The following is a 144,179-nucleotide window of genomic DNA, read 5'->3' on the forward strand; positions in this document are numbered from 1 at the left end:
TTAGTTTACAATACATTTAGTAGACAGTCCCTGCCCTTGAATAGCCTACAATCTAGTGGGAGAGACAGTCAAGAAAATAAATTACAGGTAGGGTGAAGGAGACAACAGAGTTTAGAGATCTGTACATCAGCATCAATGGGAGGTGAGAAATATGGGTGAGTACCCAAGTGCTTTGATGATGCGGAAGTCCTGGAGTGGCATAGATGGTGGAAGTAATCAGAGAAGGCATATTTGAGGAAGATTGATTTCTGAAATAGCTTTAAAGATGGGTGGTAACCTCACATGTGCAAACCACTTGCCCTATAGTCAATTCTTATCCAGCCAGGAAAATCTAACCCAGACCCAGCTATGTATTCAATTGCCCCAACTGGTGCCAGTCAAATTCCTGGAGTCATGTCAGTCAAGTGTTTTCAAGCAGATGCCCCAAGAATCTCCGGTACAGCAGATTCCCATATTTGGGTCTCAAGAGAACCACAGAGGCTCTGTGCAGTCAGATTTTCATCTCCAATTCGTGAAATGTCCCAGGGAGACCATATTTAAGGGAAGGGAAGGCTCCCTCATCAGCATATAGCAAGGGGCAGTTGGCAATGACATGTATCAGGGAGAGGCAGTATTGCGCTAACGTCCCAGAGTTCCATACCCTCCAGACTAGGAGGATTAAAGGAGGAAGTGCCTGCTGGTGTGATGTCTCCAGTCCCACTAGTCCAGGGCAACTAGGGCCAGGCTTAGGGGCCACCCCAGCAGTCATCCTGGATCTAGGCCTGGTGACCCAGGCCCTAAGGTTGACACTCGGACCCCCTGGGTGCTGTCTGTCAGGTGAGGTGCAGGGAAGAGAGGGGGCTTAGATCAGAGCAGTAAAGATGCTGCTCACTAGAAGTGGCAAGGGGAGCCCCAGTGGACAGTCTGTATTTCCATATCTGACCTGGGTTTCCACCTGGTCATCACTGGGCCTGTGGTTTTCTGGGCTCTGGGATGAGGAACCCGCTGAAGCTGACGGAGATGCTGAGAGAAGTAATTGGGGTCCTTCTGAGGTAAGGACAGTGGGAAGGAGCAGGTGGCTGGAGGGGAAAGGATGGGCAACCAGAGTCCTGAGAAACTGGATTTGAGGACCAGATATATAGGAAGCATATCTGATTTGGATTAATTCCTGCTAGCAATCTCAGTCAATGGTATTTACTGAGCTCTGACTGTGTGTAGAGTATTTTACTGAGCGTTTGGAAGAATACAATGCAATAGAGTTGGTAGACATGAGCCCTGCCTAAGGTGGTGAATTGGGGTCTGTCACCAAGTAGAACCCAAATACTTCTACCCTGGCTTCTTGTCCCGCCTCCCCTCCTGTCCCTGGAATGGACAGGTACATGAACAGGACACGCTCCTTTCCATGTGGTGCTCTGGCCTGATCAGCCTATCTCTGCATGCCTGAGACTATCCCTCCATCTCCTGCACCCTCACAGAGTTCTGAAACATGACTGGAATACTGGGTTCTAATCTCAGCTCTGCCACATGTCTGCTGTGTGACCTTGGGAAAGTCACTTAAATTCTCTGGGCCTTAGTTACCTCATCTGTAAAATGGAGCTTAAAGCTGTGAGCCCTAAGTGGGAAATGAACTGTATCCAACCTGATTATCTATGTGGCAGTAAAGGGCCTGGCAGTGTGGCATATGTTATATTATATATATATATATATATATATATATATATATATATACATATATATATATATTCATATATATATGAATGAGCAACTGTATATGTATATAGTTGCTCATTCATTCATTCAATCATATTTATTGAGCATTTACTGTGTGCAGAGCACTGTACTGAGCGCTTGGGAAGTACAAGTCGGCAACATATAGGGATGGTCCCTACCCAACAATGGGCTCACAGTCTAGGAGGGGGAGAAGGGTTGTTGTCTTATGCTGTCGAGTTGTGTCCGACCCATAGCAATGCCATAGATACATCTCTCCCAGAACGTCCCACTTGCTTCTGCAATCGTTCTGGTAGTCTATCCATAGCTCACCTCCTCCAGGAGGCCTTCCCAGACTGAGCCCCTTCCTTCCTCTCCCCCTCGTCCCCCTCTCCATCCCCCCATCTTACCTCCTTCCCTTCCCCACAGCACCTGTATATATGTATATATGTTTGTACATATTTATTACTCTATTTATTTAATTATTTATTTTACTTGTACATATCTATTCTATTTTACTTTGTAGTATGTTTGGTTTCGTCTCCCCCTTTTAGACTGTGAGCCCACTGTTGGGTAGGGACTGTCTCTATATGTTGCCAATTTGTACTTCCCAAGAGCTTAGTCCAGTGCTCTGCACACAGTAAGCGCTCAATAAATACAATTGAGTGAATGAATCCATTCAATTGCATTTACTGAGCACTTACTGTGTGCAGAGCACTGTACTAAGAACTTGGAAAGTACAATTCAGAAACAGAGACAATCCCTGCCCCCAACAAGCTCACAGTATAAAAGTGGAGGGGTGTGTGTGGGGGGGGGGGCGGATTTAAACCCATAATGGGTTCCTGGAGGGCAAACTGGAAATGTAGAGGGAAAACGTTAGGGTCGGCAGCTGCTTCAGACCTTTAGTTAGTCAGGAAGGCAAACATTTCATTGTTCTTCCAAATGTCCTTTTGTCACTATCAGATGCAGAATATGGAGCTGGATGTGCCCTTGATTTGACCATGTTTCAGATTAGGGTCAGGGTGAAGTCAAATCTAGGATAGGCATAAGGGTTATGTTGCCAGTTAGAGCTAAAATTAGGAAGATAACAAGGGCTAGGGCATGTGTTTATTTTAGGTCTGAGGATGTTTGGGGCTGGGCTTCGGTTAGAAGTGAAGGTTGGATCCAATGATTTGACTTGCACCAAAAGGAACTGATCATAAACGTGGCCATAATCTCACTACCTCCTGAAGAATTCTTTCAACAATGGAATTATGGAGCAGGTTGGGCCCACCAACAATTAGCATTAGTTGAAGCTTAAATTTGGATGCTTTATTTTTGGAAATTTAGGCTCATCTATCCCCATATTAAAGAACAAATCCTTGACACTTCAGAGAACCCCATCCTCAACAGTGGAAGGAGAGTTCAGTGGATCGTTGATTTTTAAATTTTTTATGGTACTTGTTAAGCACTTACCATGTGCGAGGCTCTGTACTAAGTGTTGGGGTAGATAAAAGATAATCAGGTTAGACACAGTCCCCGTTCCACATGGGGCTCACATTCTAAATTGGAGGGAGGAGGATTTTATCCCCATTTTACAGATAGGGTAACTGAGGCAAAAAGAAGTGATTTGCCCAGGGTTGTTAGGGTTAGAATCAGATCCCCTGACCCATACCAGTCTAAACTCACACCCCTATGCAGATGGAAAGTGCTTACAACCATCCTGGGGATCTGGAAACCACCAATTTCCCAAAATACTTCTACCAGTGGATGCTCTTCTAGTCTACAAGGAAAGCTTTGGTGTCCCCTGGAGGTAATTATGATGCATTCAATCACAGTAAATTGATGATAACGATTGTTACCCATTCCTAAAAAACATAATCTGGGCAAATTTGATCAGTAATATTGAAGTTTTGTTAAACTTGAGTAATCCACCAGATATGCTGCCTCCCAAGTCCCAAGAGTGGGAGTCAAAGTCCCTGAGAGAAGAGAGTTTTCCTCCTGATGAGCTTTCTCAGGGCCCATTTCATGTCCTTGTTCCTTAGGCTGTAGATGAAGGGGTTCAGCATGGGGGTGACCACAGTGTACATCACGGGTGCTATCGAGAGCTGTCGGGATGCATGGGTGTATGTGGGACTGAAGTAGACCCCAAAACCAGTGCCATAGAACAAGGAGACTATGGACGGGTGAGAGCCACAGGTGGAGAAAACTTTACTTCTCCCCACTGCGGATGGGATAATCAATATGGTGGAGACAATGCGAGTGTAAGAGAATAGTAGGCCGATGAGGGGAACTATACCCAGCACCACTAGCAGTGTAAACAGCATTGCAACATTGATGAGGGTGTCAGTGCAGGAAAGCTTTAACACCTGCTTAATTTCACAGAAGAAGTGAAAGATTTCATTGTCTCCATAGAAGGATAATTGAAACAATAATGAAGTATGTGTTAGGGAATTGAGAATACTGACAATCCAGGACCCAGCAACCATCCGGGCACAGAGCCTTGGGCTCATGATTATGGTGTAGTGGAGGGGGTGACATATGGCCACATAGCGGTCAAAAGCCATCCCGGTGAGAAGAAAGTGGTCTATGCTACAAAATAACATAAAAAAATTCATTTGTGCCAAGCAGCCACCATAAGATATAGATTTGCTGTGGGTCTGGATGTTGGCCAGCATCTTGGGGACCGTAGTGGACAGGAAGCAGATGTCAGCCAGGGAGAGGTTGGTGAGGAAGAAGTACATGGGGGTGTGCAGGTGCGGGTCGGAGCCGATGGCCAGGATGATGAGCAGGCTCCCCAAGACCCCGAGTAGGTACATCCAGAGGAACAGCACAAAGAGGAGCTGCTGCTGCTCTGCCCGGTCAGACAATCCCAGGAGGAGGAATTCCGCAATGCTGGTTTGGTTTCCCCTCTTCATGGGGCCGGAGGATCTGTTGGGGGAGATGAGGCAAGGGAATGGGATGATGGAGCAATTAGACTTGCTTCAGGACAATTTCCCCTTTCTCCACAAGTGGCTTGGAGTCATTTGGGAATGGAACTACATAAAAATTGTGAAAGCCCTTAAGGGACAGGGTCTGTGTCTAATTCCCACTTTTTCCCAGTGTTTAGTATAGTGCTTGCTTATGTACCAAATTCTGTGCTAAGCATAGTGCACAGTGGCATAGTTCATAGCAGCAGTCATCATCATAAATGGTATTTATTAAGTTCCTACTGTTTGCAGGGCTTGGGAGAGTAATAATAATAATAATGATGGTATTTGTAAAGCGCTTACTATATGCCAAACACTGTTCTAAGAGCTGGGGTAGGTATAAAGTAATCAGGTTGTCCCACGCGGGGCTCAAATTCTTAATCCCTATTTTATAGATGAGGTAACTAAGGCACTGAGAAGTTAAGTGACTTGCCCAAGTCACGCAGCTGACAAGTGGTGGAGCTGGGATGGGAACCCACAAACTCTGACTCCCAAGCCTGGGCTATTTCCACTAAGCCAGAATACAATATAACAGAGTTAGTAGACACATTCCCTGCCCACAATAAACTTTCATTCTAGAGGGGTAGACAGACATTAATATGGGCAAATAATTTATAATATAGGATTTATATATATATATATATATATATATATATATATATATATATATATATATATATGTTTATAGCTAAATATATTACTATTACTACATAAGTGGTACACAGTGGCCTCTCCCTATATTGGGGTCATGGCCGATGAAGTGACATAAAAAGGGGTTGAAGCTGGAAAAGACAGAGCCATACTGCTGAACTGAATCACCTAGGTAGCTCTGGGCCTCATTTCCATCAACTTTCAGCTCCTGTGTTATCTTTCCTAGGCTTCGGTGCCTGGGCATAAAATTGGGCTGATCCTCACTTGAGTTATGTTGGGCAACAGCCTCACCTGAATCAGTCCAATGATCTATTCAATACAGTAGACAGTGGCAACAAAAGATGCTTGCAGGAAAGCGTATCATGGTTGCCATCTTTGACATCCATCCTCATGGAAGGTATATGGCTTCTTCTTACCTTTTCCTTTCATGACCTATTGTGGACCTTGCAAGCAAGAATTTTCCCAGTTACTCCAATCCAAAGCCCCAACCTTCTGAATCTACTGGTAGCCCAACTATTGGCTAGTCTAAGAAACTGTGTTTTTTATTCTAGAGTTTGGAAATCATGGAAACATCATGGAGGAGTTCAGTTAGGGTCTGAAATTGGACCTTTGGTAGTTTGGACAGCTATTTGGTACTGCTTGCCGAATGTTAAGTAACTGTTAATAATTTAACAGTTATTTAATACAGTGCCCTGCACAAAGTAAGCACTCAACAAATACAATTGATTAATGGATTATTATTACTTAGCAATATCATCCTTATCCTTAGACTAATTGCTTAGGCATAGAAGTGAGCTCAACAGTATAAAAATTCCCATGATGTCCTCTGGAAACCATTTATGAAAGAGATGTGACATTAAAGATTTGCTAGTCCACTTTGAACAATAGATTACACATTCTTCTCAGGACTTCATCAGTCCTTACTGATTGCCAGATACTGTGCTGGGGTAGGTACAAGATAATCAGATCAGACAGAGTTCTTGACCCTCATGGGGCTCACAGTCTAAGAGGGAGAGAGAACAGGTATTATATTCCCATTTTACAGGTAAGGGAATTGAAACACATGGAGACTAAGTGACTTGTCCAAGGTCACTCAGCAGGCAAGAGGCAGAGATGGGATTCCAGTCCATATTTCATTTTGCTGCTCAGATCATTTATCTAAAAAAAAATTGTTCGGTCCATGTTTCCCTACTCCTCAAGAACCTCCAGTGGTTGCCCATCCACCTCTGCATTGAACAGAAACTCCTTAACATTGATTTCAAAGCACTCAATCGTCCTACCTTACCTCACTGATTTCCTGCTACAGTGCAGGCCACACACTTTGTTCATTCATTTATTCATTCAATCCCCTGAGGTAGCTCTTACCTGGAATGTCCGTGCCGGCCTCTGACTCTGAGTGAAGGAAGGGGCTTCTATCTTTTATTTGTCTCCTCTTTGCTGCAGCAATTGTCCTGCTCAGAGTGCAGAGTTCCTAAGCAAGGCTGCTGCAAACTGGAATCTTGTCTCCACATCCACAAGGTAGTGTGGGAGGGAGGGGGCTCGAGGCAGGACTATTTGCAGGAGTCTCCGGGCCCCTGGGACCACCGTTCCACAAGTCCCAAGCTCCTTGTTAGAAACAGTGCTCTGCATATAGTAAGCACTCGATAGGTATGATTGATGAATTAAAAAACAAACAAACACTCAGTGCCTTATCTCTGTCCCAGCCCCTCTGGGCTATAATGGAGGGATTCAGATGCCTTATCCTGGTCCCCATCCAGGCTACCCATCAGACTGCTGTTGATTGCAGGTGGGGCTCTGGATGCAATGAGATTTGATGTCAAGTGCCTGGTACAGTATTCTTCATACAGAAGACAATAAATAGCAATGATGATTATGATGATAAGGATGATGTCAATGGCAACCAATAATCTCCATACCATTCTTATCAGAGAAGAGACATAAGATCACTGTGGAGAGGGAATACATCCACTTATTGTTATATTGTACTCTCCCAAGTGCTTAGTAAAGTGCTTTGCACACAGTAAGCGATCAATAAATACTATTGAATGAATGAATGAACTAGATCATCATCATCTTCATGATCGTCATAATTATGGTTTGTTTTTTTGTTTTTCGAGTCTTTATTAAGAAGCAGCGTGGCTTAGTGACAAGGGCCCGGGCTCCGGAGAAAAGGTTGTGGGTTCTGATCCCAGCTCCACCACTTACCAACTGGGTGACTTTGGGCCAATCACTTCACTTCTCTGTGCCTCAGTTACCTCATCTGTAAAATGGGGATTAAGACTGTGAGCCCCACGTGGGACAACCTGATTACCATGTATCTACTCCAGCGCTTAGAACAGTGCTAGGCACACAGTAAGCGCTTAACAAATACCATCATCATTAAGTGCTTACTATGTGTCAGACACTGTACTAAGCACTGGGCACTGTGGGCTGCTCTAAGCACTTGGAAAAATAAAACAGAAACGCAAGACACATTCCCTGCCCACAAGTAGTTTATACTCTACCATCTAAGCCATCGCTAAATAGCAGCTTCTCAATGAATGCTTTCTTATGATGTTATGGCCAGGTGCATTGGAAGAATTAACTCAAGGAAAAGAATTGCATTCCAAAACTAGTTTCCTTAAAGACAACATAGAATTTGTTGAAAAGACTAAACTAGAATTGGACTACCAAGCCCAAGTGGTAATAAATAAAGAGTCAGACAAGCTATCTTCCAAGCTGACATGACTGGCTATACTTTTAGGCAGTAAGGTCAGGGACTTGAAGTTCTCAAGACAGCCAGATGTTCCCAGTACTTGCCAGAATTTAGGTATACTAGTGATGTAAGATGCTTTACTAATGACTAGGAAACCAGAATAGAGGTTCCTGTATGAGTGGAAAGATTACAAGGCTAAAAGTGAGAAGACATGGCCCTAGTCCTGGCTCATCTATTGTTTAAATGTGTGACCTTGGGTAAGTCACCGAGCCTCTCTGTGCCTCAATTTGCCCTTTTCTTAAACTAGGCTAGTAACCTCTCCTCCCTGTCTCCATGGGGAAGGGGTGAAGATAAAATGAGGTAATATGGAAGAAAGCCCATTCAACTCTTTGAAAGGTGCTGTGCACATCCTGAATATTATCATCTTCTAGACTCTAGACTCCATGTGGATGGGGAATATGTCTACCAAATCTCTTTCAAGCACTTAGAACAGTGCTTTGCTCTATAAATATCACTGATTGATTGATTGTGTGATGTTCCACATTGGTTTCAGAGGAGATTGGCTCCAGATTTGGACCAGGAAATTATGCAGAAGGCACATCTTGTTGTAGCCACTGTGGAGGCACAGTACCACTTCATTCATTCATTCATTCATTCATTCATTCAATCGTATTTATTGAGCGCTTACTGTGTGCAGAGCACTGTACTAAGCGCTTGGGAAGTGCAAATCGGCAACAGAGATGGTCCCTACCCAAGAATGGGCTCACAGTCTAGAAGATAATAATGGTGGTATTTGTTAAGCGCTTACTATAATGAAGGCATTTTTTTTCATGACATTTATTAAGCGCTTACTATGTGCAAAGCACTGTTCTAAGCACAGGGGGAGATACAAGGTAATCAGGTTGTCCCACGTAGGGCTCAGTCCTTAATCCCCATTTTACAGGTGAGGTAACTGAGGCACAGAGAAGTTAAATAACTTGCCCAATGTCACACAGCTTGTGTCAAGCACTGTTCTAAGCTCCGGGGTAGATACAAGGTACTGCTCCCTATGGGGCTGATGAGCCAGGGGCAACCGAGGTGCTTCACCTTCATATGCCCCAGGACTTTACCTCCCTCAGCAAAACCGTCCCAGCTAACAGGAGAACTCAAACTGCTTCACCCTCTCACTCTCTCATTAAGCAATAACTCTGGCTAGTGCTCCCCAAAAGTGGGTATTCTGTGAAACCTCCCCCCTGCACCCCCAGAGGCACGGGAAGCATCCAGAAGGCTGGGGGAGGGTTGTTGCTAATGTACCCTCTCAGGGTTCAGCAGTGGATTAGGGAAGAGAGCCAATTGCTTCAATAACCTCCCCAAAACAAGGTAATGAGCTCACACCCAGACAGATTTCCCAGATACCCCTCTTTATAGAAAAGAGACAAAAACATATTTTCTCTCTATATAAAAGTACCCAAGGCCTAGTCTTTATTCTCATTGAGCAGGTAGTACATGATCAGAATGCAACCCCCTTTGCAGGACAGGGACTGTATCCAATGTGATTCAATTGTATATAACCGAGGGCTTAGTACAGTGCTTGGAACATGGTAAGTGCCCAGCAAATACCATGCTTATAGGCAATTTACATTTCAATCAATCAGTCATATTTATTGAGTGTCTACTGCATGCAGACTAGACTGTGAGCCCGTTGTTGGGAAGGGACCATCTCTATATGTTGCCAGCTTGTACTTCCCAAGCACTTAGTACAGTGCTCTGCACACACTAAGCACTCAATGAATACGATTGAATGAATGAATGCAGAAACCTACGCATCAAGCTAAAACTCCTCACTCTTGGCTTCAGGGTGCTCCATCACCTCGCCCCCTCCAACATCACCTCCTTTCTCTCCTTCTACAGCCCAGTCCGCACCCTCAGCTCCTCTGCCACTAACCTCCTCACTGTGCCTCGTTCTCGCCTTTCCCGCCATCGACCCCCGGCCCACGTCCTCCCCCTTACCTGGAATGCCTTCCTCCGCACATCCGCCAAGCTAGCTCTCCTCCTCCCTTCAAAGCCTTACTGAGAGCCCACCTCCTCCAGGAGGCCTTCCCAGACTTAGCCCCCTTTTTCCTCTCCCCATCCCCCCGCCCTACCTCATTCCCCACACAGCATCTGTATATATGTTTGTACAAATTGATTACTCCATTTGTTTTACTTGTACATATTAACTATTCTATTTATTTTGTCAATGATGTCCATCTAGCTCTCCTCTTCCCTTCAAGGCCCTACTGAGAGCTCACCTCCTCCAGGAGGCCTTCCCAGACTGAGCCCCCTCCTTCCTCTCCCCCTCCTCCTCTTCCCCATTCCCACCGCCTTACCTCCTTCCCCTCCCCGCAGCACTTGTATATATGTATATATGTTTGTACATATTTATTACTCTATTTATTTATTTATTTTATTTGTACATATTCATTCTATTTATTTTATTTTATTAATATGTTTTGTTTTGTTCTCTGTCTCCCCCTTCTAGACTGTAAGCCCGTTGTTGGGTAGGGACCGTCTCTCTATGTTAGCAACTTGTACTTCCCAAGCGCTTAGTACAGTGCTCTGCACACAGTGAGCACTCAATAAATATGATTGAATGAATGAATGAATGTAGAACGGTGTATTAAGCGCTTGGGAGAGTACAGTGTAACAGAGTTGGTAAACACTTTTCCTGCCTACAAGGAGCTTACAGTCTAGAGGGGGAGACAGACATTAACATAAATTATAGGTATTTCCATAAGTACTATGGAGAAGAGGATGAAGTGAATATCAAGTGTTTACAGTGAGCCCATTGTTGGGTAGGGACCATCTCCATATGTTGCTGATTTGTACTTCCCAAGCGCTTAGTACAGCGCTCAGCACACAGTAAGTGCTCAATAAATACAATTTAATGAATAATGAAAGTGTACAAATACAAAGGTATAGGCCACACAGAAGGGAGAGGGAGCAGGGGACAGCCAGCGCACTTGACCCTAACAAGAATGGATTTTGACAAATGCGTTCTGTTCTCAAAAATGGTGATTGGTCTCACTCAAAGAGGATTCAAGACTCAAAAGCTGTTCCATCAGATCCTCCTTCCTTCCAGGACACAGTAGAATGAATCACAGTCTTTGCATGAAGACAGTTTTCCCTCTGAACACATTTCTCAGAGCCTCTTTCATGTCTTTGTTCCTCAGACTGTAGATGAAGGGGTTCAGCATGGGGGTGACCACCGTGTACATCACGGAGGCTATCGAGCCCTTCCGTGATGCTTGGATAGATACGGGGCTGAGGTAGACCCCGAAACCAGTGCCATAGAACAAGGAGACCCCGGATAGATGTGAGCAACAGGTGTTGAAAGCTTTATATCTTCCTTTGGCAGATGGGACTCTCAGTATGGTGGTTATGATGCGAGTGTAAGAGAAAATGATACCCACGAATGGAAAAATAGCCAATATAACAGTCAGCACATATAGCAGTACATCATTGATCAAAGTGTCTGTGCAGGAAAGCCTTAGGACCCGGTTAGGCTCACAGAAAAAGTGAAGGATTTCATTGTCTGTACAGAAAGATAATGGAAGCACCAATAATGTGTGAATCAGGGCATCAAGGCCACTGACACTCCAGGACCCAGCAACCATGAGGGCACAGAGCCGTGGGTTCATGATGGTGGTGTAGTGGAGGGGGTGGCATATAGCCACGTAGCGATCATAAGCCATCCCAGTGAGGAGGAAATGGTCTAGACCTATAAAGAGAAGGAAAAAACACATTTGGCCCAGGCAGCCAGCATAGGATATGGATTTATCTTGGGTCTGGAGGTTGGCCAACGTCTTGGGGACCGTGTTAGATAATAGACAGGCATCGACCAGGGAGAGGTTGATGAGGAAGTAATACATGGGGGTGTGCAGGTGTGGGTCGGAGCCGATGGCCAGGACGATGAGCAGGTTCCCCAGGACCCCAAGCAGGTACATCCAGAGGAACAGCCCGAAGAAGAGCTGCCGCTGCTCCACCCAGTCAAACAGTCCCAGGAGGAGGAATATCGGGACGCTGGTTTGGTTCCCCTTCACCATGGGGCCAGAGTATCTGCTGGGAGAGACATGGCAGGAGAATGAGATGACAGATCAATCACATCCTGGTTCAGCCTCAACCTAGATTCTATGTGGTTTAATGTGTGTGTGTGTGTGTGTGTGTGTGTGTGTGTGTGTGTGTGTGTGTGTTAGTGTGTGTGTGTATTGGGGGGGAGGGAGATTAACATAGGCAGAGTAAACAGTGGAGAGACCCCATCACTCAACTTCAGACCGCCCCAGCTCTATTGGAAAGGTGGTTAGGAGGCCTGGGGTCTGGCTGTAGACCTCATTCATCTGAAATTCTCCCACTCCCACTCTCCAGCCTTCCTGGGGTCCTGGGTCTGCCCTTCCTGGGCCTGTGTGTGTGCCAACACAGGGTGTAGTGGATTCATTCGATAGCATTGATTGAGCACTTACCGTGTGCAGAGCGCTGTACTAAGCACTTGGAAATGCAATTCTGCCCTACCCCCAGGCATAGCACTGGGCTTTCCCAGAATGGCTGTTCCCCATTCTCCATGGAACGCCCCATCAGAGACTCAGAACCCATCATCAGTGGCCCCTCAGGCTTCTCCTCACCCGACTGAAAAATCCCAGTTTCTTCAGACACTCCACTCCCAGACTTTCTTCCCCATCACTGTTCTCTCCTGGGCCTTCTCCAAATCCAGGATAAGAACTCGGTCACTGAGAATCATGAGTGATTTCTCTTGTTCTTTCCATGATGTCCAATCCCCTAAATACCATTCATCCTGGTAGAGAAGCAGCGTGGCTTTGTGGAAAAAGCACGGACTTGGGAGTCACAGGTCATGGGTTCTAATCCTCACTCCACCACTTGTCAACTGTGTGACTTTGGGCGATTCATTTAACTTGTCTGTGCCTCTGTTCCCTCATTTGTAAAATGGGGATTAAGACTGTGAGCCCCACGTGGGACAACCTGATAACCTTGTATCTACCCCAGTGCTTAGAACAGTGCTTTCCACATAGTAAGTGCTTATCAAGTACCATCATTATTATTGTTATCATTGCCATTATCAACAATGGCTCACAGATTTCACAGAATCTGGAACATAATAAGCGCTTAATAAATACCATCGTTTATTATTCTTATTATTCCAGTTAGTCATGAAGGAATTTTGTTTGGTTATCTGCTTTTTTTGGTTCTTACCTGGGCTTATAAAACGGTGCTCTTTAACACCTTCCCGGCTTCAAGTAAGTCACTCTTTTTTTTTTAACTCCCCTTGTCAGCTTTTTCCTCACTAAGGTCTATGTTTTGTAAATTTTTTTTTTAGAAATTCAATAGCCCATGATTGTTTGTGGATTTCTTCCCCAGCAAGAATGCCAAATGTTCTCAAGTCATGATTGCTATGGCAGGGCGATTCTTCTATCTCCTGCACTAGGTCCAGCACACAATTCATAATACAATTCAATGTGTAATTTTTCCATGTTGGCTGTAGTACTAACGGTCCCAGAAAAGAGTCATTTGCCCAATCCAAAGCCTTAAATTTCACTTCCTCCTTCCCTAATCTCTGATGACCTTGTCAACTCCTTTGCTGGTGAAATCGAAAGCATCAGACGTAACTTGACCAAGACCCACCTTCAACCTCCATGATGCTCTTCTATCTCTCCTTCCACCCTCTCCTTCTTCACAGCTTTCAAGAGAAAGTCTCCCACAGCCTTTCCAAATCTGTGCCTCTCTCTTGCCTCTCCCCCAACTGATTGATTCCTCACTCCCTTTCCCTTGCCCAGAACTCATTCTCCCTTCAACTCTCCCCAGCTTCATCGTTGTCCTGAAATCCCTCCTCCTCCAGGATGTTGTCCCTGATTGAGGCCCACCATCCCAACTCATGTCATCTTGGCATACCCCTAAGCGTTTATTTACTCACATATAGTTTTCACTAACTTTCATTAGCACTATGTACTTGAAGAACCCCACATGAAGGAAAACTCACATTATAGTACTTCCATTATGTTCATCGCTTCCTATACTGCATCTCTTCTTATCCAGAGAAGATGTGTGTTTTTGGAAGACTCTTCGCTAATTCTTCCAAAAACTGTATTCTATCCAAAACACATAGTGAAGGCATGTGTTTTAGCACAATTAACTCTATATTATGATCTTTATCCTATTTTTGTTATCTTTTTATTCTCATCCATTTTTCCATCCCCTTCACATTCCAGTTTTATCCATGTCATCCTTCCTCCTACTCCACTGATTGTAAATCATGTGTCTGCCTGGCTTCCACATTAGATTGTAAACTCTTTCATGGTAAGGACCATGTCTTTTACCTCTATCGCATTCACCCACTGCTTTTCTTTGCTTTCCCATATTTCAGAAATACCAATTATATTGAACTCCTCCTATTTTCCAAAGGATTCACTGCAGGAGACTTGTCCAGGGAGCCAAAGATGCTGCTGGGGCTGTCCTTCCCCTGAGGTAGCTCTTACCTGGAATGTCCGTGCCAGCCTCTGACTCTGAGTGCAGGGGCTTCTATCTTGTATTTCTCGCCTCTTGGCTACAGGAATTGCCCGGCTCAGAGTTCCTAAGCAAGGCCGCTGCAAGCTGGAATCTTGTCTCCTCACCCAAAGGATAGTGTGGGAGGGATGGGGCTCGAGGCAGGACTATTTGCAGGAGTCTCTGGGCCCCTGGGACCACCGTTCCACAAGTCCCAAGCTCCTTGTTAGAAATGGTGCTCTGCATATAGTAAGTGTTCCATAGGTATGATTGATGAATTAAAAAACAAGCAAACACTCAGTGTCTGATCTCTGTCCCAGCTCCTCTGGGCTATAATGGAGGGATTCAGATGCCTTATCCTGTTCCCCATCCAGGCTACCCATCAGACCGCTGTTTGTTGATTGCAGGTGCGGCTCTGGATGCAATGAGATTTGATGTCAAGTTCCTAATACAGAATTCTTCATACAGAAGACAAAAAATAGCAAGGATGATTTCGATGATAAGGATGATGTCAATGGCAACCGATAATCTCCATAACCTTCTCATCAGAGAAGAGACATAAGCTCACTGTGGACAGGGAATACGTCCACTTACTGTTATATTGGACACTCCCAGTTGCTTAGTAAAGTGCTTTGCACACAGTAAGCGATCAATGAATACTATTGAATGAATGAATGAATTGAATCATCATTATCTTAATGATCATCATCATTAAGTTTTGTTTTTTCGTTTTTCGGGCCTTCATTAAGAAGCAGCGTGGCTTAGCTGCAGGAGCACGGGCTCAGGAGTCAGAGTTTGTGGGTTCTGATCCCAGCTCCACCACTTACCAACTGGGTGACTTTGGGCCAATCACTTCACTTCTCTGTGCCTCAGTTACCTCATCTGTAAAATGGGGATTAAGACTGTGAGCCCCACATGGGACAACCTGATTACCTTGTACCTACCCCAGCGCTCAGAACAGTGCTTGGCACACAGTAAGTGTTTACCAAATACGATCATCATTAAGTGCTTACTATGTGTCAGACATTGTTCTAAGCACTGGGCACTGTGTGTTGTTCTAAGCACTTGGGAAAATAAAACAGAAACGCAAGACACATTCCCTGCCCACAAGGAGCTTATGCTCTACCATCGAAGCCATCGCTACATAGTTTCTCAATGAATGCTTTCTAATGATGTTAACTCCATGTGCATTGGAAGAACGTACTCAAGGGAAAAGAATTGTATTCCATACCTAGTTTCCATCAAGACAACATAGAATTTGTTGAAAAGACTACACAGGAATTGGACTACCAAGCCAACTGGAAACAGATAAAGGGTCAGACAAGCTATTTTCCAAGCTGACATGACTGGCTCTACTTTAAGGCAGTAATGTCAGGGACATGAAGTTCTCAAGACAGCCAGATGTTCCCAGTTACTTGCCAGAATTTAGGTATACTAGTGATGTAAGATGCTTCACTAATGACTAGGACTCCAGAATAGAGGTTCCTCGGTGGGTAGAAAGATTACAAGGCTAAAAGTGAGAAGACATGGCCCTAGTCATGGCTCTTCTATTGTTTAAATGTGTGACCTTGGGTAAGTCACTGAGCCTCTCTGTGCCTCAATTTCCCCTTTTGTTAAGCTAGGCTTGTAACCTCTCCTCTCTATCTCCATGGGGATGGGGTGAAGATAAAATGAGGTAATATGGAAGAAAGCCCATTCAACTCTTCAAACGTGCACATCCTGAATATTATCATCTTCTAGACTCTAAACTCCATGTGGATGGGGAATATGTCTACCAAATCTCTTTCAAGCACTTAGTACAGTGCTTTGCCCTACAAATACCATTGATTGGTTGATTGTGTGATGTTCCACATTGGTTTCAGAGGAGATTGGCTCCAGATTTGGACCAGGAAATTATGCAGATGGCACATCATGTTGTAGCCACTATGGAGGCACAGTACCACTTCTGCCCTGCTCCCTATGGGGCTGATGAGCCGGAGCAACCGACATGCTTCAACTTCATCTGCCCCAGGACTTTACTTCCCTCAGCAAAACCATCCCAGCTAACAGGAGAACTCAAACAGCTTCACCCTCTCACTCTCTCATTAGGCAATACCTGTGGCCAGTGCTCCCACAAAAAGGGTATTCTGTGAAACCTGCCCCCGGCACCTCCAGAGGCACAGGAAGCATCCAGAAGGCTGGGGGAAGGTTGTTGCTAACCTACCCTCTCGGGGCTCAGTGGTGGGATAGGGAAGAGAGACAATTGCATCAATAACCTCCCCAAAACAAGGTAATGGGCTCACTCCCAGAGAGATTTCACAGATACCCCTCTTTATAGAAAAGAGACAAAAACATATTTTCTCTCTATATACAAGTACCCAAGGCCTAGTGTTTTTTCTCATTGAGCAGGGAGTACATAATCAGAATGCAACCCCCTTTGCAGGACGGGGACTGTATCCGATGTGATTACATTATATGTACCCGAGGGCTTAGTACAGTGCTTGGAACATAGTAAGTGCTCAGCAAATGCCACGATTATAGGCAATTTACATTTCAATCAGTCAGTCAGATTTATCGAGTGTCTACTGTGTGCAGCCTAGACTGTGAGCCCGTTGTTGGGAAGGGACCGTCTCTATATGTTGCCAGCTTGTACTTCCCAAGCGCTTAGTATAGTGCTCTGCACCCAGTAAGCACTCAATGAATACGATTGAATGAATGAATGCAGAAACCTACACATCAAGCTTAAACTCCTCACTCTTGGCTTCAAGGCTCTCCATCCCCTGGCCCCTTCCTACCTCACTTCCCTTCTCTCCTTCTACAGCCCAACACGCACCCTCCGCTCCTCTGCCGCTAACCTCCTCACTGTGCCTCGTTCTCGCCTTTCCCGCCATAGAGCCCTGGCCCACGTCCTCCCCCTGGCCTGGAATGCCTTCCCTCTGCACATCCGCCAAGATAGCTCTCTTCCTCCCTTCAAAGTCCTACTGAGACCTCACCTCCTCCAGGAGGCCTTCCCAGACTAAGCCCCCTTTTTCCTATCCCCCTCTCCATCCCCCCAACCCTACCTCCTTCCCTGCACAGCACCTGTATATATGTTTGTACAGATTTATTACTGTTTATATTACTTGTACATATTTACTATTCTATTTATTTTGTCAATGATGTCCATCTAGCTTTACTTCTATTTATTCTGATGACTTGATACCTGACCACATATTTTGTTTTGTTGTCTGTCTCCCACTTCTAGCCTGTGAGCCTGTGGTTGGGTAGGGACCATCTCTCTATGTTGCCAACTTGTAGTTCCCAAGCCCTTAGTACAGTGCTCTGCACACAGTAAGCACTCAATAAATACGACTGAATGAATAATAAAAGTGTACAAATCCAAAGGCAGAGGCAACACAGAAGGGAAAGGGAGCAGGGGACAGCCAGTGCACTTGACCCTAACAAGAATGGATTTTGACAAATGCGTTCTGTTCTCAAAAATGGTGATCGGTCTCACTCAAAGAGGATTCAAGACTCAAAAGCTTGTTCCATCAGACCCTGCTCCCTTCCTGGACGCAGCAAAATGAATCACAGTCTTTGCATGAAGACATTTTTCTCTCTGAACACATTTCTCAGAGCCTCTTTCATGTCTTTGTTCCTTAGGCTGTAGATGAAGGGGTTCAGCATGGGGGTGACCACCGTGTACATCACGGAGGCTATCGAGGCTTTCCGTGATGCTTGGGTAGATACAGGGCTGAGGTAGACCCCAAAACCAGTGCCGTAGAATAAAGAGACCCCTGATAGATGTGAGCAACAGGTGTTGAAAGCTTTATATCTTCCTTTGGCAGATGGGACTCTCAGTATGGTGGTTACGATGCGGGTGTAAGAGAAAACGATACCCACAAAGGGAAAAATAGCCAATATAACTGTCAGCACATACAGCAATACATCATTGATCGAAGTGTATGTGCAGGAAAGCTTTAGGACCCTGTTAGGCTCACAGAAAAAGTGAAGGATTTCATTGTCTTTACAGAAAGATAATGGAAGCACCAATAATGTGTGAATCAGGGCATCAAGGCCACTAACACTCCAGGACCCAGCAACCATCAGGGCACAGAGCCGTGGATTCATGATGGTGGTGTAGTGGAGTGGGTGGCATATAGCCAGGTAGCGATCATAAGCCATCCCGGTGAGGAGGAAATGGTCTAGACCTACAAAGAACAGGAAAAAAAAACATTTGGGCCAGGCAGCCAGCGTAGGATATGGATTTATCTTGGGTCTGGAGGTTGGCCAACATCTTGGGAATCATGGTAGATAATATACAGGCATCAGCCAGGGAGAGGTTGATGAGGAAGAAGTACATGGGGGTGTGCAGGTGCGGGTCGGAGCCGACGGCCAGGACGATGAGCAGGTTCCCCAGGACCCCAAGCAGGTACATGCAGAGGAACAGCCCGAAGAAGAGCTGCTGCTGCTCCACCCAATCAAACAGTCCCAGGAGGAGGAATGTCGAGATGCTGGTTTGGTTCCCCTTCGCCATGGGGCCGGAGAATCTGCTGGGAGAGACATGGCAGGAGAATGAGATGACAGATCAATCATATCCTGGTTCTGCCTCAACCTACATTCTATGTGGTTTAATGTGCGTGTGTGTGTGTGTGTGTGTGTGTGTGTGTGTGTGTGTGTGTGTATTGGGGGGAAGGGAGGTTAACATAGGCAGAGTAAACAGTGGAGAGGCCCCGTCACTCGACTTCAGACCTCCCCAGCTCTATTGGACAGGTGGTTAGGAGGCCTGGGGTCTGGCTGGAGATCGCATTCATCTGAAATTCTCCCAATCCCACTCTGCAGCCTTCCTGGGGTCCTGGGTCTGCCCTTCCTGGGCCTGTGTTTGTGCAAGCACAGGGTGAAGCAGATTCATTCAATAGTGTTTATTAAGCACTTACTGTGTGCAGAGCACTGTACTAAGCACTTGGAAATGCAAATTCTGCCCTACACCCAGGCATAGCATTGGGCTCTCCCAGTCTGGCTGCTCCCCACTGTCCATGGAACGCCCCATCAGAGACTCAGAGCCCATCATCAGTGATGCCTCAGGCTTCTCCTCAACCAACTGAAAAATCCCAGTTTCTTCAGACACTCCACTCCCAGACTTTCTTCCCCATCACTGTTCTCTCCTGGGCCCTCTCCAAATCCAGGATAAGAACTTGGTCACTGAGAATCATGTGTGATTTCTCTTGTTCTTTCCATGATGTCTAATCCCCTAAATACCATTCATCCCAGTAGAGAGGTAGTGTGGCTTTGTGGAAAAAGCACAGACTTGGGAATCAGAGGTCATGAGTTCTAATCCTGGCTCCACCACTTGTCAACTGTGTGACTTTGGGAAAGTCACTTAACTTCTCTGTGCCTCAGTTACCTCATCTGTAAAATGAGGATTAAGACTGTGAGCCCCATGTGGGACAACCTGATAACCTTGTATCTACTCCAGCCAGTGTCATCATCAAGTGAATAGGCTCCTCCAAGAGTGAATGACAGAGAATAGAAACCCACCTTGTATTTTTGTGTGAGGGCCTGATCGTGTGTCTGTCTATGGGCCTGCTCTGGGAATCCGGAGACATGGGTTCTGGTACGAGTTCTGCCTCCTGGGATTATGCCATCATTAAGGATCTTCCTGACCTGAAAAAACAACCGAGGATGATCTGCAAGGTAGACAGATCCAGCAGGTATCCTGAAATTAGTTGGTTATCGTGATCAATGAGCCATGCAAGGCAACCACCTGCAAAGCTATGACATTACAACATAGCATAGGCACTGTGTCCTCGTCACTTTGGCTGTAAATCAAACCTACTCATTTCCAAAAAAACCTTTTTGAGCACAAGCAACAAGAGTGTGTGAGTGGCACGGCACAAACAGCTAGCACTGAAATTAACTCCTCTTCACAGGTTTAAAATCCTGACGTCTCAGGACCTAGGACTCAATAGGAGACTCCATCCACCACCAAGCAGACAATGACGATGGTGACTGGGAACGGCTAGTGCACTTGACCCTAACAAGAATGGATTTTGACAAATGCATTCTGTTCTCAAAAATGGTGATCAATCTCACTCAAAGAGGATTCATGACTAAAAGCTTGTTCCATCAGATCCTGCTTCCTTCCAGGAGGCAGCAGAATGAATCACAGTCTTTGCACGAAGACAGTTTTCCCTCTGAACACATTTCTCAGAGCCTCTTTCATGTCTTTGTTCCTCAGGCTGTAGATGAAGGGGTTCAGCATGGGGGTGACCACCATGTACATCACGGAGGCTATTGAGCCCTTCCGTGATGCTTGGGTAGATACGGGGCTGAGGTAGACCCCAAAACCAGTGCCGTAGAATAAGGAGATCCCTGATAGATGTGAGCAACAGGTGTTGAAAGCTTTATATCTTCCTTTGGCAGATGGGACTCTCGATACGGTGGTTATGATGCGAGTGTAAGAGAAAACAATACCCACAAAGGGAAAAATAGCCAATACAACAGCCAGCACATATAGCAATACATCATTGATCAAAGTATCTGTGCAGGAAAGCTTTAGGACCCGATTAGGCCTACAGAAGAAGTGAAGGATTTCATTGTCTGTACAGAAAGATAACGGAACCAATAATGTGTGAACCAGGGCATCAAGGCTACTGACACTCCAGGACCCAGCAACCATCAGGGCACAGAGCCGTGGGTTCATGATGGTGGTGTAGTGGAGGGGGTGGCATATAGCCAGGTAGCAATCATAAGCCATGCCGGTGAGGAGGAAATGGTCTAGACCTACAAAGAGAATGAAGAAACACATTTGGGCCAGGCAGCCAGCGTAGGATATGGATTTATCTTGGGTCAGGAGGTTGGCCAACATCTTGGGGATCGTGTTAGATAATAGACAGGCATCGGCCAGGGAGAGGTTGATGAGGAAGAAATACATGGGGGTGTGCAGGTGCGGGTCAGAGCCAACAGCCAGGATGATGAGCAGGTTCCCCAGGACCCCAAGCAGGTACATGCAGAGGAACAGCCCGAAGAAGAACTGCCGCTGCTCCACCCAGTCGAACAGTCCAAGGAGGAGGAATTCCAAGACGCTGGTTTGGTTCCCTTTCGCCATGGGGCCAGAGAATCTCCTGGGAGAGACATGGCAGGAGAATGAGATGACAGATCCATCACATCCTGATTCTGCCTCAACCTAGATTCTAGGTGGTTTAATGTGTGTGTGTGTGTGTGTGTGTGTGTGTGTGTGTGTGTGTGTGTGTGTGTGTGTATAGGGGAGCAGGGGGAGGTTAACATGGGCAGAGTAAACAGTGAAGAGACCATGTCACTCGACTTCAGACCGCCCTAGCTCTATTGGAAAGGTGGTTAGAGGGCCTGGGTTCTGGCTGGAGATCTCGTTCATCTGAAATTCTCCCACTCCCACTCTCCAGCCTTCCTGGGGTCCTGGATCTGCCCTTCTTGGGCCTGTGCTTGTGCAAGCACAGGGTGAAGCAGATTCATTCAGTAGTGTTTATTAAGCACTTACTGTGTGCAGAGCACTGTACTAAGCACTTGGAAATGCAATTCCACCCTACCCCCAGGCATAGCACTGGGCTCTCCCAGTCTGGCTGCTCCCCATTGTCCATGGAACGCCCCATCAGAGACTCAGAGCCCATCATCAGTGGCTCCTCAGGCTTCTCCTCAACCGACTGAAAAATCCCAGTTTCTTCAGACACTCCACTCCCAGACTTTCTTCCCCATCACTGTTCTCTCTTGGGCCTTCTCCAAATCCAGGATAAGAACTTGGTCACTGAGAATCATGTGTGATTTTTCTTGTTTTTCCATGATGTCCAATCCCCTAAATACCATTCATCCTGGTAGAGAAGTAGTCTGGCTTTGTGGAAAAAGCACAGACTTGGGAGTCAGAGGTCATGAGTTCTAATCCTGGCTCCACCACTTGTCAACTGTGTGACTTTGGGAAATTCATTTAACTTGTCTGTACCTCTGTTCCCTCATCTGTAAAATGGGGATTAAGAGTGTGAGCCCCACGTGGGACAACCTGATAACCCTGTATCTACCCCAGTGCTTAGAACAGTGCTTTCCACATAGTAAGTACTTCCTTCCTCTCCCCCTCCTCCCCCTCCCCATCCCCCCGCCTTACCTCCTTCCCCTCCACACAGCACCTGTATATATGTATATATGTTTGTACATATTTATTGCTCTATTTATTTTACTTATACATAGTCTATTTATTTTATTTTGTTAACATGTTTTGTTTTGTTGTCTGTCTCCCCCTTCTAGACTGTGAGCCCACTGTTGGGTAGGGACCATCTCTATGTGTTTCCAACTTGTACTTCCCAAGCGCTTAGGACAGTGCTCTGCGCACAGTAAGCGCTCAATAAATACGATTGAATGAATGAATGAATGAATCATCATTATTATTCTTATTATTGCCATTATCAACAACAGCTCACAGATTTCACAGAATCTGGCACGTAATAAGCGCTTAATAAATACCATCATTTATTATTCTTATTGTTCCAGTTAGCCAGGAAGAAATTTTGTTTGATTACCTGCTTTTTTTTGGTTCTTACCTGGGCTTATAAAAGGGTGCCTTTTAACACCTTCCTGGCTTCGAGCAAGTCACTCGTTTTTCTTTTTCTTAGCTCCCCCTGTCAGCTTTTTCCTCACTAAGGTCTATGTTTCGTAATTTTTTTTTAGAAATTCAATACCCCATGATTGTTAGTTTGTGGATTTCTTCCCCAGCAACAATGTCAAATGTTCTCAAGTCATGATCACTATGGCAGAGCGATTCTTCCATCTCCTGCCCTAGGTCCAGCACACTATTCATAATACAATTCAATGTGTAATTTTTCCTTGTTGGTTCTAGGACTAACCGTCCCAGAAAAGAGTCATTTGCCCTATCCAAAAACTCTAATTTCACTTCCTCCTTCCCTAATCTCTGATGACCTTGTCATCTCCTTTGCTGGTGAAATCGAAAGCATCAGACCTAACGAGCCCAAAACCCACCTTCAATCTCCATGATGCTCTTCTATCTCTCCTTCCACCCTCTCCTTCTTACCAGCTTTCAAGAGAAAGTCTTCCACAGCCTTTCCAAATCTGTGCCACCCTTTTGCCTCTCCTCCAACTGACTGATTCCTCACTCCCTTTCCCTTGCACAGAATTCATTCTCCCTTCAGCTCTCCCCAGCTTCAGAGCTCTCCTGAAATCCCTCTTCCTCCAAGATGTCGTCCCTGATTGAGGCCCACCATCCCAGCTCATGTCATCTTAGCATACACCTAAGCATTTATTTACGCACATACAGCTTTCATTAGCACTTATTCGAGACTATGTACTTGAAGAACCCCATAGGAAGGAAAACTCACATTATAGTATTTCCATTATGTTCATCGCTTCCTATACTGCATCTCATCTTATCCAGAGAAGATGTGTGTTTTGGGAAGACTATTCCCTAATTCTTCCAAATGTTCTATCCAAAACATTTAGTGTGAGCCCGTCTTCTAGACTGTGAGCCCGTTGTTGGGTAGGGACCGTCTCTTTGTGTTGCCAACTTGTACTTCCCAAGAAGTTAATACAGGGCTCTGGACATAATAAGCTCTCAATAAATACGATGGAATGAATGAATGAATGAATGTGTTTTAGCACAACTGACTGGATAGTATGATCTTCATCCTATTTTTGTTTTCATTTTATTCTCATCCATTTTTCCATCCCTTTTTTATTCCAGTTTTATCTGTGTCATCATTCCTCCTACTCCACTGATTGTAAATAATGTATCTGCCTGTCTTCCGCATTAGATTGTAAACTCTTTCGTGGTAAGGACCATGTCTTTTACCTCTACTGCATTCACCCACTGCTTTTCTTTGTTTCCCCATATTTCAGAAATACCAATTATATCAAACCCCTCCTATTTTCCAAAGGATTCACTGCAGAAGACTTGTCCAGGAAGCCAAAGATGCTGCTGGGGGTGTCCTTCCCCTGAGATAGCTCTTACCTGGAAAGTCCGTGCCGGCCTCTGACTCTGAGTGCAGGGGCTTCTATCTTTTATTTGTCTCCTCTTGGCTGCAGGAATTGCCCGGCTCAGAGTTCCTAAGCAAGGCTGCTGCAAGCTGGAATCTTGTCTCCTCACCCACGAGGTAGTGTGGGAGGGAGGGGGCTCGAGGCAGGACTATTTGCAGGAGTCTCTGGGCCCCTGGGACCACCGTTCCACAAGTCCCAAGCTCCTTGTTAGAAACAGTGCTCTGCATATAGTAAGCACTCGATAGGTATCATTGATGAATTTAAAAACAGACAAACACTAAGTGCCTGATCTCTGTCCCAGCTCCTCTGGGCTATAATGGAGGGATTCAGATACCTTTTCCTGGTCCCCATCCAGGCTACCCATCAGACCGCTGTTAGTTGATTGCAGGTGGGGCTCTGGATGTAATGAGATTTGATGTCAAGTGCCTAATACAGTATACTTCATAAAGTAGACAATAAATAGCAATGATGATTATGATGATAAGGATGATGTCAATGGCAACCGATAATCTCCATAAACTTCTTATCAGAGAAGAGACATAAGCACACTGTGGACAGGGAATATGTCCATTTATTGTTATACTGTACTCTCCCAAGCGCTTAGTGCAATGCTTTGCACACAGTAAGCGATCAATAAATACTATTGAATGAATGAATGAATGAATTAGATCATCATTATCTTCATGATCATCATCATTAACTTTCGTTTTTTGTTTTTCCGGCCTTTATTAAGAAGCAGCGCGGCTTAGCAGCAGGAGCACGGGCTCAGGAGTCAGAAGTTGTGGGTTCTGATCCCAGCTCCACCACTTACCAACTGGGTGACTTTGGGCCAATCACTTCGGTTCTCTGTGCCTCATTTACCTAATCTGTAAAATGGGGATTAAGACTGTGAGCCCCAAGTGGGACAACATGATTACCGTGTATCTACCCCAGCACTTAGACCAGTGCTTGACACACAGTAAGCACTTAACATATACCATCATCATTAAGTGCTTACTATGTGTCAGACACTGTACTGAGCACTGGGCACTGTGGGCTGCTCTAAGCACTTGGGAAAATAAAACAGAAATGCAAGACACATTCCCTGCCCACAAGGAGTTTATACTCTACCATCTAAGCCATCGCTACATAGCAGCTTCGGGAAGGAATGTTTTCTTATGATGTTAAGGCCAGGTGCATTGGAAGAATTAACTCAAGGATAAGAATTGTATTCCAAAACTAGTTTCCATCAAGACAACATAGAATTTGTTGAAAAGACTAAACTAGAATTGGACTACCAAGCCCAAATGGTAACAAATAAAGGGTGAGACAAGCGATCTTCCAAGCCGACATGACTGGCTCTACTTTAAGACAGTAACATCAGGGACTTGAAGGTCTCAAGACAGCCAGATATTCCCGGTACTTGCGAGAATTTAGGTATACTAGTGATATAAAATGCTTTACTAATGACTAGAAAACCAGAATAGAGGTTCCTCTATGAGTAGAAAGATTACAAGGCTAAAAGTGAGAAGACATGACCCTAGTTCTGGCTCTTCTATTGTTTAAATATGTGACCTTGGGTAAGTCACCAAGCCTCTCTGTGCCTCAATTTCCCCTTTTGTTAAACTAGGCTAGTAACATCTCCTCCCTATCTTCATGGAGATGGGGTGAAGATAAAGTGAGGTAATATGGAAGAAGGCCCATTCAACTCTTCAAAAGATGCTGTGCACATCCTGAATATTATCATCTTCTAGACTCTAAAATCCATGTGGATGGGGAATATGTCCACCAAATCTCTTTCAAGCACTTAGTACAGTGCTTTGCTCTACAAATACCATTGATTGGTTGATTGTGTGATGGTCCACATCGCTTTCAGAGGAGATTGGCTCCAGATTTGGACCAGGAAATTATGCAGATGGCACATCCTGTTGTAGCCACTGTGGAGGCACAGTACCACTTCTGCCCTGCTCTCTAAGGGGCTGATGAGCCAGGGGCAACCGAGGTGTTTCACCTTTATCTGCCCCAGGACTTTACTTCCCTCAGCAAAACCATCCCAGCTAACAGGAGAACTCAAACTGCTTCACCCTCTCATTCTCTCATTAGACAATACCTCTGGCTCCTGCTCCCAAAAAATGGGTATTCTGTGAAATCTCCCCCCTGCACCCGCAGAGGCCCGGGAAGCATCCAGAAGGCTGGGGGAGCGATGTTGCTAACCTACCCTCTCAGGGTTCAGCAGTGGGTTAGGGAAAAGAGCCAATTGCTTTAATAAACTCCCCAAAATGAGATAATGGGCTCATGCCCAGACAGATTTCACAGATCCCCCTCTTTATAGAAAAGAGACAAAAACATATTTTCTCTCTATATAAAAGTACCCAGGTTCCAGTCTTTATTCTCATTGAGCAGGGAGTACATAATCAGAATGCAACCCCCTTTGCGAGACAGGGACTGTATCTGGCTTAGTACAGTGCTTGGAACATAGTAAGTGCTTAGCAGATACCATGATTATAGGTAATTAACATTTCAATCAATCAATCATATTTATTGAGTGTTTACTGTGTGCAGAATACTGTATTAAGTGCTTGGGAGAGTACAATATATCAGAGTTGGTAGACACTTTTCCTGCCTACAAGGAGCTTCTGGTCTAGAGGGGGAAACAGATATTAATATAAATTATAGATGTGTACATAAGTACTATGGGGAAGAGGATGAGGTGAATATGAAGTGTTTACTGTGAGCCCGTTGTTGGGTAGGGACGCTGAGAAGCAGCATGGCCCAGTGGAAAGAGCCCGAGCTTTGGAGTCAGAGGTCATGGGTTCAAATTCCACCTCTGCCAATTGTCAGCTGTGTGACTTTGGGCAAGTCATTTAACTTCTCTGTGCCTCAGTTCCCTCATTTGTAAAATGGGGATTAAGATTGTGAGCCCCACGTGGTACAACCTGATCGCCTTGTATCCCCCCAGTGCTTAGAACAGTGCTTTGCACATAGTAAGTGCTTAACAAATACCATCATTATCATTATTATCTCTATGTGTTGCCGATTTGTCCTTCCCAAGCGCTTAGTACAGTGCTCTGCACACAGTAAGTGCTCAATAAATACAATTGAATGACTAATGAAAGTGCACAAAACCAAAGGCATAGGCAACACAGGAGGGAGAGGGAGCAGGGGAAATGAGGGCTTAGTCAGGGAAGGCCTCTTGGAGGAGATGTGATTATAATATGGCGTTGAAGGTGGGGAGGAGATTGATTGTTTCTTGGATATGAAGAGGGAGCGAATTCCAGGCCAGAGGCAGGATGTGGGCAATGGGTCAGAGGTGAGATAGACAAGATCGAAGTACGGTGAGTAGGTTGGTGTTGGCTGAACAAAGTGAACATGCTGGGTTGTAGTAGGAAATCAGCAAGGTAAGGGAGGAGGGAAAGGTAATTTAGTGCTTTTAAGCTAATGGAAAGGAGTTTCCATTTAATACGGACGTGGATGGACAACTACTGGACGTTCTTGCGGAATGGAGAAATATAAATTGAACAGTTTTTTTTAGAAATACGTCCCAGGCAGCCGAGCTGAGTATTGAGTGGAGTGAGGAAAGACAAGGGAGCACTTAACAAAATACTGGTTTAAGCACAGATTACCCTTTTCCAATAACTTAATCTGGGTGACCCCAATACTAGCAACATCCACTTATTTTTCCTCCCTGTGGAAAGTCTTTTGCATAACTTCTTTTGTGATCTCAACCCATGACACTCTTCAGGTTGGAGCAAGGAGGCAAAGGGAGAGCTGCCTTTGGCTCATTTCCATTTTTCCGTGGCCTTCTAACCTCCCCTTGGAGCCAGTTCTTTGCTGGAATAGGCTGACCTCCAGCCAGTGTCATCATCAAGTGAATAGGCTCCTCCAAGAGTGAATGACAGAGAATAGAAACCCAACTTCTATTTTTCTGTGAGGGTCTGATCACATGTCTGTCCATGGGTCTGCTCTGGGAATCCGGAGACATGGGTTCTGGTGCCAGTTCTGCCTCCTGGGATTATGCCATCACTAAGGATCTTTCAGACCTCAAAAAACAACCCAGGGTGATCTGCAAAGTAGACAGATCCAGCAGATATCCTGAAATTAGTTGGTTATCGTGATCAATGAGCAGTGCAAGGCAACCAACTGCGAAGCTACAACATTACAAGATAGCATAGGCACTGTGTCTTTGTCACTTTGGCAGTAAATTGAACCTGCTCATTTCCAAAAAACCTTTTTGAGCACAAGCAACAAGAGTGTGTGAGTGGCATGGCACAAACCCCTAGCACTAAAATTAACTCCTCTACACACGTTTAAAGCCCTGAAGTCTCAGGACCTAGGACTCAATAGGAGACTCCATCCACCACCAAGCAGATGATAACGATAGTGACTGGGGACGGCCAGTGCACTTGACCCTAACAAGAATGGATTTTGACAAATGCATTCTGTTCTCAGAAATGGTGATCGGTCTCACTCAAAGAGGATTCAAGATGCAAAAGCTTGTTCCATCAGATCCTGCTTCCTTCCAGGACGCAGCAAAATGAATCACAGTCTTTGCATGAAGACAGTTTTCCCTCTGAACACATTTCTCAGAGCCTCTTTCATGTCTTTGTTCCTTAGGCTGTAGATGAAGGGGTTCAGCATGGGGGTGACCACCGTGTACATCACGGAGGCTATCGAGCCCTTCCATGATGCTTGGGTAGATATGGGGCTGAGGTAGAACCCTAAACCAGTGCCGTAGAATAAAGAGACCCCCTTATAGATGTGAGCAACAGGTGTTGAAGGCTTTATATCTTCCTTTGGCAGATGGGACTCTCAGTATGGTGATTATGATGCGGGTGTAAGAGAAAACGATACCCACAAAGGGAATAATACCCAATATAACAGTCAGCACATACAGCAATACATCATTGATCAAAGTGTCTGTGCAGGAAAGTTTTAGGACCCGATTAGGCTCAAAGAAAAAGTGAAGGATTTCATTTTCTGTACAGAAAGATAGCGGAACCACCAATAATGTGTGAACCAGGGCATCAAGGCCACTGACACTCCAGGACCCAGCAACCATCAGGGCACAGAGCCGTGGGGTCATGATGGTGGTGTAGTGGAGGGGGTGGCATATAGCCAGGTAGCGATCACAAGCCATCCCGGTGAGGAGGAAATGGTCTAGACCTACAAAGAGAAGGAAAAAACACATTTGGGCCAGGCAGCCAGCGTAGGATATGGATTTATCTTGGGTCTGGAGGTTGGCCAACATCTTGGGGATCATGGTAGATAGACAGGCGTCGGCCAGGGAGAGATTGATGAGGAAGAAATACATGGGGGTGTGCAGGTGCGGGTCGGAGCCGACGGCCAGGACGATGAGCAGGTTCCCCAGGACCCTAAGCAGGTACATCCAGAGGAACAGCCTGAAGAAGAGCTGCCGCTGCTCCACCCAGTCAAACAGTCCCAGGAGGAGGAATATCGGGACGCTGGTTTGGTTCCCCTTCACCATGGGGCCAGAGAATCTGCTGGGAGAGACATGGCAGGAGAATGAGATGACAGATCAATCACATCCTGGTTCTGCCTCCACCTACATTCTATGTGGTTTAGTGTGTGTGGGTGTGTGTGTGGGTGTTTTTGTGTGTGTGTATTGGGGGGGAGGGAGGTTAACATGGGCAGAGTAAACAGTGGAGAGGCCCCATCACTCAACTTCAGACCGGCCCAGCTCTATTGGAAAGGTGGTTAGGAGGCCTGGGGTCTGGCTGGAGATCTCGTTCATCTGAAATTCTCCCACTTCCGCTCTCCCGCCTTCCTGGGGTCCTGGGTCTGCCCTTCCTGGGCCTGTGTGTGTGCCAGCACAGAGTGAAGCAGATTCATTCAATAGTATTTATTGAGTGCTTACTGTGTGCAGAGCACTGTATTAAGCACTTGGAAATGCAATTCCACTCTACCCCCAAGCATACCACTGGGCTCTCCCAGTCTGGCTGCTCACCATTCTCCATGGAATGACCCATCAGAGACCCGGAGCCCATCATCAGTGGCCCCTCAGGCTTCTTCTCACCCGACTGAAAAATCCCAGTTTCTTCAGACGATCCACTCCCAGACTTTCTTCCCCATCACTGTTCTCTCCTGGGTCTTCTCTAAATCCAGGATAAGAACTCGGTCACTGAGAATCATGAGTGATTTCTCTTGTTCTTTCCATGATGTCCAATCCCCTAAATACCATTCATCCTGGTAGAGAAGCAGCGTGGCTTTGTGTAAAAAGCACGGACTTCGGAGTCACAGGTCATGGGTTCTAATCCTCACTCCACCACTTGTCAACCGTGTGACTTTGGGTAAGTCACTTAACTTCTCTGTGCCTCTGTTCCCTCACCTGTAAAATGGGGATTAAGACTCTGAGCCCCACGTGGGACAACCTGATAACCCTGTCCACACTGTGGACCACCCCCTTCTCCTCAACACGCTATCTGACCTTGGCTTCACAGACTCTGTCCTCTCCTGGTTCTCCTCTTATCTCTCCAGTCGCTCATTCCCAGTCTCTTTTGCAGGCTCCTCCTCCCCCTCCCATCCCCTTACTGTGGGGGTTCCCCAAGGTTCAGTTCTTGGTCCCCTTCTGTTCTCGATCTACACGCACTCCCTTGGTGACCTCATTCGCTCCCACGGCTTCAACTATCATCTCTACGCTGATGACACCCAGATCTACATCTCTGCCCCTTCTCTCTCCCCCTTTCTCCAGGCTCGCATCTCCTCCTGCCTTCAGGACATCTCCATCTGGATGTCGGCCCGCCACCTAAAACTCAACATGTCCAAGACTGAACTCCTAGTCTTCCCTCCCAAACCCTGCCCTCTCCCTGACTTTCCCATCTCTGTTGACGGCACTACCATCCTTCCCGTCTCACAAGCCCGCAACCTTGGTGTCATCCTCGACTCCGCTCTCTCATTCACCCCTCACATCCAAGCCATGACCAAAACCTGCCAGTCTCAGCTCCGCAACATTGCCAAGATCCGCCCTTTCCTCTCCATCCATACAGCTACCCTGCTCGTTCAAGCTCTCATCTTATCCCGTCTGGACTACTGCATCAGCCTTCTCTCTGATCTCCCATACTCGTGTCTCTCCCCACTTCAATCCATACTTCATGCTGCTGCCCGGATTGTCTTTGTCCAGAAACGCTTTGGGTATGTTACTCCCCTCCTCAAAAATCTCCAATGGCTACCAATCAATCTGCGCATCAGGCAGAAACTCCTCACCCTGGGCTTCAAGGCTTTCCATCACCTCACCCCCTACTACCTCACCTCCTTTCTCTCCTTCTACAGCCCAGCCTGCACACTCCGCTCCTCTGCCGCTAATCTCCTCACCTTACCTCGTTCTCGCCTGTCCCGCCATCGACCCCCAGCCCACGTCATCCCCCGGGCCTGGAATGCCCTCCCTCTGCCCATCCGCCAAGCTAGCTCTCTTCCTCCCTTCAAGGCCCTACTGAGAGCTCACCTCCTCCAGGAGGCCTTCCCAGACTGAGCCCCTTCCTTCCTCTCCCCCTCGTCCCCCACTCCATCCCCCATCTTACCTCCTTCCCTTCCCCACAGCACCTGTATATATGTATATATGTTTGTACATATTTATTACTCTATTTATTTATTTATTTTACTTGTACATATCTATTCTATTTATTTTATTTTGTTAGTATGTTTGGTTTTGTTCTCTGTCTCCCCCTTTTAGACTGTGAGCCCACTGTTGGGTAGGGACTGTCTCTATATGTTGCCAACTTGTACTTCCCAAGCGCTTAGTACAGTGCGCTGCACACAGTAAGCGCTCAATAAATACGATTGATTGATTGATTGATTGATTGTATCTACCCCAGGACTTAGAACAGTGCTTTGCACATAGTAAGTGCTTATCAAGTACCATCATCATTATTATTGTTATTATTGCCATTATCAGCTGCAGCTCACAGATTTCACAGAATCTGGCACATAATAAGCGCTTAATAAATACCATCATTTATTATTCTTATTATTCCAGTTAGCCATGAAGGAATTTTGTTTGATTACCTGCTTTTTTTGGTTCTTACCTGGGCTTATAAAAGGGTGCTTTTTCATACCTTCCTGGCTTCGAGTAAGTCACTCCTTTCTTTTTTTTAATTCCCCCGTCAGCTTTTTCCTCACTAAGGTCTATGTTTTGTAAAATTTTTTTTTGAAATTCAATCTACCACGATTGTTAGTTTGTGGATTTCTTTCCAAGCAAGAATGTCAAATGTTCACAAGTCATGATCGCTATGGCAGAGTGATTCTTCTATCTCCTGCACTGGGACTAACTGTCCCAGAAAAGAGTCATTTGTCCTCTCCAAAAACTCTAATTTCACTTCCTCCTTCCCTAATCTCCAATGACCTTGTCATCTCCTTTGTGGTGAAATCGAAAGCATCAGACCTAACTTACCCAAGACCCACGTTCAACCTCCATGATGCTCTTCTATCTCTCCTTCCACCCTCTCCTTCTTACCAGCTTTCAAGAGAAAGTCTCCCACAGCCTTTCCAAATCTGTGCCTCTCTCTTGCCTCTCCCCCAACTGATTGATTCCTCACTCCCTTTCCCTTGCCCAGAATTCATTCTCCCTTCAACTCTCCAGCTTCATAGCTCTCCTGAAATCCCACTTCCTCCAGGATGTTGTCCCTGATTGAGACCCACCATCCCAGCTCATGTCATCTTAGCATAAACCTAAGCGTTTATTAACTCACATGGAGCTTTCACTAACTTTCATTAGCACTATGTACTTAAAGAACCCCGCATGAAGGAAAACTCACATTATAGTACTTCCATTATGTTCATCGCTTCCTTTACTGCATCTCATCGTATCCAGAGGAGATGTGTCTTTTGGGAAGACTGTTCCCTAATTCTTTCAAAATTGTGGTCTATCCAAAACATATAGTGAAGACGTGTTTTAGTACAACTGACTGTGTAGTATGATCTTCATCTTATTTTTGTTTTCATTTTATTCTCATCCATTTTTCCATCCCCTTCTTATTCCAGTTTTATCTGTGTCATCCTTCCTCCTACTTCACTGATTGTAAATAATGTATCTGCCTGGCTTCCACAGTAGATTGTAAACTCTTTCATGGTAAGGACCATGTCCTTTACCTCTATTTCATTCAGCAACTGCTTTTCTTTGCTTCCCCATATTTCACAAATACCAATTATATCAAACTCTTCCTATTTTCCAAATAATTCACCACAGGAGACTTGCCCAGGAAGCCAAAGATACTGCTGGGGCTGTCCTTCTCCTGAGGTAGCACTTACCTGGAATGTCCGTGCCGGCTTCTGACTCTGAGTGCAGGGGCTTCTGTCTTTCATTTATCTCCTCTTTGCTGCAAGAATTGCCCTGCTCAGAGTTCCTAAGCAGGGCTGTTGCAATCTGGAATCATGTCTCCTTGTCCACAAGGTACTGTAGGAGGAACAGGGCTCGAGGAAATACTATTTGCAGGAGTCTCTGGGCCCCTGGGACACCGTTCCTCAAATCCCAAGCTCCTTGTTAGAAATAGTGCTCTGCATATAGTAAGCACTCGATAGGTATGATTGATGAATTTAATAACAAACAAACACTAAGTGCCTGATCTCTGTCCCAGCTCCTCTGGGCTATAATGGAGGGATTCAGATGCCTTATCCCGGTCCCCATCCAGGCTACACATCAGACAGCTGTTTGTTGATTTCAGGTGGGGCTCTGGATGTAATGAGATTTGATGTCAAGTGCCTAATACAGTATACTTCATACAGTAGACAATAAATAGCAATGATGATTATGATGATAAGGATGATGTCAATGGCAACCGATAATCTCCATAACCTTATCAGAGAAGAGACATAAGCTCACTGTGGACAGGGAATATGTCCATTTATTGTTGCATTGTACTTTCCAAAGTGCTTAGTAAAGTGCTTTGCACGCAGTAAGCGATCAATAAATATTATTGAATGAATGAGTTAGATCATCATCAACTTCATGATCGTCATAATTATGGTTTGTTTTTTGTTTTTTGGGTCTTGATTAAGAAGCAGCGTGGCTTAGTGGCAAGAGCCCGGGCTCCGGAGAAAAGGTTGTGGGTTCTGATCCCAGCTCCACCGCTTACCAACTGGGTGACTTTGGGCCAATCACTTCACTTCTCTGTGCCTCAGTTACCTCATCTGTAAAATGGGGATTAAGACTGTGAGCCCCACGTGGGACAGCCTGATTACCTTGTATCTACTCCAGCACTTAGAACAGTGCTTGGCACACAGTAAGCACTTAACAAATACCATCATCATTAAGTGCTTACTATGTGTCAGACACTGTACTAAGCACTGGACACTGTGCGCTGTTCTAAGCACTTGGGAAAATATAACAGAAATGCGACACATTCCCTGCCCACAAGGAGTTTATACTCTACCATCTAAGCCATCACTACATAGCAGCTTCTGAATGAATGCTTTCTTATGATGTTAAGGCCAGGTGCATTGGAAGAATTAACTCAAGGAAAAGAATTGTATTCCAAAACTAGTTTCCATCAAGACAATGTAGAATTTGTTGAAAAGACTAAACTAGAATTGGACTACCAAGTGCAACTGGTAACAAATAAAGGGTCATACAAGTTATCTTCCAAGCTGACATGACTGGCTATACTTTTAGGTAGTAACATCAGGGACTTGAAGTTCTCAAGACAGCCAGATGTTTCCAGTACTTGCCAGAATTTAGGCAAACTAGCAATGTAAGATGCTTAACTAATGACTGGGAAACAAGAATAGAGGTTCCTCTATGAGTAGAAAGATTACAAGGCTAAAAGTGAGAAGATATGACCCTAATCCTGGCTCTTCTAATGTTTAAATATGTGACCTTGGGTAAGTCACCAAGTCTCTCTGTGCCTCAATTTCCCTTTTTGTTAAACCAGGCTAGTAACCTCTCCACCCTATCTCCATGGGGATGAGGTGAAGATAAAATGAGGTAATATGGAAGAAAGCCCATTCAACTCTTCGAAAGGTGCTGTGCACATCCTGAATGCTGTCATCTTCTAGACTCTAAACTCCATGTGGATGGGGATGATGTCTACCAAATTCATTCATTCATTCAATCGTATTTATTGAGCACTTACTGTGTGCAGAGCACTGTACTAAGCGCTTGGGAAGTACAAGTGAACAACATATAGAGACAGTCCCTACCCAACAACGGGCTCACAGTCTAGAAGGGGGAGACAGACAACAAAACAAAACACGTGGACAGGTGTCAAGTCATTAGAATAAATAGAAGTAAGGCTAGATGTACATCATTAACAAAAAAAATAGAATAGTAAATATGTACAAGTAAAATACATAGAGTAATAAATCTGTACAAATACATATACAGGTGCTGTGGGGAGGGGAAGGAGGTAGGGCCGGGGGGATAGGGAGGAGGAGAGGAAAAAGGGGGGCTCAGTCTGGGAAGGCCTCCTGGAGGAGGTGAGCTCTCAGTAGGGCTTTAAAGGGAGGAAGAGGGCTAGCTTGGCAGATGTGTGGAGGGAGGGCATTCCAGGCCAGTGGGAGGACGTGGGCCGGGGGTCGACGGCAGGACGGGCGAGAACGAGGCCCAATGAGGAGGTTAGCGGCAGAGGAGCGGAGGGTGCGGGCTGGGCTGGAGAAGGAGAGAAGGGAGGTGAGGTAGGAGGGGGCGAGGTGATGGACAGCCTTGAAGCCCAGGGTGAGGAGTTTTTGCCTGATGCGTAGGTTGACTGGTAGCCACTGGAGATTTTTGACCTTGAGATGGCCAGTACCCCAGGGTCACCTTGGGACATACCACCCCTTGGCCCTCACCACCCATGCCACCTGACCCCACCCCTTCCTGCGTCCCCTCCGGGTTGCATAGTGATGGGGTTGCACTGGAAGCCATGCCTTCCAGCGCTGTCCCTGCCCTGACCACACAGTGCGATAACCTCCCTGGCTTTCCACGGGAACCAGAAAAGCAGATCCATGGGTCGGGGCAGAGGTCATCCTGACGCAGAATGGGCTGCGCCTGGGCTGGAGTTGTGCCACAGTCTACTAGACTGTAGTGGGCACCCCTTCTCTTCCTCTCCATCCTCTAGATTGTAAACTGGTTATGGGCAGGGAACGTATGTCTCTTCAATCTCTTTCAAGTACTTAGTACAGTGCTCTGCTCTATAAATATCATTGATTGCTTGATTGTGTGATGTTCCACAGTGGTTTCAGAGGAGATTGGCTCCAGATTTGTACCAGAAAATTATGCAGATGGCACATCATGTTGTAGCCACTGTGGAGGCACAGTACCACTTCTGCCCTGCTCCCTATGGGGCCGATGAGCCAGGGGCAACCGAGGTGTTTCACCATCATATACCCCAGGACTTTACTTCCCTCAGCAAAACCACCCCAGCTAACAGGAGAACTCAAACTGCTTCACCCTCTCACTCTCTCATTAGGCAATACCTCTGGCTAGTGCTCCCCAAAAATGGGTATTCTGTGAAACCTGCCCACTGCACCTCCAGAGGCACGGGAAGCATCCAGAAGGCTGGGGGAGGGTTGTTGCTAACGTACCCTCTCAGGGTTCAGCAGTGGGTTAGGGAAGAGAGCAAATTGCTTCAATAAACTCCCCAAAACGAGGTAATGGGCTCATGCCCAGACAGATTTCACAGATACCCCTCTTTATAAAAAAGAGACAAAAACATATTTTCTCTAAATATAAAAGTACCCAAGTCCCAGTCTTTATTCTCTTTGAGCAGGGAGTACATAATCAGAATGCAACCCCCTTTGCGAGACAGGGACTGTATCTGGCTTAGTACAGTACTTGTAACATAGTAAGTGCTTAGGAAATACCATTATTATAGGCAATTGACATTTCAATCAATCAATCATATTTCTTGAATGTTTACTGTGTGCAGAACACTGTATTAAGCACTTGGGAGACTACAATATACCGGAGTTGGTAGACACTTTTCCTGACTACAAGGAGCTTATGGTCTAGATGGGGAGACAGATATTAACATAAATTATAGATGTGTACATAAGTACTATGGGGAAGAGGGTGAAGGGAATATGAAATGTTTACTGTGAGCCTTTTGCTGGGTAGGGACGCTGAGAAGCAGCATGGCTCAGTGGAAAGAGCCCGGGCTTCGGAGTCAGAGGTCATGGGTTCAAATCCCTGCTCTGCCAATTGTCAGCTGTGTGACTTTGGGCAAGTCATTTAACTTTTCTGTGCTTCAGTTCCCTCATTTGTAAAATGGGGATTAAGATTGTGAGCCCCACGTGGGACAACCTGATCGCCTTGTATCCCCCCGGCGCTTAGAAAAGTGCTTTGCACATAGCAAGTGCTTAACAAATACCATCATTATCATTATTATGATTATCTCTATATGTTGCCGATTTGTACTTCCCAAGCACTTAGTACAGTGCTCTGCATACTGTAACTGATCGATCAATACAACTGAATGACTAATGAAAGTGTACAAATCAAAAGGCATAAGCAACACAGAAAGGAGAGGGAGCAGGGGAAATGAGGGCTTAGTCAGGGAAGGCCTCTTGGAGGAGATGTGATTTTAATAAGGCTTTGAAGGTGGGGAGGAGAGTGATTGTTTCTTGGACATGAAGAGGGAGCGATTTCCAGGCCAGAGGCAGGATGTGGGCAATGGATCGGTGGTGAGATGGCCAAGATCGAAGTACAGTGAGTAGGTTGGTGTTGGACGAGCAAAGTGAATGTGCTGTTGTTGTAGTAGGAAATCAGCAAGGTAAGAGAGGAGGGAACAAGGCAATTTAGTGCTTTAATGCTAATGGAAAGGAGCTTCCATTTGATACGGAGGTGGATGGACAACTACTGGAGGTTCTTGCGAAATGGAGAAATACAAATTGAACAGTTTTTTTTTTAGAAATATGTCCCAGGCAGCCAAGCAGAGTATTGAGTGGAGTGAGGAAAGACAAGGGAGTACTTAACAAAATACTTGTTTAAGCACAGATTAGCCTTTTCCAATAACTTAATCTGGGTGACCCCAATACTAGCAACATCCACTTATTTTTTTTCTCCTTGTGGAAAGCCTTTTGCATAACTTCTTCTGTGATTTGAACCCACGACACTTTTCAGTTTGGAGCAAGGAAGCAAAGAGAGAGCTGCCTTTGGCTCATTTCCATTTTTCGCTGGCCTTCTAACCTCCCCTTAGAGTCAGTTCTTCGCCAGAATAGGCTGAGCTCCAGCCAGTGGCATCATCAAGTGAATAGGCTCCTCCAAGAGTGAATGACAGAGAATAGAAGCCCACCTTTCATTTTTGTGTGAGGGCCTGATCATGTGTCTGTCCGTGAGTCTGCACTGGGAATCCGGAGACATGGGTTCTGGTGCCGGTTCTGCCACCTGAGATTATGCCATCACTAAGGATCTTTCTGACCTAAAAAAACAACTGAGGTTGATCTGCTAGGTAGACAGATCCAGCAGTTATCCTGAAATTAGTTGGTTATCGTGATCAATGAGCAGTGCAAGGCAACCACCTGCGAAGCTACGACATTACAACATAGCATAGACACTGTGTCTTAGTCACTTTGGCCACAAATCAAACCTGCTCACTTCCTAAAAAACCTTTTATAGCACAAGCAACAAGAGTGTGCGAGTGGCACGGTACAAACCGCTAGCACTAAAGTTAACTCCTCTACACACGTTTAAAGTCCTGAAGTCTCAGGACCTAGAACTCAATAGGAGACTCCATCCACCACAAAGCAGATGATAACGATGGTGACTGGGGACGGCCAGTGCACTTGACCCAAACAAGAATGGATTTCGACAAATGTGTTCCGTTCTCAAAAATGGTGATCAGTCTCACTCAAAGAGGATGCATGACTAAAAGCTTGTTCCCTCAGATACTGCTTCCTTCCAGAATCACAGTCTTTACATGAAGACAGTTTTCCCTCTGAACACATTTCTCAGAGCCTCTTTCATGTCTTTGTTCCTCAGGCTGTAGATGAAGGGGTTCAGCATGGGGGTGACCACCGTGTACATCACGGAGGCTATCGAGCCCTTTCATGATGCTTGGGTAGATACGGGGCTGAGGTAGACCCCTAAACTAGTGCCATAGAATAAGGAGACCCCTGATAGATGTGAGCAACAGGTGTTGAAGGCTTTATATCTTCCTTTGGCAGATGGGACTCTCAGTATGGTGGTTATGATGCGGGTGTAAGAGAAAATGATACCCACAACGGGAATAATACCCAATATAACTGTCAGCACATACAGCAATACATCATTGATCAAAGTGTCTGTGCAGGAAAGCTTTAGGACCCTGTTAGGCTCACAGAAAAAGTGAAGGATTTCATTGTCTGTACAAAAAGATAGCGGAACCACCAATAATGTGTGAACCAGGGCATCAAGGCTACTGACACTTCAGGACCCACCAACCATCAGGGCACAGAGCTGTGGGTTCATGATGGTGGTGTAGTGGAGGGGGTGGCATATAGCCAGGTAGCGATCACAAGCCATCCCAGTGAGGAGGAAATGGTCTAGACCTGCAAACAGAAGGAAAAAAAAACATTTGGGCCAGGCAGCCAGCATACGATATTGATTTATCTTGGGTCTGGAGGATGGCCAACATCTTGGGGATCATGGTAGATAATAGACAGGTGTCGGCCAGGGAGAGATTGATGAGGAAGAAATACATGGGGGTGTGCAGGTGCGGGTCGGAGCCGACGGCCAGGATGATGAGTAGATTCCCCAGGACCCCAAGCAGGTAAATCCAGAGGAACAGCCCGAAGAAGAGCTGCCACTGCTCCACCCAGTCAAACAGTCCCAGGAGGAGGAATATCGGGACGCTGGTTTGGTTCCCCTTCACCATGGGGCCAGAGAATCTGCTGGGAGAGACATGGCAGGAGAATGAGATGACAGATCAATCACATCCTGGTTCTGCCTGAACCTACATTCTATGCGGTTTAATGTGTGTGTGTGTGTGTGTGTGTGTGTGTCTGTGTTGAGGGGGAGGGAGGTTAACATGGGCAGAGTAAACAGTGGAGAGACCCTATCACTCCACTTCAGACCGGCCCAGCTCTATTGGAAAGGTGGTTAGGACGCCTGGGGTCTGGCTGGACATCTCGTTCATCTAAAATTCTCCCACTCCCACTCTCCAGCCTTCCTGGGGTCCTGGGTCTGCCCTTCCTGGGCCTGTGTGTGTGCCAGCACAGGGTACAGCAGATTCATTCGATAGCATTGATTGAGTGCTTACTGTGTGCAGAGCACTGTACCAAGCACTTGGAAATGCAATTCCGCCCTACCCCCAGGCATAGCACTGGGCTCTCCCAGTCTCCTGCTCCCCATTCTGCATGGAACGCCCCATCAGAGATTCAGAGCCCATCATCAGTGGCCCCTCAGGTTTCTCCTCACCCGACTGAAAAATCCCACTTTCTTCAGACACTCCACTCCCAGACTTTCTTCCCCATTACTGTACTCTCCTGGGCCTTCTCCAAATCCAGGATAAGAACTCGGTCACTGAGAATCATGTGTGATTTCCAATCATGATGTCCAATCCCCTAAATACCATTCATCCTGGTAGGGAAGTAGCGTGGCTTTGTGCAAAAAGCATGGACTTGGGAGTCAGAGGTCATGAGTTCTAATCCTGGCTCCACCACTTGTCAAATGTGTGACTTTGGGCAAGTCACTTAACTTCTCTGTGCCTCAGTTACCTCATCTGTAAAATGGGGATTAAGACTGTTAGCCTCACTTGGGACAACCTGATAACCTTGTATCTACCCCAGTGCTCAGAACAGTACTTTCCACATAGTAAGTGCTTCCTTCCTCTCCCCCTCCTCCCCCTCCCCATCCCCCTGCCTTACCTCCTTCCCCTCCCCACAGCACCTGTATATATGTATATATGTTCAAACATATTTATTACTCTATTTATTTTACTTGTACATATTCTATTTATTTTATTTTGTTAATATGTTTTGTTTTGTTGTCTGTCTCCCCCTTCTAGACTGTGAGCCCACTGTTGGGTAGGGACCGTCTCTACGTGTTGCCAACTTGTACATTCCAAGCGCTTAGTACAGTGCCCTGCACACAGTAAGTGCTTAATAAATATGACTGAATGAATGAATCATCATTATTATTGTTATTATGGCAAGTCACTTAACTTCTCTGTGCCTCAGTTCCTTCATCTGTAAAATGGGGATTAAGACTGTGAGCCCCACGTGGGACAACCTGATAACCTTGTATCTACCCCAGTGCTTAGAACAGTGCTTTGCACATAGTAAGCGCTTATCAAGTCCCATCATCATAATTATTGTTATTATTGCCGTTATGAACAACAGCTCACAGATTTCACAGAATCTGGCACATAATAAGCACTTAATAAATGCCATCATTTATTATTCTTATTATTCCAGGTAGCCATGAAGGAATTTTGTTTTGTTACCTGCTTTTTTTTGGTTCTTACCTGGGTTTATAAAAGGGTGCTTTTGAATACCTTCCTGGCTTCGAGTAAGTTACTCCTTTTTTTTTTTAACTCCCCAGGTCAGCTTTTTCCTCACTAAGGTCAATGTTTTGTAATTTTTTTTTAGAAATTCAATAGCCCACGATTGCTAGTTTGTGGATTTCTTCCCCAGCAAGAATGTTAAATGTTCACAAGTCATGATCACTAGGGCAGAGCGATTCTTCTATCTCCTGCACTAGGTCCAGCACACGATTCATAATACAATTCAATGTGTAATTTTTCCATGTTGGCTCTAAGACTAACTGTCCCAGAATAGAGTCATTTACCCTATCCAAAAACTCTAATTTCACTTCCTCCTTCCCTAATCTCCGATGACCTTGTCATCTCCTTTGCTGGTGAAATCGAAAGCATCAGACCCAACTTGCCCAAGACCCACCTTCAACCTCCATGATGCTCTTCTATCTCTCCTTCCACCCTCTCCTTCTTACCAGCTTTCAAGAGAATGTCTCCCACAGCCTTTCCAAATCTGTGCCACTCTCTTGCCTCTCCTCCAACTGATTGATTCCTCACTCCCTTTCCCTTGCCAAGAATTCATTCTCCCTTCAACTCTCCCCAGCTTCATAGCTCTCCTGAAATCCCTCTTCCTCCAGGATGTTGTCCCTGATTGAGGCCCACCATCCCAACTCACATCTTCTTAGAATACACCTAAGCGTTTATTAACTCACATGCAGCTTTCACTAACTTTCATCAGCATTATGTATTTGAAGAACCCCGCATGAAGGAAAACTCACATTATAGTACTTCCATTATGTTCGTCGCTTCCTGTACTGCATCTCATATTATCCAGAGAAGATGTGTGTTTTGGGAAGACTGTTCGCTAATTCTTCCAAAAACTGTGTTCTATCCAGAACACATAGTGAAGACATGTGTTTTAGGACAACCGACTGTATAGTATGATCTTCATCCTTTTTTTGTTTTCATTTTATTCTCTTATCCATTTTTCCATTCCCTTATTATTCCAGTTTTATCTGTATCATCCTTCATCCTACTCCACTGATTGTAAATAATGTATCTGCCTGGCTTCCACATTAGATTGTAAACTCTTTTATGGTAAGGAACATGTCTTTTACCTCTACTGCATTCAGCAACTGCTTTTCTTTACTTCCCCATATTTCAGAAATGCCAATTATATCAAACTCCTCCTATTTTCCAAGTAATTCACTGCAGGAGACTTGCCCAGGGTGCCAAAGATACTGCTGGGGCTGTCCTTCTTCTGAGGAAGCTCTTACCTGGAATGTCTGTGCCGGCCTCTGGCTCTGAGTACAGGGGCTTCTGTCTTTTATTTGTCTCCTCTTGGCTGCAAGAATTGCCCTGCTCAGAGTTCCTAAGCAAGGCTGTTGCAATCTGAAATCATGTCTCCTCGCCCACAAGGTAGTGTGGGAGAGAGCGGGCTCAAGGCAAGACTATTTGCAGGAGTATCTGGGCCCCTGGGACACCGTTCCTCAAGTCCCAAGCTCCTTGTTAGAAACAGTGCTCTGCATATAGTAAGCACTCGATAGGTATGATTGATGAATTAAAAACCAAACAAACACTAAGTGCCTGATCTCTGTCCCAGCTCCTCTGGGCTATAATGGAGGGATTCAGATGCCTTATCCTGGTCCTTATCCAGGCTACCCATCAGACCTCTGTTTGTTGATTGCAGGTGGGGCTCTGGATGTAACGAGATTTGATGTCAAGTGCCTAATACAGTAGACTTCATACAGTAGACAATAAATAGCAATGATGATTATGATGATAAGGATATCCATGGCAACCGATAATCTCCATAACCTTCTTATCAGAGAAGAGACATAAGCTCATGTGGACAGGGAATATGCCCATTGATTGTTGTATTGTACTCTCCCAAGCGCTTAGTAATGTGGTTTGCACACAGTAAGTGATCAAGAAATACTATTGAATGAATGAATGAATTAGATTATCATCATCTTCATGATCGTCATAATTATGGTTTGTTTTTTGTTTTTCGGGTCTTTATTAAGAAGCAGCGTGGCTTAGTGGCAAGAGCCCGGGCTCCGGAGAAAAGGTTGTGGGTTCTGATCCCAGCTCCACCACTTACCAGCTGGGTGACTTTGGGCCAATCACTTCACTTCTCTGTGCCTCAGTTACCTCATCTGTAAAACAGGGATTAAGACTGTGAGCCCCACGTGGGACAACCTGATTACCTTGTATTTACCCCAGCGCTTAGAACAGTCCTTGGCACACGGTAAGAACTTAACAAATACCATCATCATTAAGTGCTTACTATGTGTCAGACATTGTTCTAAGCACTGGGCACTGTGTGTTGTTCTAAGCACTTGGGAAAATAAAACAGAAACGCAAGACACATTCCCTGCCCACAAGGAGCTTATACTCTACCATTGAAGCCATCGCTACATAGCAGCTTCTCAATGAATGCTTTCTAATTATGTTAATGCCATGTGTATTGGAAGAACTTACTCAGGGAAAGGAATTGTATTCCATAACTAGTTTCCATCAAGACAACATAGAATTTGTTGAAAAGACTAAACAAGAATTGGACTACCAAGCCCAACTGGTAACAGATAAAGGGTCAGACAAGCTATCTTCCAAGCTGACACGACTGGCTCTACTTTAAGGCAGTAACGTCAGGGACCTGAAGTTCTCAAGACAGCCAGATGTTCCCAGTTACTTGCCAGAATTTAGGTATACTAGCCATGTAAGATGCTGTGCTAATGACTAGGACTCCAGAATAGAGTTTCCTCTGTGAGTAGAAAGATTACAAGGCTAAAAGTGAGAAGACATGGCCCTAGTCCTGGCTCTTCTATTGTTTAAATGTGTGACCTTGGGTAAGTCACCAAGCCTCTCTGTGCCTCAATTTCCCCTTTTGTTAAGCTAAGCTTGTAACCTCTCCACCCTATCTCCATGGGGATGGAGTGAAGATAAAATGAGGTAATATGGAAGAAATCCCATTCAACTCTTCGAACGATGCTGTGCACATCCTGAATATTATCATCTTCTAGACTCTAAACTCCATGTGGATGGGGAATATGTCTTCCAAATCTCTTTCAAGCACTTAGTACAGTGCTTTGCTCTATAAATACCATTGATTGATTGATTGTGTGATGTTCCACATTGGTTTCAGAGGAGATTGGCTCCAGATTTGTACCAGGAAATTATGCAGAAGGCACATCCTGTTGTAGCCACTGTGGAGGCACAGTACCACTTCTGCCCTGCTCTCTATGGGGCTGATGAGCCAGAGCAACTGACATGCTTCACCTTCATCTTCCCCAGAACTTCACTTCCCTCAGCAAAACCATCCCAGCTAACAGGAGAACTGACACTGCTTCACCCCCTCATTCTCTCATTAGGCAATACCTCTGGCTAGTGCTCCCTCAAAATGTGTATTCTGTGATACCTCCCCCCAGCACCTCCAGAGGCACAGGAAGCATCCAGAAGGCTGGGGGAGGGTTGTTGCTAACCTACCCTCTTGGGGCTCAGAGGTGGGTTAGGGAAGAGAGCCAATTGCTTCAATAACCTCCCCAAAACAAGGTAATGGGCTCATGCCCAGACAGATTTCACAGATACCTCTCTTCATAGAAAAGAGACAAAAACATATTTTCTCTCTATATACAAGTCCCCAAGGCCTAGTCTTTATTGACATTGAGCAGGTATTACATAATCAGAATGCAACCCAATTTGCAGGACAGGGACTGTATCCGATGTGATCAAATTGTATGTACCCGAGGGCTTAGTACAGTGCTTGGAACATAGTAAGTGCTCAGCAAATACCATGATTATAGGCAATTTACATTTCAATCAATCAGTCATATTTTTTGAGTGTCTACTGTGTGCAGACTAGACTGTGAGCCCGTTGTTGAGAAGGGACCGTCTCTATTTGTTGCCAACTTGTACTTCCCAAGTGCTTAATACAGTGCTGTGCACTGTTCTACCCCACTGTGGCTACTGTGTACTACTGTGGTTAGTACAATACTACCACTGTACTAAACACCCTTTTGTGAGGCCTACTCACTTCCTCTTCTTGAGTCTACATCCTCAAAAGGAGCAAGCTTTACCATAGAATTTCTGACAGATGTAGTCTCCCATTGTGGAGGGTGGGGGTAAAAAAGGAAAGATCCATCTGGAAAAAAGAGGCAACAGGTTCTTTCCATCCTTTCCCACAAGCCACCAGAGCCCAGATACATCCTAGACCTGGGAGTCTTCCAGGTTTAAGCCCCATCCAGATGGGCCCAAAATGGCTATTGGCAACCCCAGCCTCTTCTGGGAGGGGATGTGATACATCCAACTCGGTCCAAGAGAGCCCTTGTCAAAGCATTGGTTCAAGGGTGACCAAAACCACTCACAGTAACTCCAGGGGTCTCCTACTCACAGTAACTCAAGGGGTCTCTTTGAAGAGATTGCTTGGAATTGTTTCTCCAGGGTCAAAACGGGTCACATTCAGAGCTGAGCCTCTGCCAACTTTCTGGTCTTGCGGCTCCAAAGATTAAGCCAAGCTAGCTCTCTTCCTCCCTTCAAAGCCCTACTGGGAGCTCACCTCCTCCAGGAGGCCTTCCCAAACTGAGCCCCCTCCTTCCTCTCCCCCTCCTCCCCATCCCCCCTGCCATACCTCCTTCCCCTCCCCACAGCACCTGTATATATATATATATACATATAAGTTTGTATGTATTTATTACTCCTTTTTATTTGTACATATTTATTCTATTTGTTTTGTTCTCTGTCTCCCCCTCCTAGACTGTGAGCCCACTGTTGGGTAGGGACCGTCTCTATATGTTGCCAACTTGTACTTCCCAAGTGCTTAGTACAGTGCTCTGCACACAGTAAGTGCTCAATAAATATGATTGAATGAATGAATAATAAAAGTGTACAAATCCAAAGGCAGAGGTAACACAGAAGGGAAAGGGAGTAGGGGACAGCCAATGCACTTGACCCTAACAAGAATGGATTTTGACAAACATGTTCTGTTCTCAAAAATGGTGATCTGTCTCAATCAAAGAGGATTTATGACTCAAAAGCTTGTTCCATCAGATCCTGCTTCCTTCCAGGATGCAGCAGAATGAATCACGGTCTTTGCATGAAGACAGTTTTCCCTCTGAACACATTTCTCAGAGCCTCTTTCATGTCTTTGTTCCTCAGGCTGTAGATGAAGGGGTTCAGCATGGGGGTGACCACCGTGTACATCACGGAGGCTATCGAGCCCTTCCATGATGCTTGGGTAGATACGGGGCTGAGGTAGACCCCAAAACTAGTGCCATAGAATAAGGAGACCCCTGATAGATGTGAGCAACAGGTGTTGAAGGCTTTATATCTTCCTTCGGCAGATGGGACTCTCAGTATGGTGGTTATGATGCGGGTGTAAGAGAAAAGGATACCCATAACGGGAATAATACCCAATATAACTGTCAGCACATACAGCAATACATCATTGATCAAAGTGTCTGTGCAGGAAAGCTTTAGGACCCTGTTAGGCTCACAGAAAAAGTGAAGGATTTCATTGTCTGTACAGAAAGATAGCGGAACCACCAATAATGTGTGAACCAGGGCATCAAGGCCACTGACACTCCAGGACCCAGCAACCATCAGGGCACAGAGCCTTGGGGTCATGATGGTGGTGTAGTGGAGGGGGTGGCATATAGCCAGGTAGCGATCACAAGCCATCACGGTGAGGAGGAAATGGTCTAGACCTAAAAAGAGAAGGAAAAAACACATTTGGGCCAGGCAGCCAGCGTAGGATATAGACTTATCTTGGGTCTGGAGGTTGGCCAACATCTTGGGGATCATGGTAGATAATAGACAGGCGTCGGCCAGGGAGAGGTTGATGAGGAAGAAATACATGGGGGTGTGCAGGTGCGTGTTGGAGCCGACGGCCAGGACGATGAGCAGGTTCCCCAGGACCCCAAGCAGGTACATCCAGAGGAACAGCCCAAAGAAGAGCTGCCACTGCTCCACCCAGTCAAACAGTCCCAGGAGGAGGAATATCGGGACGCTGGTTTGGTTCCCCTTCACCATGGGGCCAGAGAATCTGCTCGGAGAGACATGGCAGGAGAATGAGATGACAGATCAATCACATCCTGGTTCTGGCTCAACTTACATTCTATGCGGTTTAATGTGTGTGTGTGTTTGTGTGTGTGTGTGTGTCTGTGTGCTTTTGTGTGTGTGTATTGGGAGGGGAGGGAGGTTAACATGGGCAGAGTAAACAGTGGAGAGGCTCCGACACTCAACTACAGACCGGCCCAGCTCTATTGGAAAGGTGGTTAGGAGGCCTGGGGTCTGGCTGGACATCTCGTTCATCTGAAATTCTCCCACTCCCACTCTCCCGCCTTCCTGGGGTGCTGCGTCTGCCATTCCTGGGCCCTGTGTGTGTGTCAGCAAAGGGTGTAGCAGATTCTTTCAATAGCATTGATTGAACTCTTACTGTGTGCAGAGCACTGTACTAAGCACTAGGAAATGCAATTCCGCCCGACCCCCAGGCATAGCACTGGGCTCTCCCAGTCTGGCTGCTCCCCATTCTCCATGGAACACCCCATCAGAGGTTCAGAGCCCATCATCAGTGGCCCCTCAGGCTTCTCCTCACCCTACTGAAAAGTCCCAGTTTCTTCAGACACTCCACTCCCAGACTTTCTTCCCCATCACTGTTCTCTCCTGGGCCTTCTCCAAATCCAGGATAAGAACTGGGTCATTGAGAATCATGAGCGATTTCTCTTGTTCTTTCCATGATGTCCAATCCCCTAAATACCATTCATCCTGGTAGAGAAGCAGTGTGGCTTTGTGGAAAAAGCACGGACTTGGGAGTCACAGGTCATGGGTTCTAATCCTCACTCCACCACTTGTCAACTGTGTGACTTTGGGTAAGTCACTTAACTTCTCTGTGCCTCTGTTCCCTCACCTGTAAAATGGGGATTAAGACTCTGAGCCCCACGTGGGACAACCTGATAACCTTGTATCTACCCCAGTGCTTAGAACAGTGTTTTGCACATAGTAAGTGCTTATCAAGTACCATCATCATTATTATTGTTATTATTGCCATTATCAGCTACAGCTCACAGATTTCACAGAATCTGGCACATAATAAGCGCTTAATAAATACCATCATTTATTATTCTTATTATTCCAGTTAGCCATGAAGGAATTTTGTTTGGTTACCTGCTTTTTTTGGTTCTTACCTAGGCTTATAAAAGGGTCCTTTTTCACACCTTCCTGGCTTCAAGTAAGCCACTCCTTTCTTTTTTTTAACTCCCCCTGTCAGCTTTTTCCTCACTAAGGTCTATGTTTTGTAAAAAATTTTTTAGAAATTCAATAGACCACGATTGTTAGTTTGTGGATTTCTTTCCAAGAAAGAATGTCAAATGTTCACAAGTAATGATCACTATGGCAGAGTGATTCTTCTATCTCCTGCACTTGGACTAACTGTCCCAGAAAAGAGTCATTTGTCCTCTCCAAAAACTCTAATTTCACTTCCTCCTTCCCTAATCCCCAATGACCTTGTCATCTCCTTTGAGGTGAAATCTAAAGCATCAGACCTAACTTGCCCAAGACCCACCTTCAACCTCCATAATGCTCTTCTATCTCTCCTTCCACCCTCTCCTTCTTACCAGCTTTCAAGAGAAAGTCTCCCACAGCCTTTCCAAATCTGTGCCTCTCTCTTGCCTCTCCCCCAACTGATTGATTCCTCACTCCCTTTCCCTTGCCCAGAATTCATTCTCCCTTCAAGTCTCCCCAGCTTCATAGCTCTCCTGAAATCCCACTTCCTCCAGGATGTTGTCCCTGATTGAGGCCCACCATCCCAGCTCATGTTATCTTAGCATTAAACACCTAAGCATTTATTAACTCACATGGAGCTTTCACTATCTTTCATTAGCACTATGTACTTGAAGAACCCCGCATGAAGGAAAACTCACATTATAGTACTTCCATTATGTTCATCGCTTCCTTTATTGCATCTCATCGTATCCAGAGGAGATGTGTCTTTTGGGAAGACTGTTCCCTAATTTGTTCAAAAACTGTGTTCTATCCAAAACATATAGTGAAGACATGTGTTTTAGCACAACTGACTGTATAGTATGATCATCTTATTTTTGTTTTCATTTTATTCTCTTATCCATTTTGCCATCCCCTTCTTATTCCAGTTTTATCTGTTTCATCCTTCCTCCTACTCCACTGATTGTAAATAATGTATCTGCCTGGCTTCCGCAGTAGATTGTAAACTCTTTCATGGTAAGGACCATGTCTTTTACCTCTATTGCATTCAGCAACTGCTTTTCTTTGCTTCCCCATATTTCACAAATACCAATTATATCAAACTCCTCCTATTTTCCAAATAATTCACCACAGGAGACTTGCCCAGGGAGCCAAAGATACTGCTGGGGCTGTCCTTCTCCTGAGGTAGCTCTTACCTGGAATGTCCGTGCCGGCCTCTGACTCTGAGTGAAGGGGCTTCTGTCTTTTATTTGTCTCCTCTTGGCTGCAAGAATTGCCCTGCTCAGAGTTCCTAAGCAAGGCTGTTGCAATCTGGAATCATGTCTCCTTGCCCACAAGGTAGTGTGGGAGGGAGCGGGCTCAAGGCAAGACTATTTGCAGGAGTCTCTGGGCCCCTGGGACACCGTTCCACAAGTCCCAAGCTCCTTGTTAGAAACAGTGCTCTGCATATAGTAAGCACTCGATAGCTACGATTGATGATTTAAAAACCAAACAAACACTAAGTGCCTGATCTCTGTCCCAGCTCCTCTGGGCTATAATGGAGGGATTCAGATGCCTTTTCCTGGTCCTCATCCAGGCTACCCATCAGACCTTTGTTTGTTGATTGCAGGTGGGGCTCTGGATATAATGAGATTTGATGTCAAGTGCCTAATACAGTATACTTCATACAGTAGACAATAAACAGCAATGATGATTATGATGATAAGGATGATGTCAATGGCAACTGATAATCTCCATAACCTTCTTATCAGAGAAGAGACATAAGCTCACTGTGGACAAGGTATATGTCCATTTACTGTTACATTGTACTCTCCCAAGTGCTTAGTAAAGTGCTTTGCACACAGTAAGCGATGAATAAATACTATTGAATGAATGAATGAATTAGATCATCATCAACTTCATTATCATCATAATTATGGTTTCTTTTCTGTTTTTCGGGCCTTTATTAAGTAGCAGCGTGGCTTAGTGGCAAGAGCCCGGGCTTGAGAAAAGATTGTGGGTTCTGATCCCAGCTCCACTGCTTACCAACTGGGTGACTTTGGACCAATCACTTCACTTCTCTGTGCTTCAGTTGCCTCATCTGTAAAATGGGGATTAAGATTGTGAGCCCTACATGGGACAACCTGATTACCTTGTGTCTACTCCAGCACTTAGAACAGTGCTTGGCACACAGTAAGCACTTAACAAATACCATCATTAAGTCCTTACTATGTGTCAGACACTGTACTAAGCACTGGGCACTGTGGGCTGTTCTAAGCACTTGGGAAAATAAAACAGAAACGCAAGACACATTCCCTGCCCACAAGGAGTTTATACTCTACCATCTAAGCCATCACTACTTAGCAGCTTCTGAATGAATGCTTTCTTATGATGTTAAGGCAAGGTGCATTGGAAGAATTAACTCAAGGAAAAGAATTGTATTCCAAAACTAGTTTCCATCAAGACAATGTAGAATTTGTTGAAAAGACTAAACTAGAATTGGACTACCAAGCCCAACTGGTAACAAATAAAGGGACAGACAAGCTATATTCCAAGCTGACATGACTGGTTAAACTTTTAGGTAGTAACATCAGGGACTCGAAGTTCTCAAGAAAGCCAGGTGTTCCCAGTACTTGCCAGAATTTAGGCAAACTAGCGATGTAAGATGCTTTACTAATGACTAGGAAACCAGAATAGAGGTTCCTCTATAAGTAGAAAGATTACAAGGCTAAAAGTGAGAAGATATGACCCTAGTCCTGGCTCTTCTAATGTGTGACCTTGGGTAAGTCACCAAGTTTCTCTGTGCCTCGATTTCCCCTTTTGTTAATCTAGGCTAGTAACCTCTCCACCCTCTCTCCATTGGGATGGGGTGAAGAAAAAATGAGGTAATATGGAAGAAAGTGCTTTCAACTCTTTGAAAGATGCTGTGCACATCCTGAATATTATCATCTTCTAGACTCTAAACTCCATGTGGATGGGGAATATGTCTACCAGATCTCTTTCAAACACTTAGTACAGTGTTTTGCTCTATAAATATCATTGATTGATTGATTATGTGATGTTCCATATTGGTTTCAGAGGAGATATGCTCCAGATTTGGACCAGGAAATTATGCAGATGGCACATCATGTTGTAGCCACTGTGGAGGCACAGTACCACTTCTGCTCTCCTCCCTATGGGGCTGATGAGCCAGGGGCAACCGAGGTGTTTCACTTTCATATACCGCAGGACTTTACATCCCTCATCAAAATCATCCCAGCTAACAGGAGAACTCAAACTGCTTCACCCTCTCATTCTCTCATTATGCAATACCTCTGGCTAGTGCTCCCCAAAAGTGGGCATTCTGTGAAACCTTCCCCCTGCACCCGCAGAAGCAAGGGAAGCATCCAGAAGCCTGGGGGAGGGTTGTTGTTAACACCTACCCTCTCAGGGTTCAGCAGTGGGTTAGGGAAGAGAGCCAATTGCTTCAATAACCTCCCCAAAACAAGGTAATGGGCTCATGCCCAGACAGATTTCACAGATACCCCTCTTTATAGAAAAGAGACAAAAACATATTTTCTCTATATATAAACGTACCCAAGTCCCAATCTTTATTCTCATTGTGTAAGGAGTACATAATCAGAATGCCACCCCCTTTTTGAGACAAGGACTGTATCTGGCTTAGTACAGTGCTTGGAACATAGTAAGTGCTTAGCAGATACCATGATTATAGGTAATTAGCATTTCAATCAGTCAATCATATTTATTAAGTCTTTACTGTGTGCAGAACACTGTATTAAGCGCTTGGGAGAGTACAATATGACAGAGTTGGTAGACACTTTTCCTGCTACAACGAGCTTATGGTCTAGAAGGGGTGACAGATATTAACATAAATTATAGATGTGTCCATAAGTACTATGGGGAAGAGGGTGAGGTGAATATCAAGTGTTTACTGTGAGCCCGTTGTTGGGTAGGGACCATCTCTATATGTTGCCGATTTGTACTTCCCAAGTGCTAAGTACAGTGCTCTGCACACCGTAAATGCTCAAGAAATGCAACTGAATGACTAATGAAAGTGTACAAATCCAAAGGCATAGGCAACACAGAAGGGAAAGGGAGCATGGGAAATGGCTTAGTCAAGGAAAGCTTCTTGGAGGAGATGTGATTTTAATAAGGCTTTTAAGGTGGGGAGTAGAGTGATTGTTTCTTGGATATGAAGAGGGAGCGAATTCCAGGCCAGAGGCAGGATGTGGGCAATGGGTCAGTGGTGAGATAGACAAGATCGAAGTACGGTGAGTAGGTTGGTGTTGGACGAGCAAAGTGAACGTGCTGGGTTGTAGTAGGAAATCAACAAGGTAAGAGAGGAGGGAATAAGGTAACTTAGTGCTTTAAAGCTAATGGAAAGGAGCTTCCATTTGATATGGAGGTGGATGGACAACTACTGGAGGTTCTTGAGGAATGGAGAAATATAAATTGAACAGTTTTTTTTTAGAACTATGTCCCAGGCAACCGAGCAGAGTATTGAGTGGAGTGAGGAAAGACAAGGGAGCACTTAACAAAATACAGGTTTAGACACAGATTCACCTTTTCCGATAAGATGGATAACCCCAATACTAGCAACATCCACTGATTTATTTTTCTCCTTGTGGAGAGCGTTGTGCATAACTTCTTCTGTGATCTCAACCCATGACACTTTTCAGTTTGGAGCAAGAAGGCAAAGAGAGAGCTGCCTTTGGTTTGATTACATTTTTCCCTGGCCTTCTAAACACCCCTTGGAGCCAGCTCTTCACTGGAATAGGCTGAGCTCCACCCAGTGTCATCATCAAGTGAATAGGCTCCTCCAATAGTGAAAGACAGAGAATAGAAACCCACCTTTTATTTTTGTATGAGGGCCTGATCGTGTGTCTCTCTGTGGGTCTGCTCTGGGAATCCAGAGACATGGGTTCTGGTGCCGGTTCTGCCTCCTGGGGTTATGCCATCACTAAGGATCTATCTGACCTAAAAAAACAACCGAGGGTGATCTGCAAGGTAGACAGATCCAGAAGGTATCCTGAAATTAGTTGGTTATCGTGATCAGTGAGCAGTGCAAGGCAACCACCTGTGAAGCTAGGACATTACAATTTAGCATAGGCACTGTGTCCTTGTCACTTTGGCCGTAAATCGAACCTGCTCATTTCCAAAAAAACCTTTTTGAGCACAAGCAACAAGAGTGTGCAAGTGGCACGGCACAAACTGCTAGCACTAAAATTAACTCCTCTACACAGGTTTAAAGTCCTGAAGTCTCAGAACCTAGGACTCAATAGGAGACTCCATCCACCACCAAGCAGATGATAATGATGGTGACTGGGGACAGCCAGTGCACTTGACCCTAACAAGAATGGATTTTGACAAATGCATTCTGTTCTCAAAAATGGTGATCGGTCTCACTCAAAGAGGATTCGTGACTCAAAAGCTTGTTTCATCGGATCCTGCTTCCTTCCAGGATGCAGCAGAATGAATCACAGTCTTTGCATGAAGACAGTTTTCCCTCTGAACACATTTCTCAGAGCCTCTTTCATGTCTCTGTTCCTCAGGCTGTAGATGAAGGGGTTCAGCATGGGGGTGACCACCGTGTACATCACAGAGGCTATCGAGCCTTTCTGTGATGCTTGGGTATATACGGGGCTGAGGTAGACCCCTAAACCAGTGCCATAGAATAAGGAGACCCCTGATAGATGTGAGCAACAGGTGTTGAAAGCTTTATATCTTCCTTTGGCAGATGGGACTCTTATTATGGTGGTTATGATGCGGGTGTAAGAGAAAATGATACCCAAAAAGGGAATAATACCCAACATAATGGTCAGCACATACCGCAATACATCATTGATCAAAGTGTCTGTGCAGGAAAGCTTTAGGACCCGATTAAACTCACAGAAAAAGTGAAGGATTTCATTGTCTGTACAGAAAGATAACGGAACCACCAATAATGTGTGAACCAGGGCATCAAGGCTACTGACACTCCAGGACCCAACAACGATGAGTGCACAGAGGCGTGGGTTCATGATGGTGGTGTAGTGGAGGGGGTGGCATATAGCCACATAGCGATCACAAGCCATCCCGACGAGGAGGAAATGGTCTAGACCTACAAAGAGAAGGAAAAAAAACATTTGGGCCAGGCAGCCAGCATACGATATGGATTTATCTTGGGTCAGGAGGTTGGCCAACATCTTGGGCATTGTGTTAGATAATAGACAGGCATCAGCCAGGGAGAGGTTTATGAGGAAGAAGTACATGGGGGTGTGCAGGTGCGGGTAGGAGCCGACGGCCAGGACGATGAGCAGGTTCCCCAGGACCCCAAGCAGGTACATCCAGAGGAACAGCCCGAAGAAGAGCTGCCGCTGCTCCACCCAGTCAAACAGTCCCAGGAGGAGGAATTCCGAGATGCTGGTTTGGTTCCCCTTCGCCATGGGGCCAGAAAATCTGCTGGGAGAGACATGGCAGGAGAATGAGATGACAGATCAATCACATTCTGGTTCTGCCTCAATCTAGATTCTATGTACTTTAATATGTGTGTGTGGTGTGGGGGAGGTTAACATGGGCAGAGAAAGCAGTGGAGAGGCCCCATCACTCGACTTCAGACCACCCCAGCTCTATTGGAAAGGTGGTTAGGAGGCCTGGGGTCTGGCTGGACATCTTGTTCACCTGAAAGTCTCCCACTCCCACTCTCCAGCCTTCCTGGGGTCCTGGGTCTGCCCTTCCTGGGCCTGTGTGTGTGCCAGTACAGGGTGAAGTGGGTTCATTCAATAGTATTTATGGGGCGCTTACTGTGTGCCAAGCACTTGGAAATGCAATTCTGCCCTACCCCCAGGCATAGCATTGGGCTCTCCCAGTCTGGCTGCTCCCCATTCTCCATAGAGCACCCCATCAATCAATCAATCAATCAATCATATTTATTGAGCGCTTACTATGTGCAGAGCACTGTACTAAGCGCTTGGGAAGTACAAATTGGCATCACATAGAGACAGTCCCTACCCAACAGTGGGCTCACAGTCTAAAAGGGGGAGACAGAGAACAGAACCAAACATACCAACAAAATAAAATAAGTAGGATAGAAATGTACAAGTAAAATAAATAAATAAATAAATAGAGTAATAAATATGTACAACCATATATACATATATGGTATACATATATACCATATATACCATATATACCATATACATATATACATATACATATCAGAGACTTGGAGCCCCTCATCAGTGGCCCCTCAGGCTTCTCCTCACCCGACTGAAAAATCCCAGTTTCTTCAGACACTCTACTCACAGACTTTCTTCCCTATCACTGTTCTCTCCTGGGCCTTCTCCAAATCCAGGATAAGAACTCGGTCACTGAGAATCATGAGTGATTCATCTTGTTCTTTCGATGATGTCCAATCCCCTAAATACCATTCATCCTGGTAGAGAAGCAGCGTGGCTTTGTGGAAAAAGCACAGACTTGGGAGTCAGAGGTCGTGAGTTCTCATCCTGGCTCCACCACTTGTCAACTGTGTGACTTTGGACAAGTCACTTCAGTCATTCATTCAGTCATTCAATCGTATTTATTGAGCGCTTACTGTGTGCAGATCACCGTACTAGTTACTTGGGAAGTACAAGTTGGCTACATATAGAGACAGTCCCTACCCAACAGCGGGCACATATAGAGACAGTCCCTACCCAACAGCGGGCTCACAGTCTAGAAGGGGAAGACAACTTCTCTGTGCCTCAGTTACCTCATCTGTAAAATGAGGATTAAGACTGTGAGCCCCACGTGGGACAACCTGTTAACCTTGTATCTACGTCAGTGCTTAGAACAGTGTTTTGCACATAGAAAGTGCTTATCAAGTACCATCATCATTATTATTGTTATTATTGCCATTATCAACAACAGCTCTGCCCAAATGAACTTCCCACATTCCCCCAATAACTCCCAAATAACTGACCCTTCCCATCATTGTCTACTATTCAGTCTACCATCCTTGTCACTTGTACTCTTCTTTCTCAGACCAAATGCACAAAACATACACACTCACTCCAGCCTCCCATTCTGCTGGTTCTGCCAATTGCCCAATCCTCAAATCTGCTTCTCCCACTCCCATATCCATCCTTTGCAGAAGAGCAGCCAGAGAATGAGCATCATAGCGATGAGATGACCTGGAACCTGCCTGGGACAGGAGGGAAGCAACTGTGCCTCTGAGCATCCTATTTTCACTGTTGGAGACAGAATCCAGTGCTGGCTGAAACATTAGCCTGACTCAGGAATTCTCTTGAACAGAGTTTCATATTCTTATAACCCACCTGAGATTTCCTCTGACCTGTTCTCTGACACTTTTTTCCCTCTCTAAGCTCTTTTCCCTCTGGAAATTCACTTCTCTAATCCATCTCTTTGTATGTGCCTCTCCTCCAGTCCCCAGAAGAGCCAGATATTGACCGAGGTATCTTGAAAATTGGGTCCGGAACTCTCTGTCCCAGTGAGTGATTGTCAGAGGACAGCTTGGTCCCTGCAGAAAGTTGCAGCCCTGAGCTTCTTCCAGGATGAGAACTCCAATATACAGGGTTACGGCCAATGTTCCCTCTAAGCCATGCAGGTGTACAGATGCACAGCGAGCCTGAAGGGACCGCACGTAGGGCATCTGTGTATATGAGTGAGGCTGCTTCTGTGCTCATAGAACTGAGTTCTGCAATGGAAAAACAGTTTCGCCTAATGGAAAGAGCACAGGCCTTGGAGTCAGCAGACCTGGGTTCTAGTACCTGCTCCGCCAGTTGCCTGCTGGGTGATCTTGGGCAAGTTATTTAACTTCACTGGGCCTCAGTTTCTACATCTGAAAAATAGGGATTCAATACCTGTTCTCCCTCCTGCTTAGACTGTGAGCCCCAGGTGGAACAGGGCCTGAGTCTGACCTGATTTTCTTGTATCTATACCCGTGGTCGGCACATAGCACTGAACAAATAGTATTATTATTATTACAATAATAGGACAGGAAGACTACATCACTCACACTTGGCTGCAATACTAGCACTGGGTCCCAAGAAGCTCAGGAACAATAATAATAAATCAATTGTATTTATTGAGTGCTTACTGTGGGCAGAGCAGCACACTACGAAGCACTTGGGGGAATGCAGCACCATAGGATTGGTAGACACAGTCCCTGCCCTCCTGGAGTTTGCAATCTCCTTCTTCCTCTGCACACTTCATGGAGGGAACAGGGAAAAGACAGCCATGCAAACCAGAACTCTCAGACAGGGAGAGCCCAGGGACCTTGGCGAGGAAGTGCCCGCTGCTTTTAGGGGCTCCTAATCCTCAGCATAGGGGCAGCTGAAACTAGTTGAAAAAGTCCCATTGACCACATTGGATTTACAGTTAGTGTCCCAGGCCCTACGGTTGGCTTCCTGACCCCCCGGGGCCCTATCTTGGAGGGCACTGTGACCTTGTGCTGGAAATTAGAAGCTCAAACCGTCTTCTTACCCTACTACATCTCTCTGGATGTTGCCTTCTGATCCAGGTGGTAGTCACCTGGGAAAACTTTCAAACTGTATGTGCTGTCCTACAGAGGACCAAACAAGGCTCTCTACCACCTTGATTGGGAATGGGAAGCCAAGTAGAAAGAGTAAGAAGCACACGCGCGTGTGTGTGTGAGAGATCAGGTTATCCCACGTGGGGCTCACAGTCTTAATCCCCAATTTAATAATAATAATAATAGCATTTATTAAGCACTTACTATGTGCAAAGCACTGTTCTAAGCACTGGGGAGGTTAACAAGGTGATCAGGTTGTCCCACGGGGTGCTCACAATCTTCTTCCCCATTTTCCAGATGAGGTAACTGAGGCCCAGAGAAATGAAGTGACTTGCCCAAAGTCACACAGCTGTTAAGGGGCAGAGCCGGGATTTGAACCCATGACCTCTGACTCCAAAGCCCGGGCTCTTTCCACTGAGCCACGCTGCTTCTCTAATATCCCTCCCTCCGCACATCCGCCACTCTTCCTCCCTTCAAAGCCCTACTGAGAGCTCACCTCCTCCAGGAGGCCTTCCCAGACTGAGCCCCCTCCTTCCTCTCCTCCTCCTTCCCCTCCCCACAGCACCTGTATAAATGTGTATATCTTTGTACGCATTTATTACTCTATTTTATTTGTACATATTCATTCTATTTATTTTATTTTGTTAATATGTTTTGTTTTGTTGTCTGTCTCCCCCTTCTAGACTGTGAGCCCGCTGTTGGGTAGGGACTATCTCTATATGTTGCCAACTTGGACTTCCCAAGCACTTAGTGCAGTGCTCTGCACACAGTAAGTGCTCAATAAATACGATTGAATGAACGAATGAATGAATGTGTGTGTGTGTTTGTGTGTGTGTAAGAGAAAGAGAATGAGAGAGAGAGAGAGAGAGAGAGTTGAGTGTGTACATATGAGTGATCCTAAATCTCTGATCACTACTCCCACAGTGCTTATCCTCCACCTGACCCCACTCGACCTTCCCTCATCTTGGAACTGGAAGATGGGGCTGGTTCATTCATTCATTCAATCACATTTATTGAGCGCTCACTGTGTGCAGGGCATTGTACTAAGTGCTTGGGAAAGTACAAAACAACCATAAACAGTGACATACCCTGCCCACAATGAGCTTACAGTCTAGAGGCAGGGAGACAGACATCAATATAAATAATTAAAATTACAGCTACGTACTTAAGTGCTGTGTGGCTGGCAGGGGGGAATCAATCAATCAATCATTGTATTTATTGAGTGCTTACTGTGTGCAGAGCACTGTACTAAGCGCTTGGGAAGTACAAGTTGGCAACATATAGAGACGGCCCCTACCCAACAGTGGGCTCACAGTCTGGAGGAAGAGTAAAGGGAGCAAGTCAGGGTGATGCAGAAGGGAGATGAGGAAAAGTGGGGCTCAGTCTGGGAAGGCCTCTTGGAGGAGATGTGCCTTCAATAAGCCTTTGAAGGGAGGATAGTAATTGTCTGTCAGATTTTAATTTCAGCCTGTCATTTCTGAACCTCTGCAAAACTGCATTGTGCTTCAAGTCTCTTTTGACAATAGGGAAACTGCCCCGCCCTTTAGCAGCCAGGAGTCGGACTGGTGGACCCAAGTGACTAAGGATAGCCTGTAGCCTAGATTTCTGTCAAGGAGACCAGCTGAAATCAACCTATTTACACATTGGATATAGAGATAGGGAAGCATACGACATGAATAAATCCATAATGGTTATTACTGGGTCATACCTATGGACCATGCTGTCCAGGATTTTATATCTGTAGTGGCATCAGGATGTTTGGGAGCAACTGTATGATAATGGCCCTCCTGGGCATCCATCTTCCAACACCCCTCACTTTCCCCTCTGGAACTCTGACTTTCTCTCAAGTAATAAATTCCATGCATTTATCCCCTGCTGGGTGAAGAAGGGCATACATTTGTTTGTTCGGGGCTCCAATGGGGGCCCCTTTGTCCTGGTGCTGTGTGCTTTGGGGAACAACAGTTCCACATTCAGCCTTCCCCACACTCTTTATAATTCTGTAAATTTCAATCCTGTGGCTTCTCAGCATGCATCTTTTCACACCTTTAAGTTCTAATTCTTTTGGCCTATTCTCATAAGGAAATTTCTTAATCCCCCTGCTCATCTTGGTTATGCCACAAAGTAAGTGGGTAGAATTGGGGGAAAGGTTTTCCCTTAACTATACAGACATTTCTGGTGTCTGATGGAGTGAAGAATCTGAATCGGATATTTGTGTCTGCCATCCTTCTGTGGAGCAGACTGTGAGAACTTGTCTCAAAATAAATTGATTCGACTGAGGGTTCCACTCCCCTCACACTCTCCTCACCCCCCACTCACTGGCAAACAATTCTAACCTGGAAAGTTGGTGCCGGTCTAGAGCTCTGTCCCCGAGGGGTCGGGCTCCTCAGCCTTCCTTCATCTTCTCTTGGCAGCAGCCTGAGCATGAACAGGGATGAGGGATACAGGACAAGAATGCTGCATCTTCACCCATGGGTGCAGTGTGGGCAGAAGCAGGGCTCATGGCAAGACTATTTGCAGGAGTCTCTGGGCCCCTGGGGCCGCTGGCCCATGCATCCCCCAGGTCCCTGTTAGAAACAAACACTCAGTGCCTCATCTCTGCCCTGGCCCCTCTGGGCTCTACTGAGAGAGTGATCTAGAAGATTGCTGACCACAGTGAGAGATGATAAAATCACACAGTAGGAGTAGTACTTGTAGAACGAGGAGGAAGAGGAGGAGGAGGAGGAGTAATGGTACATACTGAGTGCCTGCTAAGTTCAATACACTGTAGTAAGATCTTGGGAAAGTACAACAGAAACAAATGACATGCTCCCTACCCACAAGAAGCCTACACTCTAATGGGGGAGACAGACTTATTAAACATTTGCAAGTTGGAGAAGCATTAGGAAAACCAAGGTCAGCTAGGGATTAATATGAATATGCCAGGATGAAATACCAGAAGAAATATGAATAAATAATTGAATGCACTATTGAATACACATATACACATAAGTGTTGAGAATGGGTATGAAAGCATAAGTACTAGAGAAGGCTGTTGGATGGATATGACTCAGAGTTTTGGGCTTTTAGAAGAAGTTAAAGACGGGCAGAACTGAGATGTGGTGGAATTTGGGAAGAGAGGGAGTCTTTGGCTGGAGGAAGAGTGTGAGCTGGAGGTGGGTAAGTTGGGAACGGGAAGCATTCATTCATTCAATCGTATTTATTGAGCGCTTACTGTGTGCAGAGCACTGTATTAAGCACTTGGGAAGTACAAGTTGGCAACGTATAGAGATGGTCCCTACCCAACAGCGGGCTCACAGTCTAGAAGAACTTAGAAGCAGTTAGAAGGTTAGCTTGGAGTAGCAGATAGAGAGAAGCAATTTGGGAATCATCTGCCGAGACCGGATAGCTGAAGCCATGTGAGTGGATGAGCTCCCTGAGGGGGTGAGTGTAAAGTGAGAAAAGAAGGCAACCCAGAACAGGCCTTGGCAAGACACCCACAGTTAAAGGATGAGAGGTGAATGAGGAACCAGTCAATGAGACTGAAAAGGAGCAGTCAGACAGAAAGGAGAACCAGCTGAGTACTGGGGTGGCCAAACCAAGATCAGACAGTGTTCCAAAGAGGAGGGGGTGGTCCCTGGTAGCAAAGGAAGCCAAGAAGTTGAGGACGATTAGATCAGAATAGATCCCATTGGACTGAGCTATGAAATGGTTACTGGTGACTATGGAGAGTGTGGTCTTGGTGAGATCAAAGAGGCAAAAACCTGACGATAGTGGGGCAAGAAATTTGGTGGAGAGGAAGTGAAAGCAGTAGGTGTATGCAACCCTTACAGTAGTTTGGACAGGAAAAGGAAGTGGGAAATGGCTTTGCTCCTCTAGTAGAGGGAAAGACCCTCTGTGGGTCAGGAGATTCGCCTGAGTTCCCCTGCCCAGCCAGCCATTAAAGAAACAGTATCATCAAAGGGAAAGAGAAGCAGCCCCTGGGCAGCTGTGTGAACTTGGGCAAGTCACGTAGCTTTTCTGGGCCTTCGTTTCCTCATCTATAAAATGGGGATAATGATTACTTCCTCTCCCTCCCTCACATAGACATTTTGAGGAGAAAATGAGAAATTGATGAGAAAGCACTTCAGATAAAATTAAAATGCCATTCAGTTACAAACAGTCCTTGAACCTATGACACAGCTGGTTCCTGAAAACTGCATGAAGTCAAAACATTGTAAATTGGGACCTATTTTCTCATATGGCAAGTTATAAATGAGGAAATAAGCTCCTGAACCATGGTCGAATACACTTTTTCTTACCAAAATTTTCCAAAACTGTATACTTGGTAAATTATAGAGTAGCTACATTAATATGTTTATATTCTAATCAATCAGATTGTAAATTCCTCCACTAGATTGTAAGCTTCTAGAGTACAGGGAGCATATCTACCAACTCCATTGTACTTTCCCAAGTGCTTAGTACCATGCTCTGCACACAATAAGTGCTCAATTCATAGACTGATTGGTTGATTGATTGATTGAGTCAGAGAGGTTGTATAATATGGATGTTGACCACCTCATTGAAAGTAATGTGGTCACCTCGACCCTCCATGGTGATTACTTGCGCCCCTGAAACTAGTGCCCAGAAGAGGATAGTTTAAGGAAATCAAAGAACACAAGTGTTGTAAATCTGAAACAGGGTGCAAATTTTAGAAATGTAAATGCTACTATTTGTTCTTGCTCAAAACCATAATATAGGACTGCCTGTATTACTGCTTCTCAGTCAGGTTGATTCTGTGGATGGCTCCCCTCTCGTGAATTCACGGTTTTCCCCAGAACCACAGGTAGCAGTAAAGCCTTTGTCTGTGACCCCTCTATGGAGATGAAGACGAGTTGCCTGCCTGCCCAGCACTTTAGGTGCCCTTTCTTACCATGGTGCTACCCCATGCAGGTAGAGTAAGCCACAGGGCAGTGCTCTAACCCAGTAATTCAATCAGAAGGGCCATTAGCCAGGGAACATTCATTCATTCATTCAATTGTATTTATTGAGCACTCACTGTGTGCAAAGCACTGTACTAAGCACTTAACACTTAAGGAACACTTAGGGGGACCTTTATAAGCTTATTTGAGGGACACCTATTCATGCCAAAACACACTCAAACAGAAATAGGTACAAGAGACAGTAAATGTTCCATTATACTTAATGCCCAGAAAAGAGGGCACTGTAGATAGGCAGAGGAAAATAAAGGATATTACATTTTGTTTCCTCCTCTTCAAGCTATGCCACCTATCAGCCAGAACCCTCTCTCTTAGATTGGCCACCACCCCCAACTACATACAAATACACTCTCCCAACCGCTATCATATTTAGTGCCACATGCAGCATGTGGACATCATTCATGTTGCCAAATCTTGAAATCGCGGCCAGTAAATGTAGATCTATTCATAGGATCTCTGCAGCACAAGAGATACTGGAGAAATTCAGGGGGCACACCAAAGTCTCAATTGTATGTCTGAATACACCTGAGCACACTTTGTTGCTACTGTTGTCTTACGCTGTCTAGTCGTGTCTGATCCTTTAGCTCAGACGTATTCAGACATATTCTGCTAAGCTGTATGAATAGTTCCATGAGTCCCCTTTGACTCAGGAGAGTACTAGACTCTGTATTAAGCACTTAGTACAGTGCTCTACACGCAGTAAAAGCTCAATAAACACCGATGATGATGATGATGATGATAATGATGGCTTGAATCCATGGAAATCGCTGATGGCTTGAATCCATGGAAATCACCTATAACCCACTCTAGGAATTTGGGTGCCCCCCTGGAGGTCAACAGGTAACCTAAGCAGATGATTAGCAGATACAAGCGAATCCACCACATCCTTCCACCTTCTGAGGATAAGGGGGAAGGGCTCACAGTATCTTGGGGAGGCTTTTCCAGCTGAACACATTACTCAGGGCCTCTTTCATGGCCTTGTTCCTCAGGCTGTAGATAAATGGATTCAGCATGGGGCTGACCACCGTAAACATCACAGATGCTACCGAGCCCATCCCAGATGTTTGGGTGGAAGATATTTGACTGAAATAAATCCCAAGGCCAGTGCCATAGTACAAAGAGACTACAGACAGGTGAGAGCCACAGGTGGAGAAAACTTTATATCTTCCCCCAGGAGATGGGATTCTCAAAATGGTAGAGATGATGCAACTGTAAGAGAAAAGGAGACCTGTGAGGGGAACAACACCCAAAGCTACTAAGACTACATACACCAAGACTTCATTGAAGAGGGTGTCAGTACAGGAAAGCTTCAGAAGCTGGCTAAGTTCACAGAAAAAGTGATGGATTTCATTTCCTGCGCAGAATGATAATCGAACCACCATTAGGGTATGTAAGAGGGCATCAAGGCTACCGATGCTCCAGGACACCACAATTGTCCAGGCACAGAGCTGTGGGCTCATGATTGAGGTGTAGTGGAGGGGGTGGCATATGACCACGTAGCGGTCAAAAGCCATCCCAGTGAGGAGAAAACTGTCCAGACATGAAAACAGCATAAAACAATACATCTGTGCCAAGCAGCCAGCATAGGATATGGATTTATCCTGGGTCTGGACGTTGATCAGCATCTTGGGGACCGTGGTGGACAGAAAGCAGACATCAGCCAGGGAGAGGTTGGTGAGGAAGAAGTACATGGGGGTGTGCAGGTGCCGGTCGGAGGCAATGGCCAGGATGATGAGCAGGCTCCCCAAGACCCCAAGCAGGTACATCCAGAGGAACAGCACAAAGAGGAGCTGCTGCTGCTCTGCCCGGACAGACAGTCCCAGGAGGAGGAATTCTGATATGCTGGTTTGGTTTCCCCTCTCCATAGAGCCAGAGGATCTGCTGGGGGAGATGTGGCAGGGGATTAGGGGGATGGAGCAGTTACATTTCTTTCTTCTTCTTCTTCTTCTTCTTCTTCTTCTTCTTCCTCCCTCCCATCCCTTGGTGGTTACTAGGTGGTAAAAAGGAGTAGAACGACTCCTGAGTCCTTCATCTGGTGGCAAAGCTCCCTGACCTGGTTTCTTTTCAGTCTCATTTTCCAACTTTGCTGGGCCCTTGTGTTGGGCTTATTAAATGTCACCTGCTATTTCCTCATTAGGAAAGAAGCCTAAGATACTCTTGTGAATTTAGAACTGGAAATATTAGCCCATTTAGCTCACTGTTAGAACCTGCTGGAAAGCCAATTGGCTAACTTCAGGAATAAACTCTACCGATGCACTTTAAGGACAAAGAGAAAAATTAAGATTTCAAATAGGGTAAAGGAAAACTCTATAGAGACCCAAAGACGAATGGGCACCCTAGAAAACGTGGAAATCAGGGCAGATAACAAAAGAGAAAGGATCCCCTACAGTAACACTCTCCCAACCTCACAACTACAATTTTAATGGGGGGTTTTCCCCACTTATTTCTTTGCCAAAAAATCTAGTGCAAACAGTTAACCTCCTGGTCAACATGAATGAAAATCAAAATGAGAATAGTGAAAAAAGGTATGTCTGTTGTGTATGTATTACCATCAACTTACTTCAAGCCATAATGACTCATCTCTTCTAAGCAGGTGACCTGTGGCCTCCGAACTGGCCTAGTGCTTCTGTTGTACTTTTCCAAGCACTTAGTATAGTGCAGCATTGCACTCAGCTTGTGCTCAGTAAATACCATTGCTCCTCCTAAGTGACAGCACACTGAATATAAAGCAACCACCCACAGAGCCCTATCCCAAAATTATCCTGTTTGACATCTAGCTCCCCTGCAGAACCTTTCCTGGAGTCTGACAGTAATTCTCCTCCAGCTAGTCTAACCTTGTTCAGATCTTTATACTTATGCTTCCCCGACCTGTGATTTGTTTTAATGTCCGTCTCCCCTGCTAGACTGTAAGCTCCTTGAGGACAGGGATTATGTCCACTAACTCTATTGTACTCTCTTAAGAGCTTAATACATTACTCTGCACAGAAGAAACACTCAATAATTGATTGATTGATTAAAGTCTACCAGCTGAGATAAACTGAAGAGCACACACACACACACACACACACACACACACCTCAAGAGGGGACTGTGATGGTCGTACCAGGGCAGCTGTGACTGGAACAGTGAGGAGATGATAGATGGAATATTATCTTGTGCTATTGTTGATTCCTTTCTGCTCAGTTGTTCTGTGTTCATTTTCCCCTGTATGTCTGTGCTCCCCTACCCCATTAGATTGTGTGACCCCATAGGGCAGCAGCCATGTCTAAATCAGCATCAAAGCATTTAGTATCCTGCCTCACACACTCTAAACAGTTAATCCAGTTTAGCCCGTCAGCCTTTCCCTTGGTTCCCCTTTGGTTTCCCAAACTCACCCAGAGATCAGAGGTGCCTGTCTACTTGTTTTATTTTGTTGTCTGTCTCCCCCATTCTAGACTGTGAGCCCGTTGTTGCATAGGGATTGTCTCTATTTGTTGCCAAACTGTACTTTCCAAGCACTTAGTACAGTGCTCTGCACACAGTAAGTACTCAACAAATGTGATTAAATGAATGAATGAATCAGAGACTTGACTGACTAAGATTGAATTCTCTGAGCCAGGGAATGAGGCCACCACCTCTGTCGGTGTAGCTGCACCTTCATTAGAAACTGAGACTAGGGATTATTACAAAGCCATTCCAGAACTGTATTTCTTACTCTCTAATGACACCCCTGCCACGCAACACACACACACACACACACACACACACACACATCACTCCACTCATTTCATCCTGGACACCCATCCCCCTTTATTAAAAAATCTCCCCTTGCCCCTGGGCATTGATCCTGTCGCCCTATGGTCCAGGCCTTGTCTCTCAAACCTCATCTGGGAATCTCATGGTGTTGGCCAGCATCCCTGTTTCTGCCCTTGCAGTTGTCACTCGCTTAGAGTTGTCCCGGCCTAAGGACCACTTCTGATGGAGGTTCTGGCCCCAGATGGAGCCAAGACCATTCTACACTAGGGAAGGAAAGGGAAGTTTCCTAAACCCTCCACCTACCCTTGGAAGCATCCCAACTTTCTCTGCCCCCACGACTGATGAAGAGTTTTTTTGTGGTATTCGTTAAGCATCTATTATGTGCCAGGCACTGTACTAAGTGCTGGGATAGATACAAGCTAATCAGGTTGGACACAGTCTACGTCCCACATGGGGCTCACGGTCTTAATCCCCATTTTTACAGATGAGGTAACTGAGGCCCAGAGAAGTGTAGTGACTTGCCCAAAGTCACAGAGCAGGCAAGTGGTATGCCCGGGTTTAGAACCCAAGTCCTTTTGACACCCAGGTCTGGGCTCTATCCACTAGACCATGATGCGTCTCAAGATCTGCTTCTCACTTGAGTGAAAACTCACGCATCTGTTCATTCAGCATAGGTATTGGGAAGAGCTGAATGCTCTGGAAAGTGAGGGGAAACAAAATAGCAGCTTGTCTTACTTGTAGCAAACTGTCTTGGGGTCTTCCTGGGGGTCAGGAATGTACATTTTGATGATCATCTATCCAATTTCTGTAAAGCAAATTCTAATCAGAGGACACCCCAGATGAGACAAACCTGTGGTAAAGTTTGTTATGGAGAACTTACCCTAGGGCTATTAGATCCAGTTGGGTGGTCAGTTTCCCGGTGGACAGTTCTAACCCAGAAGGTCAGTGCTGGTCTGGGGCTCTGTCCATCGCCTCCTCTGAACAGCAGCCTGAGCATGAAGGGGGACCAGGGTCATGGGGCTAAAGGGCTCTCTGGGCAGGAGCACTGCATCCTCACCCACAGGGATCAGTGTGGGTGGGAGTGGGGCTCATGGCAGGATTATTTGCATGAGTCTCTGGGGCCCTGGGACCTCCTGCCTGTGGCTCCCCAAGCTCCTTGTTAGAAACAAACCCCCAGACTCTGCTGATGGAGACATTTCAGACTTAATTAAGACCTCAGTGAAAGGTGTTGAAATCTCTTGGAAACAGGGTCCCCAACTTTCTCAACATTTATGATAAGAAGTTCAGTTTCTCCCCAGGGCTGGGGGAGGGCAGGGACTGCCCACTCTTGGGGTAACCCTAGAAGGTCCACAGAGCCCTGATGTCAGGGAGCTCCTAGCTGCACAGCGGAGGCTTCAGTCCACCCCCTGGTGCTGTAGGGTGTGCGGCTCCTCCCCAGAGCAGGCGACAGGTTAAAAGAGGTCAAAATTAGGTAGATAATATCATAAAAACTCCACTTCTTGCAATAAAGGCTCTGAGGCCAATCCAGGTGTGTGACCGCTGGGTAACTGAGCCAGGTCTGTGAGCCTGTAGGACTGTGAGCCCTATGTGGGACAGGGATTGTGTCCAACCCAATTACCTTATATCTACCATAGCTCTTAGTACGGTGTCTGACACATAGTAAGCACTTAAACACCACAGTTTTATTGTTATTATTATTATTATTATTATTATTATTATTTGGTCCAGATGAAGGGAAAGGAAGATGAAATAATGAGGGATATCGGGTTTGGGTCTTCAAGGTTCCCCACTAGCTGATTTCCCTATCCCAACTCCTCCAAGAGGCCTTTCCTAAGCCCTCATTTCTCCTACTCACCCTCGCCTCTGCATCGCCTATGCACTTGGCTCTGTATCAACTAAGAACTTAATAGTCACTACAACCTCTAAGCACTTGAGAGTCACCCCACCCTCAGCCCCACAGTACTTCATTCATTCAATCGTATTTATTGAGCACTAACTGTCTGCAGAGCACTGTACTAAGCTCTTGGAAAGTACAATTCAGCAATAAAGAGAGACAATCACCGCCCACACCAGGATTACAGTCTAGAAGGGGGGAGACAGACATCAAAGCAAGTAAACAGGCATCAATATCAATAAATAGAATTATATATATATACAGATCAAAACAAGTAAGCAGGCATCAATATAGAGCACTTGTGTACATATCCTTACACTCCACAATTTCCCCTCTCTAATTTATTTCATTGCCTGGTTCCTCCTCTAGACTGTAAGTTCCTTGTGAGCAGGGAATGTGTCTATCAACTCCATTGCATTGGACTCTTTTAAGCATTTAGTACAGTGCTCTGAACAGTCTCTAGACTGTAAGATAGTTATGGGCAGGGAACATATTCTTCAACTAATTCTATGGTAGTATATTGTAGCAGTATCCTGTCAAATCCAAATCCCACACACCAGTACTGTAGTACTATTAACACGTAGCAATATTCAAAGAGAACAGCTACATACTACCCCAAGGTGGAGGAGCCATTAGCAGTAGCTTGAGTGAATCAGTCATTGCCCTACAAAAGGTCAAAGCACTTGGAAAGTGAGAACAAAGCCTAGGAAACAATGTTTCCTTGTTGGGGGCTGAAAGGGAATGAGGATCTTAGCAGGAATCAGAAGGTGGGGAACAGCAAGGAGGCTGTGCAGACCTAATGAATTAGAAAGAATCCAACATCCATCCACTTTTAAAGCCATACTGAAAATACATCTCCCTTAAGAGGCATTCCCTGACTAAGCCCTCATTTCCTCCTCTCCCACTCCCTTCCATGTCACCCTTGCACTAGGATTTGCACCCTTTATTCACCCCTTCCTCAGTCCCATGGCACTTATGTACATATCTGTAATTTAATTCATTTATTTAAACTCATGTCTGTCTAGACTGTGAGCTCACTGTGGTCAGGGAACATATCTACCGACTGTGTTACGTTGTACTCTGCCAAACGCTTTGTACGTTGATCTGCACACAGTAAGCACTCAATAAATACGATTGATTGCCTGAATGAAATACACATACTTTAGCTGTGTCTATTAGCTCTTTCTTTCTTTTTTTGAGGGGGAAGCCACCAGCTGCATCCCCAGAGTGAAGGAACTCCTCTGGCTGGTTGTGCAGGTGGTGAGAGAACTACTCTCAATGAAGGAGAGAGAGGACAGTGAGTGAGCAAGAGAGAGAGAGTCTGAGAGTTTGTGTATACAGGGAGAGAGGTGGAAGTTTGAGCAGCAGGGCAGTGGAAATTAGCAATCAGACCCTTGCCTGCAACTCCCTACTCCATTCTCTCTCCAGGTCTTCCTTTTCCCAGCCACTGATAGAGCCCAGCCTCTACTTCCAGGCCCCATGTGGTAGTGGGGAGGAGTTGGCTGAGCAGCTGGGACTTCTGGAATGGAAATAATTCTTGTGTCATAATTGCCCCCCACCACCGAGGGAGCCTATCAAGCAGGAGGGGCAGGGAGGAGCACCCTATCTTGGGCAACCTGTGGGCACAAGGCCAACCCTCAGCAGCTTAGGAGCTGCTCCTGCTGGAGCCCTGCCTGCCCCGGCACCTTAGAGAATGACCCTGATAGCACAATCATAGTTGGCTCGGCTGCAGGGAGGGGCATGCAGGGCTAGCAATGTGCCATTCTCCGCTGATTGGGCACCACCTGCACTCCAGACCTCAACAGTCTCAGTACTTCATATTGTTAAAGATGTTATGTGGCTTTGAAGATGCCATTCCAACACCCCTGAGAAGGGAAGATGGCCCCAACCTCATCACAGTCAAGAAGGAAATCCGGAAGCTGTGGCAACAACAACTCAACAGTCTCCTGAACGTAGCCTCCTATTACAGAAGATGTGATACTGCAAATTCATTCATTTATTCAGGCATATACAATGAGCACTTACCGTGTGCAGAGCACTATACTAAGCGATTGGGAGAGTACAATACAGCAATAAACAGTCACATTGCCAGCCCACAACAGGCTCACAGTCTAGTGTGGGGGAGGCAGACATCAATACAAATACATGAAATTATGAATAAGAACCCCTGTGCCATGGGGCTGGGAGGGGGAAGAACAAAGGGTGACACACAAGGGACTGGGAGAAGATGAGAAGTGGGGCTTAGTCTGGGAAGGCCACTTGAAGGAGATATGCCTTCAATAAGGCTTTGGCCGGAGCTGGGGAGAGGTCACTGACTTCATGAGAAGAGTTTTCCTGCAGAATACATTCCTCAGGGCCCGTTTCATGTCCTTGTTCCTCAGGCTGTAGATGAAGGGATTCAGCATGGGGGTGACCACCATGTACATCACAGATGCTATCGAGCCCTGCCGGGATGCTTGGGTAGATCTGGGGCTGAAGTAGACCCCAAAACCAGTGCCATAGAACAAGGAGACCACGGACAGGTGAGAGCCACAGGTGGAGAAAACTTTATATCTTCCCCCGGCAGATGGGATTTTCAGTACGGTAGAGATGATATGACTGTAAGAGAAAAGAAGACCTGTGAGGGGAACAACACCAAGAGCTACTAAGATTACATACACCAAGACTTCATTAAAGAAGGTATCAGTACAGGAAAGCTTTAGGACCTGGTTAAGATCACAGAAAAAGTGATGGATTTTGTTTCCTGCACAAAATGATAATCGAACCACCATTAAAATATTTAAGAGGGCATCAAGACTACTGACGATCCAGGACACGACAATCATCTGGGCACAGAGTCGTGGGCTCATGATGGTGGTGTAGTGGAGAGGGTGGCATATGGCCACGTAACGGTCGTAAGCCATTCCTGTGAGGAGAAAATTGTCCAGACTTATAAACAGGATGAAAAAATACATTTGTGCCAGGCAGCCAGTGTAGGAAATGGATTTGCTGTGGGTCTGAACATTGGCCAGCACCTTGGGGACCGTGGTGGACAGTAAGCAGACATCGACCAGGGAGAGGTTGGAGAGGAAGAAGTACATGGGGGTGTGCAGGTGTGGGTCAGAGCCGATGGCCAGGATGATGAACAGGCTTCCCAGGACCCCAAGCAGGTACATCCAGAGGAAGAGCACGGAGAGGAGCTGCTGCTGCTCTGCCCGGTCGGAGAGTCCCAGGAGGAGGAATTCCGAGACGCTGGTTTGGTTTCCCCTCAGCATAGACCTGGAGGATCTGCTGGGGAGATATGGCAGGAGAAAGGCGTGATGGAGCAATTACATCATGGTTCAAACAAACTGGCTCCCAGTTATTGGAGCTCTCGGGCACTGAGGATAAGGAGAAGCAGAGTGACCTAATTGAAAGTACACAGGCCTTGGAGTCAGAAGACCTGGGTTCTAATCCAAGCTCTACCACTTGCCTGCTGCGTGTGACCTTGAGAAAATCAATTAATTTATCTGGGCATCAATTATATCTGTTCCCCCAACTCCTTAGGCTGTGAGCCCTTACTGGGACAGGGACTGTGTCAGGTCTGATTGTGTTATATCTACCCCTGCATTTGGCACATAGTAAGCATTTAACAAATATCTCAAGTATTATTCTTATTTGGAGGTGAATTCTAAGACTCTCTTGGTCCTGTCTCGGGACATTTCCCTGGCTGGGCTACCCAAAATGGGAAATTATTGACTTCCTTGAACCTATGAATTGACACCTTATCGTAGCAGGAGAGTTTGCATAAGCTGATGAAGCTCGGAGCTATACCTTATAGGCCTACCCATAATGGAGAGGTCTAAGTCGAAGCGTCAGACAAAGCCAATTTACTTGTGCTGGGCAACAGCAGCGTTGGGAAAGAGTTAAAGGTGGATGGTCTGGTGATCAAATCGTTGATCAAAGACAACAGCAGAGACTCAAGCTTTTACTACATAGAAGAAGGCGGTGGTAAAGATAGGCAGAATGACCCTAGGACAGAAGATGTGTCATGTGTGTTCATGGAGTCGCTATGGGTCAGAAACAACTCAACGGCCTTTGAAGAAGAAGATGAGCCTCTTAGAAGGCTTTTCATATCTCTATCCTCAGTCCCTTATCTTTCCCAAAGCCCACCACTGTATGCGCGATTGCTTCAGTAAAGATAAATGACAGCCACACTCTGCCCTTCACACATCATTCAGTTGCCGTCTCCTTTCTAGGCTTAGTGATCCTTGCTTCTTTAGTCCTCACTCCAACAGCAAAGGCATTTCAGGGTTCCTGGAAAAGACAGCATTTCTCTGCTCAGCGTGGAGGGGAGAGAAATAGGAGGAGGCTTAAAGAGGAGAATTCTCTGCCCCTCCAGTTATTTTACTCCTTAAACTGCTCTCATCCAGGGTCAGGGCCCCAGGCTTGGTCACAGGAAACCATGAGTGATCCCACTCATTTATCCAGCAAACTCTCCTGACCTCTATATGATTTTGTATCACCCTTTCACATTACCTCTCCCTTTTTCTCCTGCCCCTGTGGAAAGTAGACCTATAAAGTGACCATCAAAATTCAAATACCGCACACTGGTATACTCCACCTTCATTCACCAAATAAGCTAGATAGCACACACTGAAAACTCACAGGAATGGGACACTTGTAGACAAACAAATTAACACAAACATTTGGGCTTCTTCAGTATTTTAGACCATAACTAATGCTGGACTGAACACATACTGTAACCCAGCCCGCACACTTGGCTCCTCTAACACCAATCTACTCTCTGTACCTTGATCTCATCTATCTCACCACGCAACCTCTCACCCACCTCCTCCCTGTGCTTTGGGACTCCCACCCCTTCATGTCTGATAGAGCATCACTCTCCCCACCTTCACAGCCTTAATAAAATCACATCTCTTCCAGGAGGCCTTCCCTGACTAAGCCTCATTTCCCCTATACACTTGGGTCTGTACTCTTAAGCACGTTCATTTTCACTCCACCTCCATATCACTGACCCTCTGTACAAGCGTATATACCTTATACTCTGCCACTTCCCTTATCTTCTCCTCTAGTCTGTAAGTTCCTTGTGGGCTGGGAATATGCCTAGCAATTCCATTGTACTGTAGTCTCCCAAGTGCCTCATACAGTGCTCTACACACAGTGAGCCCTCAGTAAATACCACTGATTGAGTGATTGCAACAAGTAAGGAAATTTGAGATTCCTGAACCTTCTGACTAAGCCTGGACACACTTCCCTGTCAAACCCGTGAATGATGTACAAAGATCAGAAAATGCTTGGTGAAGGCCAGAGAACTTTGGGTGCAGGGTTTGGAGGAAGGGAAATTACTTTTCCAGTTGCAGACCGAATTCAAAGTCTGTCTCTGCTGTACTACTAAAGTACAAACTTTATGTCAGTGGGCACTGCAAGGACATATGGAACAGAGGTCAGTACGAGGAACTTGTCTTGGGACAATAGTCAACCTGGAACAATCGATGTGGCTGAGTGGGGATGCGTAATCGGGGGCTGCTGGGCACCGGGCAAAAATGCTGCATTCTCACCCATAGGAGCAGTGCGGCTGGGAGAGTATTTATTTGCAGGCATCTCTAGGAGGCTGGAACCCCTGGCCTGCAGCTCCCTGAGCTCCTTGTTAAAGGCAAACACTCTGTGCCTGGTCCCTGGCCCCTCTGGGCTCTGTCGAGGGAGATGTCCCAGACCTTTGCTGACTGGTGGAGAGTGATGAAATTTCAGTGGGGACAGAATCCTCCTCCTCCCCTACTGGAGCCAAAGCCCCGCTGGGGGCCAGGATGTTGTCAGTCCCCCTGGACAGCTCTTTCTCTCTCTCAGTGAAGGTGTCACCCAGGCTGGCTCTCCTCCCAAGAATGCCCCAACCCCCTGCTGCATGGGCTGAGGAACAGTCCAGATCTGGGACCCTTCTCTGGAGAGGAAGAATCGGCCAGTGGTCCACATAGCATCCTTTGAAGGCCAGTGGTTATCACTGCAGCCTCAGGCAATATGATCTGGCAGTCAAATCAGGCTGACTACCTGCCAGAGCTCCCCTGGTGACTGCAGTGTGTGAGGTCTTTTTTGACCTGTCTGAGGATCGCCCTCCAACTCCCATACACCCCAAAGCCAACTTTGCGGATTGCTTGCACAGAAATACTCAGAGACAGGCAGTACCAACTTCATGCATTCAGCCACACTTAAGTGAGGACATAACCCCTTCACCTCCTCATGTTCTGCATGGCACTATCACAGCATGCCATGCATGCTTAACATAATAAGATCATATGCAAAATTTTCAGCAGAGTGCTTTGTTGCTGCTCCCACATCGCCACCACCAGGAGCACCCATTTTTCATTTTCAGCATGGCCAGTGGGTAGAAGAGGGGAACTTGATGGCAGAACTTAGAAGGGGCAGAAAAAGAATAATAATAATAATAACAATAATAAAAATGGCATTTGTTAAGTGCTCGCTATGTGCCAAGCACTGTTCTAAACGCTGGGGTAGATACAATGTAATTGGGTTGTCCCAAGTGGGGCCCACTGTCTTAATCCTCATTTTACAGATGAGGTAACTGAGGCCCAGAGAAGTGAAGTGACTTGCCCAAAGTTACACAGCTGACAAGTGGCAGAGCCGGGATTAGAACCCATGATCTCTGACTCCCAAGCCCAGGCACTTTCCACTGAGCCACAGTGAGGTGGGGGAAGGAAATGAAAGAAAGAAGGAACAGAGAAGAGAAAAGAAAGAAGTCCAAAAGGAGGATCACCTCTTCTTTTCCTCTGCTGCCTCCCTGAGAAGCAGTGTGGCTTAACAGAAAGAGCCTGGGCCTAGGATTCAGGGGATCTAAATTCTAATAAGTCATACTTATTGAGTGCTGACTGTGTGCCGAGCACTGAACTAAGCACTTGGGAGAGTAAAATACAATAATTAATGGCACATTCCCTGCCCACAACCAGCTTCCTGACTAAGCCACCTGCCTGCTGGGTGACTTTGATGAAGTTGATTTTCCGTGCCTCAGTTTTCCCATCTGTAAAATGGAGATTAAATATCTATTCTCCCTCCACACAGACTTTTTCTGATCTGATGATCTTGTATCTTCCCCAGTACTTAGTGCAGTGCTTGTTGCATAGTTAGCACATAACAAATACCACGGTTATTAGTAGTAGTATTGTTATTATTATTTTTGTTATGATCCCCACCTGGGATTGGGTGTGAGTTTGTGCCAGGACGGGCACGAGCAACTTACCTGGCAAGGAGGAGGTATGGGCTCATTTACCTAACCCCCCACCTCCTCTGCCAAGGTGGCCAGTAAATCCACTGGGATGGCAGCAGCAATGGCGGTGCTAGGCTGTGAGCCTTTTTAGACTGTGAGCCCACTTTTTAGACTGTGAGCCCACTGTTGGGTAGGGACTGTCTCTATTTGTTGCCAACTTGTACTTCCCAAGCGCTTAGTACAGTGCTCTGCACACAGTAAGCGCTCAATAAATACAATTGATTGATTGATTGATAGGCACCCAACGGGGGAACACAAGTGGTGTCACTCTCAGGTCAGGACCAGCTGACCATGACTGTGACTGCTGATGCTATAGAAAGGATCTGGTTCCATTCGTTTAACAATAATAATAATAATAACTGGATATTTGTTAGAAACACTTCCTATGTGTCAAGCACGGTGCCAAGTGCTGGGGGTAGAGACAAGATAATTAAGTAGGACACAATCCCTGTCCCACACAGGGCTTCTCGTCTCATTCCCGTTTTACAGATGAGTTAACTGAGGCACAGAGAAGTTAAGTGACTTGCCCAAGGTCACACAGCAGACAAGCAGCAGAGCTAAGATTAGCAACCAGATCCTTCTGACTCTCTGCCCATGCTCTATCCAATAGGCCAAGCTGCTTTTCATAGATTCTCCAGAGCACACACTTAAGAAGCCTCCAAGAAGCTAGAGGCATTGTTTGATGGAGAAGAAAGAGCTAGTTCTCCAGGGCTGGGCTGAGGGAAGGGGGTCCAATACCCATCCTTCCTCCTAAACTGTGAGCCCCATGTGGAACAGGGACTGTGCCCAGCCTGATTAACTAGTATCTGCCTCAGGGCTTAGTTCAGTAATGGGCACATAGGAAGCACTTTACAAATACTACAATTATTGCTAATATTATGCTTTGCACCCCTTTGTGTTCACCCAATGAAATGAAGGTATGTTTCCATACCCCTAGAGCACTGGCATACGAGTGAATGAATGAATGAATGAATGAATGAATGAATGGCTTTCTATGACAACCTAGCCCACACACTTCACCCCTCAATCACCAGCGAGCTCACTCTGCCCTGTTCTTCTCTATCTCGCTGCCTGAACCCCTTGCCCACCTCCTCCCTCTGGCCTGGAATTGCCCTCCCTTCCGTCCCCCTCCATAAGCCAGACCACCACTCTCCCCACCAAGAGGCCTCTTTTCCCCGACTCCCTCTCCCTTCTGTGTCATCTCTGTACCTGGATCTGTATCTTTTGTGCACTTGATATTCACCTACCACCCCCTCAGCCCCACACCACTTATGTAGATACCCATAACCTATTTATATTTATGTCTGTCTCCCTCTCTAGACTGTAAGCTCGTTATGGGCAGGGAATGTGTCTACCAATTCTGCCATATTACACTCTCCCAAGCACTTGGTACAGTGCTCTGCACATGGTAAGCACTCAATAAGTATGATCGATTGATTGCCAAACAACAGAGGCAGAGATACAGTCCATCACCTAAGGCACTCATTTGCTCCTAGAGACAGAGAATGGAGTCGGCAGGGGAACCTGCATCATCTTCCCCGACTTTGGCCTTGACCCTCAAAGGCAGAAGAGCCCTTCCTGTCCAGAGGAAAGAGTTTACCACAGTTAGCCATCACCACAGCCCAAAATTGCTCTGCTTCCAGGTTACAGGTCACTACACCAGAGACCTCCAGGTAGCTAGTGTGGGCTTGTTCTCTACTTCAGGTTGATTGCAGGTTGACCCACTCTAGACACAGCTCCCCTTCAAAGATTTTCCCCAATCTTCTTGACAGACCTTAAAGCAGAGGAAATTAAAGCTTATCCTAAAATTGTCTAGTCAGTGTGAACATCATTCTAACTGCAAAGAATTTAGAAAAATCCCACTAGAGCTACTAAAAATGAAGTCCCCCCTCTAGACTGTAAGCTCACTGTGGGCAGGGAACATGTCTACCAACTCTACAGTATTACACTCTCCCAGGTGTTTGTTACAGTGCTGTGCACACAGTAAGGACTCAATAAATATGACTGATTGATTGACTGATTGTACAAATATCGTACCTTGTAGTTTCAATAGACATGCTGTTTCCAGCATCAAGCATGTTTTACGATTTGGCTTCTTACTGTCATGACCTTCTTGAAGCTTCTACTAGAAAGTGCCAATATTTTCTTGTTTTCAGAATGCCAGTCTGGTCTCTGTGCCACACGGAATTTAGATGTAAATTCATATTGTCTGACACTTGATTTTACTGTATCTTAAAAACATTTCATCTGTCTCCCCTGTTTTTGGTCACTGTCTTTCAGCTCACCAGAGAGCAGATGTTTGCCCCTCCTACTGACCTCCTCATATGTCCAAGTCCCATCTGAGACAGAGACTGTGTCTGAACTGATTATCTCAACTATCCCCCAGCGATTAGTACATTGCTTGACACACAGTAATTACTTAACAAATTCCACAATTATTATGTTTATTATTATTATTCACTGAGAAGCTGTGCGGAGGTGAGCAAAGCTTCACTGCTAATACATGGAATTCATTTCCAGCTTCACCTGTAGAAAGAGCACAAGCATAATCCTTGTCCAGTCAGTTTTCAGCTTGTACCAGGGGTTCATTTCATTTCATCCTGGACACCCATCCCCCTTTATTGAAAAATCTCACCTTGCCCCTGGGCATTGATCCTGTGGCCCTATGGTCCAGGCTTTGTCTCTCAAACCTCATCTGGGAATCTCATGGTGTTGGCCAGCATCCCTGTTTCTGCCTTTGTAGGTGTCTTTGCTTAGAGTTGTCCCGGCCTAAGGACCACTTCTGATAGAGGTTCTGGCCCCAGATGGAGCCAGGACCATTCAAAGCTAGGGAAGGAAACCCTCCACCTACCCTTGGAAGCATCCCAATATTCTCTACCCCAATGTCTGATAAACAGCTTTTTTACAGTATTTGCTAAGCAATTATCCAGTGCTTAGAAAAGTGCTTCGCACATAGTAAGTGCTTAACAAATACCACTATTACTATTTATTATGTGCCAGGCACTGTACCAAGTGCTGGGATAGATACAAGCTAATCAGGTTGGGCACAGTCCACATCCCACATGGGGCTCACGGTCTTAATCCCCATTTTTACAGATGAGGTAACTGAGGCCCAGAGAGGTGTAGTGACTTGCCCAAAGTCACACAGCAGACAAGTGGTATGGCCAGGTTTAGAACCACAGTCCTTTCAACTCCCAGGTCTGGGCTCTATCCACTAGACGATGATGCGTCTCTAGAGCTGCTTCTAACTCGAGTGAAAACTCACTCATCTGTTCATTCAGCATAGGTATTGGGAATAATAATAATAATAACAATGGCATTTATTAAGTGCTTACTATGTGCAAAGCACTGTTCTAAGCACTGGGGAGGTTACAAGGTGGTCAGGTTGTCCCACGGGGGGCTCACAGTCTTCATCCCCATTTGACAGATGAGGGAACTGAGGCCCAGAGAAGTGAAGTGACTTGCCCAAAGTCACACAGCTGACAATTGGTGGAGCCGAGATTTGAACCCATGAGCTCTGACTCCAAAGCCCAGGCTATTTCCACTGAGCCATGCTGCTTCTCCTAATGCTGCTTTCCGGAATGTTCCGGAAAGTGGGACAAGGTGTGAGTTGTGAGGGCAAACAGAAGAACAGCTTGTCTTACTCGTAGCAAACTGTCTTGGGGTCGCTTTGGGGATCAGGAATGTACATTTGATGATCATCTATCCAATTTCTGTAAAGGAAATTCTAATCAGAGGGCACCCCAAATGAGACAAACCTGGGGTAAAGTTTGCTGTGGAGAACCTACCCGCGGGCAGTTGGATCTAGCTGGGTGGTCCGTCCCCCAGCTGACGGTTCTAACCTGAAAGGTCAGTGCTGGTCCGGGGCTCTGTCCCCGTGGGTTCAGGCCCCTCAGTCGTCCATCACCTCCTCTGGACAGCAGCCTGAGCATGAAGGGGACCAGAGTCATGGGGCTGCAGGGCTCTGGGCAGGAGCGGTGCACCCTCACCCACAAGGGTCAGTGTGGGTGGGAGCGGGGCTCATGGCAGGACTATTTGCAAGAGTCTCTGGGCCCCTGGGTCGCCTGGCCTGTGACTCCCCAGGCTCCTTGTTAGAGACAAACCCCCAGGCTCTGCTGATGGAGACGTTTCAGACTTAATTAAGACCTCAGGCGGAGGTGTTGAAATCTCTTGGAAACAAGATCCCCAACTTTCTCAACATTTATGATGTTGAGAAGGTCAGCTTCTCCCCAGGGCTGGGGGAGGGAAGGGACTCAAAATTAGGTAGACAAAATCATAAAAACTCCACTCCTTGCAATATAGGCTCTGAGGCCAATCCAGGTGTGTGACCACTGGGTAATTGTGCCAGGTCTGTGAGCCTATAAGACTGTGAGTCCTATGTGGGACAGGGACTGAGACAGGTAGATGTAAGGTCCAACCCAATTATCTTATATCTACCCTAGCTCTTAGTACAGTGACTGGCACCCAGTAAGAGATTTACAAATACTACAATTATTATTATTATTATTATTTGGTCCAGATGAGGGGAAGGGAAGATGAAACAATGAGGGAGATCAGATTTGTGTCTTCAAGGTTCCCCACTAGCTGATTTCCCTATCCCAACTCCTCCAAGAGGCCTTTCCTAAGCCCTCATTTCTCCTACTCACCCTCCCCTCTGCATCGCCTATGCACCTGGTTCTGTAACAACTAAGAACTTAATAGTCACCACACCCTCTAAGCACTTGAGAGTCACCCCCTCCTCAACCCCACTAATGATGTGTATATATCTATAATTCTATTTATCTATTTTGATGATACTGATGCCTGTCTACTTGTTTTGTTTTGTTGTCTGTCGCCCCCTTCTAGACTGTGAGCCCATTGTTGGCTAGGGATTGTTTCTATCTGTTGCCAAATTGTACCTTCCAAGCGCTTAGTACAGTGCTCTGCACACAGTAAGCACTCAATAAATATGAATGAATGAATGAATGAATAAGTACTATTGATTGATTGAAATACATTCATTCGGCCTCATCTACTAAGCTCTTTCTTTCTTTTTTTGAAGGAGAGGCCACCAGCTGCATCCCCAGAGTAAAGGAACTCCTCTAGCTGGTTGTACAGGTGGTGAGAGAACTACTCTCAATAAAGGAGAGAGAGACACAGTGAGTGAGCAAGAGAGAGAGAGTCTGAGAGTTTGTGAATACAGGGAGAGAGGTGGAAGTTTGAGCAGCAGGGCAGTGGAAATTAACATTCAGACCCTCGCCTGCAACTCCCTACTCCATTCTCTCTCCAGGTCTTCCTTTTCCCAGCCACTGACAGAGCCCAGCCTCTGCTTCCAGGCCCCACATGATAATGGGGAGGAGTTGGCTGAGCAGCTGAGGCTTCTGGAGTGGAAATAATTCTTGTGTCATAACTGCCTCCCCACCCTCCCACCAAGGGAGCCCATCAAGCAGGAAGGTCAGGGAGGGGCACCCTATTTGGGCAACCTGTTGGCACAAGGCCCACCCTCTGTATCTTAGGAGCTGCTCCTGCTGGAGCCCTGCCTGGCCCGGCACCTTAGAGACTGACCCTGAGAGCACAATCATGGCTGGCTTGGCTGCAGGTAGGGGAATGCGGGCCTGGTAATGTGCCATTCTCCACTAACTGGGCACCACCTGCACTCCAGACTCAAGCAGCATGACTCAGTGGAAAGAGCCCGGGCTTGGGAATCAGAGGTCGTGGGTTCTAATCCCGGCTCCTCCACTTGTCTGCTGTGTGACCTTGGGCAAGTCACTTAACTTCTCTGTGCCTCAGTTACCTCATCTGTAAAATGGGGATTAAGACTGTGAGACCCACGTGGGACAACCTGATTGCTTTGTATCTACCCCAGTGCTTAGAACAGTGCTTGGCACACAGTAAGCACTTAACAAATACTATCATTATTATTATTATATTGTTAAGGATGTTATGTGGCCTTGAACATGCCATTCCAGCACTCCTGAGGAGAGAAGATGGCCCCAACATTATCACAGTCAGGAAGAAGATTCTGAAGCTATGGCAACAACAGCTCAACAGTCTCCTGAATGTAGCCTTCTATTACCGAAGATGTGATCCTGCAAATTCATTCATTTATTCAATCGTATTTATTGAGCGCTTACCATGAGCAGAGCACTATACTAAGCTATTGGGAGAGTACAATACAGTAATAGACAGTCACATTCCCTGTCCACAACAGGCTTACAGTCTACAGTGGGGGAGGCAGACAGCAGTACAAACAAATGAAATTATGAATATGAACCCAAGTGCCATGGGGCTGAGAGGGGGGACGAGTAAAGGGAGCAAGTCAGGGCGATGCAGAATGGAGTAGGAGAAGAGGAAAAGTGGGGTTTAGTCTGGGAAGGCCTCTTGAAGGAGATGTGCCTTCAGTAAGGTTTTGGCCGGAGTGGGGTGAGTGAAGAGTAATTATCTGTCAGAGCTGAGGAGGGAGGGCTTTCCAGGCCAGAGATAAGACGTGGGCTAGGTATGAAAAGACATGCCAACAGGCTAAGACATGGCATTTATTGAGGTAGTTTCCACAGGAGTTGGACCTAATGACATAACCACCGAGATCTACAAGCATGGAGGCCACACTCTGTTTAAACACTTACTTTAGATTTTCCTCAACATTTGGGACATAGAGGAAATAGCATTGGATCTCAAAGCTGCCTCCATCATCACCATCTTTTTTTTAAGTATAGTACTTGTTAAGGGCTTACTATGTGCCAGGCACCATACTAAGTGCTGGGGTTGATACGAGGTTGAACACAGTCCCTGTCCCTTATGGTGCTCACAGTCTAAGTTGGAGGGAGGAGAATTTAATTCTCATTTTACAGATGATGTAACTGAAGCACAGAGAAGTGAAGTGATTTGCCCAAAGTCACACAGCAGACAAGTAGCAGAGCTGGGATTGGAACCCAGATCCTCTGACTCTCAGGCCCATATTCTTCCCACTAGGCCATGCTGCTAGCCTTCCAAAAGGAAGATGAAATTTCAGGCGGAAATTATCAAGGCACCTCAATTCTCTCCACTGAGCCAACAAGATCCTAGCAGGAAGAATATTGCCCAGTGAATATTCCTGGCTTCAGATCACAGTGTGGCACAGCAGACATGATCATAGCAGCATGGCAGATTCAGGGAAAATGAAAAGGTCGGTACCAAGACCTCCATATAGATTTCCTAGGCCTTATGAGAGCCCATTTGATCCCATCAGTAGTTCTGGACTCTGGAAATTGCTTAATAAATTTGGCTGCCCCCAAAAATTCATTAAACTCTGAAACTTCCTCCTGGAGGCCTGGATGGCTGTGCCAGAGCTAGGGATTTCCACATCTGGTCCATTCCCTATCACCAATGGGGTACCGCAGGCCTGCACAGTGGACCTGCTCTTGTTCAATTTATTCCATGCAGCCATGATGGAAGATGCACAAGAGATCTGGGAGCATTTTCTAAGTCAACAGACTTCAAGCATCATCCCAAGTCCTAGAAGTAGTCATTCAAGAATTACTGAATGAAAATGATTGCACCATAGAGGCCCACACCCAAGAAGACATGCAGATGATTGAAAATTACTTCATCAAATCAGCTTGGTGTTACTGACCTAATAAGACTTAAGATGATTGAGTTAATGTTTCAGCCTGCCCAGAGAAGGCCTATGTAGAAACAAATATCCATATTGGTAACACAGAGACAAATGCTGTCACATAATTATATTACTTTTCAAGACATTGGCCAGGGATGAAGCAATAGATCAGGATTAGAAATTCAAATCAGGAAAGTCAGCACATTCTTTGAGAGACTGTCATTCATTCATTCATTCAATCAATCAACCATATTTATTGAGCATGTACTGTGTGCACAGCACTGTACTAAGCTCTTGGAAAGTACAATTCAGCAATAGAGACAATCCCTGCCCACACTGGGCTTACAGTCTAGAAGGGGAAAGACAGACTTCAATAAAAGTAAACAGGCATCAATATAAATAAATAGGATTGTAGATATATACACATCAAAACAAGTAAACAAGAATCGGTAGAAATGAGTAGGATTATAGCTATATATGTATATTCATAAGTGCTGTGGGGCGGGGATGGGGGGGAAGAGCAGAGGGAGCAAGGTGACGCAGAAGGGAAGGGGAGCTGAGGAAAAGGGGGGCTTCGTCTGGGAAGGCCTTTTGGAGGATGTGAGCCTTTAATAGGGCTTTGATGGGGGGAAGAGTGATATTTTGGCAGATTTGAGGAGGAGGGCGTTCCAGACCAGAGGTAGGACATGGGCCAGTGGTCAGCGGCGGGACAGGCGAGACTGAGGCACAGTGAAAAGGTTAGCACTGGAGGAGTAGAGTGAGTGGGATGAGAAGTTAGAAGGAGAGAACGCAGTTGAGGTAAGAAGGGGCAAGGTGATGGAGAGCTATGAAGTTAATCATGAGGAGTTTTTGTTTGATACAGACGTTGTTCATTCATTGAATCATATTTACTGAGAGCTTAGTGTGTGCAGAGCACTGTACTAAGTGCTTGGGAAAGTACAATGCAGCAATAAAAACAGACAATTCCTGCCGACAATGAGCTCACACTCTATCCGCCCCAGCATTTAGTACAGTGCCTGGCCCATAGTAAGTGCTTAACAAATACCATAATTATTATTATTATTAGGATTAATAGAGGGGAGGAGACAGACATCCTGTCGATAGCAGCGCTGACAGATTCACTGATAGGGCGTGGTCAACTGGACTCCCCTTTTACTGGGGCTGCTGTCCCCTTGGGGTGGGGGGGAAACTGAGGCTGGGATGGCGTTCCCCGCTGGGCTGATGGGGTACTCCCCTTCCCAGCTCACCCTACAGAGAGAAGGTCCAGCCCTCCTCGCCCCTGCAACGAGGGGGGGGGCGGGGGAGAGACAGCGAGCCCTCTCGAGAAGCCCCTCCTCCCCCCCAACCCCCGGCCCCCTTCTACAAGACTGAGGTCACGTCGCAGCCGACTGGCAGAGCCTGGATTTGAAAAGAAATGGTAGATGAGAGATGGAGCAATGACTGAATGGTGCCATGGGGTCAAGGGAGCATACCCTTCTCCATGGCTGTGGGAACCGGACCCCAAACAAGCACCACATCTAGCTCCTTGAGCAGTTCCAGCAACCTCACTTGTGGGCCAGACGCAACATTAAATGGCAAGACAGGACCACCAATAATGAAGTCCTAGAACCAGGTTAGTGTCCTAGCATTGAATCTCACCTCAAGACAGCTGCTCTGGGGAGGCAAGAAGAATGGATGACATTAAGATATTCAACAGCTGCTATAGGATGAGATGAAATTAGGAAACTGAAAATAGGGAGAACAGAAGAAACCTGAATGAGAGAAAAATACAGTAAACCAAAGCATCAAACAGTGGTGCGTCGCAGTTGAAATCAGCATAGCACACTGCAGTCAAGAAAGGAACAGCTCTTCCTGAGTAGAAGAGCTGATCCTGGGTAAGGATCATGAGAAAAGGAAACAAAAGTGAAAACAGCTTCAATCACTGTAGAAAACATGACAGCACCACACAGGCCAGGTCACACTCCCAAATATATGTTTACCATTAGTGGTATTTTCTTCAGGCACTTTTTTTTAATGGCATTTATTAAGCACTTACTATGTGCAAAGCACTGTTCTAAGCGCTGGGGGGATACAAGGTGATCAGGTTATCCCAAGTAGGGCTCACAGTCTTCATCCCCATTTTACAGATGAGGTAACTGAGGCACAGAGCTGTTAAGTGACTTGCCCAAAGTCATACAGCTGACAAGTGGTGGAGTCGGGATTCGAACCCATGACCTCTGACTTCAAAGCCCGTGCTCTTTCTACTGAACCACACTGCTTCTAACTATATATATATAGTTATATATGTATATAAAACAATGATATATATATATGTATAACTATATATATAACTGCATATATATGTATATATATATATAACTATATATATAGTATTATGTGTAAAGCACATAGGGAGGACTGGGGAGCTAATTTGTGCAAAGCATTGTACTGGACCTTTGGAACATTCAGTAGAAATAAAAGACAGGCTACTTGTCTTTGGGGAGTTTACATTCTGGGGTAATTCAAGATAAGGTCCTGCCTCTGGCCTGAAATGCCCTCCCCTCCTCAAATCCAATAGAAAATTACTCTCCCTCACTTCAAAGCCTTATTGAAGGCACATCTCCCCCAAGAAGCCTTCCCAGACTAAACCCCCCACCTTTCCTCTTCTCCTACTCCCTTCTGTGTAGCCCTGACTTGCTTCCTCTTTTTGTCCCCCCTCCCAGCCCAACAGCACTTATGTACATATCTGTAATTTATTTATTTATATTGATGTCTGTCTCCCCGTCTCCTTGTGAGCAGGGAATGTTCATTGTTGTACTGAACTCTCCCAAGCCCATAGTAAAGTGCTCTGCACACAGTAAGCGCTCAATAATTATGATTGAATGAACGAATGATAAATGATTTCCTAAAGAATGCAGATTCCTGTTTCAAACTTTAATGCTTTGTAAATGTTCAAGACCAAACAAAATTTAAACTATCAACTCATTTTATTTCTTGAGTCTTCTTGACATATAATCAGCTAACCTGTAGATACAAGCACTCAATTTGATTTGTGGCTGATGTGGCTCAGCGCTTAGAACAGTGCTTTGCACATAGTAAGTGCTTAACAAATACCATTATTATCATTATTATTATTATTATTATTATTAGAGGATGATGAGCATGTTCAGAACATCTCCTATTGGATGAAAAAAGCACAAATAGGCTAAGAAAACTAATGAGGTCAGAAATTTAGAAAGCGTTTGTTGGCCCCAAATGAGCCTTTAGTCTCAGCTTTGCACATGGGAATCTGTAGCTGAGAAGAACCTTGGAGGTCCCAGCTCTGTGGTCCCCCATCTAACAGAAGAGAAACATCCCCAGAGAAAGCTGGATCAGCTGGCAGGTTGTAGGTCATAGGTTTGCTCTGGGACAGGAGAAAAGGATCAGAGTGCACTTGCCCCATTAATTAGCTCATTGTAGTCTCATCCCTGTGAGGAAGGAATGAGCAGATATCATTCTCTCCATTTTGCAAATGAGGAAGCTGAGGGACAGAGAGATACGTTGACTCCCTCAAGGCCACACAGCCAGCCAGTGAGATAACCCAGGCCTTCTAACCCCCAAACCCTGTATTCTTACCACTAGACCATGCTACCCTGACATGGATGAAGTCAGTTCAGCATGCCCTAATGGGGAGACCACGGGCCTGAGAGTCAGAAGACCTACGTTCTATTCCCAGTTCTGCCACTCGTCTGTGGAGTAACTTTGGGCAAGTCCCTTTGCTTCTCAGTTTCTTCAGCCATTAAATGGGGACTCAATACCCTTTCTCCCTCCTACTTGACTGGGAGCCCCATGTGGGACAGGGACTGTGCCCAGCCTGATTATCTTGCTTCTACACCAAGGCTTAGTACATGACTTGGCACATAGTAAGCACTTAAATACCACAATTGTTATCATCAAAGGTGATTTCATTCCTTGTCAGTCTTGCCCAGGATTGACTAAAGAGCCTAATTTGCAAGCTGAATCACCACATTCATTCCTTCAGATGTATTTATTGAGCATCCACTGTGTACAGAGCACTGTATTAAGCACTTGGAAAGAACAAAAGAGCAATCAAGAGAGACAACTCCTGCCCACAACGGGCTCACAGTCCTGTGGTACTTCCTAAGATCCAGGAGGAGAGATCACTAACTTCATAAGAAGAGTTTTCCTGCAGAACACATTCCTCAGGGCCCGTTTCATGTCCTTGTTCCTCAGGCTGTAGATGAAGGGATTCAGCATGGGGGTGACCACCATGTACATCGCAGATGCTATAGAGCCCTGCCGAGATGCTTGGGTAGATCTGGGGCTGAAGTAGACCGCAAAACCAGTGCCATAAAACAAGGAGACCACAGACAGGTGAGAGCCACAGGTGGAGAAAACTTTATATCTTCCCCCGGCAGATGAGATTTTCAGTACAGTAGAGATGATATGGCTGTAAGAGAAAAGAAGACCTGTGAGGGGAACAACAGCTAAAATTACTAAGAATACATGCACCAAGACTACATTAAAGAAGGTGTCAGTACAGGAAAGCTTTAGGACCTGGTTAAGATCACAGAAAATGTGATGGATTTCGTTTCCTGCACAAAAGGATAATCGAACCACCATTAAGATATGTAAGAGGGCATCAAGACTGCCGATGCTCCAGGACACCACAATCGTCTGGGCACAGAGTCGTGGGCTCATGATGGTGGTGTAGTGCAGAGGGTGGCATATGGCCACGTAACGGTCATAAGCCATCCCTGTGAGGAGAAAATTGTCCAGACTTATAAACAGGATGAAAAAATACATTTGTGTCAGGCAGCCAGAGTAGGAAATGGATTTGCTGTGGGTCTGGACATTGGCCAGCACCTTGGGGACCGTGGTGGACAGGAAGCAGACGTCGACCAGGGAGAGGTTGATGAGGAAGAAATACATGGGGGTGTGCAGGTGCGGGTCAGAGCCGATGGCCAGGACAACAAACAGGCTTCCCAGGATCCCGAGCAGGTACATCGAGAGGAACAGCACGAAAAGGAGCTGCTGCTGCTCTGCCCAATCAGAGAGTCCCAGGAGGAGGAATTCCGAGACGCTGGTTTGGTTTCCCCTCAGCATAGGCCTGGAGGATCTGCTTGGGGAGATATGGCAGGAGAAAGCCATGATGGAGCAATTACATCATGGTTCAGACAAATTCGCCCCCAGTTATTGTAGCTTTCGGGCACTGAGGATAAGGAGAAGCAGAGTGGCCTAATGGAAAGCACACGGGCCCTGGAATCAGACCTGGGTTCTAATCCCAGCTCTGCCATTTATTTGTCCTGCTGCAGTGTGACCTTGAGAAAATCAATTAATTTATCTGGGCATCAATATATCTGTTCCCCCAACTCCTTAGGCTGTGAGCCCCTTCTGGGAACAGGGACCTGTGTCAGATCTGATTGTGTTCTATCTACCCCTGCACTTGGCACATAGTAAGCAGTTAACAAATGCCTCAAGTATTATTCTTATTTGGAGGTGAATTCTAGGACTCTCTTGGTCCTGTCTCGGGAACATTTCCCTGGCTGGGCTACCCAAAATGGGCAATTATTGACTTCCTTGAACCTATGAGTCGACACTTTATCGTAGCAGGAGAGTTTACATAAGCTGATGAAGCTTGGAGCTATACCATTTAGGGCTACCCACAATGGAGAGGTCTAATTTGAAGCGTCAGACAAAGCCGATTCACTTGTGCCAGACAGCAGCAGCATAGGAAAGTGTTAAAGGCAGATGGTCTAGTGATCAAATCATTGATCAAAGACAACAGCAGAGACTCAAGGTTTTACTGCATAGAAGAAGGCAGTGGTAAAGATAGGTACTCCCCTATCTTTACCAAGAAAACTCTATGGATATACATTCAAGAATGGCGCTAGGACAGAAAATGTGTCATGTGTGTTCATGGAGTCATTATGGGTCAGAAACAACTCAACGGCATTTGAAGAAGAAGAAGATGAGCCTCTTACAAGGCATTTCATATCTTTATCCGCAGTCCCTTACCTTTCCCAAGGCCCACCACTGGATGCTTCATTGCTTCAGTAAAGAAAGATGACAGCCACACTCTACCCTACAGAGACCTTGATTCAGTTGCTGTCTCCTGTCTAGGCATAATGAGGAGTTTTAAAGAGGAGAATTCTCTGCCCCTCCAGTTATTTCACTCCTTAAACTGCTCTCATCCTGGATCGCGGCCCCAGGCTTGGTCACAGGAAACCATGAGTGATCCCACTCATTTATCCAGAAAACTCTCCTGACCCCTATATGATTTTGTATCACCCTTTCACATTACCTCTCCCTTCCTCTCCTGCTCCTATGGAAAGTAGACCTATAAACTGACCATCAAAATTAAAACACCACACACTGGTATAATTCACCTTCATTCACCAAATAAGACAGATAGCACACACTGAAAACTCCAAGGAATGGGACAGTTGTAGGCGAACAGATTAACACAAAACTTTGGGCTCCTTCAGTATCTAAGAGCATAACTAATGCTGGACTGAACATCTACTATAACCCAGCCCTCACACTTGGCTCCTCTAACACCAACCTACTCTCTGTACGTTTATCTCATCTATCTCACCACTCAACCTCTCACCCACTTCCTCCCTGTGGCCTGGAACTCCCACCGCTTCGTATCTGACAGACCACCGCTCTCCCCCCCTTCACATCTCTTCCAGGAGGCCTTCCCTGACTAAGCCCTCATTTCCCCTATGCACTTGGGTCTGTACTCCTTAAGCACTTTTATTTTCACTCCACCACCATACCTCTTATACTCCGTATAAGTGTATACTCCTTATACTCTGCCACTTCCCCTATCTCCTCCTCCCGTCTATAAGTTCCTTTTGAGCAGGGAATATACCTACCAATCCTATTGTACTCTCCCAAGTGCTTCATACAGTACTTTACACACAGTAAGTGCTCAATAAATACCATTAATTGAGTGATTGCAACAAGTAAGGAAATTTGAGATTCCTGAACCTTTGACTAAGCTTGGACACACTTCCCTCTCAACCCCGTGAATGATGTACAAGGATTGGAAAATGCTGGGGAAAGGCCAGAGAACTTTGGGTTTTGGGTTTGGAGGAAGGGAAACTTACTTTTCCAGTTGCAGACTGAATTCAAAGTCTGTCTGCCGTACTGCTGAAGTGCAAACTTTATGTCAGTGGGCACTGCAAGGACAACTGGAACAGAGTTTACTATGAGGAACTTGTCTTGTTGGGACAATAGATGTGGCTGAGGGGGAATGAGGAATGGGGGACTTTGGGGCCCTGGAAAAGAACGCTGTATCCTTGCCCACAGGGGCAGTGTGGGTGGGAGATCGGCTAACAGTAGGACTATTTGCAGGAGACTCTAGGTGGCTGGGACTGCTGGCCCATAGCTCCCCAAGCTTCTTTTTAGAGACAAATACTCCGCGCCTGGTCTCTGCCCTGGCCCCTCTGAGATCTGTCGAGGAACATGTCCCAGACCATTGCTGACTGGTGGAGAGTGATGAAGTTTCACTGGGGACAGAATCCTCCTCCTCTTCCCCTACTGGAACCAAAGCCCCTCTGGGGGACAGGATGTTGTCAGTCCCCGTGGACAGCTCTTTCTGTCTCTAGGTGAAGGTGTCTCCCAGGCTGGCTCTTCTCCCAGGAATGCCCCAACCCTCTGCTGCATTGTCTGAGGAACAGTCCCGACCTGGGACCCCCTCTCTGGAGAGGAAGAATCAGCCAGTGGTCTACATAGCATCCTCTGAAGGCCAGTGGTTATCGCTGCAGCCTCAGGCAATATGATCTGACAGTCAAATCAGGCTGACTAGCTGCCAGAGCTCCCCTGGTGACTGCAATGTGTGAGGTCTTTTTTGACCTGTTTGAGGATCGCCCTCCAACCCCCAAACACCCCAAAGCCAACTTTGCAGTCTGCTGCAACAGAAACACTCAGAGACAGGCAGTACTGGCTTCAGGCATTCAGCCACACTGAAGTGAGGACATATCCCCTTCATCTCCTCATGTTCTGCATGGCACTATCACATCATGCTACGCACGCTTAACATAATAGGATCACATACAAAATTTTCAGCAGAGTATTTCACTGCTGCTCCCACACTGCCACTGGCAGGAGCACCCATTTTTCATTTTGAGTAAGGCCAGTGGGGAGAACAGGGGAACTTGATGCGAGAGCTTAGAAGGGACAGAAAAAGAAGAGGTGGGGGGAAGGAAATGAAAGAAGTAAAGAACAGAGAAGAGAAAAGAAAGAAGTCAAAAGAAGGATCACTTCTTCTTTCTCCTCTGCTGCCCCCAAAGAAGCGGTGTGGCTTAGCATAAAGAGCCTGGGCCTAGGACTCAGGGGATCTAAGTTCTAATTCATTCAATCATGCTTATTGAGTGCTTAATATGTGCCGAGCACTGAACTATGTACTTGGGAGAGTACTAGACAATAATTAACGACACATTCCCTGTCCACAACCAGCTTCCCGACTAAGCCATTTGCCTGCTGGGTGACTTTGATCAAGTTGATTTTCCATGCCTCAGTTTTCCCATCTGTAAAATGGAGATTAAATATCTATTCTCCCTCCCCACGGACTGTTTCTGACCTGATGATCTTGTATCTTCCCCAGTACTTAGTACAGTGCTTGCTGCATAGTTAGCACATAACAAATACCATGATCATTATTAGTAGTAGTATTGTTTGTACTTCCCAAGCGCTTAGTACAGTGCTCTGCACACAGTAAGCACTCAATAAATACGATTGATTGATTGATTGTTATTATTATTATTGCTAATATTATTCACACCTGGGATTGGGTGTGAATTGGTGCCAGGATGGGCACGAGCAACTTACCTGGCAAGGAGGAGGTATGGGCTCATTTACCTAACCCCCCCACCTCCTCTGCCAAGGTGGCCAGTAAATCCACTTGGATGGCAGCAGCAATGGCGGTGCTAGGCACCTCACAGGGGAACACAGGTGGTGTCACTCTCAGATCAGGACCGGCTGACCATGACTGTGACTGCTGATGCAATAGAAACAATCTGGTTCCATTCCTTTAATAATAATAATAATAATAATACCTGCATATTTGTTAGAAGCACTTACTATGTGTCAAGTACTGTGCTAAGTGCTGGGGGTACAGACAAGTCAGACACAATCCCTGTCCCACACAGGGCTCCTAGTCTCATGCCCGTTTTACACATGAGGAAACTGAGGCACAGAGAAGTTAAGTGACTTGCCCAAGGTCATATAGAAGACAAGTGGCAGAGCCGAGATTAGCAACCAGGTCCTTCTGACTCTCTGCCCATGCTCTATCCACTAGGCCAAGCTGCTTTTCATAGTTTTCCCCAGAGCACACACTTAAGAAGCTTCCAAAAAGCTAGAGACACTGGTTTGATGGAGAAGAAAGAGCTTGTTCTCCAGGGCTGGGCTGAGGGAAGGGCGTCCAATACCCATTCTTCCTCCTAAACTGTGAATGCCATGTGGAACGGGGACTGTGCCCGGCCTGATTAACTAGTATCTGCCCCAGGGCTTAGTTCAGTAATGGGTACATAGGAAGACCTTTACAAATACCACAATGATTGCTAATATTACGCTTTGCACCCCTTTGTGTTCACCAACGAAATGAAGGTTTGTTTCTGTACCCCTAGAGCACTGGCATAGGATTGAATGAATGAATGAATGGCTTCCTACGACAGCCCAGCCACACACTTCACTCCTCAAGCACCAACTAGCTCACTCTCCCTGTTCTTCTCTGTCTCGCTGCCTGAATCCCTTGCCCACCTCCTCCCTCTGGCCTGGAATGCCCTCCCTTCCATCCCCCTCCATAAGCCAGACCACTACTCTCCCCACCAAGAGGACTCTTTTCCCCGACTCCCTCTCCCTTCTGTGTCATCTCCGTACTTGGATCTGTATCTTTTGCACACTTGATATTCACCCACCACCCCCTCAGCCCCACACCACTTATGTAGATACACATAACCTATTTATATGAATGTCTCCTTCTCTAGACTGTAAGCTTGGTGGGGGCAGGGGATGTGTCTACCAACTCTGCTGTATTACACTCTCCCAAGCACTTAGTACAGTGCTCTGCATACAGTAAGCACTCAATAAGTATGATTGATTGATTGCCAAACAACAGAGGCAGTGATCCAGTCCATCACCTAAGGCACTCATTTGCTCCTAGAGACAGAGAATGGAGTCGGCAGGGGACCAAGCATCATCCTCCATGACTTTGGCCCTGACCCTCAAAGGCAGAAGAGCCCTTTCTGTCTGGAGGAAAGAGTTTACCACAGTTAGCCATCACCACAGCCCAAAATTGCTCTGCTTCCAGGATACAGGTCACTATACCACAGACCTCAGCGCTTAGAACAGTGCCAGCACTTAGAACAGTGCTTTGCATATAGTAAGCGCTTAGCAAATACTATCATTATTGTTATTATTATTACCTCCAGGTAGCTACAACGTGGACTTGTTCTCTTTACTTTCATTCATTCATTCGATCGTATCTATTGAGCACTTACTGTGGGCAGAGCAGACAGTACTAGAAGCAGCATGGCTCAGTGGAAAGAGCCCGGGCTTGGGAGTCAGAGGTCATGGGTTCTAATCCCGGCTCCGCCACTTGTCAGCTGTGTGACTTTGGGCAAGTCACTTCACTTCTCTGGGCCTCAGTTACCTCATCTGTAAAATGGGAATTAAGACTGTGAGCTCCACGTGGGACAACCTGATTACCTTGTGTCCTCCCCAGCACTTAGAACAGTGCTTGGCACATAGAAAGTGCTTAACAAATACCATCATTACAAGTGCTTAGTACAGTGCTCTGCACACAGTAAGCACTCAATAAGTACTGTCTCTATATGTTGCTGACTTGTACTTCCCAAGCGCTTAGTACAGTGCTCTGCACACAGTATGCACTCAATAAATACGATTGAATGAATGTACCAAGTGCTTGGGAAGTACAAGTCGGCAGCATATAGAGACGGTCCCTACCCAACAATGGGCTCACAGTCTAGAAGGGGGAGACAGACAACAAAACAAAGCAAGTAGACAGGTGTCAATACCATCAGAATAAATAGAATTATAGCTATATACACATAATTAATAAAATATAGTAAATATGTACAAATAAAATAGAGTAATAAATATGTACAAATATATACAAGTGCTGTGGGGAGCGGAAGGGGGTAGGGTGTGGGGGGGGGGTCGATTGCAGGTTGACCCAATCTAGGCACAGCTCCCCTTCAAAGATTCTCCCCAGTCTTCTTGACAGTCCTTAAAGCAGAGGAAAATAAAGCTTATCCTAGAATTGTCTGGTCAATGTGAACATCATTTTAACTGCAAAGAATTTAGAAAAATCCCACTAGAGCTTCTAAAAATGAATTCCCCCTCTAGACTGTAAGCTCACTGTGGGCAGGGAACATGTCTACCAACTCTGCAGTATCACACTTTCCCAAGTGCTTGTTACAGTGCTCGCCACACAGTAAGGAATCAATAAATATGATTGATTGATTCATTGTACAAATATTGTACCTTGTAGTTCCAATAGAGTTGCTGTTTCCAGCGTCTGGCATGTTTTACAATTTGGTTTCTTAATCTCATGACCTTCTCAAAGCTTCTACTAGAAATTACCAGTATTTTCTTGTTTTCAGCATGTCAGGCTGGTCTCTGTGCCACACAGAACTTGGATGTAAAATCACATTCTCTGAAACTTAATTTTACTGTATCTTAAAAACATTTCATCTGTCCCCTTTGTTTGCGGTCAGTGGCTTTCAGCTCACCAGAGAGCAGCTGTTTGCCTCTCTTACTGACCTCCTCATATGTCCAAGTCCCATCTGGGACAGAGACTGTGTCTGACCTGATTATCTCAGATCTCCCCCCTACACTTAATACAGCATTTGGCACACAGTGAGTACTTAACAAATACCACAGTTATTATGGTTATTATTAGTATTCACTGAGAAGCTGTGCAGAGGTGAGCAAAGCTTCAATGTTAATAGATGGAATTCATTTCCAGCTTCATCCGTAGAAACAGCGTGAACATAATCCTTGTCCAGTCCATTTTCAGCTGATACCAGAGGTTTACTCAAACTTCAGGCAGTTTGATTCCTAATTTTCTGGGCCCAGGTCACATATCTACTCTGATTCTCAATGTGGAGTGTACATTTGGGTGCTAGGTGGTGGCAGCTAGGCAAATTACTTTCTAATTTGTCTCACCTTATCAGCTCCCAAGGCCCAGAGAGACTGCCATCTGAGCTCCTGCCCCAAGCCCTCAACTCCCATACTCCCTTTCCCTTGTGTGTCACCTATACACTTGGATCTGTTCCCTTTGAGCACTTCATATTCACCGCACCCTCAGCCCCACACCGCTTATGTCCACATCTGTAATTTATTTTCATGTCTGTCCCCCAACTCTAGACTGTAAGCTCCTGGTAGATAAGGAACGTTTCCATCCAACTCTGTTGTATTGCAATCTCTCAAGCGCTTAGTATAGTGCTCTGCACACAGTAGGATTTCAATAAATGCCATCCATTGATTTACAGATTGATGTGTGAAAGAAACATGAGGAGTCAACTGAAGGGAAAGACTCTGCCATTCAAATGACCTGATGCTTATCTTGCAACCTAGAAAAGAGACCCGAAGAGGTTGAGGTGTTTATACAACCCACTTTCCTGCTGCCTGGCTAATTACCAGGAGGAAAAATGCTTGTCATCTAGCTTGTAATATCTTGATTTATAGATGTTTGCAAAATGCTCTCAACTAAGGAAACTATCATGAAGGAAACTAAGCAACTACCTGAGACCAAGAGTTACTTGAATACGTGCACACACATCTTAGTTTGGACAAGTTAATGTTCCTCAGGAGGTAGTCCTGTTGATAGATAAGGACTGTGCTAATGATGATGATGATGGTATTTGTTAAGCGCTTACTATTTGTCGAGCACTGTTCTAAGCGCTGGGATAGAGACAAGGTAATTGGATTGACCCACGTGGGGCTCACAGTCTTAATCCTCCTTTTTACAGATGAGATAACTGAGGTGCAGAGAAGTTGTGACTTGCCCAAAGTCACACAGCCGCTAAGCGGTGGAGCAGGGATTAGAACCCACGACCTGTGACTCCCAAGCCCATGCTCTTTCCACTAAGCCGTGCTGCTTCCAATAATGATAACATTTGTTAAGCACTTACTATATGCCAAGCACTGTTCTAAGCGCTGGGGTAGATACAAGGTAATCAGGTTGTCCCACGTGGGGCTCACAGTCTTAATCCCCATTTTAATACAGATGAGGTAACTGAGGCCCAGAGAAGTTAAGTGACTTCAGCAAAGTCACACAGCTGACAAGTGGCAGAGGCGGCATTAGAACCCAGGACATCTGACTCCCAAGCCCGAGCTCTTTCCACTAAGCCACGCTGCTAATGCTAGTGAGCCTTTCATCTCACTGTTTATGATGTTGCCTGGGATATCTTTTTAAAGATTTCTAATCACTGATCTACCCCGGTTGGCAATTCTTACCATCTGTGAATCATTCCTTGCTAAACTTGGCTGGATGCGCCCTAGGCCTACCAAGTTAAATATACACCTTTCAGATTTATCAGGCTTATGGAAGAGGTACAATGTAACACGGGCAGAAACAAATATATAATAAGCCTATAAAGATACATAGATAATTATACAGACCTTGAACAACCCAAGGTATTAAATCAAGCATTGGCGTTATTATGTGCCAGTGCTTTCCGTGTAGCAGAAATTACATGTCAGAATAGATGGTGGATGGAGAGAGGCAGGTCTGGGTTGAGGTTGTGACCTCCACAGGTGCATACCTGGGAGGGATGCAGTCCTGAATCTGCTCATCACCTCCTATCCCACCCCACCTCAATCCTACCCCCCCTCCACACCTGCTGCTCCCCACAGGTGAGGGCTTAGGGCTGAGCTGCTTGAACCTGCCAAGGGGAGTACTGGGAGAGAAGAGCAACACAGTCCTTCCATGAGTGCAGGACTATGGAATATCTGCACCGAAGAGAGACTTGCAAAATCTTGCAAAATAACTTGCAGTATACCTTGGTATACCCTTACAGTATATATAAATGTGTGTGTGTGTGTGTATATATATATATATATATATATATATATATATAAATATATATATATACACTTTTGCTGTGGGCAGGGAATGTATCTGTTTACTGTTGTATGGTACTCTCCCAAGCGATTAGAACAGAAAAGTGCTCTGCACACAGTAAGCACTTAATACAAACGAATGAATGAAGATATCAAATAGAGAGCAAGAGATACACACTTCTCTGACTCAATATAAAGACATTAGTGTAGCTATATTGCTCATCTACAATTGAGTACACAATTCTAGGTAACTTTGGTAAAGTTGGGATTTCTAAGCTTGTTTCAGGAACCAATCCCCCATCTATTGCATTGTTCCTATGGAAAACTAAGTTCTAACCTGGAAGGTCGGTCTTGGTCCAGGGCTCTGTCCCCACGGGGTTAGGCTCTTCTGCCGACCCTCGTCTCCTTTGGGTGGCAACCTAAGGGTGAGGGAAGAGGGACACAGGGCCGCCGGGGCTCCAAGGCAGGAGCGCTGCGTCCACACCCACAGAGGCAGCATGGGCGGGAGTGAGGCTCGTGGCAGGAATATTAGCAGGAGTTTCTGGGCCCCTGGGACCCCGCGACCATGGCTCCCAGAGCTCTTTGTTAGTGGAAAATAAACACTCAGTGCCTGGTCTCCTCCCTGGCCTCCATATATTCTGCTGAGGGAGATGTCTCAGATGAAAGCCGAACTCCAGGGGGATGATGAAATCTCACTCGCTGGGCACAGGACTCTGATCTTGCCTTTTGAAGGGAAAACTTCCTCATGTGCCGTGATCTCCTGGGGCCCCCAGACAGCTCTCACCATCTCTCAGTGAATCTACTTACCAGGCCGGCTCTCCCACTGAGGCCCTTCAAATTTAGCCCTTCCTTTGTTAGCTTTATAGGTAAGGCAAGGGTCAAGGGAAGTTTGCATGAGTGCTTATGGTTGGTGGTGTATTTACGGAAGCATATGTAATCACTGTGCTCCTTAAACATTTGGATACTCACCTCAGCCCCACAGTACTTATGTAAATATCCTTATACTCTATTATTTTCCCCTATCTCTAGTCTACTTCAGTGAAGCCCTCTTTTCATTTTCTTCCGCTCCCTTCTGCATCGCCCTGACTTTATTCATCCCCTGTCCAAGCCCCACAGCACTTACGTTCATATCTGTCATTTTATTCATTTATATCACTGTCTGTCTCCCCCTCCAGACTGTAAGCTCACCGTGGGCAGGGAATGTGTCTGTTATGGTGTTGTATTGTACTCTCCCAAGTCCTCGGTACAGTGCTCCACACACACTAAGCGCCCAATAAGTACGATTGACTGACTGACTGACGCTGGAATTATGAGAAGCAGCCTGGTGTAGTGGATAAAGGCCGGAGTCAGAAGGTCATGGGTTCTAATCCCGGCTCCCCCACTTCTCTGCTGGGTGACCTTGGGAAAATCACTTCACTTCCCCCGGCCTCAGTTACCTCATCTGGAAAATGGGGATTGAGACTGTGAGCCCCAAGTGAGCCCCTTCTAGACTGTGAGCCCTCTGTTGGGTAGGGACCGTCTCTATATGTTGCCAACTTGTACTTCCCAAGCGCTTAATACAGTGCTCTGCACACAGTAAGCGCTCAGTAAATACGATTGAATGAATGAATGACAGGGACTGTGTCCAACCCGATTTGCTCATATTCACCCCAGCACTTGGTACAGTGACAGGCATATAGCAAGTGCTTAATAAATACCATTATTATTATTATTATTATTATTGTTATTCTCCTTGACTCATTTCTCTCACTCACTGAATGCCTTATGGATTGTAATCGCAAACTGGAATCTTGCTCTGAGAGAGTGGCTCAATGGAAAGAACACGGGCTTTGGAGTCAGAGGTCGTGGGTTCAAATCCCTGCTCTGCCAATTGTCAGCTGTGTGACTTTGGACAAGTCACTTACCTTCTCTATGCCTCAGTTACCTCATCTGGAAAATGGGGATTAAGACTGTGAACACCCCGTGGGACAAACCGATCACCTTGTAACCTCCCCAGCACTTAGAGCAGTGCTTTGCACATAGTAAGCGTTTAACAAATGCCATTATTATTATTATTATTATTGGGAGTAAGGAGGAAAAGTGTGCCCATACTTTATAGCATTTCAGACTGGCTCAGTGGAAAGAGCCCAGGCTTGGGAGTCAGAGGTCAAGGGTTCGAATCCCGCCTCTGCCACATGTCTTGTGTGTGACCTGGGGCAAGTCACTTAACTTCTCTGAGCCTCAGTTACTTCATCTGTAAAATGGGGATTAAGATTGTGAGCCCCACATGGGTCAACCTGATCACCTCGTATCTCCCCCAGCGCTTAGAATGGTGCTTTGCACATAGTAAGTGCTTAACAAATGCCATTATTATTATTATTATTTATTGAGCCTTTACTATGTTCAAAGAGCTAGACTAAACTCTGGGAAAACATCTGAAAAAAATGAGATACATTATACCTACTCTCAAGGAGCTTTTCAATCTAGATTGTGAGCTCTTTGTGGGGAGGGATGGTGTCTATTGTATTGTACTCTCCCAAGTACAGTACTCTGAGTGCTCTGCACACATGTGAGAGAGATGGTCAACGTAGATATGAAACAGTTAAGAGTGAGAAAATTAGCACAAATAAAAAACCTGTGATAAATAAATCAGCTGCAAATTAATAAGCACATGGGACTTCTGAGGAGGCTAATGGGTTAGAGTGAGGCCTTAATAATAATAATAATAATAATGGTATTTGTTAAGTGCTTACTATGTGCAAAGCACTGTTCTAAGCGCTGGGGGATACAAGGTGATCAGGTTGTCCCACGTGGGGCTCACAGTCTTAAACCCCATTTTCCAGATGAGGGAACTGAGGCACAGAGAAGTTAAGTGACTTGCCCAAAGTCACACAGCTGACAATCAGCGGAGCCGGGATTTGAACCCCTGACCTCTGACTCTCAAGCCCGGGCTCTTTCCACTGAGCCACACTGCTTCTCATGTCTCAAGAGTCTGCACTGCACTCCCCGACTCCTCACCACTGGCTTAAAAGCACACAATCATCTTGTTCCCTCCTCCCTCACCTCACTACTCTTCCACTACAACCCAGCCCGCACACTTTGCTCCTCTAACGCTAACCTACTCGCTGTACCTCCATCTCCTCTATCTCACCGCCAACCTCTCCCCACGTCCTGCCTCTGGCCTGCAACACCCTCACTCCTCTTATCCGACAGGCAATTACTCTCCCCCTCTTGAAAACCTGATCGAAGGCACATCTCCAAGAGGCCTTCCCTGACTAAGCCTTTCTTTCATCTTCTACCACTCCCTTCTGCATTGTCCTGACTTGCTCCCTTTATTCATTCCCCCATCCCAGCCCCACAGCAGTTAGGTACAGAGCTGCAATTTATTTATTTATATTAATGTCTGTCTCCTTATCTAATCCGTAAGCTCACTGTGGGTAGGGAATGTATCTGCTTACTGTTTTATTGTACTCTCCCAAGGGCTTAGTACAGTACCCTGCACACAGTAAGAACTCAATAAAAATGTTTGATCGACTGACTGACCTGTGGGAGTTTATATTCACCAGCTATATCTCTTCCTAAGGCTATCTCTGTGTTCCCATGTTTTTCTCCAAGTACCATATAGAAAAATCCTCGTATCCTAGCTCACAAACCACCTCTCACTTTCCAGAACTTCCTGTCCCTATTCCCGATGTGTCAGGAGAGTAAAAGCTCTAGTGTATATTTCAAAGTGCCTAGTTGGCCACTTGTCTGCTGCATGACCTTGGGCGAGCCACTTAACTTCTCTGGGCCTCAGTTACCTCATCTGTAAAAATGGGGATTAAGACTGTGAGCCCTACGTGGGACAACCTGATTACCTTGTATCTGCCCCAGCGTTTGGAACAGTGCTTTGCACATAGTAAGCACTTAACAAAATGCCATAATTATTACAGTGCCTGGTACATAGTAAGAACTTCACAAATACCACTATTATTATTATTATCATTACTAGTTCAGGGCTCTGTATGTCATATGCACCCAGGAGAAGCAATCTAATGGGGAAGTTGGTCTGACTGTCTTCCTTGGGTCAAGGGGAGCATTCCAACTTTCTATTCATGTCTGCGGAGTAAAAAGGAAATGGCTGCTTGGACAGTGTCCAGTTCGTTTGGTCAAGGTATATCATCCATTATGTTGCAAACTTGTACTTCCCAAGCGCTTAGTATAGTGCTCTGCACACAGTAAGTGCTCAATAAATACGATTGAATGAATGAATCCACGTCCTGGCAAGCCCAGGGCAGTGTCATTAACTCTCTGTGGATCCAACAGTAACAACAGGAGTCATGGAGGAAGAGGAGGAGGAGGACCAGACAAGGTCAGACATAAACTACCCAACCACAATCTCCTCAAACTCAATGACCCCGCTGGGGCAGCTTCGAGTCCTACTCGCCAAATGCATTTCCCTGGCCCAGTCCCGAAGCCAGTGGGACCCAGTGCAGCCCTGGGAGCCCTGCCAAGACTCAGCTGCAGGGGTGGGTGTCAGGGGAGTGGGCTGGTGTTAGGCGTGTTCCCTCTGCTCAGCTGTTACACTACCAGCAGAGCCAGGGAGCAATTTCTCCCAGTAGACAGATGGGCTCTGGGTCTTCTCCAAGCTTCCCCCAGACAAATCAGCCAGCTCCCTAGGACCGGGAAAGGGACAGGGATTCTCCCCAAGGACACCTGACAGAACTACACGGACGAGCCCACTCTCAAGACTCCCCGTTCACCCACCAGGAAAGACTGTTCTTGGCTGAGCGAGGAGTGAGTATTTATTTACCCACACGCCCTCTCCCCGGGACCTCAACAAAAGGGTTCTTTCTTCTCCTTCTCTCCCCCAACTTTCATGAAGGCTAAAGCACAACGAGCCCCTACGTCCCTCTCCTTGGGCCTGGGCTTTGGGTTGGGACCAGGACAGGGAGGTTTGGGGGTCTCCAGCGGCTTTGGAGTCTTTGCAGCTTGCATTTGTGGGGAAGGGGTGGTTGCGGGGAAAGTAACTGCTTCCCTTTCCCTATCGTGTGGTCAGAGAGAGTCTTCTCCAGGGATCCATACGTGCCCATCCTGGAACCTCTGGGCTGGCCCCTTAGTTCTGAAGATCAAAATAACGCCTAAATTTTAGATTGGTGAGCATCTTAGATGTTTTAAATAGCTAATCCCCATTCAGGATTCGTCTAGTTGGCTGCTCGTTGGAATCGACTCATTATGACTGTCTCAGTGGCAGTATCATTGTCCTTGATAGTCCGAACCATAGTACTCCTGTATGTTCCAAGTCATTACCGATTGAAAATTTACAAAGAGAGTCTCGGCACCTTTTCCATTACAGATTAGCCACTGATCTCCTCCCCTGCTGGGTCCCTGCCTCCAGCCTGTCGCTGGGGATCTAGACCAGGCACTGGCAACTTTCTGTACATGTGCTGGAGGGTGCCAGAGTAGCCACCAGGCTCTGGGTTTTACGCTACTTTGGGGAGCAACTCTGCTGCACTCCAGTCCCCACCACCACCCCCCGGGCCACCATCCTGGACCCACCTCCGCCCTCCTTTGTCCAGTTGTGCTTCTGTCTGAGTCGGGTGGTGGGAGTGGGGTTCAGAGCTACATGGGGTTGGGGGGTGTTGGAGGGTGTCATGGGATGAAAAGTAGCAGAGACCATTTTGGAGTTTTTGGCATGCATCCTGCCCCCTCACATGCCCACATAGCCACCTGGATTGGCACTGTGACAGGAAGAAGGTAGCTGGTGCTTGCTCAGGGACTGCCAGATTTAGCATGTCCACAGCCTGAGGGATCATAATCATCATCAATGGCACTTACTAAACACTTATTCTGTGCGGAGCACTGTACTAAGTGCTGGGGAGAGTACAGTACCACAGAGTTGGTAGACAGGTTCCCTGTCCACAATGATGGGGGTGAGGGTGTGGGGAGGCGGGGAGGGGACAAGGAGGACGTGAGAGGGAACATGTTTACCAATTCCATTATATTGTGCTCTCCCGAGCACTTAATACAGTGCTCTGCACACAGTAAGCACATGATAAATATCACTGATTGATTGATTGATTGATTGATGAGAGATTCAACCTGGTCGGTTCAGCAGCTCACATACTATCCCTGGCTCTGACTCTTCCTCACTACAGGCAAGGGTTTGGGTAAAGGGTATGTCCAAGGACGAGAAGGGATATGGCATTATGGGGTGTAGCACCTTCATTTCAAGGAGAGGGGTACAAGAAGGGGAAAGGAGAAGGGCATGTTCTCCACGTCCAAGCTGGGCAAGAACTCTGCTTGCCATCCCCTCTACTAGAGACCTGAATGGATGCTGGTATACTGTGGGTAATTCAGGCCTCTAGCAGGAGGATAGCCACCTTTTTACTCTAAGCCCAAACCTTCTGCTGGTACACAGGCTTCTGCCCTGCCTGTCCTGCCACCCTCCCCCCAAGGCTGAGTGGTGTAGCCCAGGAAGGAGACAAAAGAAGGTGAACAGAGGAGGGGCCAGGAGTGGAGGGAATGGGGTGGTGGGGAGGGGGAAGAAAGGGAAAGAAGAGTAGTGGCTTAAGAAGGGGCTACAGTCCCCACAGTGTTTTACCCAGGCACCCCGATGGCAGTGACTATTGCTGCTCTTTCACTCATCCTCTGTAGCACTAGCGAACCTTACCTACACCCGACCTGTGCCCGCATGCTAAAACCAATTACCTGAACCAAGCCGCAGCTTTGTTGGAGGTGCCACTGGGCAGATAAAATGCAGGTTGGCAGGTCTCTCCCGCTGCAACCTATACCTTGCACCTGGAGCTTGGTCCGCAGTGTGGCCCTGGAGGTATTAGATATTTCTCTGTGAGGGAGCACAATCAATAATCCTGATACTGAATAGTGGGAGAAGAGGGGAGAAGCCCAAGTCTTCTCCCCTGGACCCTCTCCTCAGCCCCACTATTCACTGGGTTAGGGAGGAGAGGGGAGTGGCCACTCCCAATGCTGCCCAGTTCCACGGGTCCTGATGGCCTTTCTGGTGGGGAAAGGCCATCACCTTTTTCTCCGATCTCATGATCCAGGTTGCCGCTCTCTGTGACATCCCCAGGAAGGACGAAAGCACCATGAGTTCTGAGGAGGTGGGTGTGGGTTGAGGGAAGGGAGGGCATAGCTGGGAACGGTTTCAAAAAAGGACATGAATGAGAACACTGCCTGCCCCCAGCCCCCGAACCCCTTCCCCTACCCTTTTTCCTCTGTCCCTACCCCTTAGTTTACCTTCCCTTTGTGGAAGTCTTCAGCACCCCATGGCCTCCCCACTCAACTCAAATCCGCTCCAACTCTCCTCTGTCAGATGGGGAAGCAACCCCACAAACGCAGGTCTGGAAGTTATGGGGGAGAAGAAAGGGGTTCTGGGTGTTTTCCTTCATCTGCCCGAGAAGTGGATCCCCGTGGATTTCCACTCACCTCCTGCCCACCACCAGACACGGTACCTCATCACCCTCACCACCCTGTCTCCATCCCTTTTCCCCCTGACTTCCCACCAAGATCCTCTCCGTTCGTCCCCACCGGCTCTACCACACTCACCCTCCTCCTCGCAGATGGTCTATGACATGTCAGGATCGTGGCTTGCCCTCACTCTGTGCATCACCAAAGGCCGAGAGGGAGCAGAGCCGGACATTGTGGCACAGGAGAGGATGTATCGGACCCTGAGGTTTGAGAGCACTGTGAAGCGGAACCCACCTGCTCAGGTACCCTCTCACCTGCCCAACCCTGTGGGTGGCCGGTTCCTGTCTTGGCTGGAACTCTCAGAACACGATCTTGGCAGAGGAAGCAGAGGGATGGGGCATTGGGGAGGCACGAGAAGATGGCTAGAGAGTGAGGGAGACTGAAACCCCCAAGGTCTGATGAGGGCAGGGACCTTGCATACAACTTGCATGCGGGGCAGTGTGGCCTAAAGGAAAGGACCCAGGCCTGGGAGTAAGATGACCGGGGTTCTAATCCTGGCTCTGCCACTTACCTGCTGGGTGACCTAGGACAAGTCACTTAGCTTCTAGGTTCCTCACTTGTAAAATGGGGATTCGATCGCTATTCGCTGTCCTGCTTGGACTGTGAACCCCATGTGGGACAGGGATTGTGTTCAATTGGATTAATTTGTATCTAGTCCAGCACTTGGAACAGTGCTTGACACCTAGTAAGGGCCTAACAAATACCACCATGATTGTTATTATTATTGCACCCTCCAGAACCTGGAGAGGTAGGTTAACCCCTCTCAGTCTGTCCTTCTCCCTCCCTCCTTCCCTCTCCTGCCTTCCATCCCTCCTTCCTTCCCTCTCTTTTTAGGGCTTTCGGGGCGAAGTGGCGCATTTCAGAGAGGAGATGGAAAAGCGGACAGACCCCATAAGCTGCTGCTTCGTGGTCCTCATGGCCCACGGGAAGGAGGGACGCCTGCTAGGGGCAGACGGGCAGGTGGTGGAACTGGAGGAGCTGTATGATGTCCTGACTAACAAGACCTGCAGGGCACTCCTGGGCAAACCCAAAGTGTTCATCCTGAAGGCCTGCCTTGGGGGTCAGTCGGGGCCCCTCTACACTCCTGTGGCAGGAGATGGGCAAAGTGGGTAGGCTGGGCGCCCTAGCTCTCCTAGCCTCTGGGCCACCCCCACAGCCACCACCTTTGGGCCTTCAGCTCGGACCTCCAGCTTGTCTATTCTGATGGCCTCAGACCCACCCCCCCCGCACTTAGGTCCCTCCGTAGTTGCCCATTTATGTCTCCGATCCTTCTCCCTTCATGTGTTCTCAGCCCGCTTCTTGGTTTATGCCTTGGGAGGGGCAGGGGGGTGTCTTTCATCTCCCCGGCCAGACCATCAGTTCAGCCCTTGGAGACAATGTGTTTCCCCTCCCTCTGACTCTCCCCGCTATTACCCAGTACAGAGTGTGTATGCCCCATTCCTCCAGTGGTCTACCAGCCCTGCTTGGATCCTAACTCCTTTCAGCCCCATGTGGAAACCCTCAGGTCTTTTTGGAGCACTGGGCTGAAAGAAACCAGGAGTCTAGTCCAGACAGTCAAGACCTATGTCCCTAGGGCTGTGCCACATAGCACGCGCCGGCGTCTTCGACTCCAAATTGACGCAACTCCCTATTCTTAAACCTTCTGTATAGCTGGTCAGACAGTTAAGGGCAAAGTGGTTCTGAAAATAATCTCTGTGCTGCGGGTTTCAGACCAGAAGGACACAGGCGAGATGTTGAGGACAGAGCAGGTCCTGACCACCATGTTTCAGGAGCTTCCAAAGATCCCAACTTTCACGGACACCCTGCATGTCTACTCCACTGTGGAAGGTAAGGGTTCCCACTGCGACCCACCACTTCCTCGACCTTGTGGATCCCAGGCAATGTCCTACATACCTCCAACTAGCATAGATCCTGGGCAGAGAGAGTGGGAGGCCAACAGGCTCCTGGCTCCAGGAATGGGTGGGACCGTGGTTGGGTAGGGATTGTCTCTATTTTTTGCCAAATTGTACTTTCCAAACGCTTAGTACAGTGCTCTGCACACAGTAGGCGCTCAATAAATATGATTGAATGGATGAATGAGAGCAAGAGCAGAAAGAAGAGAGGGAGATAAACGGTCAGAACAGATTAGACAGCATTGAGGCTTTGGAAAAACCCCAAATCCAAAAACCCATATCAGGATGGTGACATGGGGCATAACGGGGAGTGGGTAGAGGAGAATGATGGGTCCAATTGTTCCCCAGCCCAGGAGCATAGAATAAAAATAATAATGATGGTATCTGTTAAGCGCTAAGCGGTGGAGCAGGGATTAGAACCCAAGACCTGTGACTCCCAAGCCCGTGCTCTTTCCACTAAGCCGTGCTGCTCCCAATAATGATAACATTTGTTAAGCACTTACTATGTGCCAAACACTGTTCTAAGCGCTGGGGTAGATGCAAGGTAATCAGGTTGTCCCACGTGGGGCTCACAGTCTTAATCCCCATTTTAATACAGATGAGGTAACTGAGGCCCAGAGAAGTTAAGTGACTTCAGCAAAGTCATATAGCTAAGTGGTATCTGCTAAGCGTTTACTATGTTCCAAGCACTGTTCTAAGCACTGGGGTAGCTACAAGGCAATCAGGTTGGACACAGTCCCTGTCTCACATGGGGCTCACAGTCTGAGGGCGGAGAGTGGGTGTTTTCCATTTTACAGTTGAGGTAACTGAGGCCGAGAGAATAATTATTATTATTATGGCACTTGTTAAGCACTTACTCTATGCAAGGCACTGTACTAAGCGTTGGGGTGAATGCCAGCAAATCAGGCTGGACAAAGCTCCTGTCTCACATGGGGCTCAGAGTCTTAAGCCACATTTTACAGATGATTTAAGTGAGGCACAGAGAAGTGGAGTGATGTGCCCAAGGCCAAATAGCAGACAAGTGGAGGAGCCGGGATTGCGTGGTTCAGTGGAAAGAGTACGGGCTTGGGAGTCAGAGATCATGGGTTCTAATCCCGACTCCACCGCTTGTCAGCTGTGACTTTGGGCAAGTCATTTCACTTCTCTGTGCCTCAGTTACCTCATCTGTAAAATGGGGATGAAGACCGTGAGCCCCACGTGAGACAGCCTGATCACCTTGGATCTGCCCCCAGCACTTAGAACAGTGCTTCGCGCATACTAAGCACTTAAATACCATCGTTATTATTATTAAATGGGCCCTGAGAGACTCAGTGTTTAGGAGTATCAGCAAGATAGAAAAGTCTTTGGCCCAGAGCATTGTGACTGCTCCAGTTCCGAGGCCAACAACCTCGTTCTGCTCACGTCTCTCAGGGTACATCGCTTACTGGAACGTTAAGGAAGGCTCCTGTTTAATCCAGACTCTGGTGGACGTCTTCATCACGGGGAAAAGTAATATTCTGAACCTACTGACTGAGGTGAAGAGTCACCCAAGTCCCTTCCACCACCCAGTCCTGCGCTCCGGTCTCTTCCCTCCATTCCCTCCTCAAAGACAGGGGGGGCCTCAGGGCTCCCCGCCCCCGTCCAACATTTACCACCCCAGCCTGGAGTTTCCAGCAAAAGGCCCTCCCCCAGTCCCGGCACTTTGCTCTCCCCTGATCGTGCCTTGAGTAGGTACAGTGCATTTATCTTCCCAGAGGCCTTTCATGTCAATATTCTCATTATATTTTCACAATAACCCAGTGAAGTTGGGAGAACCATCCCCCTTTTGCAGAGGACACTGAGACAGAGAGAGGTGAAATGACTTGCCTGAAGTCACCCATCAGAGCAGCAAAACTCTTTTCTGATTCCTCAAAACATGCTCCTTCCACCAGACCATACTACCTCCAGCAGTGTCTCCCTTCCCTCAAATTAGTGTTTCAGCCAGCTGTCCTAGAACTGATTCTCTTTAGAAAGCCCAGCTCGGCCAAACCACCGGCCCTGACATCAGTACCCAGGACCTTTTCGGTCCATCCCCTCTCCACCTGTGTCCATCCAGAGCTTTTTTAGCATGCCATTGCCCAGGTGGCTAGCCCTCCCCAAAAAGCACATGGGTGCGAAGAAAAGGAGTGCACACCCAGATGGGGTGGAGAGGATGCATGAGTCTGCTTGCACCAGATTCTTCCCTGCTGAAGATGCAACCAGATTCAGTACCCCACTCCCGTTCTGAGGATGCGAAGTCGCTGGCCCTTATAGGAGTGATGGGAGCCGGTAAGGGTGGCCATTCATTCGGTTGTATAACAGACAATCCAGTTTTCAGCTGGTCTGTCCCCTATCGAGTACTGGTGGGTTGGAGAGCAGAGATTGGCAAAGAGGTGTCTGGTATTCTTGAGTGCCATCGGTGGTCACCCTACTGCCAGTGGTCCCCCACCCCAGATCCCAGCCACTGGGGGATGGGGCCAGTTTTCCCACCCCAAAAACCTCACCTCCGCTCCCCGCCCCCATCCCCGTGGCTCCAGTGAAACCCCAGAGCTTCCACTGAGTGGGGCTGGAAAGACCCCAGATTGAATCTCTCTGACCTGTTACTTCTGGGTCATCTGCCCCCACCCCTTTCCAGCCCCGTTCCCTTTGGCCTCACAGTGAAGCTCCTGCCACCTTTGTGCCCCTTTACTCTCACTGAAAAGTTGTCATCTCGGTTCCTCGGTCTGGACCTTGGTATCCAAAGTTAAGTTCATCTGCCCTATCTAGAACTCAGGCATCCAACCTCCCCACCCCAGCTCCTATCTCTCCCTTAGATGACTCCCCTCCCCACCCTCGTTTCTGTGACCCTCTCAGCTAGGTTGCCATGACCCAGAATTCCCAGGGGGTAAATGGGGATAAGGATTCCCCTGGGGAGTCACCCCTCCCCGCGACCTGACCCTCCGGGAGTTCTCCACAGGTAACCAGGTGGATGGCAGAGGCCAAGCTGGTCTGGGAAGGCCAGGTGAGGAAGGTCAACCCGGAAATCTACAGCACCCTGAGGAAGCAGCCGTACCTGCAGTAGAGGCATCGGAGGAGGCAGCTGAGCAGAGGGCTGGAGAGAGTGGAGGTGGAGGGTGGGAGAAGGGAGAAGCTTTGGCTTGCAAGAACAAGGGAGTGTAACATGGGGCAGGAGACATGGGGAATCCTCCTGTGTGTGTCTGGGGACCATTGAAGGGGAAAGCATCTGCCTGAGACAAGTCTGCACATCATTTGAAAGGAATCCTCGAGAGGCAAATCCTTCTTCTGACCCAAATATTCACAGGGCAGAACTAACCTTTGGCACCTTGCTAATGTTAAGCAGGATGGTCCCACGTGGACAAGACTTTTCCCCCCCTCTTTCCCCTCCGGGCCTTGTTCATTTACCTTCCTGCCACCCTGGGAAGCCCAGCTAGGTGACAGTGGGCTGAGGGCCAGGACGGTGAGTGGGGAGAGAGCTTGGTTCCTAGTGGCCCAGTGTGGAAGGGGTCTGGTAAATTAGGAGCCGGAGGAGTTCGCTGGAGTCGCTGATCGGCCAAGGAATCTGCACGATTGACAGGCTCATCCTAGGGATGCTGCTGTCAGGACAGGCTCGAAGGCCAGACTACCGGTCTGTGATTCTGAAAACATTAATCCTATTGTCTGCCCAGCACTTAGTTTAGGGTGAAATCTTTGGCTTGCCCCGTGCCGATTTTGGCACAGAACTGTGGTGTACAGGAAAGGCTGCTACCACCGCATACAAATTCACGCTTCTGCTCTCCCAGGACCTACAGAATATACATTCCAACCGACACCCTCCTTTTTGACTAGTCAGGCAATAGTCACCAGACTGTACTAAGCCCCACCTATTTGGAGAACCCAGTTCTGGGCACTGTGGGAGGGGCAGAGGAAAAAGGAGACACTGTCCCTGCCCTTAAGGGACTGACAGTCTGTTTGGAACACAGACCATGAGCAAACACATGCAAACATACATAAACACACATCACCTTTAAAGAGGTACATGAAATGCACACACAAAAAAAAACCCAGATAAAATGAAAAATGCAAAACAGCAGAAACAATGGGAGCTTCTTTTTTCAACTAGTATATGAAGCTCTAGCCCAGTGATAAGGGGACACTGAATAATTGGAAAAACTAGAGCCAGGATGAGTTCATCCTGGACGCCTTCCTGGAGGAGGTGCAGAAACTGGTTTAGCAAAAGGGAGGGTGAGGTCATTCCATAGGTGGTAAATTGTGGCCAGGGAGAGGAAGCAAGCTTTCTTGGTTAGAGACTAAAGCATTGGCCAGGGTGAGGTGGATCGTGAGGATGGTTAGGTAAGAGGAAAGGATTTGGTGGAAGGGATGATATTCGATGTGATGGACATTGGGGAGCATCGCTGGATGACAATGATCATCACAGTCCCGGGGATGGTAATCCTGACAGATCACTAGGAGGAGGTTGCTGGGGATAAGATATTGATTGCTTTAGTCCAGGTAGCAGATTCCTCAGGGGAGGGTTAGGGAGACCTCGTGTGCTTCAATGAATAAAACCCGTGTCACGAGGCGGTTCTAAAGTCAAAATCTCAATCCCTGTGTCTGTCTCTGTGTCTAATGAGGATTCCGAGAGTCCTTGAGATCTGTGCGTGGAGGTGGGGGCTGGTGGGGGGAGGGGGCGGCCAGATTGTTTGGCCAAAAGTGATCCTCTCTTCAGCCCAGCTTCTTCCCTCCATGGTAGATGGAGGAGGACAATAAGACCAAGAAACCCTGGCTCAGTCCCATGGTCCATCCAGTCCCAGCCCCGAACTCCATCTCTGACAGCAGCACCAGGACATTTGGAGGAACCAGGCCCTTTTAGACTGTGAGCCCACTGTTGGGTAGGGACTGTCTCTATATGTTGCCAATTTGTACTTCCCAAGCGCTTAGTACAGTGCTCTGCACATAGTAAGCGCTCAATAAATACGATTGATGATGAACCAGGCGATGGAGGCCCTCCTGGACATCCATCTTCTCGGTTAGGGACAAATCACCCCACATCAATCAATCAATCAATCGTATTTATTGAGTGCTTACTGTGTGCAGAGCACTGTACTAAGCGCTTGGGAAGTACAAGTTGGCAACATATAGAGACAGTCCCTACGCAACAGTGGTCTCACAGTCTAGAAGGGGGAGACAGAGAAAAAAACCAAACATATTAACAAAATAAAATAGAATAGATATGTACAACTAAAATGAATAGAGTAATAAATATGTACAAACATATATACATATATACAGGTGCTGTGGGGAAGGGAAGGAGGTAAGATGGGGGGATAGAGAGGGGGACGAGGGGGAGAGGAAGTAGGGGGCTCAGTCTGGGAAGCCCTCCTGGAGGAGGTGAGCTCTCAGTAGGGCCTTGAAGGGAGGAAGAGAGCTAGTTTGGCCGATGTACCAAGGGAGGACATTCCAGGCCAGGGGGGTGACGTGGGCCGGGGGTCGACGGCGGGACAGGCGAGATACAAACTATTATGTCCTGGAGTAGGGTGGACCTGTTAAGGGGGTCAGGGAGCAGAGATACCTGGGGAGAGGAGTGAACAGCCAACTAGCATGGGAGGGGTGAGTAGGTGCGAATGAGGTTGTCCTTAATGTAACTTGGTGACAACAAGGGCCTTTTTCCCGGGGCGGGGAGACACACATCCCACATCCCAAACCTCCCCTTTCTGCATCCCTAATTTTCCCTCTAATAATCCGTTTAGAGATCTACTGCTCTTTTCAACTGCACAGCTTCTTGTAGAAATGAATTATATCTGATTACCTCTGCTAAGGAAGACAGATTTCCTTAGTTTGTTTTGAAACTTGAACAGGGGTCCCCTCACCCTGATGCTGTGGGATTTGGGAAACAGCGATTCTGCTGTCCATCCCTTTCCTAATACTGGAGGTTACCATCCTGTCCCATCACAGCCTGCATCTTTCCAGACTGAAATTTCCTAACCCTTTCCATCCGTCCTCACGTGGAACCTCCTCCTTCCCCACAATCGTCTTGCCAGACTCCCTGCCTGTTTGCTCAATAGCCTGACTCCAATTCCCGTTGGCCCACCTACTTAAGACTGTGAGCCCCATTTGAGATGCGGACTGTGCCTGACCTGATTAACTCGTATGTACCCCAGAGCTTAGAACAGTGCTTGACACGTAGTAAGCGCTTAAATACCATTTTTTAAAAATCAGAAAGTCATAGAAAATCAGTCAACGATGCTGCCAGGAGCAACAGAAGTGACAGCAGTGAGAGAGGCAAAGGGGAAGGATCCCTCATGGGTCTGTATCAAAGGGCCCAGCACATCTCCCCATACCATGTGTTTTGGAAAATTGACCCTCCGCTCACGTTTGCTCCTAAATCTTCTTCCCCAGCCTGAGAATTCCACACCTTTCCTTTCCCCCACATCATCCTAGCTTCCCTGCTTTCTGTTTCTACACCCATCCAGGATTGAGTCTTGGGTGGTAGACCAGCACTGTAAGCAAACAGAATGTCACAGTGCCCCAAGCACTGATTAAGCACTTTGATACTCACGCTAGCCCACAGTGCTTATGGAAATATTTGATCTTCTACTATTTCGATCATTCCCCATCCCTAATCATCATCAATCGTATTTATTGAGCGCTTACTATGTGCAGAGCACTGTACTAAGCGCTTGGGAAGTACAAATTGGCAAAATATAGAGACAGTCCCTACCCAACAGTGGGCTCACAGTCTAAAATCCCTAATCTATTTTGTCTGTCTCTCCCTGTGAACTGTAAACACCTTGTGAACAGGAATCGCATCTACTAAATCTGTTGTACTGTGCTCTCCCAATCGCCCAGTACAGTGCTCTGCACACAATAATGCTGGCTGTCCACTCCAGATTGGGGGGGAATCATCTCCAAGCCCAAAATGTGCCGCAGGGCATAGTGATCAAAAGGCACTCTATGGACACTTGAGAACATACGTCATTGTCCTTTATGCTCCAAGAAGATTCCAATCAACAGTAAGAATCACCTATGGATGCAGGAGTGGCTGAAAATGCCAATGCAGGGCCCATAGTCCCAACCACATGGTGTATATGCCACGCTTGTGGTGATGCCATGCTTGTTGCTGTGGTGCTGTTGTGCTGTTGAGGGACTGGAGGCTTTGGAGCAGAAGTGAAGGTTGGAAAAAGTTAATGGAGGTTATGGGTATGTGAATCAATGGGTAAAAAATAGTAGAGTTGACAAGCAAAAAACAGCTGAACTGTAGCACCACAGAGTGACTTTGCCATGGCCTAAGTGCATCTGGAGCCCGTATTTCCACCAGCTGCAGGAAAGGAGGAAGCAGGTGTAGGTGGAGATCCGGGGTTGGAGGTGCGAGAATGACAAGAGGGGTGAGGGAGTAGAGGTTGGTGGAGGGGGGGAGTTGAGGACATATATTTGTGCATCTAATGATGGGAGGGTTGGCAGAGTATCCAGGAGGGGTGAGATAGCCTGGGGTAGGCAGAGTGTCTCTAGGGCACAGCGTTTACAGTCGGGGGCGAAGAAGAACTAGAAGAACAGGGGGTGTGAGTGAGGTGGCAAATTGGAAGACTGTGGTTGGAAAGTGGAAAGTTGCCTCAATTAATGAGATTAGAGATGAGACGTCGGAGGTTGATGTCCTCAAGGATCAGACTACGAAAAAGGAATTAGAGTAGTAATGGGATAAAAGCATCTAAAATCAGCAAGAAATTAGCAAGCGAGACCAGGAGAGTGGAATAGCTGTAGAGGGCGGTAGACATGAGCGAGGTGAGTGGGAGTGGAATAGATGTATTATTATTATTATGGTATTTGTTAAGCACTTACTATGTGCCAAGTACTGTTCTAAGCACTGGGGTAGATACAAGGTAATCAGGTTGTCCCACTTGGGGCTCACAGTTTTAATCCCCATTTTACAGACGAGGTAACAGGCAGAGAGCAGTTAAGCGGCTTGCCCAAGGTCACACAGAAGACAAGTGGCAGAGCCGGGATTAGAACCCATGTCCTCTGATTCCCAAGCCCGTGGTCTTTCCACTAAGCCACGCTAGACATGCGAGGTGAATGGGCCAACACTCCTCTCCCTTTCCCCGTGAGACAGGGAGAGGAGTGGGAGGCGAGCCCACCCTTGAGAGAGCCAGGTCTCAGTGATAGCGAGGAGGAGGAGGTGGAGGAGTGAGCTGGCCAAGAACAGGTCAAGAATCTCTGGGTCCACCAGCCGAGGGCCCCAGAAATGGAGCAGGAGGAGATATTGCCCGTCTGAGATGCCACTAGAGAGCTCTCTCGACCCCTCTCCTGCTCAGGCTGCCTCCCTAACACCACTATATAAGAAATAAAGTTTAGGAACTGGTTCCCCAAGGGAGCTTCGTACCACACCCAGAACCTGTAGAAATTTCACAGAACCTTAAGAGGTCCCTGCTTGATGAAGTGTTGGGATGCCATTCTCTCTTGGGTCTAAGGCCTTCCCAGGTCTTGAGTTGAATATGCCTGATTAGGAGAGGCTGGGTCAACTGGAAACTGTATTACCAAGATAGTGTCCTCACCTCGATATGAAACAATGCTCACCTCAACACAGATTTATTGGGTAAGCCCGTTGTGGGCAGGGATTGTCTTTATGGCTGAACTGTACTTTCCAAATGCTTAGTACAGTGCTCTGCACACAGTAAGCGCTCAATAAATACGACTGAATGAATGAATGAAGAGAAGGAGTGACAGTAGGATACCCAAACTGTGGCTGTATTCCAAGCTAAAATAGGGCGACTGAAAGCAAGGGGAACAGAGGAAGCATTTTAAGGATGCAGAAAACCAAAGCCTCAGGCAATGGGCCATCCTAATTGAAAGGTGGGAAAACAGTGGCAGACAGACCGACGTGACCTGCTGTGATCCTGTAAGAAGCGGCTCCTTTTAGGTAGAAGATTTGAGATGACTGGGAATTCAAGAGGCAAGAAAATAAACAGTGCCAAGCACCGCAAACACATCAGCCACACCCATAGATAAACTTCACCATCAGTGGTCTCATCCCTGAATGCAAAAGGATAACTAGATATATAGTACATCCGCCCCCCCCCCCCCCCCAGTTCAAAGATGATGCTAATGTAATTGAGATTTTATTGGTTTTGTGTGGGTTTAGCTGATAACACGAATGCATCACTGACAATCCCTTCTGCATCGTGTGCATGTGAAGATCACCGTTTGTAGCCCGGCTGTAAAGTTTTAAGCACAGTGCCTGACCCTGCTTTCCTTTCTTCCTCTCTGTGTCTCGATCCTCACTGCCGTTAAGACAGTTGCCCTAATCTGATGGCCACAAGCCATACTAGACTGTGATCTGCGGCTGTCTTCCAACTGTCCGTTGCTCTGCCCTACCATCTGAGGTTTGGCTTCACTGGATCTCTAAAGGGCTTCTTCTGTTCACCTTTTCTACAATTCTCCCATTCCAAACTCCCAGAGAGCAACTGCTCAAGTATCCCGCTGTCATCCATTCTCCTCACCTGCTCTGTCCAGGGAAGGGGTGAAGTGATGAGCATTTCTTTAATGCCGGTGGTTTGACTGTGTTCAATCATAATCAATCTGTCACCAAACCCTAGCAGTTCAACCATCACAACATTGCTAAAATCTGTCCTTCCCTTCCTCTTCCCCTTTTGTCCATGTTCCTGCACTCCTCAACAACCTCCAGTGGTTGCCCCTCCACCTCCTCTTCAAACAGAAACTCCTTACCATCAGCTTTAAAGCACTCCATTCATTCATTCAGTCGTATTTATTGAGCGCTTACTGGGTGCAGAGAACTGTACTAAGCGCTTGGGAAGCACAAAGCAGCAACATATATTACCTTGCCCCCTTCTACCTTACCTCTCTGATTTCCTACCACCAGCCCACACCCTTCATTCCTCCAATGCCAACCTATTGAGAAGTAGTGTGGCTCAGTGGAAAAGAGCCCGGGCTTTGGAGTCAGAGGTCATGGATTCAAATCCCAGCTCCACCTAGTGTCAGCTGTGTGACTTTGGGCAAGTCACTTCACTTCTCTGGGCCTCAGTTACCTCATCTGTAAAATGGGGATTAAGACTGTGAGCCCCCCGTGGGACAACCTGATCGCCTGTAACCTCCCCAGCGCTTAAAACAGTGCTTTGCACATAGTAAGCGCTTAATAAATGCCATCATTATTATTATTAATATTCATTGTACCTCAATTTTGTCTCTCTCACCATTGACCCTTTGCCAATATCCTGCAACTCCCTCCTGTTTCAAATCTGACAATCACTCTCTCCACCTTCAAAACCTTATTAAAAGCACATCTCCTCTGAGAGGCCTTCCCTAACTAAGCCCTCTTTTCTTCTTCTCCCACTCCCTTCTGCATCGCCCTTGCACTTGGATTTCCTGTTCTCCTGGCCTGGTGGAAAGAGCAGGAGCCTGGAAACCAGGAAACTTGAGTTCTAGTCCCACACTACTCGGGCAAGTCACTTAATTTCTCTGGACCTCAATGTCTTCATCTGTTATATGGCGGTAAGATACCTTTTCTCCCTACCTCCTAGCCTGTGGGATCAGGGCTGTGTTTGAGCTGATCATTTCCTTAGGCTGTGAGCTCCTGTGGGAAGGGAATATATCTGTCTGTTCTGCTGTATTGTACTTTTTCTACTGTTTCACAAGTGCTCAGTACAGTGCTCTGCACACACTAAGTGCTCAACATACACAATCGATCGATCGACTGATTCTTGCCGGATGATTGCTCTTCTCAGCATCCTGTCTGAGATATGACTGTTATCTCCTGTGTGGTTGGTAGATTCGTGTTTGTTTTGGCACAGCCAAAGTAAAGGCTTACCAGTCATGTCCCCTGGATTCACGGGAGGGTGGCAATCAAGCGGTGTCCAAACAACAAGAAAACAGCACACCAATCGATTGATCCATGGTATTCATTGAGTGCTTGCTGTGTGCGGAGCACTGTACTGGCTGCTTGGGAGAGGACAGTGCAACAGAGTTGGTAGACACGTTCCCCACCCACAAGGAGCTCACGGACTAGAAGACATTCATGATTGTCTGCCCTGGACCAGCAGGAGTGTTTGAATCCTCCAAATTTCTCCTGCTCCCTCCTCCCATAGGGACCTGATCTCCTCCCATCTTTCTCTTTCTCTTGAACCTTTCCCCACCACTGGGTCACCTTCTATCCCCCTTCTCTGGGGGCAAGACACTCCCTGAAGCACAGCCAGTGGCTTCTGGCATCAACAGGCCTACTTCGGACAGAGTCTGAGACACCTCTCTCCACCCAGCTTTCTGTCGCACCACTGGGACCACACCCTCTTGGAGGCTAGCTGCCTGTCCCAAACCTCTTTTGCAAGGTGTTTTGGTGATTGACCACTGTGGACTGTTCTCCTCTATGAGATGCCAACCTTCTTTCCCCAAGCTGCAATTTTTCCCCCGCCTTCCCAACGCAGCCCATCCCATCTCTGCCATAGCTTTCGAGCATGCTGTGACTCTGTGACAGGGCTGTCTAGTGGATAGAGCACAGGACCTGGGAATCTGAGGTCCTGGGTTCTAATCCCTGCTCTGCCACTTGTCGGCTGTGGGGCCTTGGGCAAGTCATTTAACTCCTCTGTGCCTCAATTCCCTCATCAGCAAAGTGGGAATTCAATATCTGTCCTCCCACTTCAAAGCTCTACATCATCTTGCCTCCCTTCTCTCCTACATCGCAGCCTGCACACTCCACTCCTCTGGTGGCAACCTTCTCACTGTGCTGCCAACCCCTGGCCCACATCCTACTTCTGGCCTGGAACGCCCTCCCTCCTCAAATCCACCAAACAATCACTCTCCCCCTCTTCAAAGCCCTACTAAAGGTGCACCTCCTCCAAGAGGCCTTCCCAGACTAAGCCCCTCTTCCTCAGCTCTTCCTCCTTTCTGCTTCTACTAGACTCTCTCCCTTTGCTCTCCCCCTCTTTCCACCCTACAGCAGTTATCTGTAATTCTATTTATTTATATTGATGCCTGTTTACTTGTAATGATGTCTGTCTCCTCTCCCACAGTCCCAATAAAGGGATTGTCTTTATTGCCGTACTGTACTTTCCAAGCACTTAGTACAGTGCTCTGCATACAGTCAGCACTCAATAAATACGATTGAATTAATGAATGAATTCTATTTAGACTGTGAGCCCCATGTGGAACCTGATCATCTTGTATCTATCCCGGTGCTTAATACAGCTTGAAACATAGTGAACTCTTAACAGTTACTACAGTTCAATCTATACTTCACGCTGCTGCCTGGATCATCTTTGTACAGAAATGCTCTGGGCATGTTACTCCCCTCCTCAAAAATCTCCAGGGGCTACCAATCAACCTACGCATCAGGCAAAAAGTCCTCACTCTCGGCTTCAAGGCTCTCCATCACCTTGCCCCCTCTTACCTCACCTCCCTTCTTTCCTTCTACAGCCCATCCCTCACCCTCCGCTCCTCTGCTACTAACCTCCTCATTGTGCCTCGTTCTCGCCTGTCCCGCCGTCAACCACCGGCCCACGTCCTCCCCGTGGCCTGGAATGTCCTCCCTCGGTATATCCGCCAAACTAGCTCTCTTCCTCCCTTCAAAGCCCTACTGAGAGCTCATCACCTTCAGGAGGCCTTCCCAGACTGAGCCCCCTCCTTTCTCTCTCCCTCCTCCCCCTCCCCATCCCCCCTGCCTTACCTCCTTCCCCTCCCCACAGCACCTGTATATATGTTTGTACAGATTTATTACTCTATTTTACTTGTACATATCTACTATTCTATTTATTTTATTTTGTTGATATGTTTTGTTTTGTTGTCTGTCTCCCCCTTCTAGACTGAGTGAGCCCGGTGTTGGGTAGGGACCGTCTCTATATGTTGCCAACTTGTACTTCTCAAGCGCTTAGTGCAGTGCTCTGCACACAGTAAGCACTCAATAAATACAATTGAATGAATGAATATCTGCCAAACTAGCGCTCCTCCTCCCTTTAAAGCCCTACTGAGAGCTTGCCTCCTCCAGGAGGCCTTCCCAGACTGAGCCCCCCTTTTCCCTCTCCTCCTTCTCCTCCCCTCCCCATTACCTCCTTCCCTCTGCCCTACCCCCTTCCCTTCCCCACAGCACTTGTATATATTTGTACATATTTATTACTCTATTTATTTGTACACCTTTATTACTCTATTTTATTAATTGTGTATATAGCTATAATTCTATTTATTCTGATGGTATTGACACCTGTCAACATGTTTTGTTTTATTGTGTCTCCCCCTTCTAGACTGTGAGCCCGTTACTGAGTAGGGACTGTCTCTATATGTTGCCGATTTGTACTTCCCAAGCACTAAGTACAGTGCTCTGCACACAGTAAGTGCTCAAAAAGTACTATTGAATGAATGAATGAATACAGTTATCATTATTTATTGTTTACACATCTTTGGGCAAGAAGGTTGCTCCCACTTTGCTCCTTGGTTCTGAAAGGACACATAGGAGGATGATAACACCAGAGTCTCTCCTCAGAGGCTTCAGACTTTGTCACTGGAGCCTGAGGAATCCCAGAATCATAGATGTGGAGTGGAAAGCGGGACACCGGGGAAGGCCAGACAAACAGAGAGGACATTTAAGCATTTGCCTAATGGCCTATCAGGGAAGCTAAACTTTTTACACCTTTCTGAGGGGCCACAGGAAGCAGCCACACCTCTGGCCTGTCCCTGGTTCTGCCTCCTTAGTGATGTAACCCTGGGCATTATCATGCCCCAGGAACTTCTCCTGGGAAGTTCAGCCCTGTGCATCAGGTTTGGCCCAGCCTGGTGGAAAGGGGATGGGGAAGTCTGATCTTAGACCTGAAGCAGCGTTGGGAGAATCCCAAATGGCTGGAGGGAAGTGAGGTACAGGCCACATTTCCAGTCTTGCGTCCCTCTCGAGTCAGGGCTCCCACCTCTCCTCTCCATCCCCACTTTCTTGCCACAGCTCAGGTGCTGTCAACACTGCCAAAGAACGCCCCAGGTCTTGGAGGGCAGGGAGTGATTCCCACCCAGATACACCACCTGCATTCTTCTGACTCAGAAGTGCTAGGGCAGCTCTTGAGATTTGAATCTCTTCTGGGCAAGTCCCAATTCCAACAGGAAGATGCCCAACGTTGGCCAAGAAGCTAATCCAGCCGCAGGATTCAGCTGCCCTTAAGGAACACGCGTCTCCACACCTGTGCACCCATTAAAACACCCTGAGCAATTAGCACCTGGATACAAGAAACACACACAAAGAGCCCCCGTCCCAGGGCACCAGTGATCTCTCTAAACACACTGACATAATTACACACTTGGGAGCAGCAGATTTTGAATTTAGATGAGCGAGAGTAGAAGGAGAGCAGTCAGTGGTATATATTGCACTCTTACTGGGTGCAGAGCACTGTACTAAGTGCTGGGGGAGAATACCCAGGTGGGAATTAAACTTGGTCCCTGTTCCCTCAGGGTGCTCATGAGAAGGTTTAGGGAAAGGCAGCCTAGATCATTAGGGAATGGAGCAACTTCTGCCTGACGTTCAACTGGAAAAATTCAGACTTTTCACTCTGTAGAGACACAGGGTAAGAGGGCACAGCACTGAAGCTGATAAAAATCACTGTAGGTGTGGATAGGGTGAACACAGACCTGTTGTTCCCTAAATCCCATGCCACCAGAATAAGGGGACATCCACTGAAGCTTGAAAACGGGTGGATTCAAAAAGAAGGAAGCACTTCTTCACCCAGCAGCAGGATGAGTTTACAGAACTGGTTCCCAGAGGAAATTGTACAGCCAAAATATCAGCAGGTTCAAAAGGGGTTTGGATAAAGTCATAATATTCATTCATTCAATCGTATTTATTGAGCGCTTACTGTGTGCAGAGCACTATACTAAGCGCTTCGGAAGTACAAGTTGGCAACATATAGAGACGGTCCCTACCCAACAGCGGGCTCACAGTCTAGAAGGGGGAGACAGATAACAAAACATATTAACAAAATAAAATAAATAGAATAAATATGTACAAGTAAAATAGAGTAATAGAGTCTACTGTTGCTCTAGTTGAAAGAGCCCAACTCTGGGAATCAGGAGACCTGAGTTATAGTCCTGGCCTCCTGAATCCCTCTCTCTAGACTGTAAGCTCCTGTAGGCAGGGAGTGTGTCCAACTCAATTGTACTGTACTTTCCCAAGCCCTTGGTGCAGTGCTCTGCATACAGTAAAGTGCTCGCAAAATACCACTGATTGATTAATTGAATGGTTCTGCCTGTTAGGGCTATGCCATCAGTGATGAAGGTCTTTGCCCAAAGAACCCCCTAGGGCATTCTGCAAGGTGGACAGACCCAACAGGAATTCCGAAAAGAAACTTGGCTAATGTGGGACAGACCGCAACAGCTACCAAGGCCACCACCTGCTGGGTCATGGTGTGGCTGCACAGCATTGGCCCTGTACCAAGGTCACTCCTTTCAAAAATGGAATTTGTTAAGCATTTATTATGTGCCAGGCGCTGTACCAAGCACTGGGGTGGATACAAGCTAATCAGGTTAGATACGCTCTTTGTCCCATGTGGGGTTCACAGTATTAATCGCCATTTGCAGATAAGGTAACTGAGGCACAGAGGGGTGACTTGCTCAGGGTCACACAACAAAGGGCAGAGCTGGGATCAGACCCATGGACTTTCCACTAGGCCACGCTGCTTCAATTTATGCTATCACTTTGACCATAAATGGGTCCTGCACATAAAAAAATAAAACCTCTGTGAGTATTTTGCTCTGTGCCTCAACCCTGCCTGACTACTCGCTCATTATACTCTGTGTCCCAGCGTGAACTTGGCTGGCAGAGATGTGAGAGGGCAAGGGTGCAAGTTGCTACATAATAATAATAATGGTATTTATTAAGCGCTTACTATGTGCAAGGCACTGTTCTAAGCACTGGGGAGGATACAAGGTGATCAGGTTGTCCCACGGGGGGCTCACAGTCTTCATCCCCATTTTACAGATGAGGGAACTGAGGCCCAGAGAAGTGAAGTGACTTGCCCAAAGTCACACAGCTGACAAGTGGTGGAGCTGGGATTTGAACCCATGACCTCTGACTCCAAAGCCCGGGCTCTTTCCACTGAGCCACGCTGCTTCTCAAGCCACTATCATAATCAAATCCTCTTTACAGGTGCTCAGTCCTGAAGCCTCAGAGCTAAGATTGTTCCTGACAGAAAAACCTCATCCCTAATGGGGTGTTGGAGGGTTTGTTCCAGGAGGGCCACCAATACCCAGTTCCTCCACGGTTTCACGGGCCACTGTCAGAAGCAGAGTGCTGGGCTGGATGGACTATTGGGGGCTAAGCCAGGTCGATGTGGGGGGTAGGTCTTAAAAGTGTCACGAGTCCCCCGGTTCATACCAACCAGGACCTTCCCGGACAGGGAGGGAGCCTCAGTGACACGTAGAAGTGAAGCCACACCTCTGATCACCAAGGTTAATGTGTAAGATTTTTCACCAATGTGCAAGGGAGTGACACATACATACATTCACTCATTGCATTCCACCAAGGGCTCAATCCCCATCTGTGGTCAAAGGAGCCCATCATTCTGCCAATACTTCTTCTTTCTACTTCTTTCTTTCTTCTTCCAAGTGCTGCTCCTTCTCTTGCTGCTTCTGCATGTGCTGCCACATCTCCTGGACTTCAAAAGGGCCCCTCTTTTATCTGCCTTAGGCTTTGGAGCTGGTGTCTCTACGGGGCAGCCTGGTGCATTGGTTCAGGCCTGTTGCTGGGAAGAACAAGGAGAGAAAGCCACCCCTCCCTCCATGCTCCACCCCCACAGGCCCACAATCACCTGTCCCAGGTAGTGTTAATCAGTTCCTTAGCAAAGTCTCTCCCTCGTTGTTGTTCATGGGATCATAAGCAGTCAGTAATAAGGCAGCTTGTAGTGTGCTCACCACAAAAAGATAACTCCAGAGAAGGCAGAGTCAGGATAGGAACTCCCCCAAACTGGCCCATTCATTCATTGACTATGAGCCCCCCCCCGCCGTGGGACAACCTGATCACCTTGTAACCTCCCCAGCCCTTAGAACAGTACTTTGCACGTAGTAAGTACTTAATAAATGTCATTATTTAAAAAAACCAGCACTTAGAACAGTGCTTTGCACATAGTAAGCGCTTAATAAATGCCATCATTATACCTGCAAGTGACCACTGCACCTCCCTGATTTGGGAGTCAGGGGTCATGGGTTCTAATTCATTCATTCAATCATATTTATTGAGCGCTTACTGTGTGCAGAGCACTGTACTAAGCGCTTGGGAAGTACAAGTTGGCAACATACAGAGACGGTCCCTACCCAACAGCGGGCTCACAGTCTAGAAGGGGGAGACAGACAACAAAACAAAACACATTTACAAAATAAAATAAATAGAATAAATATGTACAAGTAAAGAAAATAGACTAATAAATACGTATAAACATATATACATATATACAGGTGCTGTGGGGAGGGGAAGGAGGTAAGGTGGGGGGGGGATGGGGAGGGGGAATCCCACCCTCTAATCCCACATCTGCCACTTAATAATAATAATAATAATAATAATAATAATAATAATAATTATTATTATTATTATTATTATTATTATGGCATTTGTTCAGTGCTTACTATGTGCAAAGCACTGGGGGGATACAAGGTGATCATGTTGTCCCACGGGGGTTCACAGTCTTAATCCCCATTTTACAGATGAGGTAACTGAGGCTTAGAGAAGTTAAGTGACTTGCCCAACGTCACACAGCAGACACGTGGGGGAGTCGGGATTAGAACCCATGATCTCTGACTCCCAAGCCCGTGCTCTTTCCACTAAGCCACACTGCTGTGTGACTTTGGGCAAGTTTAACTCCTCTGTGCCTCAGTTACCTCATCTGTAAAATGGGGATTAAGACTGTGAGCCTCACAGGGAACAACCTGATCACTTTGTATTCCCGCCCCCCCAGAGTTTAGAATAGTGCTTCACATATAGTAAGCACTTAATGATGTTGATGATGGTATTTGTTAAACATGTGTGTGCTTTGTTTGCAAAGCACTGTTCTAAGCCCTGGGGTGGATACAAGGTGATCAGGTTGTCCCATATGGGGTTTACAGTCTTAATCCCCATTTTATAGATGAGGTAACCGAGGCACAGAGTAGTTAAGTGACTTGTCCAAAGTCACACAGCTGACAAGCAACGGAGCCAGGATTAGAACCCATGGCTTCCAACTCCCAGGCTCTTTCCACTGAGCCACGCTGCTTAACAAATGCCATCATTATTATCATTATTATCCTGACTGTAGCACCTCCCATTTGATGGTAGCTCTTCTTGACTGGTCAAGGACCCTGCTCTCTACCCAAATCCTTTCTCTAAGGTCACACAGCCCCCGTCCCCAAACCAATTCTAGCCCCCAGCTGATTTTAACCCCTCCCAGCTGACTGAGGCCTCGCCTGACCACAGTCTCTCCTATCTGACTGGATCTCATCCTGACCGATTGGTCGCAGCCGTTCCTGATCTGGCTGACTCAGCCCAGTGATGAGCTTCTCCCATTTGGCCTCAGCCCAGTGATCTGCGCTTTTCCCATTTGGCCTCAGCTAGTCGTTCGCCCAGGTGGGAAGGACAGGAGCCTGGACCCATGAAGAAAGAGGTGAAGGGAATCAGCCCTGAGTGGCCATAGCCCTTTCTTACTAACAGGGGTGATGCTGGCCCAGGGCAACCTAAGCGCACCCTTTCAGGTTTGCTCAACTGACTGAGCCCTCAATCAAATCCTGCCCAAAGGAATCTGTGAGGGTGGGCCACAGGCAGGCAGTCCAATGGAGGCTACAGTCAGCCTGTAAGGGGTAGCCACCAGTCAGGGAAGGCAGGCAGAGCTCACAGTCCATCAAAAGTGCCCGTGGTAGGGAAGGGCACACTGCTCTGTGTGTTTGCGGTGGAGGAGGCTGTAGGTTTTTCTAAATATTCTGTGCTGCAGCTCCTCTAAAAATATAAAATACAAGCCTGAGGACTTTTTATAAAACAAAAAAATATAATGAGAACATAAGAACAGCATTCAAAAATCCTTAAATCCAGTGACCTTTCTATGGGATGCTAAGAGTTATGGATGTCGGTAACCGTGGGGTGATGGTGCATCTAAAATCTCTCACTTTCTGGGGTACTTTAAAAATTTGACAGAACAATAATTCTTTTCACATTCTAAATAAAAGATATTTTATCTAAAATTTGGATTAAGGCAGCACCCACTTGGAGTATGGGCCTGGGGTGACTTTTGAACAAAAAGTCTTTTGAGAGGCAGTGTTGCCTAATATATAGAGTATGAGCCTGGGAGCCAAAAGGACCTGGGTTCTAATCCCAGCTCTGCCACTTGTCGGCTGTGTGACCATGGACAAGTCACTTAACTCTTCTGTGCCTCAGTTACCTCATCTGTGAAATGGGGATTAAGACTGCGAACCCCACGTGAGGCATGGACTGTGGCCAACCTGATGAGCTCGTATCTAACCCAGTGCTTAGTGCCGTTCCTGGCACATAGTAAGTGCTCAATAAATACTCTTAGTACAAAAAGAAGGCTCCAACTGTTTTCTGGCTGAAAAAAGAAAGTTATCTTCTCCCCACCTTCAGCCCCCTCTTCCCCCACCAATTGTTGAATGCCCAAAGGAGTGTAAACTGGACAAAAGCCCAGGACAGGAGCCAATGGTCCTTGGGTGTGAGAGAGGCTTTCGAGACTCTGTGGCTCAGAGAGAAAACACAACTGCATGGAAGTAACAACAGAAGTCTGGCAACAGTGAACCCTCACACAGCCAACATCACACGATTCACTCTGCCGTTTTCCCTTTTATAATGTCGAGAGGTAGAGTCATCGGAGGAAGCCTAGACGATGTGCCTGTGTTGTAATTGCTGCACTTTGGCCGGCACACTTCCAGCTGGGTATGGCCGCCAGGAATCCACTCATTGGCTCCAAATCCTTCTGAGGAGAGACATGCCCTTTCAGGGCTTTACACCAGCTGACACTCCCAGCCCTTAGGAGCTCTGGGTCGATTTCATCTTAATAATAATAATAATAATGAAGGCTCACTCCAGATGACACAGTCTCTTCTGCTGCTCTCTCCAGCAGAGGCATCCTCTTCTCCCACTCCCCCAGACTCACCGGAAAAGGAGGAGGTGCCAGTTTCCTTATCGCTCCCCAATGTCACTTTCACACTATCCCTCCTTCCCCTTCCCTTTCCTTCCCCTCCTTTGAAGCCCACATTATTCACCTCTACCACCCCCTCCAGATTCTTGTAGCCGTCATCTACCGCCACCGCCCCCCCCCCCGGCCCCACCTCCAACTTCTTTTATGATTTTGACTGTTGACGGCACTACCATCCTTCCCGTCTCACAAGCCCGCAACCTTGGTGTCATCCTCGACTCTCATTCACCCCTCACATCCAAGCCATCACCAAAACCAGCCGGTCTAAGCTCCGCAACATTGCCAAGATCGACCCTTTCCTCTCCATCCAAACTGCTACCCTGCTCGTTCAAGCTCTCATCCTATCCCATCTGGACTGCTGCATCAGCCTCCTCTCTGATCTCCCATCCTCGTGTCTCTACCCACTTCAATCCATACTTCACACCACTGCCCGGATTGTCTTTGTCCAGAAACGCTCTGGGCATGTTACTCCCCTCCTCAAAAATCTCCAGTGGCTACCAATCAATCTGCGCATCAGGCAGAAACTCCTCACCCTCGGCTTCAAGGCTCTCCATCACCCCGCCCCCTCCTACTTCACCTCCCTTCTCTCCTTCTACAGCCCAGCCCACACCCTCTGATCCTCTGCCGCTAATCTCTTCACCGTGCCTCGTTCTCGCCTGTCCCGCCGTCGACCCCCGGCCCACGTCATCCCCCTGGCCTGGAATGCCCTCCCTCCCAACATCCGCCAAGCTAGTTGTCTTCCTCCCTTCAAGGCCCTACTGAGAGCTCACCTCCTCCAGGAGGCCTTCCCAGACTGAGCCCCCTCCTTCTTGTACCCCTCGCCCCCGTCTTCATCTCCCCGTCTTACCTCCTTCCCTTCCCCACAGCAATCAATCAATCAATCAATCAATCGTATTTATTGAGCGCTTACTATGTGCAGAGCACTGTACTAAGCGCTTGGAAAGTACAAATTGGCATCACATAGAGACAGTCCCTACCCAACAGTGGGCTCACAGTCTAAAAGGGGGAGACAGAGAACAGAACCAAACATACCAACAAAATAAAATAAGTAGGATAGAAATGTACAAGTAAAATAAATAAATAAATAAATAAATAAATAAATAGAGTAATAAATATGTACAACCATATATACATATATACAGGTGCTGTGGGGAAGGGAAGGAGGTAAGACGGGGGGATGGAGAGGGGGACGAGGGGGAGAGGAAAGAAGGGGCTCAGTCTGGGAAGGCCTCCTGGAGGAGGTGAGCTCTCAGCAGGGCCTTGAAGGGTGGAAGAGAGCTAGCTTGGCGGATGGGCAGAGGGAGGGCATTCCAGGCCCGGGGGATGACGTGGGCCGGGGGTCGATGGCGGGACAGGCGAGAGCGAGGTACAGTGAGGAGATTAGTGGTGGAGGAGCGGAGGGTGCGGGCTGGGCAGTAGAAGGAGAGAAGGGAGGTGAGGTAGGAGGGGGCGAGGTGATGGAGAGCCTTGAAGCCCAGGGTGAGGAGTTTCTGCCTGATGCGCAGATTGATCGGTAGCCATTGGAGGTTTTTGAGGAGGGGAGTAATATGTCCAGAGCGTTTCTGGACAAAGATAATCCGGGCAGCAGCATGAAGTATGGATTGAAGTGGAGAGAGACACGAGGATGGGAGATCAGAGAGAAGGCTAGTGCAGTAGTCCAGACGGGATAGGATGAGAGCTTGAATGAGCAGGGTAGCAGTTTGGATGGAGAGGAAAGGGCGGATCTTGGCAATGTTGCGGAGCTGAGACCGGCAGGTTTTGGTGACGGCTTGGATGTGAGGGGTGAATGAGAGAGCGGAGTCGAGGATGACACCAAGGTTGCGGGCTTGTGAGACGGGAAGGATGGTAGTGCCGTCAACAGAGATGGGAAAGTCAGGGAGAGGACAAGGTTTGGGAGGGAAGACAAGGAGCTCAGTCTTCGACATGTTGAGCTTGTACAGCACCTGTATATATGTATATATGTTTGTACATATTTATTACTCTGTTTATTAATTTATTTATTTTACTTGTACGTATCTATTCTATTTATTTTATCTTGTTAATATGTTTGGTTTTGTTCTCTGTCTCCCCCTTCTAGACTGTGAGCCCACTGTTGGGTAGGGAGTGTCTCTATATGTTGCCAACTTGTACTTCCCAAGCGCTTAGTACAGTGCTCTGCACACAGTAAGTGCTCAATAAATATCATTGATTGATTAATTGATTGATTGACCGCTTTCTCACTTTCCTTCTCTCATTTTCCATGCCCACTCTGATCCTCGGAGACTTCAACATCCACATGGATGTCCCTGGTGATTCCTCTGCCGCCCGCCTTCTATCTCTCCTTGATGCTGCCAACCTCCTGCTCCACCCCATCTCACCCACTCACCAAGTTGGTCACACCCTCGAACTCATCATCTCCTACCACTGCACTATCTCCACCCTCAACAACTCTGAAATCCCTCTCTCTGATCATAACCTTCTCACCTGCCTCCTCACTCACATTCCTGTTCCCTGTAAATCTATATTACTACCTCACAGAGACCTCCACTCTCTCGACTCCATCCATCTTTCTCAGCGCCTCACACCCCACCTTGCCCCCCATCCTCTCTACCCAATCTTGATAACCAGATTACTTCTCTCAGATCCACCCTTTCTACTCAACTCAACTCGTTTGCTCCCCTTTCCTTCGCCGCTCTCGTACCTCTAACTCACAGCCTTGGATCACTCCCACTGTCCGCCTCCTTCAGTCTTATGCTCGAGCTGCTGAATGCTGGTGGCGAAAGTCTAAACACCAAGCCAACCTTGTTCACATCAAGTTTATCCTTTCCTGTCTTAACTCAGCCCTCTCCTCTGCCAGGCAAAACTATTTCCCTTCCCGTATTGACACCCATGCCCATCATCCCCATCAGCTCTTCCATACATTTGACTCCCTTCTCAGGCCCCCTGTTCCTCCCCCCCTCCATCCCTCACCCCAATGATCTGGCCTCCTACTTCATTAGTAAAATTAACTCCGTCAGTTCTGAGCTCCCCAAAGTCACTCCTCACCCTTCTCCAACCCCCCCCCCCCGCTCTCAACCCTCTCTGCTACTCTCCCATCTTTCCCAGCAGTATCTTCAGATGAGATCTCCTCCCTCCTCTCAAGTGCTCCCCCATCCACCTGTGCTTCAGCCCCCATTCCCTCTCTTCAAATCTCTCACCCCTTCCCTCCTCTCCTCCTTAACTTCCATCTTCAACTGCTCACTCTCCACTGGTTCTTTCCCCTCTGCCCTCAAACATTCCCACGTCCCCCCATCCTAAAAAACCCTCTCTTGACCCCACCTCCCCTTCTAGTTATCACCCTTTTTCCCTCCTACCATTCCTTTCCAAACTCCTAGAACGAGTCATCTACACCTGCTGCCTTGAATTCCTCAATGCCAACTCTCTCCTTGACCCCCTCCAAACTGGCTTCTGTCCCCTACATTCCACCAAAACTGCCCTCTCAAAGGTTACCAATGACCTCCTTCTTGCCAAATCCAACGGCTCCTACTCTGTCCTAATCCTCCTCAACCTCTCGGCTGCCTTCGACACTGTGGACCACCCCCTTCTCCTCAACACGCTATCCAACCTTGGCTTCACTGACTCCGTCCTCTCCCTGTTCTCCTCTTATCTCTCTGGCAGTTCATTCTCAGTCTCCTTTGAGGGCTCCTCCTCCCCCTCCCATCCCCTTACTGTAGGGGTTCCTCAAGGGTCAGTTCTTGGTCCCCTTCTGTTCTCTATCTGCACTCACTCCCTTGGTGAACTCATTCGCCATTCTGTATGGTGAACTCATACAGAGAAGCAGCGTGGCTCAGTGGAAAGAGCCCGGGCTTTGGAGTCAGAGGTCATGGGTTCAAATCCCGACTCCACCACATGTCTGCTGTGTGATATTGGGCAAGTCACTTAACTTCTCTGGCCCTCAGTTACCTCATCTGTAAAATGGGGATTAAGACTGTGAGCCCCACGTGGGACAACCTGATCACCCTGTATCCTCCCCAGCGCTTAGAACAGTGCTTTGCACATAGTAAGCGCTTAACAAATGCCAATTATTATTATTATTATTCGCTCCCACGGCTTCAACTATCATCTCTACACTGATGACACCCAAATCTACATCTCTGCCCCTGCTCTCTCTCCCTCCCTTCAGGCTCGTGTCTGCTCCTGCCTTCAGGACATCTCCATCTGGATGTCTGCCCTCCATCTAAAACTCAATATGTCCAAGACTGAACTCCTTATGTTCCGTCCCAAACCCTCCCCTCTGCCTGACTTTCCCGTCACTGTAGATGGCACTACCAACCTTCCCGTCTCACAAGCCCGCAACCTTGTTGTCATCCTTGACCCCGCTTTCTCGTTCACCCCACACATCTAATCCATCACCAAAACCTGCCAGTCTCACCTCCACAACATCACCAAGATCTGCCCTTTCCTCTCCATCCAAACCACTACCTTGCTGGTTCAATCTCTCATCGTATCCCTACTGGATTACTGCATCAGCCTCCTCTCTGATCGCCCATCCTCCTGCCTCTCAGCACTTCAGTCTATACTTCACGCTGCTGCCCAGATCATCTTTCTGCAGAAACACTCTGGGCATGTTACTCCCCTCCTCAAAAATCTCCAGTGAGTGCCAGTCAACCTATGAATCCAGCAAAAACTCCTCACCCTCGGCTTCAAGGTTTTCCATCACCTCTCCCCCTCCTACGTCACCTCCCTTCTCTCCTTCAACAGCCCAGCCCGCACCCTCCGCTCCTCTGCCGCTAACCTCCTCAATGTACCTCGTTCTCACCTGTCCCTCCGTCGACCCCCGGCCTACGTCCTCCCCCTGGCCTGGAATGCCCTCCTTCCGCACATCTGCCGAGCTAGCTCTCTTCCTCCCTTCAAAGCCCTGCTGAGAGCTCACCTCTTCCAAGAGACCTTCCCAGACTGAGCCCCCTTTTTCCTCTCCTCCTCCCCATGCCCCCAACCCTACCTCCTTCCCCTCCCCACAGCACCTGTACATATGTTTGTACAGATTTATTACTCTATTTATTTTACTTGTGCATATTTACTATTTATTTTGTTAATGATGTGCATATAGCTTTAATTCTATTCGTCCTGTCGATTTTGACACCTGTCTACATGTTTTGTTTTGTTTTCTGTCTCCCCCATCTAGACTGTGAGCCCGTCGTTGGGTAGGGACCGTCTCTATATGTTGCCGACTTGTACTTCCCCAGTGCTTAGTACAGTGCTCTGCATACAGTAAGTGCTCAATAAATATGATTGAATGAATTGATGAATGGCATTTATTAAGCGCTTACTATGTGCAAAGCACTGTTCTAAGTGCTGGGGAAGTAACAAGGTGAGCAGGTTGTCCCACGGGGGGCTCACAGTCATAATCCCCATTTTAGAGATGAGGTAACTGAGGCACAGAGAAGTTAAGTGACTTGCCTAAAGTCACACAACTGACAATTGATGGAGCCGGGATTTGAACCCATGACCTCTGACTCCAAAGCACGGACTCTTTCCACTGAGCCATGATGTTTCTCTTCAACCAATTCCTTCACTAGAGTGGATAGGTGATTTGAACCGAGGATAGTTCAGATCTTGGAAAGTTCAGGTAACTAAACCGAACCCAATTTCCTGTCGCAAACTGGCACATACCTATTTTCAGTTATCTGAACTTTTTCATTTATTATCTGGACAGGCCTCAGTTTGAAGAAGTGAATGGTGTACAACTGACATCCCAGTTTTTGACTGTACTGTACATTGTAGAATGTGTATCATCATAATAATGATGGTATTTGTTAAGAGCTTACTGTGTGCAAAGCACTGTTCTAAGCACTGGGGGGATACAAGGTGATTAGGTTGTCCCACGTGGGGCTCACAGTCTTAATCTCCATTTTACAGATGAGGTAACTGAGGCACAGAGAAGTGAAGTGACTTGCCCAAAGTCACATAGCTGACAAATCTGTTTGGTGTTTCTTTCCTAAGCTAATCAAAGAATGAGGCTTTCCTTGGACCTCTTTAATATCTTTTTAGCTATCTTTGTGTCCTGCACCTCTAGTTTTGCCTTAACATTTCTGATTTGATCCCACACGCGCTTGCTATTGTTTGGAACTCATCCTGAATATCTTAGTCTTCTTTCCATTTGGGGAGATATTCTTGTTAAGTTCCAGGTCTTTATATAGCTCTGTGTTTACCCAGCTTGGCCTTCTTGCTGCTCTTCTTGCCCTCCTGTTTCAGGAGTTGGATCACCAGGATACTGATGGGGAAACTGAGGCACAGAGAAGGACTGATACCTGCTCCAGGCAGCCTACCAGCTCCTGAAACAGAATTCTGGCTGGTTTGGTCATTGGTCTGACCCAGCAATAGGCATTGCTTAGGTCCTTATGTTTTTCCGAGGGAATCTGGGGGTAGGAAGAAGGTTTTGTGTTCTGACTTTAGGTTCCAGATCCCGGATCTCAACTTGAAACTCGAGGGCTCCTTCCAGAAAAGTAACGGGATTTTTTTTAAACTCCATAATACATGATCAATCAACCAATGGCATTTATTGAGTAGTTACTGTGTGCCGAGCACTGTGCTACAATATAACAGTCAGTAGACACGTTCTCTGCCCACGAGTTTATAGTCTGGAGGATGAGTGATGCCTTTCACATGGTCCAGCTCTGTTTCCCCGAAACCCCAGCCTCATCTAGGGAAATATCAACCGTATCTACCAGTGTGGAAAGCGCTGGCCCCTTAGACAGCACCCCAGGCAGAGAACACAAGTCAGTGTTCTCAAGCAATGCCTTACTAAAATCCCATCTCCACCAAGAGGCCTCTCCCGAGTAAATCTTCATTTCCTCTACTGCTTCTCCCTTCTGCATCACCCTTCTGCTTAGATCTGCACCTTTTAAACACTTGATATCCACCCCACCCTCAGCCCCACAGGGTTTATGTACATTACCTACATTGGAGAAGAAGCGTGACTCAGTGGAAAGAGTCCGGGCTTTGGAGTCACGGGTCAAATCCCGGCTCTGCCAATTGTCAGCTGTGTGACTTTGGACAAGTCACTTCACTTCTCTGGGCCTCAGTTCCCTCATCTGTAAAATGGGGATGAAGACTGTGAGCCCCCTGTGGGACAACGTGATCAACTTGTAACCTCCCCAGCGCTTAGAACAATGCTTTGCACATAGTAAGTGCTTAACAAATGCCATCATCATTATTATTATTATACTAAGTGTTTAATAAATGCCATCATTATTATTATTCCATAATTTATTTCAATGCCTTTCACTGCCTCTAGACGGTAAGATCCGTGCAGTCAGGGATGGTGTCTACCAGCTCTGTTGTAGTGTACTCCCCTAACTGCTTAGTATGGGGCTCAATACACAATAAGTGATCAATAAATACCATTGATTGACTGATCGATTAAGAGGATAGATTGTGGTGCCTCAGTGCCATTTGCTAGCTAGTGTTCTCACTACAACGAGCCCAATGGGAGAGGGAGGGAAACGGACACGAAATCACTGTCTGTCTCAGGAGTCTTTGGCCATAAAGGAGAAGAATATTCCGTGTCTGAGGACTGACCAATGGAAATCCAGAGAGGGTGCCCCAGCATGGAGCAGAGCAGCAGCCGAGATGCCCTCTGTGGAGTTACAACAATTATATAATTAATTGCGTTATTTATTCAGCACTTACCATGTGCCAAGTATTGTACTTAATGCTGAAATAGATGCAAGGTAATTCATTCGTTCATTCATTCAATCGTATTTATTGAGCACTTACTGTGTGCAGAGCACTGGACTAAGCGCTTGGGAAGTACAAGTTGGCAACATATCGTATGGTTGGAGAACAACATTACAAGGATGGGATAAGCTGCAAAAGGGGAGCAGTGACCCCTCCCCCAAATCTTCTCATCCCCTAATTATTCCTTCCAGCAACTCTGTAGTTCAATAACATTAAAGATGTATGCTAGAAAGGTGATCTCATAGTGGTGGCCAACATCTGGGTCCTATTACTTCTCTATGTTGTTGGTATTTCCCTTCCACCTTCCCCTCCCCATTGCAATAAGTACATATTTATTACTCTATTTATTTTACTTGTACATATTTATTCTATTTATTTTGTTAATATGTTTTGTTTTGTTGTCTGTCTCCCTCTTCTAGACTGTGAGCCGGCTGTGGGGACCATCTCTATATGTTGCCAACTTGGACTTCCCAAGCGCTTAGTACAGTGCTCTGCACACAGTAAGTGCTCAATAAATACGATTGAATGAATGAATGAATGAACATATAGAGGCGGTCCCTACCCAACAGCGGGATCACAGTCTAGAAGGGGGAGACAGACAACAAAACAGAACACATTAACAAAATGAAATAAATAGAATAAATATGTACAAGTAAAATAAATAAATAAATAGAGTAATAAATCTGTACAAACATATATACAGGTGCTGTGGGGAGGGGAAGGAGGTAAGGTGGGGGGGATGGGGACGGGGAGAGGAAAGAGGGAGCTCAGTCTGGGAAGGCCTCCTGGAGGAGGTGAGCTTTCAGTAGGGCTTTGAAGTGAGGAAGAGAGCCAGCTTGGCATATGTGCGGAGGGAGGGCATTCCAGGCCGGGGGAGGACATGGGCCGTGGGTTGACGGCGGAACAGGAGAGAACGAGGCACGGTGAGGAGGTTAGCGGCAGAGGAGCGGAGGGTGTGGGCTGGGTTGGAGAAGGAGAGAAGGGCGGTGAGGTAGGAGGGGGTGAGGTGATGGAGAGCCTTGAACCCGAGGGTGAGAGTCTTGAAGCCGAGTGTGATCAGGCTGTACACAGTCCCTGTCAAATATGGAGCTCACAGTTTATGGGGGAGGGAGAACAGATATTTCCTCCCCATTTTACAGATGGGAAAACTGAGGCCCAGAGAAGTTACGTGACTTATCCAAGGTCAACAACAAACAAGTGGCAGAGCCAGAATTAGAACCCAGGTCCTCTGATTTCTAGGCCTCAATCAATCCATTTATTGAGTGTTTACTGTGTCCAGAGCACTGTACTAAGCACTTGGAAGAGAACAAAATAACAGAGTTGGTAGACACGTTCCCTGCCCACAGTGAGGCCTGTGCTCTTTCCACTGGGCCATGCTGCTTCTCTACTCTAAAAACATCCCCTGAAGGGCAAGGTTACAGGCAATTCAAGAGATGAGTGACATTACTCGTGGAAAGAGCACGGGCTTTGGAGTCAGAGGTCATGGGTTCGAATCCCAGCTCCACCAATTGTCAGCTGTGTGACTTTGGGCAAGTCACTTCACTTCTCTGGGCCTCAGTTACCTCATCTGTAAAATGGGGATTAAGACTGTAAGCCCCACGTGGGACAACCTGATCACCTTGTGACCTCCCCAGCGCTTAGAACAGTGCTTTGCACATAGTAAGCGCTTAATAAATGCCATTATTATTATTATTATTATTATTATTATTATCATCCTTGTTGCAGCAGGCCGCTTGGCCAGCTGCTCTGGCAAAGGTCTAGCTGGAGAAGTGCGAAGCAGTGTGGCCTAGTGGAGAGAGCACAGTCCTGGGAATCAGAGGACCTAGGTTCTAATCCCAGTTCTGCCAACTGCTTGCAGCATGATCCTGGGCAACTTATCTGCGTCTCGGTTCTCCTGTTCTCCCTCCGACTTAGATTGTGAGCCCCATGTGGGATAGGGACTGTGTCCAACATAATTAACTTGTACCTGTCCCAACACTTAGAACAGTGTTTGACACGTTAGTAAGTGCTTAACAGAGACCATAAAAGAACCTCTAGAGGAAGCTGAGCAGATAAAAGCCACAATAAGTTCAAACGGACTTGTGGATGTGTCATCTATATTGGCTTAAGAGGGGGGAAATTGTGGGTATTGGATGATCCATCCCTGACCATGGGGATTATGTCCAGGAGGACGACCATCACACAGTCCCTCCACGTATCCTGATGCTGCTTTTGGAAACAGATGTGACTCTGAATGGCTTTCGCTGATGATTCAGCATTCATAAATTCTAGCTCTGCCCAATAGTCTACCTGCTCTTCACCTTCCCCCTAAGTTCATTGCTGAAGGCCCAGAGTGTCTCCCAGGCTCTAGGGAATGGGGTCACACAGCTGACCCAAACGTTTACTGTTGATCCCCTAGACATCATAGCTGCGAGAGACTCCACCCTGACTGAACCCTCACTTCTCCCCGGAGAGCCAGTCCCTAGTGACTCCACTGGAAGTGGGACAATTACCGAGTGCTCATCTCTGACGAGGAACTGAGAGGATTGGGTCCCAGGAGACCAACGGGAACCTGTAAATACGCCCCCTGTGGTCCCCACCCACCCTGCTCTCTCTGGGCTCAGTGACTGAGAAAACTCACTCAGGCTCGGGGCCGGAGCAGTCCGGGCCCTGGAGAGCACCATTCTGCAATCATCTCCCAGCATATCTATGGGAGAAGAGTCAGGACCTGCAGCCCATCTCTCTTGGTGATATCTTCCTTTGTCCAGACGAGTCACAGAGCCCAGAGATCCAGACCCTCGGTGACAGTGTCTGAGACTGACTCGGAAAAGCAGGTGAGTGATGTGGAAGAGGGGAAAGTCCAAGACATCTCCTATCAGCTCAGCCCAGAACCGTGACCTCCCCTCCCCTACACTAACTGGGTGGCCCCAGCCCTACCCCTACCCTATCCAGAAGGCAGCCAAGATGTTTTCTTCTTTGTAGCCACAGAGACGCTGGGAAGGGGATAGGGGGCGGAGAGGAGGGAGAATTTTGGTACTGAGATGGTGTTCGTGTGTATGAGAGAGAGAAAGAGAGAGAGAGAGAGAGAGAGAGAGAGAGAGAGAGAGAGGGAGAGAGAGAGAGAGGTGTGCAGGAGAGAGCAAGGGAATTTTGTGCAACATGGGAGAGGTTGTGGACAATGTGCCTCTGAATGACAGTGGTTGAGGAATGTCCATTTTCCCTAAATAGGAGAAACCTCTAGGTGGGCAGGGAGTGAGGCTTGGACTTCAGTATTCATCTGCTTAAGACCCAGAGGAGTTCCATGGGGAAAGACTTTGGGGATTCTGAAAGTGCTACCCTTTTCATAACAATAGGCCAGCCAGAACTGCTCAGTCTGAGGAGGGATCACCTCCAGAGTCTCCCAGAGATGTTCAGACCTGCAAGCCAGCACCTTCTTCTGACTCTTTTTCAGATCCTTGACGCTCCCTGGAGCAACTGTGAATTCCAGCCCTCTCCGCACAACCTCCCTCCTCCAATCCCAGCTCTGCTCTCATTTTCTCCCTAATCTGAAGGGTCAGGCCCATTCCCTGGACACCCACTCTCACAGGGATGAGCCATCTAACATCCTGAACTTTCCCCCTCTACACCCTCGACTTCCCCTCTAGTAAGCCAGCATGGACCACTCGACCATAAATCTATCCAAGCCTTTTTTCAGTGGCATAACTTCTTGTGGGAACAAATCAATCAATCAATCAATCAATCGTATTTATTGAGCGCTTACTATGTGCAGAGCACTGTACTAAGCGCTTGGGAAGTACAAATTGGCAACACATAGAGACAGTCCCTACCCAACAGTGGGCTCACAGTCTAAAAGGGGGAGACAGAGAACAGAACCAAACATACCAACAAAATAAAATAAATAGGATAGAAATGTATAAGTAAAATAAATAAATAAATAAATAAATAAATAGAGTAATAAATATGTACAACCATATATACATATATACAGGTGCTGTGGGGAAGGGAAGGAGGTAAGATGGGGGGATGGAGAGGGGGGCGAGGGGGAGAGGAAGGAAGGGGCTCAGTCTGGGAAGGCCTCCTGGAGGAGGTGAGCTCTCAGCAGGGCCTTGAAGGGAGGAAGAGAGCTAGCTTGGCGGATGGGCAGAGGGAGGGCATTCCAGGCCCGGGGGATGACGTGGGCCGGGGGTCGACGGCGGGACAGGCGAGAACGAGGTACAGTGAGGAGATTAGCGGCAGAGGAGTGGAGGGTGCGGGGTGGGCAGTAGAAGGAGAGAAGGGAGGTGAGGTAGGAGGGGGCGAGGTGATGGAGAGCCTTGAAGCCCAGGGTGAGGAGTTTCTGCCTGATGCGCAGATTGATTGGTAGCCACTGGAGATTTTTGAGGAGGGGAGTAATATGCTCAGAGCGTTTCTGGACAAAGATAATCCGGGCAGCAGCATGAAGTATGGATTGAAGTGGAGAGAGACACGAGGATGGGAGATCAGAGAGAAGGCTGGTGCAGTAGTCCAGACGGGATAGAATGAGAGCTTGAATGAGCAGGGTAGCAGTTTGGATGGAGAGGAAAGGGCGGATCTTGGCAATGTTGCGGAGCTGAGACCGGCAGGTTTTGGTGACGGCTTGGATGTGAGGGGTGAATGAGAGAGCGGAGTCGAGGATGACACCAAGGTTGCGGGCTTGTGAGACGGGAAGGATGGTAGTGCCGTCAACAGAGATGGGAAAGTCAGGGAGAGGACAAGGTTTGGGAGGGAAGACAAGGAGCTCAGTCTTCGACATGTTGAGCTTTAGGTGGCGGGCAGACATCCAGATGGAGATGTCCTATCAAATGTCCTAAGAAATCCACAACTTACCTCCCACCCTGTGGAAGTAGTACTTTCAGGACCTAGGGGGAAGAGGGTCAGCTTCTGTGTGAGAAGACTCTCCACAAGTTAGGGTTTTTCAGTCTGGAGAGATGCCTGCTGAGAGGGGGCAGGAATGAAATTGCAAAATCACATAGAGTTTGGTTAGAGTGAACATAGGACTGCTGTTCCCCAAACCCCAAAGCACCAGAATGAGGGTGTTGAGGGTGTCAAGTTCCAAAGAAACAAGAGGAAACACTTCTTTCCCAAGAGGCTGGGGTGTGAAGGGTGAGCACATGGACTCTGTTCACCACAAGAAGCTGTGCAGCTGAACATCTCAGCAGATCCTAGAGGAATTTGGATAAATTCATGGATAAACAGTCCTTAATCATCACTAAAGGGAAAGTTTAATGTCGGTCTATCTTTAACCAGGAGGATGGGTGTCCAGGAGGGCCACCATCACACAGTTCCTCCCAGTGTCCAAGGGCAGCTGTGGGAGACACAATCCTGGGCTGGACGGACCATGGGGCTGAGCCGGGGTGGTGCTCTTATGACCTTACATTCCTATGATCTCGTGTTATTAGGGAAGATTCCTAGAGGGTGAGGACTGAAGCAGGAAAAGTGAACTAAGCTTGGATTTGGGCTTGTGTTGGGAAGGAGGATGCTAGCTTCCATAGCATTCTCCTCTTGCCTTTTTTATGATATTTGTTAAGTATTTACTATGTGCTGGCCACTATACTAAGCACTGGGGTAGATGCAAGCTCATCAGGTTGGACACAGTCCATGTCCCACATTTTACAGATGGGGTAACTGCAGCACATAGAAGTGCAGTGACTTGCCCAAGGCCATGCAGTAGATAAGTGGTGTAGGCAGTATTAGAACCCAGGTCCCCTGGCTCCCAGGCCCGTGTTCTTTCCACTAGGCCACACTGCTTCTTGCCTGTGCTGAGCCATACTGTTCAGCATTTCCTTCACCTGAGGAGGTGGTTGGAGAATCTGCTGTTTTGTTTCAAGGTGGGGAGCTGGGAAGCAGTCAAGATCTCAAAGCAGCAATCTCCTTTCACTGATGCAAAAAGGAAGGGAGAGGAGGGCTAAGAACCCATAAGGACCACAGAGAGGACCACAGGAGACTGTCCTGCTTCTAAAGCGGACAATAATAATTCTAACATCTTGGCTTTGTAGAGCCCTTTTGATTTTTTCCAGAGGACTTTCACATCAATGATCTAATTTTGTCCTCACCACCTCCTTAGTGAGGCAGTGGATTGGCAGTCCCAATTTACAGATGAGGAAACTGAGGCCAAGAGGGGTTCTGGACCTTCCTCAAGGTCACACAGAAGACCAGTCGTAGAGGTGGGACAAGAACCCAAGGGAGCTGATTTCGCACTGCCAAAAATCATTTGGTTGACAAAGGCAGTGGTCCTTCCTCTGATCCTCCTAGTTCAGCCCCCAGCCCCTCCTAACTGAACATCATTCTCTGAGGTGATGTTGCCTCCCACTGGGAATGGCAGCTGAATCTTGGTCTTGGGGATTCAACCGGGGAAACCTGTGTGTAGGAATTGATGCTAACAAAGGTCTGTGCAGCGCCACTGACGCTCTCTTGCCTCAGCTTGTCATTTTCCTGCCAGGGATCGGAGTTTAATAAGTAAGTAGGCAGACAGGGGTGCTTTGTGTGCACACAAAGGGATTTTACATCTAGGGCCCATTTAAGGACCTAATGACCACAGCTCAGGGCCAATGCTGTGCCATGGCACCATAACCCAGCAGGCGGTTATGGCTGCCCACGTTAGTCAGTTTAATTTTTCCAGATTCCTTCTGGGTCTGTTCACCTCGCAGAACAGCCTAGGGAGTTCTTCCATCAGTCAATGGTATTTATTGAGCCCTTACTATGTGCAGAGCACTGTACTAAGTGCTTGGGAGAGTACACTATAACAGAGTTGGCAGACACGTTCCCTGTGCACAGAGTTTACAGTCCGGAGGGGTATACAGACATTCAAATATTTTCTCTCTTCATTGCTGTATTGTGCTTTCCAAGCGCTTAGTACAGTGCTCTGCACACAGTAAGCGCATAATAAATACAATTAAGTGAATGAGTGAATGAATGACTAAATCAATTATGGATATGTACATAAATGCTGAGGAGCTTAGGGTGCGGTGAGTAAAGGTTACAAATCCAAGTACAGGAATGATGCAGAAGGGATATATGTATATATGTTTGTACATATTTATCACTCTATTTTACTTGTATATGTTTATTCTATTTATTTTATTTGGTTTATATGTTTGGTTTTGTTGTCTGTCTTCCCCTTCTAGACTGTGAACCCACTGTTGGTTAGGGACTGTCTCTATATGTTGCAAACTTGTATTTCCCAAGCGCTTAGTACAGTGCTCGGCACACAGTAAGCGCTAAATAAATACGATTGAATGAATGAATGAATGAATGAGAGAGAGTAGGGGAAATGAAGGTTTAATCAGGGACGGCCTCTTGGAGGAGATTTGATTTTACGAAAGATTTGGAGGAGGGGAGACCCGTGGTCTCTCAGATATGAAGGGGGACGGGTTCCAGAAAAGAGGCAGCACATGGGCAAGGGCTTCCTGGAGAGATGGACAAGATCAAGATAAGAGAGATGAGATCAGAAATTTTCACCACTGATGGTACAGTCCCAGCGTGCAGAACCAGGACTGAAACCCAATATTTCTGACTCGCAGAGCCGAGCTCTTTCCACTGGATCAAGCGCAGGGCTAGGCCTTCCCTCGGTGTAACTAAATAGGGTGGTGAATTCTTCCCCTCGTTCCAGACTCTCTTACTCTCTCCTCCTTCTCCCCCCTCCCCACAGCAAACTCCCGCCCCAACTCCCCAGGAGGTGAAGACATCCTAATTGTATATAATAATAATAATAATTATAATAATAATAATAGCATTTGTCAAGAGCTTACTATGTGCAAAACACTGTTCTGAGCTCTGGGGAGAATACAAGGTGATCAGGTTGTCCCACGTGGGGCTCATATTCTTAATCCCCGTTTCACAGATGAAGGAACTGAGGCTCAGAGAAGTTCAGTGACTTGCACAAGGTCACACAGCAGACATTCATTCATTCATTCGTATTTATTGAGCTCTTACTGTGTGCAGAGCACTGTACTAAGAGCTTAACATGTGGTGGAGCCGGGATTAGAACCTGTGACCTCTGACTCCCAAGCCCATGCTGTTTCCACTGAACCACGCTGCTTCCCCAATTCACTCATTCACTGTTAGTCAAATCAAGAACTGTAAATTTTATGAAAAAACAATACCTTAGAGGATGTAATTATTTTACAAGGAAATCTGTCTGGTGGTCCTGGTTTGTACTGGCTCCGTGTTCCCAGTTTTCAATGCCTCCTTCCGGTGTCCTCCGACTGGAACTATCCCTCTCTTAAGAGGTATTCGCCTAAAACTTTTCCCCGGGGCTCAGGGCTATGTCCTTCTGTCTAATCTGACTGATTTCCCAATGATCTTGGAGCTGAATCAGTAGAAGTGATAATAATGAGGGGTTTTCTCCAGCTACAATTTGCTAATTACCTAAGGACAGCTGGGGGCCCAAGATGTGGAGACTCAGAGACTCACTTTGGATTTGCTCCAGTGAATTATACTGGAAACCATAGATCTCTAAATCTGACAGGAACTTCTGCATTCAATGAACCTATCTACCCCTGCCTCTGTGCACTTGTAAATATAACCCGTGTCATTTGAGATGAATGAGAATCTAGCTGTGTCATTTTCACCATATGACCAAAATTCTGGAACTGGTCCACTCTGACCCCCGGATTCTTTCCCGGGTTGCTCAGAGACTTCCATTCCCAACCTTGGACCCCACAATCTCCCCCTGTTCCTATAGATTTCATTCTGGTTTGCTTGGGAGCAATTTTCAAACACATCAAGATTGCTCTGAATTTGCTTCCTCTCCTTCTTCCCCCTCTCATTCAGTCGTATTTATTGACCACTCACTGTGTGGAGATCACTATACTAGGGACTTCAAAGAGAGCGAGAGAATTGCTGCCTGCAACAGGCTTACTGTCTAATGGGAATAATACCTGTGCTTCTAGGTGGTGCTTTTATTACCAAAGCACCTTACATTATTTACTTATTTAGTCCTCACAGCATTCCTGCAAGGTAAGGTTCAGGTATTATTACCCCCAATTTGCAGCTGGGGAAACTGAGGCATGGGAAGGCTATGTGACTTG

The 144,179-nt window shown here is 46.8% G+C and overlaps 7 protein-coding genes and 3 pseudogenes across 7 annotated transcripts; 1 reads left to right on the forward strand and 9 right to left on the reverse strand.

Annotated features, from left to right (window-relative positions):
- Positions 1-3,635: 3,635 nt before the first annotated feature.
- LOC119923954 (olfactory receptor 7G3-like) lies at positions 3,636-4,583 on the reverse strand. The gene has a single exon (XM_038743106.1). It carries the CDS (start codon positions 4,581-4,583, stop codon positions 3,636-3,638), a length of 948 nt encoding a protein of 315 aa, XP_038599034.1.
- A 6,513-nt stretch (positions 4,584-11,096) lies between these two features.
- Positions 11,097-12,044, reverse strand: LOC119923940 (olfactory receptor 7A10-like). The gene has a single exon (XM_038743097.1). The coding sequence runs from the start codon at positions 12,042-12,044 to the stop codon at positions 11,097-11,099; it is 948 nt and encodes a 315-aa protein (XP_038599025.1).
- Positions 12,045-18,036: 5,992 nt separating this feature from the next.
- Positions 18,037-18,985, reverse strand: LOC119923941 (annotated as a pseudogene).
- Positions 18,986-20,641: 1,656 nt separating this feature from the next.
- LOC119923942 (olfactory receptor 7A10-like) lies at positions 20,642-21,556 on the reverse strand (the record flags this gene model as incomplete). The annotated part of the gene is made up of 1 exon (XM_038743098.1): positions 20,642-21,556. A coding segment is annotated over exon 1 (915 nt), but the record flags the coding sequence as incomplete, so codon positions are not given.
- A 7,496-nt stretch (positions 21,557-29,052) lies between these two features.
- On the reverse strand, positions 29,053-29,755 carry LOC119923938 (annotated as a pseudogene).
- A 3,024-nt stretch (positions 29,756-32,779) lies between these two features.
- LOC119923943 lies at positions 32,780-40,043 on the reverse strand (annotated as a pseudogene).
- Positions 40,044-46,898: 6,855 nt separating this feature from the next.
- Positions 46,899-47,846, reverse strand: LOC119923944 (olfactory receptor 7A10-like). The gene has a single exon (XM_038743099.1). The coding sequence runs from the start codon at positions 47,844-47,846 to the stop codon at positions 46,899-46,901; it is 948 nt and encodes a 315-aa protein (XP_038599027.1).
- A 6,644-nt stretch (positions 47,847-54,490) lies between these two features.
- Positions 54,491-65,344, reverse strand: LOC119923945 (olfactory receptor 7A10-like). Its single transcript, XM_038743100.1, has 2 exons — positions 64,838-65,344; positions 54,491-55,429 (listed from the first exon to the last, which is right to left on the reverse strand). Exons 1-2 carry the CDS (start codon positions 65,342-65,344, stop codon positions 54,491-54,493), a joined length of 1,446 nt encoding a protein of 481 aa, XP_038599028.1.
- Positions 65,345-65,711: 367 nt separating this feature from the next.
- Positions 65,712-89,018, reverse strand: LOC119923946 (olfactory receptor 1361-like). Its single transcript, XM_038743101.1, has 5 exons — positions 88,533-89,018; positions 88,029-88,048; positions 71,916-72,354; positions 71,454-71,630; positions 65,712-65,735 (listed from the first exon to the last, which is right to left on the reverse strand). Exons 1-5 carry the CDS (start codon positions 89,016-89,018, stop codon positions 65,712-65,714), a joined length of 1,146 nt encoding a protein of 381 aa, XP_038599029.1.
- Positions 89,019-102,696: 13,678 nt separating this feature from the next.
- Positions 102,697-110,405, forward strand: LOC119923953 (caspase-14-like). Its single transcript, XM_038743105.1, has 7 exons — positions 102,697-102,764; positions 105,032-105,088; positions 105,548-105,697; positions 106,290-106,515; positions 107,166-107,282; positions 108,758-108,861; positions 110,301-110,405. Exons 2-7 carry the CDS (start codon positions 105,074-105,076, stop codon positions 110,403-110,405), a joined length of 717 nt encoding a protein of 238 aa, XP_038599033.1. The 5' UTR covers positions 102,697-102,764; positions 105,032-105,073.
- The last annotated feature ends 33,774 nt before the right edge of the window (positions 110,406-144,179 follow it).

Source organism: Tachyglossus aculeatus, unplaced genomic scaffold, assembly GCF_015852505.1.
Source record: "Tachyglossus aculeatus isolate mTacAcu1 unplaced genomic scaffold, mTacAcu1.pri scaffold_67_arrow_ctg3, whole genome shotgun sequence".
Classification (NCBI taxonomy): Eukaryota; Metazoa; Chordata; class Mammalia; order Monotremata; family Tachyglossidae; genus Tachyglossus; species Tachyglossus aculeatus.

Coding starts and splice junctions, on each gene's coding strand:
- LOC119923954 (XM_038743106.1), bottom strand. CDS start 4,583: ATGAAGAGGGGAAACCAAACCAGCATTGCGGAATTCCTCCTCCTGGGA.
- LOC119923940 (XM_038743097.1), bottom strand. CDS start 12,044: ATGGTGAAGGGGAACCAAACCAGCGTCCCGATATTCCTCCTCCTGGGA.
- LOC119923944 (XM_038743099.1), bottom strand. CDS start 47,846: ATGGTGAAGGGGAACCAAACCAGCGTCCCGATATTCCTCCTCCTGGGA.
- LOC119923945 (XM_038743100.1), bottom strand. CDS start 65,344: ATGGAGAGGGGAAACCAAACCAGCATATCAGAATTCCTCCTCCTGGGA. Junction 55,430..64,837: donor TGGTTCGATTATCATTCTGC/GCAGGAAATGAA, acceptor CCCATGGCGAAG/GGGAACCAAACCAGCATCTC.
- LOC119923946 (XM_038743101.1), bottom strand. CDS start 89,018: ATGCTGAGGGGAAACCAAACCAGCGTCTCGGAATTCCTCCTCCTGGGA. Junction 72,355..88,028: donor TACCACAGGACTGTGAGCCC/GTTGTGGGCAGG, acceptor GTCTATGCTGAG/GGGAAACCAAACCAGCGTCT. Junction 71,631..71,915: donor AGATGATTGTCGTGTCCTGG/ATCGTCAGTAGT, acceptor TGTGGCTCTCAC/CTGTCCGTGGTCTCCTTGTT.
- LOC119923953 (XM_038743105.1), top strand. Junction 106,516..107,165: donor CCTGAAGGCCTGCCTTGGGG/GTCAGTCGGGGC, acceptor TGCGGGTTTCAG/ACCAGAAGGACACAGGCGAG. Junction 108,862..110,300: donor TTCTGAACCTACTGACTGAG/GTGAAGAGTCAC, acceptor AGTTCTCCACAG/GTAACCAGGTGGATGGCAGA.